We start from the raw sequence: 140,136 nt of genomic DNA, 5'->3' as shown, positions 1-140,136 counted from the left end.
TGAAGTCTGTCACAAATCCCCATGTGCTTATCATGCATGAGAGAGAGGCTCTCGAGTGCAGTGTTGGTGCTGAGTGTGATTAATATTACCCAGCTGCTGCAGGCTGCTATTAGAACGCACAACTTACTCACCACTGTCGGTTTAATGACATCTCATCTTCCCTGCGTCCTCAGAGACGCTCACACTTTTTAAGATGCATTGTAATGTGAGCTTTTTAAACGCAGTCATTTGGTCACTGACTGACACACACACACACACACACACACACACACACACACACACACACACACACACACACACGATTCATTCACTCCAGCTTTGACCTCAGGAAGCTCGGGTGTAGTTGACACAGGTGAGCTTGATGTAAGCTAACGGTGCTGAGGGAACAGGTTTGGTACGTGCTCTGATGGGAACGCTGCAAACTCAGGTGCTTTTATTTCGACTGACAGAGGCCAACGTTTCAGCTGAAGGATCAAAAGCAGCCGACTGGGATTTCCACCAACTGGGACAGGTGCCATTAATCAGGGTGGTGAAGAGGCTGAGCAGGTTCACCAGGATTTAAATAGTGAAATCAGTCAACTCACAACTACAGTGTTGTTTTTATTGTTCAGTGACGTAGAAGCTCAGTGACAGAGTCAGGAGAGAGACTGTGACTCTGCTCCCCCTATATAGGTTTCCCTAATCAGGCCAGATCAGATACACCTGCAGGGAGAGCACACACACACACACACACACACACACACACACACACACACACACACACACACACACACACACACACACACACACACACACACACCTGACCATCTCTGAATTGTAGTTTTCATCTTTGTGTGTTTGTTTACAGAGATGTTGATTTGTGGATCGTCAGTCTCACTGTCCTCCTGCCGGCTCATTGTGAGGATCCTCAGTTACTCAGATTCAGCAGCTAAACCTGAGAGAGAAATGTGGCTTTTGTGCTGGTAGACTTGTAGCTTTTCAACCGTGTAATTAATTCCATCCTGGATAAATGAGATAATTGCAGAGTCTTCATTCTCCTGACATCAGTTTTACATCCGTCCCCGCAGCTGCGGGTTCTGCTTTGCTGTACGTTCTGTGACTCGGTGAGAATGTACGATCAGTTGGTCCAAATTTACAATCGGTTATTCATGTTCCCTCAGCCAAACATCTGCTGTTCACAGTGTCTCATGTTAGCTCTGCTCTTTTAGAGAAGACGTCAGACAGAGACGAGCAGGAGCGAGTGGGAAGAACAGAAGAGACGGAGACAGAGAGACGATGAGACAAGTTGTTTCTGACAGTGAACCCACACTTTTCTACTTCATCTCACCTTCCAATCCCCACTGTGCAGACACACACACAGACACAGACACATACACACACACACAGAGAAACTTCAACCACAGACTTGTTAGCTGGTGCACTGAGGCAGCCCAGATGATCTCAGGATCAAAGTTAGGACCCGTCAGGAAAAAGCTCTCGTCATAGAGACCGAGCACATTTGCAGTAATTGCAGAGCGACCTGCTTCTCACACACACACACACACACACACACACACACACACACACACATACACACACACACACCGTGGTGAAATCACTGAGTCTGACGTCTGAAGACTTTTATTCCTGTGTCTGTTCCAGAGTTTTATCTTCCCTGCTGAGAGAACCTCTGTCACTGTTCTCATCTGTGTCCTGTACACGGTTGATCACAGAAATGACGTTTTGTTAAAGCTTCATTGTCATCAGTGAATAATGTCTCTCCTCCCGCAGAATGTGAGGTTACGTCTCTGTGCGATCTCCTGACAGGTCCTCCTGAACATCATCGCAGAGACGACGGTGAAATGATCTCACTCCGCTGAGACGGACCACACACACACATTTTCCTGCTCTGAGCCTTTAGAAACACAGGCCTCCTTTTTAGTTAGAAACGATTTTCCAGAATGACACGCTGCCCTTTTTTCTTTCCAATATTTCTAATGATTAACTACGGCACACAGATAGTATCCGAGCCACGGCTGGAGGATTTTGTCCTTCCTGTGCTCTCTGACCTTCAGGGCGTCCTGGAGTGGTTTGCAGACGAGGGTGACGCAGTCGATAAAGATCAGCACCTCTGAATCAGAGACGAAGGCTCTGTCCCAGAAAAGACGGACTGCTTTATTCTCCTCCAAGTGGAGGAGTTCAATGTCTCATTCTCCATCAGAGGACTGAGACCGACTGCTGCTTAGAGACGCCAGCTGCAGCCATACAGGCAGGCAGTCCCAGTGCCAGACCGAACTAATTGGGTAGAAATTCAGGCACCAGCTGAGGAATTCATTCAAATGTTGTGAGAGGCTGAAGGAGCAGTTTGATCTTTATTAACATTCACAACAGTTTTCAATGTGATTTTCTTGTTAAAGAAATTTCGGCAACTGTTGCTGTTCTGACTGAACAAACCACGAAGCAAAGGCGCTGCACTCAAAACCCAGCGAGCTCGTCCGTCTTCTTCAGCTGAGCCCTTCAGATCCGTCCATCATCGTAGGTCTGGATCTACCGGTGGGAAACAGGCCATAACCAGACTCATCCTTCAGATGAAGACAGCGTTGGAGTTCGAGTGGAAACAGGTCGGCCTGTACTTCCATCTCAGCGAACAAATCCTGCTGCCGTCTCCTTGGTTACCATGACAGCGGCACATCAAGAGATGCAGAGAGCGCTAAAATAAGAGCCCAGTTACTCAGACAGATGCTGATACAGTAGATGTTTGTCATCCGCTTCCTGAAGAGCTAACGGTTCTGATGCTGTGTCCCAGTACGTGACCCGGTGTGACCCCGGACAGCTGGGAGCAGTTATCCAGCCCTCAGGAAGCAGCGAGCGTCTCTGCCTCAGCACGTACCTGCCACTGCTTTCACCTAGTTTCCACTTTCATTGTTTCAGGTTGGTTTTCGTATGAGAGTCTGACCATCGTTCTGTCGTCCTCTCAGGTGACGCACAGGCAGCCGACCTCACTGGTTCGTGTAAGGTTAAACTGAAGCCATTATAATGTCTTTACACAGAGAAGCTGAAACCCCACAGTGGACAGAGGGAGCAGGATTTCCACAGCAGGCTGTGCTACAGGAGAACTGGCTGCAGTCGAAGTGGGACGTCATGCAAACTGTCAGCTGGTGTATTTTAGCGCTAAGGCTGTGCTGCCAAACAGCTGCCATTTTTAATGAGCGCTCACGCTCCAGTGGTGTGCACGTAGCATGTAAGGACGGGATCAGCAGCAGGTCACCGCCGTGTCACCGCTCTCGTAGTGACTGTGTCCTTCCACTGACGGTGCCCTAATAAAAAAGCTGTGAAACACTCTTTTGTCTGCTGTGTTATGATACTGGAGCCATCTGTGGTAAATTTGCTGTAACATGGACCGTGTGAGTTGGTTTCTTGTGGGATGATGTCTGTCCATCCATCTGTCCATCAGTCCAAGCTAATTAACTCAGCTCCCGGCCAGAACGCAGTGAAACGTGAGGTGGGTTTTCACGGACCACAGAGGAGGAGCTGCAGCGTTTCCTGTGGCTCGCTGATCTTACATCCGACGCCGTCACTGAGACACAATTTATCCATAGTCAGGTCTCTAACGATGATCGGCAGGTGAACTTTACTGTGGGTTAGGAGGGAAAAAAGACAGAGGACGTTTTCAGACGTCAAACCCCAGTGAAGACCAAACACACACACACGCACACACAACTTTCTGTCTGTGTCCAATCAATTCAATTGGCCACAGGTGGACAAACAAGTTGAGGACGCATCTCAAGGATAATTAAAGCAAACAGGAAGCACCTGCTGACGGTGGAGAGTCACAGCAACGGGTCTGAACATTAGAGATTTCAGTTTTTATGATTCAATATATTTGTCAGCATTTCTAAAAGCATGTTTTCATTTTGTCATTAACAGTAATGAGTTTAGATTAATGGGAATTTTAAGTTGTCTGAATGTTTGTGTTTGAGCTTCAGTCAGTGTCACTGCTGAGGAGCAGAACATCGTCCTTCCTTTTTCCTGTAACATCACTTATTCTCTGCGTGGAATAAAAACTGAATTGCGTATTAAACAAAGACATGTTCATTAAGTGGAAACATTATCTCAACAGCAATTTTAATTAACTGTAACAACAGCAGCAGCAGCAGCAGCACGGAGGCAGCTCTGCAGTACAGAACGACTCTGTGCGTGGAATGAGAAGCAGCAGACAGGCCTCTGTTTGTCCACACGTTATTAACCTTTGCTGCTGTTGTGAAGCATTTTTTACGTCCTGACAGTTAGTGATTACTCACCTCAGTCCTCAGGGGTCACACAGGGACACAGCAGCAGAAACTTATTATCTCCAAAGTCCATTTCTGAGAGTTTTCATTGAAGGATAATAAAAGCACAGGGTCAATGACAGATCAAAGATAAACACACTGTCTTTAACATAAAGGAAGAGGTTTCACCTCATTTAACGCAGTCGGGATTCTTCACAGCACACCAGCTGCGTGTTAATCCCATAATCCCTCAGCTCCTCCTGGGTTTTTGTGTATCTCCAACCTGTGGCAGGAAATCCACAACCTGTCTGCAGCCAGCCGCCATAAACTGAAACTTCAGCTCGGGTTGTAATCTGACGACAATTCGTGTGCGTTTATTATTCACTGGAGAACACAGATCAGCTGTTTGTGTGCAGTAATTATTAATTTGCATGGAATGGTACTTTGTGTACACAAATTATTTATTAGACAAATTATGAATTCAAGAGCATAAGTGCACTGATTGTTGTTTTATTGTTTGTCAGGCATAAAAACATTTCACATGAATGAACTGATTTTTAAAGCTTCATCATCATCATCATCAAAACACTGCCTCTTCCTCTCATGTCATGTTTGGGGACATGGTGTAACAGCTTGGTTTCGTCTTGCATCCAAACTGAGCGGCCTTGCAGAAACAACACTTAACACCATGGGAGTTAAAGAGCAACCGTCCCCTCAGGCCGTCAGGTGTCACACCGCTTCAGAAAATAATCTCAGGACCTTCTCCACCTGGAATAAGAGCTGCTCCCCTCTGGCAAACATCTGAAGGTCCCTGGATGCTGAGTGAGGTGCTGCAAACAGTCATTTGTACCAGTGCCACTCAAAACTCTAAATCAGAAAGGGCAACACTTAGGAGGATTTCTGCAACACGCTGTTGTTGTCATGGTGAACAGCTTCCATGCAGATGTCACTCGTTTGTGGTCCGTCTGTCGTGCTCTGTGTGTCCACAGGGACTGTTAACGCTGCCGGTGGTAGGAGAGACCAGGCCAGGTAACAGGATACAGGTAACAGTAACGAGAGTCTGCAGCATGAACAGAGGGAGCAAAGCAAAACAAAGGAGGTGAGACACAGATGTGTGGGCAGGCAGCTATTGGAAATGGGTGTGCAGGTGGATCTGGGAACAGAAGGAAAGTGTGAGGACATCTGGTGGGCAGGTGGAGTACAGCAGGTCATGGAGGCCGTGACTCTGCCTCAACTGCTTTATGAAAAGATGCACTTTATTCACAGTGAGTTAAACGTAAGAAGAGTTCATCCTCTGACCAAACACCAAGAAAAGCCCAACAACAAAGCAAGAACAGAGGCCAGAGGGAATTAGATAAACCCTGTGGGGTTAAACAGAACTGTCCAGGTCATTAATGCACGGCAGAGAACCATTCACCACCATAGATGTGCAGATAGATGAGCTGCACTCAAGGCCAGAGAATGACTGTGTCACTACACAGCATCCAAACAGAATTAATTACTGTTTTACTGAATTACTGCCACACAATGGACGAGGGTGAATCAAAGCACAGGAGATAACATGCTTTCAGAACAGCCTCCTCCCATCGCTGCTTAGCTCTTCACAGGATCTTCCAGGCAAAGAGCACGAAGTGGTTCCTGGTGCAGGGAGACAGGACACGACACAATCACATTCACAATCACAAAAACAGAAAACAACATCATCCAACAACCGTAGTAGTCTCTGCTCAGGAGAAGAGGTAATGTTCAACAGGATAACGGAGATAGAATCAAAGAGTCGGGGGGTGAGAGGAGTGGGTGGAGGCTCACAGCACATCATCACAAGAAGCCTGAGAATTCATTAGCAGCCATTTTGCATGATCACTCTCATTAGCACCGTCAATAAGAACTGAACGCTCCAAAGATGGAGGACGACACTGAGGCGGTTCATCGTCACGAAAACATCATGAGAACCTGTGATCTACAGGACACAGTGAGTGAGTGAGTGAGTGAGTGAGTGAGTGAGTGAGTGTGTGAGTGTGTGAGTGAGTGAGTGAGTGAGTGTGTGAGTGTGTGTGTGTGTGTGGTTTGGAGGGTGGGTGACGTCAGACCAGCACCTTTGTGGAGCAGATGGAGCTTCGCTGATGCACTCAGGCCATTTTCCAGAGGGCAGTGTGTCAAACAGGTAGCTGTGAGGACGGGCAGCACCTGGCTCTGGCTCTGGCTGTGTGCGGGTCTTTGATAGAGGCCGGCTGGCTAACCAACTCACCCTCTCTGCCTTTCAGATGTTGTTGCTACAGTTTTGTCTTTGAGGAGATGAAATAAAAGCAAAGCAGGCGTGAAGTGTGAGAGCTTTCACTTCTGATGTGTGACGAAGCGCCAGGATTGTGTGTGACATGACGAGCTACTTTGAAAATCCTCTGTTACAGCCTCTCTCTTACACCGGAGCTGTTTCCCTGCCTGATGTGTTGACAGCAGCACTGCTGATTACCCCGGGGAGGAAGGTGAGTGCGTGGCTTCCTGTAAAATTCAGATCTTATCTCTTTGCATAAGAACTCGTCATCTTTTTGATTAAGATGAAATCTGTAAACTGGAGCAGGAAAATATTTCAGAATAAAAGACTTCAGGCAGGAGTTTAATGTTCGGCTTAATTGAACACTTTGAGCCACAGAGGAGGAACCATGACGGCGTGCTGTGGTTTTACTGACAGTTGTGGTTTGGAGTATTGGACGAGTAAAATTCAAAATGCAGAAATAACCTGTTTTTGTGTGTACAGCAAATCATTCAGCTAACTAAAGAATCTGAGTTATAATAAAACAGCTAAATAAACAGCTCATAGAAACTGAAAACCCAAAGTGACTACTTTCATTTGCTGTTTTCTTTCTGAGTTGTTATCAGTTCCAGCAAAAGACATTTCCCCTGAAACTCTTCACATGGCTTCATTTCAGTCAGTGTTTTAGGCCAAAAGAAGGAAAATGAAAGATTTAAAAGAAGACACGGAGAGTTGTGTTTGGAAGGCAGAGCAAAGCAGAGGCGGGCTGAGCTCCGAGTCTGTAAGGTGGAAAACCGAGAACAGTACATGTGCCACAATCATGCAGCTTTAATGAAATTCATGGGCACTGAAGGCCAGAGGAGAGCGAGCTCCCTCACACAGCACAACGGGATTTTAATGGTCCTGGTTCAGGGCCATACGCTACCCAACACCACGCCACCAATGAGCTACAATCGCTCTGCGCTCGAAGGCCTAATTTATCCCTGAAGTCTCCAGTGAGCATCATGAACTCACAGCCCAGTTAATATTGCTCCAGCACCTCCAAAGATTCAAACACAATGCAGGCCAAGGAGCTTTTGCACCGTCCATTTAATTAAAAAACGCCTTTCATTAGCTACTGCAATGTCGGTCAGAGCTGCAATGTGTCTTTGATGACTCACTGCGTTTCCTTTCATTACATCGAGTCCCAGTGGAACTCTAAAAACTCTCCGTGCAGCCTTAAAGGGACTGAACTGAATAATGCCACTGATCAAATGACATAAAAGCTGCTCGTGGCTTCAATCACATCTTTTCCAAAGAGATCGTAGGTAGCACACAGAAATAAATAAAGTGGCTGCAGGCAAATTCATTTCACCCCTCTTCTTCTGGGGTCACCGTGGTGAATCTGCCACAGATTCCTTCCTCATCAAACACTGTTTTCACATCATCATTTGTAAAATTACTGATTATAGCTGAGACAGCGTTTCTCCTCAGACACGGTGCTCCTGGACTAAGCATCCTGGAGAAGGCACCGCCTTACAGACGAAAGTCAGGGAGTGGAAGTCTCGGGGCGCAGGATCCACCACAGATTACCTGAAAGACTGAAACGTGACTGAAGAACAACTCTACAGCACATCTGGCTCACATCATCAACAAAGTAATTCAGAATTATATACGTTATCAGGAGCAAATTCAGGATCTAGTGCTTTAATATTGTGTGTCTGCAGATACAGAGTCTGATCCATTACTTATATTTACATAAATATAAAAAAATAACAGCTGTAAATACTGAATCTGACACGTCTTATTAATATCCTGATTCAAAACTGTCAAGTTATGGATCTGATAAACTGGAGAATGTGATCCATCAGCGAGAAGACGCCGTTGGACTCTGACCGTACAGAGGTGTTACACAAAGCAACAGCTGCTCTGACCTGACGCTGGAGAAGCTGCTGCCTGACGCCAGTGAAATGCTCTCAGTGCAGAGCAGCGCTGTAACACTGGCTGTGGGGGACAGAACACAGGAAGCCAGAGGACAGGGAGGAAAGGAGCTCTGCACGGCCTTGATGAGACATCAACAAGTGAGTCCTATTACAAAACCTGTTACAAACATGGCAGCCTGCTTCTCCCCGAAGGACACAGCCAGGGAACCTTCGTGTTCTTCAATACCACAAAATCATCTGCTCACTTATCTTTTACACCGATGCTGTGTTGAATCTTTATCGGTCAAAGTGTCAGGAGTAAAAAAAAAAAACAACACCTTTACATGCAGAGAGACTCACACCACCGAAATAAAACCAAGGCTGAAGGACACAGAAAGGAATAACAGCTTGTTGTGCAGAGTGAAAGCAACAAATTCCCAGGGTCAGATCCCAGAGAACATTTCATTACTGTCCAGGAGAGAACCTGAGGAAAACTCACGCTCCCTCCAAACACCACGTACACTTCTCCTGGCCTGTAATCGTCTCTCTTTCTACCATCTCATCTCTCTCTTCACAGCTCATCTCAGAGATTTTCAAACTCATTATCGCAACAAATTGCTCTGAGTCAGTCACAGGCAGTGCAGTCGAAGGCAACGCTTGTTTCATTTCACCACGAGTGGAGCATCTGACACAGTTACTCCAGCTCATCTGTGAGGCTGATTGGAACGGCTGGATGGAGGCTCGGCGTTAGAGGAGGATAACGAGGGGCATTTCTACAAACGGCAAGCAGCCTCACACCGAGGATTTCATGATAACACACACTGTCCCTGTGGAGAGAGAGAGAGAGAGAGAGAGGTGAAGACACTAACAACGAACGGGCTTTGTGATGTGCAGCCCTGCGTTACACAGAGAGGCACGGCAGGTTTCTGATCTGTGTTTAATTAGGTTTTATACGGGGCACCTGCAGCTGGAGTCTTCCCTTCATCTGAAAACCACCGTCAGAGGGAAGGGAGGAGAGGTCTGGGAAGGAAAAGACAGGAAGGAGAAGAAAAAGGAGGGGATGAGAGATGGAGGTAAAAAGAAGAAGTGGAAGGGTCAGACTCAGACGGCCATCCCAGGTGTGCTGATGGAAACTGTCCAGCAGGGAAAACAGCTGCTAAATTCAGAAAATCCATCCTCAAAAAATGAAGACAGACAAAACATGGTGGACAGACAAAACTGGGGGGGGGGGGACAAAGAGGCAAGGACAAGGAGAGGAGAGGAGATGAAGAGACAAAATAAAAAGAGGAGAAGGAAACTGGGAAAACAAAGACAATGGAAGAAGAAGTGAAAGAGAACAGACTGTGATGTTCCACATCATCTTAATCTGAAACACACCTACACACAGGTGTACCTCTGAACAGAAACACTCAGTTGCCAGGAAACGGTACGACTGTAACCTGTCGAGCTCGGCGTCTCTGACGGGACCAAAGCTGCAGAGCAGCTGCTCCTCAACCAATTAGACCGTAGGCTTCTGCTGGCTGCTCACAGGCCCACAACATGGAGGACGCGCTGTGATGTAAGCAACAGGAAGCTGTCGTCTCACCGTCAGCAGGAGAGGCTACTGACACCAACATAAGGAAGAGAGTTCCTGTTTAATCCAGTCTTTGGTTTGTAAAACTGACAAATGTCGTCACAATCACCCAGAAGCCAAAGCGACACACTCACAGCTGATTTGTTCATCAAACCTCAAACCGATGGAAAACACATTCACACTTCCTGTTAGCCAGAGAAGCTAACGGAGCTCCAGCAGCTCAGAGACCTGCTTCTGTCATGGCTGAAGGAAAACAGTGTTTGTGTTTGTGTTTAAGAAACAAACAAACAAACTGTTACCTACAGTTAAAAAACAATAATGAAGAAAACATTTTTGATGCAAACTATGAAACGTTCAGCTCCTGGGGGGGGGGGGGGCGGTGGTAGTGTGGGGGGGGGGGGGTGGTAGTGGGGGGGCCGGGGGGGCCGTTCAGGCTCACGGATTCAGCCCCGCATCGCCGGATGTGGCTCCTCGGTGCTTTGCGGGCCTGATCCCGCAGGAACTAACCTTCTCCTGTCTGAGTAACGAAGGTTGAAATAAAAGCTCCTCCGCTGCCTCCGGAGCGGATTCACTGCGCAGTTTCTCTCCTCCCGACTCCAGGCTGCACAGACCCGCGGCGCTGCACTGGTCTCTACACACACACACTCACTCACTCACTCACTCACTCACACTCACACACATACACACTCACTCACACACACACACACGTCTCTGTGCAGAGCACTGAACACTATCACCAGACACAACCACCGTCTCTGGACGCAGACGCAGCACGGACAGCGCGGACAGGTGAGTGCGGCTCTCTGTCTTCTCTCCGTCCTCTTTGCTTTTCTTTTCTTTTCCAACATGAGACCGACTCAGTGGATTTTCCAGCGGTTTGAGCTCAGAGAAGGAGCCAGGTGTTCCAGGAGTTCACCGAGGCAGAGATCCAGGAGACGGAGGCTGGTTAAGATGCTCTGAGCGCGTCCGCATCAACGCTGTCAGAGCGGGAGAGAGAACTTCTCAGCCATTATTTCACCTGTGTGAAAATCACAGCTCTAAAACATTAGACTTAAAAAAAAATCCACATTTACTGTTCACTTCAGGTCCAGGAGCCGCAGAGAGCGGAGGATTTCACTGGTTAATTGCAGTTTAATTGGTCGTGACTGGGATTGTTGGACAGTGAAGGACAGTCATTTATTTCACTTCAACATAAAACAGGATGTTGTAATCAGTGTGTCAGTGATGGTCAGGGTCACTAACGGAATCCTACAGTTAGTTTAGTCACAGAGAGACGCCCTGATTTTCTCTGAACTCCATGCATTAAAGGACAGGCTGATATAATATGAAAGCACTGTGCTAAAACATGAATCGCTGATTTGTACAGAGAGAAAAGAAAGAAATATAAACGAAATTTAAAATGTGTGATGATGATGATGATTTGAGAATAAATCACAGGACTGAAACAGCTGAGCCTAATTGTTGGGGGGGAGCTCGTTAAGCTCTGGATCAAATAGTTTGTGAAAACCCAGGAGTAAAAGTCAGTCTGTTCACGGTGTCTCAACAATCAGTACCAATCAATTATCAAGTTTTCAGATCTTCTGCTGCTCAGAAGATTAACGGCCTGATATTAATTAGTTAATGGTCCAACAGCAGCTGATCACAAATCTGTTATTTATAACTTCAGTTACTGACAAATGATAAAAGTTCAACTTCATGAGATTCAGTCAGAGCTGATGTAGCTTTGACAGCGGTAGAGTTACTGCGTAAAGTACAGTACTTGAGTAAATGTACTTAGTTACTTTCATCCGTTGTTCACATTACATGACTCTACAGTTTACAGAGTCGTTGCAGATTTCGGAATAATTGTGGGAACGTTTTGGTGCTTTTGTCGAGGGGCCAAATGTTTTTGTTGAAAGGACGGATTTGGCCCACGGGCCACTGTTTGCCCACCACTGCTGCAGTGGGTTTAATGAGCTCTAATAATTCATGCTACAGTTTATTTTGCTGGCAGCTCCTGTGAAGAGATCAATAGCAGACAGGCACTGTGTGTGTGTGTGTGTGTGTGTGTGTGTGTGTGTGTGTGTGTGTGTGTGCAGATGTTGTCACACCTTTCATGTTTTCCAAACTGGAACAGAGCTCCATGAAAATAACTTTACATTTACTCAGCTTCATTCAGCGGCACACGGTGACCTACAGTAACCTCCTCTGCCTGACGCGTGTCCACAGTTGCATCAGATGAGTTCGAGCAGCTCTTCCTCTGCTCCGGCCGTGGAGTGGGGCTCATTTATGAATCTGTGATCCTGAGACTCTCTGTGCTTTTAAAGCTGAAGCTCTTGGATCCCACACACTGTGGGGTTCAAAGGGGAAAGTGGTCTCAGATCTTTGGACCTGTTGAATTTCATTTGTAATTTAAACTCTAAAACATGTTTATGTGTTATTATACTCACTGTGCTGGAAATCATTTATGCAGTTCAAGTTTTGGCAGATGCTGTGATAATGAGGTTTGATAGGTTTTTAGTAGTAAGTTTCATTCAGCTTATGATTATCACCCAGCGTCACCTGTGGTCTGACCATATTCACTCAGTCATTTCTACTCTAACAGTGAAGAAAGTGAGGAAACACTGGAAACACTGTGGAGCAGAACGTAGAACAAATAACACCAACAATACAGGAACCCACCTCAGTGAGACATGCCCATCAACCTATTCCCACAGTGCAAGCTGAACAACACATCAATCAATCAATCAATCAATCAATCAACCGATCAGTCAGTCAGTTTGCCTGATAACACTGTGTTAGCCTGGATTTGTTCACACACTTTGAAAGAAGAGAGCACAGAACGAGCGCTGTGTAACGAAGCAGCTCTTTGCTTTGCCGACAGTTTGCTCAGTTCACGTTTGGTCCTTCAGAGATTTTTCCTCAGACACAAGTGTCACTCTTAATAGGACATGACATGGACATCGAGTCCCCCTGGTGACTCTCAGTCCAGTGTTCCCTGTCTTTTGGCTCTGTGTTTGGTCTCCACCAGCTCCTGGGGGAAACACGTGGCTCTTTAGCTGCTAACTGCTGCACCATGTTGAGCAGCTGCTCTGAGTCTGTCTGCTGTTTGCTGCAGGTAGTGAACACTGGCTCCATCACAGCCGGTTTGATGAAAACATGGTGTGACTGAACCAGTTGTGTTCTAAAAAACCAAATCAGTGAACTGGAAGAATTTCAAAGGCTCCACAGAGACATGCACCACATCACACAGTCATTTGATCCATTGTTAATATGAAAGTATTGATTTGTGCAGCTTTAAACTGATATACAGCATAAAAACTGTGTGATTGACTGGACTTTACTTTGTAGTGTTACTGAATGTGATGTTTGCTTATGGCAGGTTTTACTGAGCAGATCTGTTGCAGATGGAGATTATGAGATTATACGTGGTCTGTAGGTCTGCGTGTGTTTGATGGCAGAGGCGGAGTCTGTGTAACGAGGCTCGTGTAAATGTGCTCAGGGACTGGGACTATGGATAATACTGAGGATAAAGACATTTATTAAAATTCACAGCACCAATATCGAAATTATATTAAAACTCAACTCAACTCTCAGTCATTGTGACACACCGAGCAGTGAGTGTTTGCTCAGACGTCATAAATATCAGATGTGATACCAAAACAACAGCCACTGGCTATTTTAGCTTTACAAAGTCAAATTTTAGCTACGTACCAAAACCATCGTGCTCAGGCTGGTGTTATTCTGTGTTACTGTTACTGTCATTAAACACCATGAAACAAACAAAAGCATATAAACAGCAGGAGGCGTGTGTGTGTTCCTGGTGATGAAGGGACATGTTAACAGGACATGTCAGTAGGACACATTCACCGCTGATCTGACTCTGCACATGAGATCTGATGTGTCAAGACTGAAAAATAGATTTTGGTATTTGTCATATTTACATTCACAGATTTTGGCTTCAGAGCTCTGGTTCTTTAAACACAGTAAATAAATAAGTATGAAGCAGCTAACAAAAGCCACGTTCTCAGCTCTATTAGCCCACGTCACGACTTCAGACTTCCAGCAGCTGCTTGAATCAGTAAATGAGATCTAGTATCGAACTGTAATCCAGATCAAGGTTGGCGCGTGTCATCAGACTGTAATCTGACGTCCGTTCATCCTCAGTGTTCACACACTGTTGGTCTTTCCTGGGTCATAAAACCAAAGTAGTGGACAAATTAAAACTGTCTGCTTCCTTTCTGCTCGAGGACGCTCCAGGTGAGCATCCTCTGTTAAAACACCTGACAGCGTAACATCAGAATCAGAGTCAGAGTCAGGAAAACGTTATTCATCTCCGTAGGGAAACATCACCTGTAATGTAAAATATTCTGCCTCCCACTTTTCACAGACCGCTAACTTCACATCAAACTATTCCTTCTTTATTTCTGTCTTGACTGTAAGGAAGTGAACGTACTGTAATGAAAATGAAATACGAATAGACAAAGTAATTAATAGACCACAAATACAGTTATAGTGCAGTTAGTGCAGTAATAAAAATCAAAACAAAGAGACGACAAACCAATCAGCTGCCACCGAACCACGACAGTGACAGACAGATAAAAGGCTGCAGAGTTGGTGAAAAATCTCTGACATCACATCCTTTGACATCACACACAGTCATCTGATCTATTGTTAATGATAACGTATTGATTTGTGCAGCATTAGGCTCTTAAAGGTGCTCTGAGGAGAAACGAAACAAAGGGCCACTGTAACAGAAGCTTTTCCCTGATTCTGGATGAATCTGCTGTGGCTGTGGGAGTCTGAGGTGTGTTGTCACATCCTCCGCCCAGACAGCGTCTATGAGACGGTGCTGCATCTGTCTCCACTTTAGAAGAATCAATAATTGAGCGAGGAGTATAAAGGAGGACACAACTGCAGCTTGATTAGTGTTGATCTTTAAGTCCTCGGGGACCAGGCTGAATAGACCAATAACTGCACCTCAAACATTTGAACGGGTTTTAAAAACCCCCGTCCAAAAAATCACTGAGGACAGGACCCTGGCTGTGGGTGCCTGAATCATGGCCGCATCCTCATCAGTTCTCAAAGGCTGCGACTAGTGATTATTTTCATTATTGATTACTGTTTGATCCATAAAACATCAGAAAAAATGAAAAATGCTCATCACAGTCTCTCATAGTCCAAACTGATGTCATCAAATGACGAACACTCAAAAACCAAAAGTGAATAAATTTACTACAAATCCTGGCGTTCGTGCCGACGAACCTGGAACCATCAAATATTCAGCATTTTTGCTGTAACTGTAACCAGATGGGTCCTTATGTGTAACTGTACATGGAAACACATCAGTGATTCAGAGAGAAGGAAGCTGTAAAGCGCTTGTTTTGCATCACTGACCGTCCATCAGTGATGGTCAACAACCAAAATAGCATCACATCGGGTTTATGTCAAGACTGCAGCATTTTGATGTATACTGACAAGTGGGAGGTTATGCATTTAATTAAGCCTAAAGGGAAGGACATGACAAAATAGTCTCTGTGCTTGTGTGAGGAACATGAATATTTGCATCAGACCTATGAATTCTGCACATTCAGTTAAAAGCCTTTTCAGAATCTCGAGACTGAATCAAACGAGGAGGAAAAAAAACCTAAAAACTGCATCAGCAAAGTAACTCTGACCTTCAGGCACTAATCAACACGTTCTGCTATAAAGAAGAAAATCTGTTATACACATATTATCATAAAATGTACACACACCAGTCACCACAGCGGGAGATTTATGCCAGCCTTGAACAGCGGTGAAAGCTCTGTGCAAACAGAGGAGGTGATGAATCTGATCTGTCAGCTAACATTCATTTCTGCTCAGTCTGACTCCGCTTGTCTCTGTCTGTTGGACTGTAGTTGTATGTTGGTCAGTGGCCCGCGTCTCGTCACTCATTGGTTCGACAGAAAACAAGCACGTCATCTGTTGTAAACTATGATCAGCTCGCTGCTGAAATGACTCAGTCCTGCTCGGTGTCTGGTGCCCGCTCTGGCCCTTCCTCTGGTCGGGTTTTCCTGGTCTCCCCTTGTCATTGGGACTGGTCTGGTTTCCTCTGACACGCTAAACACATGCAGGGCGGGTGAACCGGGACGTCCAAACTCCCCTTCAAGGTTTAATGTAAATGTGTCTGTCGGCCTGTGTCTGCAGCTGACTGAGCATCTGTCCAGGGTTTTCCCTCCTCCATCTGCACAGTGGTTGCTGAACACCTCACCAGAAAAACCACAGCACTACCAGCGTTTTTAGCCGTGTTAGCTAGATGGCACAAGGATGCCACTTTGGTCCGAAAAACTCTATTTTTAGTTGAACGTCTCAACAACTATTGGATAGATTCAGATGTTCATGTTCCCCTCAAGATGAACTATAACAGTAACAGGTCAACATTTTCATTTGTCCAGTACCTGCTGCTTAGATTTTAGTGCTAATTAGCAAATATTAGCATGCTCACATGCTAAATGTTACCATGTTAGTATTGTTATTGTGAGCATGTTAGCATGCTGATATTAGCATTTAGCTCAAAGTACTGCTGTGCCTCACAGAGCTGCTAGCTAGTCTTATTCACCCGTGTGGCAGCGATGGTATGGTTAAGGTTAGAAAAGGTTTGTGTTTGTGGCCAAGGTTAGGTAACTGAAGCAGATTAGGAAAACATCCGCCTGTGATGGGATGTGAACTCCAGTGTCGTACGCACGTAAATCCTGGGGTTACTGAGAAAATGGATGTGTAAAGCTAAACTGAAAATGATCCAGCAGCAGGTTTTCTGGCTGCGATCACACGTGAAATGAAAAAGTGACTCAGGTCTTGTGGAATATATTCGGTTCGCAGATTGATCAGCGAGTGAGAGATACAGTAGCTGTCACATGCCTTTGTGAAAGGCTCGTCACGCTTCTCTTTAATAATTGGCAGAGTGTGGGAGGATTGTTCTACTTATTCATCTACTCATTTCCACTCTATTTATAAGGAGGGGAAGGATGCATGTACGAGTGAATGGTGCAGCCAAAAGTGCTGCAGCCGAGCATCAGACCGAGTCTTAACATTTTGCTGCGTAGTGTTTGTACAACAGAATAAATAAATGTAGCCTCACATCCTTTCTCAGCCTGTCTCCCTCTGGTCTTCTGGGCCTGTTAGATAGATCGCTCATCAATAAACATTTCAGTTATAAATATGGAACGACTACAGTTACATCAGATCTGTGTGTGTATGTGTGTTTATAACTGTTTCCCTGTGTCTGTCTTTCACATTTATTCAAACACTTTGTTATTTACCTAAGGCTCTGACTTAATATCCTGTGAATTAATTGTGGAGACGGGGGCCACAGACAATATCAAAGTCTTAAAGAGGATTATTTTATACTCCTGTCCACCCTAACACCCCCCGTCTGTCTTCCTTTATATGGTGTGATATAGTTAAAGGGGCAAAATGTGAATATTCTAGTTTAAACCCTTCAAAAATGAACTGAGATTGTCAACAGAATATGAAGAAATAAGTTTTGACGTTATGTCAAACACGTCTGTATGTTGTGTTACAGACATAGGCTATCTACTAAGGTTAGCATGCTAACCAGCTAGCCCCGGCCCCTTCCTGTCCTGTGATACCACTTTGTGCCTCCAGAGGCGACAGAAGCAGTAGCTCTGTCCTCAGCTGCTCTCCCTCACCTTCCTCCACCTCCTGTCTGACTGGGCAGACTGGGTGTTGTGTCTTGTGTCTTACGACGGGGGTGGACACTCGACCTTTCTGGTAATTGAATTTGACAGTCGGTCAGTTCTTACACACTAATGTTAGAATAGGACTGTATCAGGGAGCAAAGGGCACCTAAGAGGCTGCTAGTCCCCCAGCAGGACAGGCCAGAGGCTGCCTGACGTTAGTCTGAGACAGACCTGCCATCTGCTGGATGAATGGCTGAGATGCCCCCCCATGTCAGAGCCACTGGCCTTAGCACACTCTCCTTGTCAGGCTCTGGATGATCTGTGGAAGGTTTCTGAGGGCTCACGCCTTAAGGATGAGGAGGAGAGCAGCCTTCATTTATCATGGCGTCATGGCAACTAAAACGAAATGAAACGGTGAGATGACAGTTTGAAAGTGATCTGATTTCTGAAACTTTACAGAAATTAACACAAGGTCCAACATGAAAGATGCATTTTCAGAGTGATGCAAACACACGATGAGAGATTCGGCTTCCCCCTTTAAAAAAAAAAAAAAAAATCCATGTGCACTTCCAGATTCATTTGCATGCTAATTATGTTTATCTCTCAGCTGTTGGTGGAACTGAGCACAGATTAGCACCTTGCAGCTGCCTTTAGCAATGTAACAATCACCCTTACAATCCTCTTTCACCCAAAACAAAACAATAATTACGCGAATGAGTATTAAAGCAGCATTATTTTTTTTTGCTCATTTCCAGACTTGTCAGACTAAACGGTTTTATGATGAAAGCATCAAAGCAATTGGATTGGGAGGCTTCAGTATGTGTAATTATTTTGTCACATGTCTGAACACAGCTCTCAGAGTGGATGTGAAATTTATCAGTGGTGAGATCGAGACCAGCTCCATGAAAACGCATCTTTGTGAAGGATCAACATCACAGACTAATTTTAAAACCAGATCAGGCTGCCGGCAGACCTTATTTAGATAAGACTGTGACTTGGAAACTTTGAAGTAGCATCAGAGGAGGTGGGGATTGTTGTAACCAGAGTGGATGAGGCTGTTGACGAGTATCTTGTTTGATCTCTGGCAGCCTTTCTTCTGCTGTGTGGGATTGCATAAGACAGAAAAAAGGAGAAAGAGATAATGTGTGTTTGTGTGTGCGTGTGTGCAGTATCATTGCTGTACTGTCTGTTGAAGGAATTAGGTTGTGTATACTCCCACGGTTTTTGAGCAGCATCCAGATTTCTGTCACTGGTGACTGATGGAGATGTTAAAGGACAATGAAATTAGTATTTTAATCTATGCAAATTGTCATTGATGTTTAAAAAGATGTAATTTAGGACTGAGAAAGTTTAATAAGGCTTAACAACTTTAGCAAATCTGGACAGAATACGTATCAAAATGTGGCTCAATAATTCATGAAAAGGTGCAGCTCTGTCCTCGTTCTGTGTTTCAGGAACATTCAGTCTGTCCAGTGTGATGGAAAGTGACAGTCAAATTTAATCAGGGGAAGACGTGTGAATATGCCATCTGCATCGATGCGACAGGCACACGAACAGAGATTTTCCTGTTTGTGCCGTTTCGTCCTTGACTTCGTCCTCTCCTTCTATTTTTTGCTGGAGCTGCTCTCTCACCCCTCCCAGCTCTACATTCATTGTGTGAAGTTATTCTCCCACGAGCTGCTGAGACACTTTAAATCCTAACAGACATTAAACCTCAAGGATCATTTCACCCGCACTGACCGGCCGGTCATTTCAGCAGTCCTTCTCCTGCAATGTGGCAGAGATAGATGCCATACTGCAATTCATGGGTCCACAGACAATATACTGTCTGAATACTGTCAAAACTAAAATCAGCAATAAGCCTAAAAGATCAGCTGGAGCCATCTGACTGTAGAAATCATGAGGTATCTGCCAAAGCTTCATTCAGAAGATCCAAGTATAACCTGAGTGTCGCCTCTGTGTCTTCACTGTTTGAACATAAAGTAAACCATGATGTTGTTTAATCCAAAAACGGATTAAATAGCACTACTATCTGGCTGTCCCAGTTTCACATTCAGAAAATACTCAAGTTATTTATATCTCTGCAGCCAGAGCACTCACACTAACCAGAAAACACTATTACAGCGCCGTCGTCTTGGTCTCTTCAGTGGCTCTAAATGTATGAGGTGATGACAACATTTAAACACGATATCAGACACTCTCAGCGTCCATGAAGCCTCCAGACAAAACCTGCAGCAGAAAATCTCACACAGATTCAACCTGAACATAACGAGGCTTCCAGAAAACCACTGAGAGGATTCCAAAGAAAATAACAGAGGATAATTATCCCCAGAGGATGAATCCTGAAGCCAAACCAACACGTTCGTTACGTTCACGCAGCCACAAACAACTCAGACGAGTTACTGAGGCAGTAAATGTGTGTGTTTATGCTTTGTTGTTAGGATTGTGGGTCTGTTTAGTTGATGTGGGAGGTGTGTGCGATGTACTGTAGATTATAGATTTTGGAATAAATGAGATAAATAAAATTACAATCTCTAGAATCTTTAGAAAGATCAGACGAAGAAGCTTTTAGGTGCATGGTGCCTCAAACACGGTGATACATGGGGAATAAAATCAGACATCTCAACACTAAGGCAGCTGTGTCGGGTCAGGTGAGGCTGTCAGCTCAGAAAAATAAAAATAAATAAATACAAAAGGACACTGTCGTCATCAGGGGGTAACGTGGCAGGGCCTCAGGTTCCTCCTGCCCTCCTCCTCATCTACACAAATTCATGTCGTGTTCTACATCTCCACACAACCTCATGGAAAACAAATTCAATTCAATCATGGAATCTGAAGAAATATGGTGCAGTGGCCGGACAATTTATTCTCTTACATGAAGTCGCCATTGTATAATTCAGAGTTTTGTATGACACTCATGCAGGAAAGCAAATTAATATATTCTGGCTTTGCAGCAAAACAAAATGTGCTTCAATGTCCTTGAGAGCTGTTTTGAATTAATGTGTGTGATCAGTGCTCGTGTGTTTGTCTGTAGCTTCCCAGTCAAAACACCATCGTCAGAGTTTAGGACAGACTGGATAACTAACTCCGCCCACTCCGTACTACTGATGTCATCATCAGGTGTTACAGGTCCGTTTTCAGGCGGAGTCCTTACAAACACCTGTTGGAGTGAATTAACTCTGCACAGTTCAGCTCATTAACATATAAACGCTGTGGTGGATGAGAATCAGCATGAGCCAGTATCACTCAGCCTCTCTTAGATCAGATCATTGGAAATAACCACATCCTGTGAAGAACACGTGAACACGTACCACCTGTACCTGAACATACAGCGACACGAGAACGAGTAACAATATGAAACCAACACAAAAACATCACAAACGTTATAAGCTCATAAAAGAAAAGTCACATTCCTCCATATTCTATAGAATGAATTCTAACACACCTGTGTCCTACTGCCACCTTCATATATCAGTCATGTAATATGTAAATATTACAACATAACATTTTAAACCGGCGTGGATTTGTGTGCATGCTTGTTAAAGAGAGACAGGGAAGGAGACAGTGAGCTTTTTGATGAGTGTTATCACAAGCAGGTGGATGGTGCCAGTGAGTCAGTGTGGATGTGCAGTAACACCTGTGAGCGTGTCTCATTCTTTGGCAGCCCCGTCCCTCAGGGCCCCACAAAGGCTGTCAGAGGGAGAGAGACACAGAGCTCTGCAGAGAGCGAGGCTGGCAGCTGTCAACCGACCATATCCATGTGCATGTATGGATATGCTAATGGGAGTGAGGGTCTGGTGAACGTTGTAATCAGTGGCTGTGCATTGTGCCAGCCACTGTGATGTACGGGAGAGGCTGGCTGTTAATAAGCACTGTCTCAATTAACCAGTTCACCCAGAGCTGAAAGTCACTTTGCCTCAGGGAGGAAACATGTCGCAGATCAGAGCTGGAGAGGAAAGTTAAGGAGAGAGGGACGTTCTGCATGTGCTTCTGATTAACACGCACCCATCGACCATCGCTTGTGAATGACAAAGTGTGTGTGTGTGGTTTTATACATACAGAGAATTAACTGGAGTTAGTGAGAATTCAGTCATCTGGGACTTCATCACATCAGGATGTACCTAAATATTATCTGTTCCCACTGACGTTAGCTAAATGATATAAATAAAGTTATTTACTTAGAATTTCACTAATCAATATTGTTTTTTTTATATTGGAAATGAATTAAGCTAAATATAAGATATGAAAAAAGAAAAGGCTTCTAACACCAACAAACCCTCAAAGAAAAACTCTCACAACAACATTTTCACGTTAGCTTATTGTTCTGGTTTTACATAGAATATAAAACTGTTGTTGTTTCCAGCAGCAGTTTCTCAGCCTAATAAAACCTCTGATAAACCCCGTGCAGCTTCCTGCCCTGAGTGACCAGAGCCAGGCTGATTATTTAGTCGACAGAGTGAAATGTGTGAATACTGGACTTCAAACTACACGTGCAGTCGGACAGAGAAGCTCAGATCCTCATGATTTTAACTCTATGACCAGAGAAAAAAACTACAGCTCAGCAGCACAGATACGTTATCGTTAGTCTGAACTGAACTGACCACAGATGCTGAACTGTCCCACTGTCATCACAGACACGTGAACTACCCACAGACACTCAACTGACCTCTTCTGTGGTCATGACAGTTAACCTGCAGACATCTAGGGCTTATGGGAAATGGTGTTTGGTACATACTGGACTGTTTTTTTCAAACTGCCGTCCTTCTCTGAACGTGAGCTGAGCCACGCGACTCTGCTGAGAGAGAAAGCACAGACGTTCTGCTTCACTTCAGCGCTCTATACGAGCCTCAGAGAAGTGTGGGGCTATTTTTCTGCCCTCAGCCTCGGAGCTCCTCTGTCTGCTGTCTGTCCACCACCCTGTGGATGTTCAGTGAGTTTGAAGTAAGCAGTGTCTCAGGCGTGGTTCCAGGTTTTCTTCTGAAAAACAGCCACAGAGATGATTTCAGCAGACACACAGTCGATGACGTCGCTTTGACTTAATCTCAGCACAGAGTCTGTTCCTGGTGAACTGGATAAAGCAGCTTTGAACCAGTGATGGTGTGTGTTAATGAGTGGGGTGGGTTTCTGCAGAGAAGACACACACACGACATGCATCCTGTTATTTCTGTCATACAGGAGTGTGACAGAAATAACAGGGGATGTTGATACACCTTCACTTCACTGTTCAGCCAGTCACTCATGGTGCTGCACCTCGTTTCTTCCGTCCTCCTCACCTCCGACTGTCTCACTCATCCACCGAGAGGCTTTCACCTCTTCTATTATTTCTATTTCTGTTGTTACGTTTTCTATCTTCTGCAGAGAAACACTGATGCGAGGCGGATCCACCGGGAAACTGACAGTGAAGGAAAAAGAGGACAGCATCTATATTTGAATCACTGCGCTCCTCACTCACACTCCCCACAGCAGAGGGCTGAACACTGTGCGTCTCCTGCAGTCTGCTTTCCCTCTCTGCTGCCTGGCATCTCTGCTTTGATCCGACACCACACTTTCATTTCAAAAAGTTCAACAGCAGCCTCTGGGCTCTGGTCCCGCTGAACCCTGACCCCTCACACACCTTCCCTGTCCTCTCCCTGTCCTCTCCTTGCCATGTCCAACCACAGCAGTCTCCTTGGTGCGTGGGAGGCCTCTGATTGGGCAGACACCCCTCAGTGCCCGCCCTCAGTAGGCGGAGCAACTTTCTTGATTGTGGCGTACAGCGCTGTCATAGCAATCGGGTTGCTAGGTAACGCAGGCCTGGTGTTCATCATCGCCCGGCAACAGGAGTTACGCAACGTCACCAACATCCTGATCGCCAACCTGTCCTGCTCTGACATCCTGATGTGTGTGGTGTGTCTGCCTGTGACTGTCATATACACACTGATGGACCGCTGGGTGCTGGGAGAGGCCCTGTGTAAGGTCAGTGTGCCACACACACACACACACACACACACACACACACACACACACACACACACACAGGTTGCCAGGTTGTGGGAAATCCTCCTCCAGCAGACATGTTAGCTTTTCATCTCTAACTCATCATCAGAATCAGAATCAGATTTATTGGCCAAGTTTGTACATACAAACAAAGAATTTGACTCCGGTTTTTCTTCCTCTCCTGCGGTACAACAACAAAGACAACAACAACAACACACAACCGACGGAACACTAATGGTGCATCACCAGGGAGCGATCACCATCTGTTCGACTGTTCGTACTTTCCTTAGAAGAGCTGCAGGACGTCCGGACCAAAATCCATTCAGAAACATATTCCGCTGATTATTAGCTTATTATTATTTGTTAATGAGTGTTAACACTGTGTCGTGCTGGAGGAGGATTCTCAACAACCTGGCAACCCAAAAGTTCTCATTAATAGATTATAACTGATCTTTGAAAATGAGGTAAAACGTTCAAATCCAGTAAAAGTGTGTTTGTCTTGTTACCTGTGCAGGTGACCCCCTTTGTTCAGTGCATGTCAGTGACAGTTTCTATCTTCTCCCTGGTGCTGATTGCTCTGGAGCGTCACCAGCTGATCCTCCATCCCACCGGATGGTCCCCCGCTGCCGGCCACTCGTACCTGGCCGTGGGGCTGACATGGCTGGTCGCCTGCTTCATCTCTCTGCCCTTCCTCTCCTTCAACATCCTCACTAACGACCCCTTTCAGAACATCAGCCTGCCTGCCAACCCCTTCAGGTGAGACTGAATATTTGGTGTACAGGTGTTCTAGCACAGAACCATAAACGTCCACGGCCTGTCACACCCGTCTCTGCTCCTTTGTCTGGTGTCTACGTCTGTGCTCTCCCATCTAATGGAAATAAAAAAGAGGGAGTCCTGATGTGAAGGGCCCCGTCAGGCTAATGCCTCTGTTCACCAAAACTGCACAACCATGTCGGCTGCACACATAAACATGTGTATTTACATTTGCACTCAGGTTCAGGACGAGTTTGGGAAAATATCAGCACAGCTTCATTCAGAATTTGCACTTCACCATTTGGGCATTAAGATGCTCCTAAAGGCAGAAACTGATAAAACAAGTCAATATTCCTCAAGCATCAACCAGATAATTAATTCCCAATAAGAAAAACAACATGTGAACATGTGTATGTGCTGAATACATGTTCACAGCATTATCCGCCTGTTGGAGCTTAATCCCTCTGGTGCTTCCAAGCACAACAAGTAGTTTCCTCTGCGTCACTCCTCCATCTTTGACAATATTCAAGGATCACACTGGTATTTTCACACGTCACTGATTGGAAACGTTAGCTGACGTCTGTCATGCTGCGGTGCCTTCGGATGCTGTGGGAACTTTTGAGAGTCGGCTGCCGAACAACATCTTTTAATTGGATCCTTTTCACACTGCGTCTGTAGCTGGTTTTACACGTGGCTGCATCTGTCTGTTAGCGTAATGGCTTTCTGTTATTCAGACGTATTCATTATGTAAATGTTTCCCGCGGCTTCATTTCAGACACGACAGAGTCGAAACTGATGAATTTAAAAACATACATGAGCGTGAAAGACACTCACCCTGCTTCATACTGTGACTCCACTATCAATCCATTCAGAATTGATTCTCGATTTAAAAGTGATGCTTGGTTTAACAAACTGAAAGCAGGCACCTGTTTTAGACCTGCAGCAGCTCGTGGGACAGCAGGACAGGCTGAGGCGGCTGGTTCTCCTCTGCTACACCTGAGACGACGCAGGTCACACAGCTTCACTTCCCTCGTTTGCTTAAAAGCACATTTCCTTCACATCACAAGCTTTTTCCGTCCTCTGTGTGACAGAGTGTCTGTCCAAAGCAAATGCCACGGTGTGGAGATAAATTCTTTATTTACAGTCTTTCCCTGTAAACATCCCTCCATGTCTTTCTTCCTGAAGGGACCATTTGATCTGTATGGAGCTGTGGCCGTCCGATAAGCATCGTCTTGCCTACACGACCTCGCTGCTGCTCTTCCAGTACTGCCTGCCTCTTCTGCTGGTTCTCCTCTGCTACCTCAGGATCTTCCTGCGCCTGAGACGTCGCAGGTCACGCAGCTTTACTTTCCTCACTCTCCTTAAAGCCCAGTTCCTTCACATCACAAGCTTTTGCCATGTGTGACAGCTTGTTTGTGTTTGTATGTCAAGTTACAGTTTTTTGGACACTGTTTATATATAACATTGTCCTAATTCTGCCTCAGGTTTTGTGTGATATTTCACAGTGGATTGTGACAATAGGCATCATGCTGTGCTGTGCAGGGACATGTTGGAGCGCAGCAGGAGGACTCAGGGAGCCCAGAGGATTAACATCATGCTGTTAGCCATCGTCATAGCCTTCGCTCTGTGCTGGCTGCCGCTGAATGTCTTCAACACGCTGTTTGACTGGCACCACCAGGCTCTACCCGACTGCCAGCACGACGCCGTCTTCTCCGCCTGCCACCTGACAGCGATGGCCTCCACCTGCATTAACCCCGTGGTGTACGGCTTCCTCAACAGCAACTTCCAGAGGGAGCTGAAGTCGACGCTGCAGCGCTGCCAGTGCGGCAGCCGGGCAGCAGAAAGCTACGAGAGCTTCCCTCTCTCCACCGTGGGCAGCGAGGGCATGACGAAGGCCACCTCCCTCAACAGGATGGGATCAGTGTGCGTTCCCTCGCCCAGACCTGAGATCAGCTCAGCAATTCCAGCAAAACCAATCCCAGCTAACACCTAACACTGGAACACCAAACTCCAGCTGAGAGCTGGAACAGTGTGGAGCAGACATTTCACAAACTGGTGTCTGAGATCTCTGAGCAAGTCGAAAACAACCTTACTTCATTTCCAGAACTTTCCTGACGCAGTGAGACGGCTCATTTCACTCAGGCTGAGGGTGGACAGGGACAGAGGGTGGACAGGGACGGACGGAGGGGTTGGCTCACGTCGCTTCACGTCCAGAACACGAGAAGCAAAACCGTGTAAACGGCCTCAGAGAGAAAACAGAGGAGCTGGTAGAACTAAGCCCCGCCCACCAAGGGCGTCGCTCTTTGCGTTCTAGATGCAGACACCAGTTCACATGTTGGGAGTAGTGATGTCACATGACCAACCACCGTGTTCGCCACGAGCACATGGCCAGTTCGTGTTTCCTTCCTGTTTCCTGTGACGGTGCTGGACTGAGGTTATTCGAGGCCACTCATGCGTCTGATAGCAGAGGAATCTGCCTCGCTTCATTTCTATCTCCACAAACTTCTCCATCATTACGACCAATCAGCTCAGAGCGTGTCCACGTAAAACTACACGTTACCATCATCGTAGGAACTTTGGTCATTGCTGATGTTCACGTATTAATATTAATATTTCTTGTTTTTCTCTAATGTCTTGGATCAATTCGTCAACTTGTTGGTGAGACTGACAGATACAAACGCTGGACGTCAAAGTCACCGCCTCCGCCGTGACGCTGGTTGGTCATGTGACGCCACGCCGCCACTCTCACAGCACCATTCTGAAAACGCATCACTGCCACAATCTACCAGTGAAATTCATCTAATGAAGCAGCAGGTCAGAGGGAGACCTGACTGACAGCAGAACAAACTGGCATAAACACAAAGAATCGTCCGAACAGTGGAAACGGAAACAGCTGGCTGACATACATGTGTTTTATATGTAACATGCAAAGTGTAAATGAAATCATTCTGGTAGTGGACACTGTTGATAAGCATGCCTTAGTGACAGATGATCAGTGCTTGACTTAAACACAGTGGAGGTGAATGAAGCAGCTGAACATTAATGTATTATATAACTCATAAACTACGAAGCTTTTCATTATGAACCACTGAACAGACGCTTTTAGAGAAAGAGGATTTAGAAACTTGAACGGATTCTCTCATTTTCTCAGTGGCTGAGTTATAAATACGATAAAGAGTTTGAGAGATGTAGTTGTTATTGATGCCACTCAGCCTTACTTTGTAGGAATGTATTCAATCCTGAGGTCTCAGTGCTTCTCGTAGCAGCCGTCAGACCCAAAACCATGAACAGCTCACTGGTTTGCAGCTTTCTGTTTACGTCAGTTTAAGCTTCTTTGTTGTTTCTCTCACTTGGAACATTTCTATCTGAGCTTTTCCTTCTTACATTTCAACACAGTTGACTCACAACATCTGAATGTCATTTGAACATAAATTCTATTTTCAGTTGAATGACTATTTGTGCCTGAGTATTCTTAGGATAATTATTTCTATCTCATCTTCATGTGTAATTTTCCATTCTACCTTTTAACTGAATGATTTGGTTAAAATGATTCTGAGCTGGGAGGAAAGTCTGGGACACCGGACTCTATCAGGAGCTGGATCTGAGCTCTGAGCTGTTTCTTCTTTGCTGAATTCTCTGTGTAGTCTGTCAGTTCGTTGTGGCCGTGTCATTAAAACAAGTGTGAAAAATGTAGTTTCTGTGTCGTCTGTTATTGTGGTCCCTGATGTTTGGAAAAGGAACTATTTCAATCTGAATTGTTAGATAGTTGATATATATTTAAATTAACCTGGAAAAGTGTTTTTTGCGCCTCCTGCTGTTGGTTAGTTTTATGGAAGCAAATCATGAATTCACATCTTAATGACCTGCTGTTTGTCTGCGCTCTCACAGTAACTGTTTAAAATAAACAGCTAATGAAGCAGAAGATGACAGGATGAGACATCATCACTTCAACTCTATACAGAAGCTCCAGCAATCAGTCTATACAGCGTGTAGCCTGGGAGGCGATACCCTGGGTAAAAAACCAACTAAGCTGCTGCTCACAAAGCTTGATATCACTGTGAGGACGTGGTTCTAAGTTTGTACAAGGTAAAAGCAGGAGGATCAAATAAAGGGGGGGGGGGGGGGGGGGGGGGCATGTTCCACCACATCTGTCAGCTGTCACTGACAGACATCAGCCAGGACCAACAGTCCACCTGCAGTCTCTGATGCTCGGTTTCTACAGTAAGGCTGCCTGCAGCATATGGACAGGCTCATGTCTCCAGCTGGGTGAGCTGATGACAGAGGTCTCCTGAGGGCAGCCACAGCAGATGGACACCAGGCAGTGACATAAGGCTGAGTCTGGTGGGGTTTACAGGATAATGACGGGATGAAAGTTACCTTTCCAGGTAACAGATTTATAAATGAAGCATTTACAATAAGGGTTTTATCAGAGACACAGTGGAAAAACTATATTTCACTCTCCAGGTGTCACATCCAGTCTGTTTCCATCAACCTGCAGATTTTTTTCTGCTGGACATTAAACTGCCACACTACATGATTCCATCAGTGGACACCGAGTGACCCAGACTGGAGCAGACCTGGACCTGCTGGGTCCAGCTGCAAACAATCCATATGGTGATTACTTCATACAAACAAGCATAACTGCATGTGTTTGTTACACACCTGGTTCTAATGGAAGGCAAACACACACGCCTCACACAACACGTCTCACTGTGGGCGAGTCACAAACAGCAGCCAGCAACATTCTGACAAAGATCTTCTCTTCCACAGACATTTACCCACAGCAGACGGACACCACACCTGCTGTCCAAACACTTTCCCAGCACAACACTTCCACTCAGGTAAAGGTACATTATTCGTACTCATGCCCACGTATCACGAGGTAATATTGGGCTTAATGTCAGGACCGTTCATGCTGTCACGACTACATCACTCACTCGAGCAGATATACACTGCTGTGCTGTGTGTGTGTGTGTGTGTGTTGGCTTTGGTTTTACCATATGTGTGGGGTCCAAAAGACCAGGAACACAGGAATACTTATGGGGTTCAGTAGCTTTGTGGAGACCAAAATACTGAACCCCACGATTTTAAATGGCTGTTTGATTGTGTTGGGTTCAGACCTGGGTTTAGGCTTCAGGTCAGACAGTGGTTAGGTTAGGGTGAGGGTAAGGGGCTCGGGAATGATTTATGTCAGTGAGCGTCCTCACTAACACAGTAAAACGAGGGTGTGTGTGTGTGTGCTATCTCAGGTAACCAAGGAAACGGGTGTGTGTGTGTGTGTGGGGGGGGGGGGGTATGGGGGGGTAGCTCCCCGTTTTTACTGTTTGCCCACAGAGACTCTCTCCCCCTCTGTGCTGCCTCTCATCACTGCTCATTCTGCTCTGAAGTCAGATCCTGGAGCTTCACCTGTTAAATTCCCTCTGTTCATCTCTGTTTGTTCTTTTTATAAACCAAACTGCTAATGTATGCAGAGTGAGTCACTCACACGAAAGCCCAGAAAATCCTGCTGCAGTTCAGGGCTACGCCCCCCCCCTCCCTCCCAACAACCCCCAGCCCTCGTGTGTAGTTGTGTACAGTGTCAAACTGTCTGCAGCGGGATTGTGTATCTACCCCCCAGAAGCCCTGTTGTCAGGGACTTGAACAGCTTGTGGGAAAAATCTTATCTTGTGTACTTGTCAAGTTAAATCACAGGGATTTCTGCGGCATCTTCACACAAACTGCAGCTTAAATAAGTCAAATCATCACTCAAAGTGGCCGTCCTCCTCATCCTCCCCGTCCTCCTCATCCTCCCCGTCCTCCCCGTCCTCGTCACACACAAACAGTCCTATTCTCTGGGATTTCCTGCACACATGCTTGCTGGCCAGTCTGCCGCAGTATTTCCTCAGAAAAGAATCTGCGGGCACAGTAAGCCTCTATGATTGAGGTTTAGAGGGATAAGGGGAAGGAAGATGAGTTGGGTCACTCCTGGACAGGACACCCCCCCATGGGAAATCAGACTGAGGTCTTGATCTGAATGCATTTTGTCTTCCCAGTCGTCTGTGTGTGCAGAGGACAGATGCCTGGCAGCTGGATCTGTTTGATGTCGTGCTGCATCTCTTCTTTTATCTTACAGCTGTGGAGTTCCTCTCTCACTGAGTCACCAGCAGCTGAGCCGAGGACACTTCACGTATTTTTATTAAATGAGACAGAATGAGCCAAACGTGTTGAATCTGTGAGATATGGAAGACGCAGTATTAATGAAATCATCAGTGGTGAAACTTTTCACTCTCTACCTCTGTGGCAGAGACGCGAGGAAACGAGGACTCACAATAAATAGGCTGCACCTGACCAGGTAACAGCCCCTCCCAATGACACACGGGAAGCAAAAAGCTCCTTCTTTGACAAGCTAGCACTTTCACCACTCCATGTTAAATCTGTGATGACTTCAACAAGGTTTAACCAGCTGGTGGCACTGAAGAGCCTCTGAAGCTCAGTGAGACCACAACATGCTGAGCAGGACAGAACCAGCCGACGGTCTAAGCTAACAGTAATGTGTAAAATAATCTGTCTGGCCAACAAAGACATCGGTACGTCCATCGATTCACTGCGTGGACGCTGCTGTGATGAGTCATGGTGCAGGAAACGTGTGAAATGTTTCAGCATTCAGAAGAACGACCTGAGGCGGATTCACAAGCCAGTGAGCTGAGCGGGACGTCTTCTGTCATGCATACAGAGCTGAGAGGGTACTCACAGAGGACACACACACAGGGACACACACACAGAGACACACACACAGAGACACACACTGAGCTAATTACATGGCGGGAAAGTCAGACTCTATATAATGGGAGACAACAGACCACCAACAGGCTTCATCCTGATTGGATTGTAATCAGTGTTTCATTTGAACAGGAAGGATGAAAAACTTCCTGAGCAGCGAGACGAACACATTCACTCAACTACATTTTTTTAAAACTCACTTTTAGCTGCAGATTCACTGCAGACAACCAGTAAAATTCTCTGTGGTTCCTGCTGGTGTTCAAATGTAGGCACAGTGAAGAAAACAACGAGGGACAAAGAAGAGGAAATGAGAAACAAACAAAACTCTCAGTATTTCTGTGAACACTGTGGATCCACAGGTACAGACCTGAGTAACAAGCTTTTTCTATTGTGGAATTAAAAGAATGAACAATGACTAAGTTCATCATTAAACATTAATGATTAGCTTAATTATGTTATTATATGATTTTATATTATGTTCTGTTTTTTACATACTTACACTGTAAGAAAAAGGTTGTTAACACTTTGTTTCCCAAGTCTGGACCTAATTTATCCTCCCTGTCCTTTATCTTTCCCTCGTTCCTCATCATTTCTTCCATTTCAAGGGTCGATCTCAAGAGAAAAGATGAGGGGCACAGTGGATGTGTGTCATTGTGCAAAAAAACCTCTCCAGTATCATATCAGCAGGCTGTTAAATATCTGTGTTTGTTCAATAATTCACAGTCGGGGGCAGAGACAGACCGAGGACACTGATTAAATGACTTCCTCAGCGTTGTGTCTCCCCACCTGCTGACTTCCTCCTCTCAGATCTTCACCATCCTCCTCCAGACTTTGTTGCCGCTAGTTACCATTTCTCAGGGATGCAGACGTTTATTTGATAGCTAATCCATAATTCATGGGGTTATTTTCCATAAAATAAGCAGGGTAAATATTTCCAACTCTATATTTGATCAGAAAAGGAACTTTCTGTGTTTCCTCATCAAGCAGCAGTCAAAACTAATATCAGGGTAAAAAGAGCCTAAATGGATCGATGATTGATTGTGTGTTGTTTCCTCTGTTTCGCTGACAAACAAAGGTCACACCCCGGCAGCTTCAGCAATAATCAAACAATAAGCCTCTAAGTTAAAGTTAAGGCATAAAGATGAGTTTTAATTTGGATTTAAAGAGTCAGCAGCTCTGTGAGGTTTCACATCAGACAGGGATGAAGACGCCTGGTCTCCCAGGATCTGAGTCTGAAAACAAGACAAAGAGGTGGAATCACACGCTCTAACCACCTGCAACCTAATGTCCCTCATGTCCCACAGATGTATAACTGCTGCCTACACACAAAACGTTCCACGCAAAAGTTGGGATCTATAAAAACAAACTTCACGGGAGAACGTGCACACCTGAGCTGAAACTCTGACCCACACGTACACAACACTTTGGAGACAACACACCTTAGACCGACCTCGTCTGAGCTGGATGAGCCTAACACGCAGGCTGTATGTCCCTCAGTCAGTTTACCTGCAGTGATGCTGTTTGAGTGACACCTGGTGGAGAACAGATGTACTGCACGACTGACATGCACGCTCAGCCAGCGCCGGAGAATCTCTCATGACTGATCTCATTGGATGTGACTAATTCCTGGACACAAACCAGCAGAAAGTGAAATTCAACAAGGTGAAATGTAAACGAACAACTTAATCAAATAAGTAGAATCTGTAAGAGCACCAGAAATTAAATATTAAAAGTAATGATGTTAATAAACATACGGGAATTATTACAAATGTCTTCAGCACAGAGTGTTTCCTGTTTTACAGTTTGTTCAGATGATGAACAAACTACTGTGAAAAAAAAGTTCTGGCTTTTTGGAGGAACTTTAAATAAATAAATAAATAAATAAATAAATAGATACAGATCTTAGCTGCAGTCTATGGTTTATGCCTCAGAGGCACCTGTGGTTTAATCCTGTGGAATTATAACACACATAAAACATCACAGAAACGTCACTGAATTCATTTTATCTGATGTTTAAGTTAAAGCTCCTGCAGACGTGGTTTAAGACGGATTCACACAGATGAAGGACGAGAGACATCCGAGCAGCAGCCATTAACTTATTTATTATACTGAATTTACGAAAAGTAAAAGCAAACACTTGAATAAACAGTTTTGTACATTTTAGTCTGTTATCCTATGGTTTTCATGGTGGTTGTTGTTGAAAAGCATTCCACTGTACACAAGGCTGATGACGTTTTACAACCTTTGTTTTTTTTTTCAATCTTTTTTTTAAAAACACCCAAAAGCAGACGATGTGGACGCTCCGGCGCTGACGCAGGCGGAGTAAGGCGGACACAGGTGTGGACATGACCCCTTCACTGCCACTGAGATGCAGGGAAATCATAAGACCCAGACTTTTACTATAACAGAGAGGGAGAGGGAGAGGGAGGGGGAGGGGAGAGGGAGGGGGGAGGATCAGCCTTTCTGTGGCCTCTCGGTGTTCTTCCATCCAGACTCCACAGCCTGGCCTCGTGTCTCTGTGGCTGACTGTGGAGATCTTTAACTACACGATTCACTGACATGCAACCGAGTTTAGAAAGCAAAGAGCTTCCAAAGGACCAGTGGGGGAAATGGGACAGCGAGTTTTTGTCCTGTCAGCTGAATGTTACACTCAAAAACATTTAAAGGAAAAAAAATCCTGCCTTTTTCAACCCGGGTCTTTTTCTCATCACTGACTCCAGAACCAAACACGAGGAGCTAAATCTAACGGCGGAGGAAAGACGGAGGATGGAGGCGGACAGACATCGGTACCTGTTTATGAAAAGAGGCGCGAAAACATCTGCAGAGAAGGGTTATGGGTAAAGATAGGTCGCTGCAGATGCTCACACCTGCAAAATCTCAGCAACACATCATGCAGACCTGTGCGTCCAGTCAGCTGATCTGCCCCACACCTCTGATCGACAGCCCATCCTCCTCTCAACAGAGACAACAACCACGACACAAACCAAAGCCTGGAATGTCTCTGCACCTCTGCTGAAAACCATCAGACCGCCACAGGCGACCTCTTCCTGCTTTCAACTCAGAGAAAAGTGTCTGAGCTGATTTGCATATAAATTAAAGTTGTAAAGCTTTAACAGACTCTGTTCTTCATTTACCAGTCACCTTTACTAAACCTCTACAGGTGGCAGGGCCCAGACTCAGGCCACAACTATGAGAAGAATAAGAACTGGGCTGAAAAATCGCGGACTTCTCCTTTAAGTGTGCATCTCAACTGCTGTAAACGTGGAACTAAACGAGGGAAAAACAAAAACAAAAACAAAAACAAGGCATTTCCTACCCTTCGTTTTAATCCCGTCAGCTGAGACAGGAAGCTGACAAACGACCGAACTCCACCTTTTCTTCATGGACACAAACACCTGAAACATTTCATTGGTAATAACAACAGAGAAGATAATAAGAGGTGACCTGTGGTCAGTCTGATGATAAATTAACCGCATTAACTTTAATAACTGTGCAGTTTAGGCCAGATATACAATACAGTGGTTATCTTTACCTCACTAGCACTATACGCTGCTACAGTACTTCAAACCTTTGTTCTGCCCGAGATAATCTGTGTCAGAAAGTTTAAAAAAAATCCTACAAAATGGACAGCAAATAAAAATCTACCTCTTCGGCTTGGAATGGAACAGTAAAAAAAAAAAAAAGAAAACATTCACGTTTATTGACATTTCATTATATTCTACACCTTGCAGGGCTTCGCAGGCAAGAGAGCAATCCCAATACTTAAATGTGGACTAAATTATAGAATAGTAGGGCCTGCAGTACGAGTCCACAGTGCTAATCGTTGCCCTCTGAGATACCCTGACGGCCCTCTGTGTGTGAATGTTTGGGGTGAGGCGACGGGTGCTGTCACCGTCACCCATCAGCAGGAAGAACGGGGAGAAAAGGAGGCGAATGAAAAAGGAGGTAAATACGGAAACGCCCACACATAAACGTGTGTGTTTCTCTGAGGGGTGGGTGCAGGGGAGGGGTTAAAGCGGTCGGCTGACAGTGGTTTAGAAGAGGACGACGGGTGCAGGAGTATGGGAGTCTCCGACAGTATGATGGGGGGGGGGTTTGAGGGCAGTTCTGAGGGGCATTCGCAGGACGCCGGCCCCTGCTAGAACGTCTTCCTGTGGATGGCACGTGCTCTGTCTTCTTCATATTCCCGCTTCGACACCCACATCTTTTTAAAGGTGTCCAGCGATGCCAGGATGGAGCCACTGTCGGGAGGAAGGATGAGGAGATTACACACTTTGCCACAGAGCTTAGAGAGAAATCAGTGTCAGTGCTGGAGACAAATGCACGTTTTATGATCCACAAACAAGACGTTTCACAGGTGAAAACTACAGCCTCTCTGTGGAAATGTCAGTGCTGTACTTTTATATTTCAACCCTCAGATACATTAAACAAAATTTCACAATTTAGAGATGTATATACACAGAGTATTTACACGCCCCCCCCCATCAGTATCTTTAGTGGCCTAAACAACTGACTGAAAAACTAATGCTTTTGTCTTTTGGCCTGTATAAAGATCTGAGGTGCTTGTGGTCTGTGCTCAGCCATGTACCTCTTTCTTGACATCACTTCTCTCCTCTCACTGCTTCACGTGACGACGGCGACGGCAGCAGCAGCATCAGCATCAGACGCTCCGTGCTGACAGAAGACGTAGTCGGGTACAGTAGCCGAGAAGCGCATGCGACGAAACTACTGTTTTTCTGGAGAATTAGCGGCGGTGGCGCGTGGGACTTTACACGGAAAACCACCGGCATGGGTGTTTAGACGCGCATCACACCGTCAGACTCGCTGCCCCGAGAAGTGAATCGCTCGAGCCCCACAGAAAATGAAGACGATTTCAAACGGCTGCTTTCACAAGCTAAGCTAAAGTCAACTCGATTTGAACGAGCAGATGTTCGGTGGCTCAGTTAAACAGTAACTGAGAACACACACACACACAGTCCTGCATCGAGTGCAGGTGTGTCCCTGGTGGAGCACTGACCACACCCCCAACACCAAACAAAAAAAACTGTGCTACACAAATCATGCAGGTGTCACTAAAAGCTGAAGAGTCTGAAGCCACGACTGAAGTCTGAAATCTGGATTCTTACCCGATCCACGTGGAATACAGCCTCTCCTGGGGAGCTGAGATCTGGACAGGGAAAAAAAAAAAAGCAACGTCACAAGAACGTTTACTGAGCACAACACACACTGACCACTGCTGTGAAGAACGTCACAACACACACACCCATCCACTAAACATCAGGGAGCACGTGTCAGCACAGCTGTAAACAACACTCCAGAGTCCGGACTCACCTTGATCTTCACGTCTTTGGGTGCAAGCTTCTTCACTTCAGTTAGTAGCCTTTCCCCAAAACCTGAAACAGATGAAATGGGTTCAGTGAGTGAGTGAGTGAGTGAGTGAGCGAGCGAGTGAGTGAGTGAGTGAGGTCTGCACAGTGTTTGCAGTGCATGACAACCCATCATCACTGAACACCAACCTTTGATCAACGTCGACCCTCCACACAACACGATGGTGGAGAACAGTGTGCGTCGGAGGTCCATGTCAGACTTCTGGATAGCGTAGGCCAGGACCTCGTGGATGCCCGAGCTTTCGTCTCCGATCAGGTCAGGTCTGAACAGCAGCTCTGGAGCACGGAACCTGGCGGGGCCAATCTGAAAATAAGATTTGAGGGTTTGTGGTCAGGACGGGGGCAAATTTTCACCGTGGAAATATTTCACATCTTTCTAAAACACCTCTCAGAATCTGCTGGACTCACATTTAAAGTGCTTCCATCAGGGAGGACATACTGAGCCTTCTCTGTTTCTAAAGTCTCGTCCTTTTGGGGGTTGAGAGACAGATAACAGGCTCTCTGCAAAGTCAGAAACACATCTGATCAGACAAAGTAAAAGCTGTGCATATTTCATACTTCAAAGCGCTTCACACCTGCCCCTTTACCTCTTTGATGGTGCGAACAACCTCAAACTCAGCGGAGGTGTTGAAGTTGTAGCCTTCCTTGCGCAGCAGCAGGCGGAGGTACCGGGAGACGTCTCTTCCAGCAATGTCCACGCGCATGATGGAGTGTGGGATGGCGAAGCCCTCGTAGATGGGCACAACGTGGGTCACGCCGTCGCCTGAATCCAACACAACGCCGGTGGTGCGGCCTGTGGCGTACCTGCATGAAACAGACGACAGTCACACATTTACTACAGACTACACCGCCACCATCCACACATCAGTCCTCTAACCATGTTTCACTAAGAGACACTGGGTCCCAGCACTGGGGACAGCAGTCAGGATGGATTCATGAATGGATGCTGTCTGTGGTGACTCCTGACGCTGATTTCAGTGATTTCATGATTTCAGTGCCGGTGAAAGAGGACAAACTTCACCTGACTGCAAACCTATTCTTCTATGTTGTTTTAATAAATATGTTTGGCTGTCCTACAGTCGTCCTCATCACCATTCAACGAGACTTGACAACTGTGCTGACTGTCATACGATATGATGTGGTTAACAACAGCACCAACACTTTCTTCCACACAAGGAGCCTCAGCCTTACTTGAATGACGACTCAGCAGTAATGTGACTAACCACTGTAACACTGTCTGTTTTCAGTTAGATCACTGTTAAGGAGATAACGTGGAAGCTGTTCAGTCTTTCTTTCATTAAACTAGTGAATGCAGCGACGGAGTGGGGAGTCCTTACAAGCTAAGCACAGCCTGCATGGAGATGAAGAGAGCAGGGACATTGAAGGTCTCAAAGAAAACCTCTGCAGCCTTCTCCCTGTTCTTGCTGGGGTTGAGAGGAGCCTCAGTCAGCAGTACAGGATGCTGTGAAAGACACCAAACACAAACATGCAAGCTCAGGGTTACCGATGCTCAGATATCAGAGACAGGTGGCCTTATTATCACACAGCAGGAGGAGAGGAGCTCACCTCCTCAGAGAAAGTCTGCAGCTGCTCCTTGGAGTAAACATACTGCCAGATCCTCTCCATGTCGTTCCAGTCCTTCACGATCCCGTGCTCCATCGGATACCGAACCGACAACAAACCCCTGTGCTCCTGATCAGGAGAGCGGTGGTGAGACAAAGACACGGGGTATGAATAATGAGGAAATAAGAACTGACGACCTGTAAAAATGACAGGTGAAGTTTTTGTGAATTTGTATTTCTTCACAACATCTCATGAGGCCTTGAAATGCTCTGCGGACAAAATGTTTGAGTCACATGCTTCACAAACTGCAGAGATGATGAAGCAAAGTGTACATACAACAGCTGTTTCCTGAGCACATCAGTGGCAAAGAGATCCACTGTGGAAATAAACTCACATGACATCTAGACCAGTGTTTGTCTGAAGGCTCATGGGAGACGAAGTGGAAGAACAGTCCCCGGGCAAACTGTGCTGTAAGGCCCCGTATGACTCCATCTACCACCCACAGTACAATGTGTGTGCATCCTATCACCTGCAAGTTCCCTTTAAATCCAGTGAGGCCAGTAATCCTCTGATGGAATCATACTGGATTACTGTGTGCAAAACTTAATTTAGGAACATGAACCATGTGAACACAATATAAACTAAAATAATGAAGCTCTTAAATCAGATATTGACACAGGGTCCCTTATCTAACACGCTTTAACAGACATTGTACTTTATGGGTGCAAATTCCACGCATGCAGGGGCTTTTAGGGTTTTGGGGCCCCCAGCCAACTGCCTACTTTGCCTAAACCAAGAGTGACATAAGTAAAGTGCAGAGCAATCATGGAGGAAAACCTACAATCACCACAGACAAGAAAAACACAGACACAAAACAGAGCTGAAACACTAAGTCAATGAATCGTTTAGTTAACTGCCAGAAAAATAACCTGAAACTATTTTGATAATCAATCGTTTTACATCATTACATTCAATAGTGTCATTTTTTTAAAGAAAAATGCCAAATATTTTCCTGTTCCAGCTTCTGAAATGCAAAACAAGACCTCTGAATATGTCGCCTCATGCTCTGGGCAGTTAAAATGGATTTATTTCATCTCTTTACAGAAGAAAAGATGAACAGAAAGAAGATAATCAGAACATCAGCCAATAAGGAAAATAACTGTTAGTTGCAGCATAGTTTCCAGCAGATTTACAATAATGCAGAGCTGCACATTCAGGCAAGCAGCAGATATGGAGGGCAGATCTGTAATGACTCAGCTGACAAGATTTTTGTTTACGCTGGTACAATCAGAAACGACGTAGGAAGGCCCAGGTCACTAACAACAAGATGTCTTCTTCTGTGGCCCAGATCTTGCTGTCATCTGAGCGGCTTGCACGGCTGGTGCACCGCGGACACTGAGCTACCCAACGGTTACTTTTACTCACCAAAACTCACTGTGTTTATCCCTGAGGTCTAACAAACAAGTCACATGCATTTACCTCCTCATGAAACACATCTTATAAGGTTTGCCATGAATATTTCACAGTCTAATGCAGGAGAGCTTTAAATGTTCTACATGTTTCCTACTAATGTCACTGGCAGTGTTTGATTCTGGTGTTTGATGATTCAAATGTCTTTACACATACACAAACACATGTGCTACCTCTGCCTTGGGTCCAATGAAGAGGTCTCCCTCCAGGGCTCCTGCCATCACGCGAACATGCTTGGGACGCCCCACACTGTCACACACACACACACACAGAAGCAGAGAGTCAGACAATATAAAGTATCACACATAACAGACAAACATGCAGCACTGAGTAAATACACAAAATATCTGAGACTACATTAGAGTTGGAAAAGTAAGTTCATTGACCAAGTAGTCGACTGAAGAGCATTAACAGACATTTACTCTGATAACTGATTAATTAGTTCAGACTGGAATAAGTTACCGGTTCATATTTGTTCTTACTTTGGTTCATTTAAAAATGTTTTAGTTTCTTATCTTAAAACACATTGGATGTGTCTTCAGAAACACTGTCACTATTACTCTGCGACAGTGTATGTTCCAATAATGAAAATGACTGCTGTAGCTTTACATTACGTATGACTTTGTACTGTGAGTGTTGTGGGAAGAGGTCAAGAAACACTTACTAGTTCGGGAAGCAGTATTTGGGGATCTGGTCGCCTGCAAAACCAGCCTTGATAACCCCCGAACCCTAAAGAAAAGAGAGATGACATTTGAGCCCCACGTCACAGGGTTATGGTTGAACTAAGAGCTGCAGTACTTTAATCTGTGTGCAGTGTGTCTGAGAAAGACGGAGGTCATAAGACACTGCCAGAGGCCACCGGCAGTAACACACTCGTGCTCAGGCACCGCCTAGCAGCTAGCACAAACACTCTGCCCTACATCCCTCCTGTTTCAAGAGCTACTTTGTCTAGTGAGGCTGGCATAAAACTTTAACAGTCAGTGCACTGACAAGCCTGTTTCAGATGCATCAGTTTGTTTCCTCACACCATAACTTCAGCCAGTTACCTCTGCGATGTCCAGCCACTACCTAAGGCCTAACGGTAGAGAGCTGCACTAATGCTGTATTCACACAGTGTTGGTAGAATAGGAAGAACAGGAAAACCAATTCTGACTTGGGGGCTCATTAATCCCAGATGGTTAGCCTTGTAGTCACAGAAGATAAACATCTAAATTAGCTAAATTAACTTTGTTGTGCCAAGTATTTGAAACCGTTCACATAAAGCCAGACAAACAAACAGTGCATAACTCTCCTGAAATTAGCTGACTGGATTGCAATGGTGATACTGGATTTTATTCAGGTGGTGAATTTGCAGCTATCCTGCCAACACTTTGTTGACATGTTTGTGGTTCTGTTCTCCAGGTGGCAGATATTATCGCTGTCAGAAATTCACTGTATCTCAGAATAACAAGTCAGAGGCTGATGTGAACGATTTTCCCCGTTTCATTATGGTTTGACTGCAGAGCTAACATCCATGTGGTTGACCAAGATTTCTGTAAGATTCACCAAATATAATTCCAGACTTTTTGGGGCCTTTTTAATAGTGAATGCAATTAAATATATGTTTTACTGTCATTTCTGTCAGTAGGATCTGGAGTTTATAACAATAATTCTTAGTAACGTTGTTTAAAGCAGCAGAAACCTGATGGATATACTAGCAAATTTAAAAATAATAAATCTAAAAGAAACCATGATTTAGCTAAAATGTGACTTGCCCATTGTCAGCGGATGATGTTCCAGTGTCCAGTATCTTGTATCTAGCAGTAGTATTATTGTTAGCTGCGGGTCTAATGGGGCCTTTAACACCACAACAAAAGGAGTAAACAGACTCCTGCAGAAAAATCCACGGCTCACGTAACATGAAAAGAACTATTCTTACTATCGGCAAGCAAGAAAAATACTCAAGACCTTTGTAAATTATTTTAAAACCTGTTGACGGGACTGAAGTTAATGCTTCTTAAGACCTCTCACGTTCTGCAGGTCCCTGTTAACGTACCGGTGCTCAGCGCATAGCCACTGTTTGTGTTAGCTACACACACAGACGTAGACAATCTGTATCCTGTAGAGCTAATGGCTCAGGAGGACGCTCACACCCTTGCTGACAGCTCAGATCGCTATGCTATATCCATGCTATGCTGTATTCAGCACGAACACAGTCGAGATATGTGATGATCCAGCTGCAGCTCCGCGGACAGCTAACACTCAGGATCAAACAAACCGGAGATTAGCTAGAGAGTTTAGCTACCGCCTGCTTGGGTCTGGACACGTCGAGAGACGTCCTTACAATTACTTGCAGCTGGAGCTCATAGCACTTTGGGTGGAACCCTATAAAGCACTGCTAGTAACTACGGCAGGTTTAATGAGAGCGACCGGGATCCGTCACCGATGTTTTAGCTATAAAACAATACTTAACACAGCTAACAGCTAGCCAACGGTCCCCGCCAGCGGCCTCGGTTTGGGTGTGGATGCATGACATCATACTTACATTATCAATCACAACCGGCTGGTTAGCTAAAATGTCATAGGACTCCATGACGGACTGGGTATTTAAGATATGTTTCTATGGATCCGTGCGTGTATTCGTCCCCGTTTAGTGTTTTAATCATGTAAAAAATATCGCCCCGTCACTCCGCACTCCGCCGCTCCTCTCTGTGTGCTGCTGCCGCTGAGGGCCGGCCCGCCTCCTACATTCCCAACCAATCACGGTGACGGTTATCTTAACTGACAGGAATAATAACCAATCACAGCGTTCGGTAGAACAGGCATGCGTACTTGATTTGCTGTCAGCGAGCAGGAGCAGAACCTTTGACAAACCTGAGGACACAGGGCTGTAACCGGCTGCAACTAACGATTGATTTCATCATCGATTATCATCTCTATTTTTCGATTAATCTGTAAAACATCAGATCAATATCCGAACAAATGCACATCCAGTTTCTTGGAGTATGATAAAGATGAAGAGTTTAAGTCACCGAGTCTGCAGACATTAATCTTAATTAAATAGAAAGCATTTAATAGAAAGCTATTATTAACAGAGAGTTTAAATCAAGAAGTCGACAGATTGAAATTTTAACAGATAGAGTTTTGATCATCAGGCTCATCAAGTCTGCAGGTGTCACCATGCAGCCCTGTACAGAAGCTTCGTTTTAAAACCCAAATAGCCTCTCTCCCTCTCCCTCTTTTTTTTTTTTTTTTTTTTTTTGGTTAATATTGGGGAAGAAGAAGCGTTAACAAATGATTCATCAATCATCGAGAACGGCACAGCGGGCAGTGGTACACTAACAACAGTAAGAATGTGCTTAATGTTTTACATGACTTTTATGTTTCTTCATAGTAGTCGTGTATATGTTTTGTATACTTATCTTTGCTCGGCTGTGAAGTTATTGTTATTGATGGTTGTGTGTCTAATTACAGTGATAGCCACTAGAATAACTTGGCCTATTAATCTAATTATGGGTCATATTTTCACACAACGTACAACTCAGATTTCCCACGTTTCCCATACACCGTGACTGTATCATCTGACGTCATGGTCCCCGGCCAATCAGAAAGCTGCTGCTGAAATCCTCACCGAGGCGAGGCTTGGCCAGAGAAAGTCAACGTAGCCGTGTTAGCACAGCATTTCAGTTCAGATTTAACATTAAAATCATTACAAGTCGGGACATAGAGTGATTTTTCCAGGTAGGTGTTGCTTTTACATTAGTGTCATACAACTGTTTTGTAGTCAGACTGCTTATTGGGAGTGCTAAATTATTGGTTAACTTTGCGCAGTTGCCGTTTACTAACTAGCTTGATGTAAAAGTAGGAACTCTTTAGCTAAAGTTAACGAGCTATTTCCCGTTAGCACGAGAGCTTTGTTGTTGTGGTTCAAGCAGGTGATTTTAGTTTAAAGTGACAAAACAACTAAAACAACTAAACGTCAGTTAGGCTGTGTTAATTTTTCAAACTGGAACCGTAGCTAACTTATTTCACAAGAATACTTTCAGTTTATACCAAGCAGTGTTGGAAAGTAACTTAAGTACATTTACTCCAGTACTGTAATTAAGTACACTTTTGAGGTACTTGTACTTTTCTTGAGTGATTCGATTTGATTGTCCATCATTTCAGACAGAAATACTGTCTTTAATATTATATTACATTTCTGCTAATAGACCCACATAAATCTTACACACTATTCTATAAGTACAGTACTTGAGTAAATGTACTTGGTTACATTACATCACTGTAACTGTCCCTCAGAGCCAGTCATTGTGAAGTGAATGTATTTGTGTGCATGTGCAAATGTTCATTTCACAGGTCCTCGCTGCCGATGGGTTCATGAGAACACCTGAGAGAGCAGAGTCATGGCCCTTGTTGAGGAGCAGCCTGAGAAGTATGACCTCATGCCCTGACTGCATGTTATGTCAGGCTTATGCACCACTTCACTCTGCTTTGTAGTGGATTTCACACTTTACACTCTACGGGAGTGTGTATCACAAGCATGTGTGTCCTTATGCATGAGATAAAAAAAATACAGAAAACTCCACTAGGAACCTTTAATGTTGTGTGTGTGTGTGTGTGTGTGTGTGTGTGTGTGTGTGTGTGTGTGTGTGTGCGTGCGTGTGTGTGTGCTGTCCAGACACTGTTGGGTGTGTTTTGCCACTGAGAGGGATGACCACAGTGCAGAGTGGGTGAGTCCCTGCAGGTGTAAAGGCTGCACCAAATGGATCCACCAGTCCTGTCTGCAGCGCTGGCTGGACGAAAAGCAGAAAGGAAATGGTGGAGGAGCAGTCAGCTGTCCACAGTGTGGCACTGAATACCACGTTATCTTCCCCAAGATGGGTGAGTGAAACTTTACAACTCAACATCGAGCAGATTAAAGGGGAACTCTGCTGATTTAACCTGTGACTTTCACTTTCACTAACCTAAACAGTTATTTAATGTCTTGTTTGGTTCTGGAAGAGTTTTGTCAGACCTGAGAAAATATGATGTTGTCCATATGTCATGAGTTCTCTCAGCTCAGGTTTGAGACTTAAAATTTTAGACAGCAACCCTGCATTACAAACAGGAGTTTTTTGGACAACAGTGGAGCTCTCTGGCTCCTAAAGACAAATGTAGAGTAAGACCAGACTGATTCTTTAAGTGACTGTGTGGTTTCTTGTGTCTCCTCAGGCCCGTTAGTGTTTTTCCTGCAGCAGGTAGATAGAGCTCTGTCACGGGCCAGTCCCTTCGCTGCTGTCGGGGTGGTGGTCGGGACGGTGTACTGGTCGGCCGTCACGTACGGAGCTGTGACTGTCATGCAGGTCTGCTGAACTAACACTTACCGCACAGAAAGAGCATAAAACCAGAGAGCATCACAGTCTGTAGGACCTTCACCCTTAAATATTTCCATGTGCAGGTTGTGGGTCATAAGAAGGGGCTGTATGTGATGGAGCGAGCAGACCCGCTGTTCCTGTTGATGGGTCTACCCACCATCCCTGTGGTGTTGGTGCTGGGAAAGATGATCCGCTGGGAGGATTATATAGTGAGGCTGTGGCAGAGATTCTCTTATAAACGCAAACTCCCACCAGGTATATAAACACACACATACATACTGTATGGCATAATGTACACTTCAATGTGCCTTTTAATGATGACAAGATGAATGTGGGGGATAAGTATAAAGAGAAACTGATCTCATTATTGGTGACAGAAACGTGTTTCATGACCTGTAAAAAAATGTCCATGATTATTTGGGAGTGTTCACAAATTCACCTACTATTTTATGAAATATAATAAAAACTGAGTCATAAACAGATTTTCTGTTTTGCCTCAGGCAACAGTCGTTATCTGCCCCGTCTCCCTGTTGATGGGCCCAGTGCAGGAGACCACCTCTCTGTGTCCAGGACTCTGTGTGGAGCTCTCATCTTTCCCTCCCTTGCCAGTGTGGTGGGAAGGCTGCTTTTTCGACAGGTGTCCTCTAATCTACAGCGCACAATACTGGTGAATACACCTTATGCACTTTAACAGAAAGTCAGCAAAAGCCTGCAGGGCTCTGTTTACGTGGTGGTGTCCGTGCTCTTGACTGTTGGTATTTGTGCAAAGTCACTCACCAACTATTTTCAGAATGACCAAACATTCGCTATTCCCAGTTTGTCCTGTGAAAGCAGTGTGAACTTGAGTTTCTTTGGATTTTGAACTGTTGTTTGGACACAGAGAAACATCTGAAGACAACACTGTGCAGTTTGGGATTTTTTTTATACTGGCTGGACGTTTCATAGACTAAACAATTTATTGAGAAAAAAATCACGAGGTTGATGATAAAATAATCTTTTGATGTATTTGTGTAACATTTAATGTGGCTACAACAGGAACATTGGCATCTTTAGATGAATATGGTTGATTTGTACAGTAGCTGTTGTCAGTATCTGTTCATTAAATCCAGGTTACTCAGTTTCATGAGCATGTCATTCGGTCACCTGTGTTTTTAATGAATTATCGCTGACACCATTCTGTCCTCCTCCTTCCCCGCAGGGTGGAATCGCATTTGTGCTGATCAAGGGAGTCCTGAAGGTGTATTTCAAACAGCAGCAGTACATCATGCAGGCCAACAGACAGATCCTCAACTACCCAGATAGAAATGGAGACGGACAAAACCAAGGTGGAGAGGAGGACACAGAGGATAGTGGAAACGAGTAGTTTGACTCATTCAGGGCGAGGAAGGAAACAGAGTCAGAGACAATGGTGCACAACCAAATATATTTTAACATGAAACAGAAAGCAAAACTTGGGTGAGTGCTTTGTAGATGAGGAGAAAAAGGAGCTACGTGGAAATAACCACAACACTATCAGTTAAGAATTTCCAGCCCAACGAACCTTTTACTTTGTAATTTCAGTCTTTACAGTCTTTGTGACACACACTTCTAAGTGTCCCAGTGTCCCAGTCCTAGACTGTAAAACGACCCATATTCAAGATCCCTTCTGTTCGTCTCAGTCTCAAGATGTTTATAAAAGTTGTGATAAAACATGTGTTGCCTTATCTTTTAACGTGGCGACCAATAAAGTAATGTAATCATAATCATCATAACTGCTCCCTCACTGTTTTCCTTCCAGTTACTTTTTAAACATGTCTGAATCCCTGATTTGGCTCTAAATGAACTGAATGCTGCTGTTTGCAAACACAGTCAGTTTGAGCCAGACCTGCTGAACCACTGCTGCTTTCAGACTGAAGTACAGGGTGCTGCAGAGACGCAGCCTGTAGAACTGACTCTCAGTCGAAGCATTTCATAGTTTTATTGCACAGAGTAAGGAGGGTGTGGTTTTCAGTCGAATGTTTTCACTTTAACTTTGTCTTGTAGCACATCTAAAGTTGCTCAGCCTCGGGTTTCAGACCCCACGTGTGGTCGTTTGATATTCAGACGGGGGTCACAGGAGATTTAGAACACTGATATATTAATATTTGTTTGGAATATGTTGAGTAAAGGTTTTATTTTATTATAGATGTAAATTTGTCATTGATTTGGAGCTCTGTCCGAATTTAAAAATGCTTGAATTGATTTCTGAATATTAGGGTGAAAAACAAGGAGCTCGTGGGCCAGATTAAGTTGAGAAAGTATTGATTTTCTTTGATTTTGTGTCCTCTGCTTCTGCCAAATGAACATGCTCTGGATCAATATCAGTGTATGTTAAAAGGAGCTCTTCTTTTATGTCTTGGTGAATAATTTGTTTAATAAAGCTCTTTGTGAAACAAAGATGTAAATTTCTTTAACACAAGTTCCTAAAGTGTGTCAGCTTCATTACAAATTTTAAATTTAGTCATCAATTCAAACTTTTAATTTGACTGTTTCTATTTAAGCTCTTATTCTGGATTTTGTTTCAGTGAGGCAGAGGCGTTCGATGTCATTTTACGAAAATAAAAAATCAAACTAACTTTATTCTGATCTTAGCTGAATATTTTCTGTCTTAAAACAAGTGTGAAGGGAATCTTTAGGTCTTGTGTCATTGTTTTTCTGTGTGTTTGTACGTATTTATTTACTGGGAGAAATGGACTAATAGACCCTGGAGGAATGTGCATTGTTCAGGTGATATTATATAATCTAATATATGATATATAACATCTTATATTTAGTGTAAAGTTTTGTTGTTGAAGTGTACACTGAAGACACTGGAGGAAAAACGATTTATTCACCGATTCTTTACGATTATGTGGAGGTCCCGCCCACTCGGTTTACTGATTGGCTGTTGCTTTTAAGCTAAGTAGCTGATTGGCTAATTCGGTTTCACTGGGCGTTTGAGAGGAGTCAGGAAAGAGAAAGGGGAAAGGAAGTGCCTGTTGCCTGAAAACATGTATTTTGGATGAAACTCGCGCCTTCTGACAGTCTAACTGAGCTTTTTTTGGCCATGAGGAGAGTCACGCTGTTTATCAACGGAACCTCCACAAATGGAAAGGTAAGCTGGGAAGGATGAAACGGGAAATAGGTGTCGGTTAGCCTCCGTACTCTGTGTTCATGCTAAACAAAATGGCCAGTTTACCTCAGTGTTGGAAGCTAATGTCAAACATTCCGTGTGTACGGCGCTGTACCGTGAGCTGCTGAGTGTTACCGGTGGTTTCACACAGGTGGTGGCCGTGTACGGCTCTCTGGAGGATTTACTGTCTGTGGCCAGTTCCAAACTGGGAATAAGAGCCTCTAGTGTTTATAACGGGAACGGCGGCCTGATAGACGACATCACGTTAATCAGGTAAAAGCAACAAGCTGCAGCGTCGTGGTTCTTAGCTCAGCTCGTTTTGGAGTGACAGTGATCACAGTGTGCGTGTCTGCTCCTACAGAGATGATGATGTGCTGTACGTATCAGAGGAAGACCCATCTGAAGGTAAGAGGAAGAACTCACGTGCTGTTCTTCAAATGAAAGTACCAACAACAACGTAAAGATACTCCATTCCAACCATTACATTACTGCATCCACTCATTTTAATCACAGTAAAAATATACACCTTCAGCCGATGGTCCACTCACCTTCAGTGACTCTACCTGTGTGTGTGTGTGTGTGTATAGATCCTCAGGATGACCTCACAGATCCTGAAAAGGGCCAGACTCACACTGATTGGCTGACGCTCAACGTCGGTGGACGCTGCTTCACCACCACCAGGTAAACGTGGCGTCTGTTCACGTGTCCCGTTCCAGTTTCTGATGATATGAATGTAATGGGCGACAGTGTTTGTTTGTCTAAATGAAAACATGCACGCAGCTGGACATTACTGGAACATGGTCGCCACATTGTCTCTGATGATGTGGTTTTATTGTAAACAGGTTGTGTGTGTGTGTGTGTGTGTGTTTCCTCAGGAGCACCCTGGTCAGTAAAGAGCCTGAGAGCATGTTGGCCCACATGTTCAGAGAGAAAGGTGAAGTCACTCTTTAAAAACATAACTTTGATTCATCTCTTTATGTTGCTTCACGTCTGTCCCTGTGCTTCTGTGTTGGATTCAGACGTGTGGGGGAACAAGCAGGACTCTCAGGGGGCGTACCTGATAGACCGCAGTCCAGACTACTTTGAACCCATTCTGAATTACCTGAGACATGGACAGCTCATCATCAACGAGGGGATCAACCCGCTGGGTATAACAACACGCTTTCAGACATGTTAACACGTCTTAGATGATGCTGCGTTCTGATCCTCGTTAATCTCGCTGCAGGTGTGCTGGAGGAGGCTCGTTTCTTTGGCATTGAACAGCTCGCTGAGCAGCTGGAGACCCTCATAAAGGTGTGTGTGTGTGTGTGTGTGTGTAAACCAAACATTGTGCTGAATGAAATTAATGAATGAATTCAGTGCCAGCTGTCTTACCTCCACATGTTTGTCCTGTTCAGGCCTCTCAGCCCCCTGATGACCACTCACCTCTGACCCGCAAAGAGTTTATTCGCTTCCTGTTGGCCACGACGACCAAGTCAGAGCTGCGCTGTCAGGTAAACACACGTACAGGGACAAATGTCCCTACATGTAAGACAAGAGAAGGTCATTTTTGAATACATGTGTAATACATGAAAGATCCTGTATAAAATAACTAAAGGCTTAAAAAAGGCACTGAGGTTCTTTGTGTGTCTGTGACCCTGCAGGGTCTGAACTTCAACGGTGCAGATCTGTCTCGTCTGGATCTGCGCTACATCAACTTTAAGATGGCCAACCTGAGAGGAGCCAACCTGACCCACGCCAACCTGAGCGGGGCGAACCTGGAGAGAGCCGACCTGTCCATGGCGTGTCTCGATGTGAGTGGGGTTTGGTTCATGGGCAGATGATCAGGGAGAGTAGACACTGACCCAGACTAAGCTCAGCTAAACCTGATAAATCTGTGTGTGTGTGTGTGTGTGTGTGTGTGTGTGTGTGTGTGTGTGTGTGTGTGTCTGTGTCTGTCTCTGTCTCTGTCTCTGTGTGTGTGTGTGTGTGTGTGTGTCTCTGTCTCTGTGTCTGTGTGTGTGTGTGTGTGTGTGTGTGTGTGTGTGTGTGTGTGTCTGTGTCTGTCTCTGTCTCTGTGTGTGTGTGTGTGTGTGTGTGTGTGTGTGTGTGTGTGTGTGTGTGTGTGTGTCTGTCTCTGTCTGTGTGTGTGTGTGTGTGTGTGTGTGTGTGTGTGTGTGTGTGTGTGTGTGTGTGTGTTGCAGGGAGCCAACCTGCAGGGAGTGAAGATGCTGTGTACCAATGCAGAAGGAGCTTCACTGAGAAGCTGTAATTTTGAGGATCCTGCTGGAATCAAAGCCAATCTGGAAGGTGAAGCAGCCAATCAGACGTGTTCTTTAGATAAACCCACCTGCATTACGTTTTTATTGAACTTACACGTGAATGTGTGCGTGTGTATGTGTGTTTACGTTGACAGGGGCAAACCTGAAGGGCGTGGACATGGAGGGAAGTCAGATGACGGGGATCAACCTGAGGGTCGCCACACTGAAAAACGCCAAACTGAAGAACTGCAACCTGAGAGGAGCTACACTGGCCGGGACGGACCTGGAGGTGAGAACACACAGACACACACACACACAAACACAAACACAAACACACACACACACACACACACACACACACGTCCTGAACGGCTTCAGTTTGCTGATAGGAAATAATTCATTGGGTTTTGAGAGCCCACAAAAATTTGATTTCGAGGTTTTCAAACCTCCCGGGTCCAAGGTCTGTGGAACATTCAGGTTTTCTTCATCTTCTTCTCCAGAACTGTGACTTATCAGGATGCGACCTGCAGGAGGCAAACCTGAGAGGCTCCAATGTGAAGGGAGCCATCTTCGAGGAGATGCTGACTCCTCTGCACATGTCTCAGAGTGTGCGGTAAAACATCTCAGTCTTCCACACGGTGCTTTAAAGCACAACCTGCTCTCCCAGAGAAATTAGTCCCACTGCCAGTGACTGATGCATGTTTCATGGTCCATAAGTAAAAAAGACAGAGAGGAAATGATTGTGTTCACAGAATGAACGCTGGGTTGGATTTGGTTGTTGGTCTGAAGATTTCTGAACATACGTGTTTGTAAATGTTTGTTTGTTTTGTGGGTCATGAAACACACATTTGTCAGGAGTATTGATGACCAGTAAATGCCAAACCTTGAATTTTGCTCTGAACCAAACTCCAACACGTGTCGACAGCTTAGATTTTCTACACGTTTTTGCATCTCTAACATGATGCTATTTAAATTCCTTCCTCTGTTTGAACAGTTGTACAGAAACAACAATATGTTTTTGTAGGTTTAGCTTTGAGCTTTTGAATGTAGTGCTGGGTTGTTTGTAAAAGTAAAGATGTTTAACTCAGGTTTATGATATTCATAAACCTTCAGAACTCTTTCTGTTAGTTTTAAAGTTGGTTCAAATACATTTTAATGAAATCTAATCACTTCCATGCTGAGCTGTGGAAAAAAGTAATGACTTCTAGCAATAGACTTATTGTTCCAGTGCCTGCAACTCTGAATGTTTGTTCAGCTTCAGCCTAAAAATATCCTGTAATTCAGATACCTACAGTGAAAAAGTGAGGTAGACACATACATTTTATAATAAAGTTAAAAAACTTAAATTTGGTGAAATGATGTTGAAATTACACAGAAAGAACAGTTCAGTTGCTGCTGAGTGAAACAACATGCAGAAAAAAAGATTTTAGCTGTTACAGGAGATAAAGAGGTGTTTTATTTTCTCAGAGATAATAACAATATGAAACAGGCTGTACATCCTACTGTATGTTCAGTATTCATTTGTGAGATATGTGTTTGAACAAGCTCCAGCTCCGTTATATTACCTCTGACAGTAACAGGTGCTTACTGAAGGTCCTGCTTGTTGTCTTAATTATTTTATGAAAGAAGATTAAAAGTAAAAATGCCTCGTGCAACAGTTCAGTACAGAAGAGATTGTAGAGTAAAACGAACCAGATGTGTTTTCTGTGTTTGGACGTCCTGCTGAGAGTTCGATTCATTACACTGCTGTTTTTATACATGATGCTTAGTTACTGCTGTGCCAACAGAAAAATCTAGATTTGAGAAAATGTCACGTCCTGCTGAACGGTGGTGTATGTATAAGGTTTTATATGTCTGTGATTCACCGGCTAGAGTCGGTGCAGGTGTCGTGTACTGGTGTGACGCGTGAAACCACACAGGTGCTGCACCTGACCTGTCTGTCTTCTTCTGTTCTGCTGTGCTGTGGTTACTTTATGAGCAGGATGTTCAATAAATGTTTTTCTTAAAACTTCTGCCTGTTTTGACGTTTATCTGAACACACAGCAAATAATTCTGCTTTACGATACGAGGAAGTATTCAAGAAGAATCACGGAGAAAAGTCTTCTCATGTACGGATTCAGTTGTGTTCATTTATATAGAAAACTTATTTATATCTAACATCCCGAATTACTATAAAGGACAATGATGTTTGATCAGTACATTGATCTGATATTGTGATAGATTATTTGTCTTTTTATCCCAAAACCACCCGTCCACCGGCTGCTGGTTGTACCTTGTTACCCCAGCAGGGGGCAGTGTTGTCTGTGATCAGTTCACCTGCTGGAAGTAAAAGGCAGATTTAAAAGTCAGTGTTGGAATCACAGCATGAACATTTGCACCAACACTCAGATTCTTCAGTAACGTCACAGTGTAAAAATACTCTGCTTCAGGTCCTGCTCCTAAAGTCTGACTGATTCATTATCAGCCAGATGTACTTTGAACTAGTTTATGTACAGTGAGGTGTCCCAACATGGGGGTTGGGACCCCTCAGCAGGACCCCAGATAAATCACTGAACATGACAGCAGTGCAGAACACAACCTTCTATACAGACATTACTCTAACTTCAGGTTTCTGTGTGTGTGTGTGTTCATGGTGATGAAGAAACACAGATGAATTAGATACATCAGGTTTGTTGTCTGCACATTTATCTTTTAGGAACCAGCAGCTTTTCCCTCTGGTGCTGATGGAAAACACCGCAGTGGGCCTCAGGTCAAACCTCCAGACCCCAGCCCTCCAGCTTCAGTTATTTTCTGTCTTGTTTTTCAGTCGCTGCAGATGGTGATTTGGCTGCGGTTACAGTTTACGTCTGTGGTTTATTCATGTACACATGCATTCTGTCTGGAGTGTAAACACAGGAACACGTAAACATTTGGCCCCAGGAAAGCTGGGAGTCCACCGGGGATCGATCTGTGTGCTCTGCTGCAGGAACATGATGGAGCTGTGTTCCCTCTGCTTTATATCTGCTGTCTTTGATCCAGCCCCAGCAGCATAATGTGGTGGTGGTGGTGTTGACCTGTGGAAATCAGGCTGTGGGTGGAGGCGCTTGATTGGTGGTTTGTGGTTAAGAGACATCACCACTTGGTCCAGTCCACACACATCCAGTCCAGTACACATCAGTAAACCACAGCCCCAGTTACAAAACAGAGTGAATTTAGTCCTTAAAGCTGCAGTGAGCGACTCTGGCCACTCGGGGCAGCAAAACAAGCCAATAACACAACCGTGACTATTGTCACATTATACAGTTGTTAAGGCGAATGTGTTACCTGTTTATTCATCCAGCAGACACTGAGCAATGTGATGATTGAAGTGGAATCTGACTCTGGCAACTTGACGGTCCAGTATTTATCCTCCTTTTAGCTCTGCTTTGGTCTCCACCAGCTCCTGAGATCTGTGTCTTTCCTGCCGTAACTTCAGAGGTTCCCAGTGTCACAGGTTTCACTCTGTTCCTTTGAACCTGACTTGGACTCAGGTGAGCAGGTGATACTACCTGAGTTTACTTGATCACAACTCTCGGCCCATTTCATACACAAAAACAAGCCGGATGTTTACCTACACATCTGGACAGGAAGTGTATCAGAGCTTGTTCAATATAAAACAGCTGCTGCTGGAAATCAGGCAGATGACAGTGGGATAGAAAACCAAAACAAAGAGCTGAAAGACTCTGATTCGCTCCACAGAGCTGATGCTAATTCACTGTGGGTTCATCACAATGAGCCTTTAACATCACACAGCCATTTAATCAGGTTTAAACCATAAATGTTGATTTATGCAGTTTTAAATAAAAGGATGGAGATGAAACCATTGTAACCAGTATCAGCTGAGTGGTGGCCGGACTGGTATAAAACATTGTGACAGCTGCCAAACACAACACACCCCCGTGCTTTGCTCACTGTGTGTTATAGGAAACTGGAGGGTGTATTTTCAGTGGGTGTGTAGATTCTGAAACACTGAGTTGCTTCACTTCATGTTTGGGCAGGCTGCACCGGGCTGTTGGCTTATAAGGAGGAATAAAATGCAATGACTGTGGGCTGGAAGTGTTTATGTTGAAGAGGCTGGTCTCTGCACACCTCAGGGCTGAGTGTGCTTATTCCAGTCTGGTCAGTAACACTGGGGAGGGGGGGGTGCAGTGCTGGGATAGAGGGTCTGTCTATAGGAAGTTTGAAACCAGAAAAATACACAACCTGGGTTTGAAATGACAACAAACCATTTTGGCTAAAGGCAGGGACACGTTATTCTCAGTGACTGAGTCTGATGAGACCACACTGACCTGGCTCTGTCCCATCAGGCCCCTGACAGGTCGATCCAGCCATGTTTCAGACCAGTGCGCTTCCTACAGACAGATTCATTTTGATAGTTGTTTTCATGAAGTCATATGTAAAGTCACACAGGAAGAATCCTTCATCTCTGTCCACCCTCATGTCAGCTGTGTACGTCTACTCTGATCCATCCACGTCTGTCTCTGTGCTGTAATGACAGCAGCCCACTCAGGTATGAGCTCATATGAACACGAGTCACTGTCACGTTTGTTCCACTGACTTCACTGGAACCACAACATCTGTCTGTTTTATCCATTTGACCAGTTGGTGATTATTACTGGGAGAGAAACAGACTGCAGCCCTGCACGCGGGTTTTATTACACTAGAAGAAAGTGTGAACGACATCGTGTCAGATGTAGAATCCAGGATTTTTGGAGCTTCACTCATATCAGTCATGTTATCATATCATGTTGGTCCCTGCTGCTTTGATTTTCATCAGTCTTCCTTTAAATCTGCAGTGTCTCTGAGTCCTACAAACACTTTACACTGTGCACGATGCAAATTCATTTCATACCGAGTCACGTGCAGGTCGATCCACCCAGTTCTGCCCCTGTCAGCCTCTGTCTGCCCGGCCCTGCTGTGACTGGACACGAACTGTTGTGACACCACCATATATCCACCATCAGGCCTGAAACTGATGAAGCTGCTGGACTGAAGACCTGCAGACTCCTGATCCTCTGCTCTGAACTGGTGGAGACGCTGAAATATTAAATCTTATAACAGATGGAGCGTTATTTGGAATATTTGCTTTGTGTGTGGGTGTTTTTATGGCTATATTCTTTATGTGGGTGGGTGTGCATGTGTATGGGTGTGTGTCTGTGTGTGTCTGTGTGTGTCTGTGTGTGTGTGTGTGAGTGAGGGATGTGGCTTTCTGAGCTCAATGAGGGAACATTTTCTTCAGGCCAAATAAAGCTGCCCATGTAAACTCCACATTCCAGAGTTTGTGGTGTGTCTGTCTTAAGCTCTCTCTCTCTCTCTCTTTATTTTATGGAGGGAGGAGGCTGTGTGTGTGTGTGTGTGTGTGTGTGTGTGTGTGTGTGTGTGTGTGTGTGTGTGTGTGTGTGTGTGTGTGTGTGTGACTGGCATTGAGTTTCACACAAATATAAAATGAGAAAACCTGAAACTGCTGAATCTGATTTTAAATCAGTCTCATTAAAATTAAAGCATCAAGTTCCCATCTCATCACTATACATGCTACAAAACAACAATCCCATCATCTCATGGAAACATAAATAACCAAAAATGCAAAACACACAATCTTACAACTAATTTGTCTAAATATTCTTTAGCAAACAAGATGTGAAATCGCTCCACCGCTGGTCGTCTGTATCAGTGTGACAGAAACATTCAAGATGGAGTCTTTGTGTCTCTGTCCCACCCAGGCTCCACCAAAACCTCCAACCAGCAACACAACAATCTCCCTGCGGCTGCAGCCTCTCTGACCTCACGGAGGACGCACTCATCCAAACTCCTAGAAAGAACCACACACAGAAACGTGTGCATGCAAATGTTCATAAGTGAATTAAAGGTGTATGAGCAGTAAAAGACCACACAGAGCGTTATTACACTGAAGGGTAGAAAACTCTCTCACTTTGAGGCAGTTCTGTAAATACATACCATCACTCACACACATGCAGCGCTAAGGTGCATCATCATCATCATCCTCATCCTGCCCAGCCCTGAACATGAACTCTGTCATTAGAGTGCAGCTCAGTGGGGCTGCTCATCTCACTGAAATTACACACTTTCCTTGCTGAACCTCAGGAGGCCTCCAGGATGTTCCTGCGTTTGGCAGCACATGAGGGAGCGTGTCTGAGGCGTGAACTCAGAGCCGCTCGGGCCAGGCTCGGCCTTCCAGGTCCACTTCAGCTGGATGAACCCCGAATGCTGCACCGCAACACACCACAGAGTGTGTGAGCAGTGTCGTCCTCAACTTCTACAGATACCGTTATGCATAAAGCACGAGCGTCTGAACCGAAGTTCATGCATTTGATCCAACATTTGGACCAAAGCAGCGGAGCGACCGTCGCTGCCCCAGAGCCACGCAGCCTGGATGAAAACTAAACATAGACCACATGCTTCTCTCTCCCTGTCACTTCCAGGATTGATTTCAAAATTTGGATCTTGACATATAAATCATCAGATGCACATGCTCCTCTGTATTTAAGGGAGCTGTGGTGACCTCTGACCTCTGGTAGGAGACTCAGATCTTCTGGACTTTTGGCCAAAAACTAAAGCTGAAGAAGTTTTTGCTTCTTGTCTGAGAGACAAACACATCAGTCACATCTTTAAAAAGCATCTAACAAAAAGTTTGTTTTCCTCGGCTTTCTCACAATTTTACAGCTTTTACTTTGAAGGTTGAACGTAGTTCTTGTTGTTTTTCCTTGTTTTCTCCTCTGTCTGTACACAGAAAGTTTGTTTTCCTGCCTGACTCTGATGAGGAGAGCACCTGTGTTTGCCTCTGAGCGCTGCAGGGGTTAAAAGTCTTGAGGCCGGTTTTGGTGACCAGGAATGTGCTTTTTTTATTGGCCTGGCACATCCTGGCTCTGCTCTGCTCTGGTTTGTCCAGAGTCTGGGGTTTGGCTCTGGCTCCAGGTCTGGGTGGGTCCAGACTGGCCTGACTGTGTGGTTTAACAGGGTCAGTAGTTAGCACTGGGCTGGGGCTGGGGATGCTGTGGCTTTGGCTCAGCAGCTCACAGAGACATCTGCTGTTACAGGGAATGTCCACAGTCTCTGCTGTGAGGACACTGAGGACTGATGATCGGCTCAGATTCACACTGACGTTTGTGTTTTTCTCCAGTTTCGTGTTTTTATGCAGAAAAACAACTTTAGCATCAGTGAAACAAACATAACAAAATTCGATGTGTTCGTGTGTGTGTGTGTTTGCAGGTTGTATCACTTGATAGGATTGTTTATGGAAAACTGTGTGTTGCCAGGGAAAATGCTGAAGGCAGTGAGATCTGTTTATTGTAAACCTGAACAAGCAGCCATCAGGCCTCTGTGCTGCAGTGAATCAGTGGAAACTGATGTTTTGGTCTTGTGTCCCCCGTCCAGGCTGTGACCCAGTGTTAGTGTGGTTAGTTCACAGGCTGCCTCACTGATCCAGGTTACAGGACACAGAAAAGAGCTGCGATCTCCAGCAGCTGAACTCGTTTCTCTGCTCCTCACCTCAGAGAACTGAGGCAGCTTCTGTGTGCAGCTGGGTCCAAAAGTCTGAGGCCACTTCAAAGTGGTTCATCTTCTTCCTGCAGATATTCAGAGGCTGTGAGCGACTCTTCATTAACTAACAGTAATAAGTTAAACCGCCGTGTTCAGTAAAGTCCAAAGTCCCTTCCTGCTGCTGGATTTGTCCTGTTACAGGTGCAGAAACATACAATGAGCTGGAACCACAGAATAAAAAGGCAGTGAAGCCTGTTTGAGTCCAACAGGAATCAAACCCACATCCTCAGAGCCTTTTCATCCTCCACTGTTTCACCACACACTGATTTAATCATGTTCCTGGGCTCTAACAAAAGCTTTATTTTGCTTTAATATCCCTCTCTTCTTTTGACCCTGATGTAATCCATGTTCCCAGAGTCTTTTTTCTGCTTCTTTAATGTTTCTGCGATGAAACAAAAGAATATTTTACAGCAGAATCAGAAATCACTGACAAACTTTTACCTCATTCATAAACTTTACGCTCCTGTTTTTATTTTGTGAGTCGACTGTGAATGTCCCACTGACATATATCAAAGACAGTGTGTGTGTATGAGACACAGGGAAAGATCTGCATCTGCACAAGCTGTTTCTCCAGTTCTGACAGAACCATTACAGAATGATTTACTCAGCCTCGAAGTGTCGTCTGACCCTCGTCCACATCTCATCAGCCTGATGTCCAACTTGCTGTTATTCTTTGTCCTCAGAGGACCCTCCCTCATGTGTTTGGTGACCTCTGGCCTTTAATCTAGCGCCACCATCAGGCCAAACTGTTCACTTTTCTGGAAGAAATATCATAATCTGTTGATTTTAACATCCTCTCTGTTGTGTTTCAGTTTTCATTTTGTGCCTTTTATGATCTTGGACCTGGATTCATGTGTTTGTGTTTGAGTGAAAGAATCTGAAGTCATGTTGTCACAGTCATTTTAAATTAACTGAATATTCAGCTGAATGAAATGAAAACATACCGTTGAGAATAAAACTGTCCGAGATTCACTGAAAGCTCAGCCGTGCAGAATCACACAATCCTTCCTCTGTGCTCTGCTGAGCAGCCGCAAACATCCAGAGAGAAACACTCACAGGCTTTGTTCACAGCCTGACACTCAAACACACATTATGCCAATCTGCTAATGAATTCACAAAGGAATCCATCTGTGGGACATTCACTGTGTGTGTGTGTGTGTGTGTGTGTGTGTGTGTGTGTGTGTGTGTGTGTGTGTGTGTGTGTGTGTCTGCGTGTGTCTGTGTGTGTGTGTCTCTGCGTGAGCGTGTGTGTGTCTGTGTGTGTGTGTGTGTGTGTGTCTGTGTGTGTGTGTGTCTGTGTGTGTGTGTGCTGGGTGATGATGTAACTAGCTAGTCTAAACAGCTGATTATGATCACAGGAAAGTGATACAGAGACTTTCAGACAGAAACTTTCCTTCATTCCTCTCACGTCGAGTTTTCGGGCTGATTCAATCTTAACCTTTAAAATTTGTTTTACAAGCAGCAGTTTGTGACGAAGTTCAGCTTCTGATGTCTGTTGGTCTGTCGGTGAGTCCAACTCTCAGATGTGACTGCTGTGAAATGTTGGACAGACATGTTCCGTGTTCGTGTTCATGTTCCCTGCAGGATGAATCGCTCTGACTTTTCATTTAGAGCCTCCTGCAGGTCAGAGTTGTCAGAGTTGTCATGGTTCATTCATGGTTCCCAGAGGAACTCTCTCTAAAGGTCTGTAAAACCATTGGATGGACTGTCCTGGTGTTTGGTTCAGACATTCATGTTCTCCTTTGGATGAACTGTTTAGTTGAGTTTAGTTGTAGTTTTATTTCTGTGTCCTGCCAAAGTAATTATTTTCAAAAACAAGTTTCCAAAGTTCACCATGAGTAAAAACATAAATAACACACAGTGCAATTACAAAGAAATTAAATAAATAAAAGTAAAGGAAATGGGGAAATGAATCAGCAACAACTCTGATAACTGATTAATCATTAAAATTCATCTTCTCTGTGTTAATGTTGATGTGTGCGCTCAACATGAAGTAAAACAAAGAAAGTGTCCTTCAGAGTCCCTAAGCAAGAGGAGGACGGGGGACATAACCACGTGATGTGGACATAAATCATCTGGAGTCGGACAGGATCTGGGTCCCTGGAGGATCCAGACTTCCTCGGGTGGACCTGATAAACTGACATGAATGAGATTCCACCGTTTTCTGATCTCTGACAAGTGAAAACTCACACACACACACACACACACACACACACACACACACACACACACACACACACACACACACACACACACACACACACACACACAGTGAATGGGTCCTGGGGGAGGTCTGAGGCTGGATTGCGCCACTTGGAAAATGGAGTCAGTAAATTGGTGGCGGTGGGGTATTAATGGGAGGTGGGGGGGTATGAGGAAACTCCCCCTGTAGGCGTTTCTTCTTCTTCGGTGTATATCCGGACAAAACAATCAATGAGCTGCACTTTTCCCACGTTTTCCCTCCGGGGCTCAGGGCCGGTTTGGAGACAGATGTGTGTGTGTGTGTGTGTGTGAGTGTGTGTCACCGAGCCTCAGACTCACACACACTTTAATACACGAACCGAGTCCGGTCCGTTCAGTGAGCCTGCTCATGTAAGAACTTTGTCCGGTCCGTGGTTTCACAGTCCCGGGACGGATCCGCGGCCACAGGCGGATTAGCTCACGGCTTGTTGTTCAACCTCGACTCGACGCCTCGGATCTAAGTTAACAGCTGACTCTGGACCAGCAGACACAGGTACAGTCCTCCACCCTTCACCCGGAACACTCACGGTTGGTAGCCTCGGTCCAGCGGCTCTTTGTTTGCGGCATGACTGCGCGTCTGTCTCTGCGTGAGCAGCTCCGGTGACGGTGAGACGGTCCGCGGAGCTCCGTGAGACCGCGGGGCTCCGTCGGTCAGCGGGGATCCGTGAGACCGCGGAGCTCCGTGAGACCGCGGGGCTCCGTGAGTCTCTCTGTTACCGGTTTTTCTCTGCAAAAGAAAACCATCAGCTCCACACTGCTAAAAAAAAAAAAGAAGTTATCAGAAATATTATCGACAAAAATCTACTTACAGTCAGAAACTGGCTCATGTGAGTGTCAGACCAGCTGTTATATGTTTTATCATGGGATTATTATGAATCAGAGCATTTTACTGTTGGATCTTACTTTAGCTGCTGCGGTGAAGTTTAATCTGTAAGAACGGATCATATTAGACTGAGTTAATCACATGTTGTGTTTGTAAAATCACGGTGTGTAAACATGACAACATTAATTATTATTTCCAAACTGTTCTGAAAGTATAAAGTGACAGTGTGATGCAGTGAAATGCTCAGACCTGCTGTCTGAGGTTATTTCAGCTGTTGTAGATGCTGTTGTGTAGTTGAATCTATAAGATGCCACCAGATGTTAACAGCTGATCACAGCTGGATGGAAGAAGTTTAAACTTTTACTTTGTAAAAAGTAGGTGAAGCTGCAGAAGCCTCGTACGAGCTGATGCTGTGTTTTCTGTCAGAACTTTATTTGCACAGTAAAAATATAATGAAGCATAAAACAGAAATACACACAGGAGTACACACAGTACAGGAGTACACACACAGTACAGGAGTACACACACAGTGCAGGAGTACACACAGTACAGGAGTACACACAGTACAGGAGTACACACACAGTACAGGAGTACACACACAGTGCAGGAGTACACACACAGTACAGGAGTGCACACACAGTACAGGAGTACACACACAGTGCAGGAGTACACACACAGTACAGGAGTACACACACAGTGCAGGAGTACACACAGTACAGGAGTACACACAGTACAGGAGTACACACACAGTGCAGGAGTACACACACAGTGCAGGAGTACACACACAGTACAGGAGTACACACAGTACAGGAGTACACACACAGTACAGGAGTACACACACAGTGCAGGAGTACACACACAGTACAGGAGTGCACACACAGTACAGGAGTACACACACAGTGCAGGAGTGCACACAGTACAGGAGTACACACACAGTACAGGAGTACACACACAGTACAGGAGTACACACAGTGCAGGAGTACACACAGTGCAGGAGTACACACACAGTGCAGGAGTACACACACAGTACAGGAGTACACACACAGTACAGGAGTGCACACAGTACAGGAGTACACACACAGTGCAGGAGTACACACACAGTACAGGAGTACACACAGTGCAGGAGTACACACAGTGCAGGAGTACACACACAGTACAGGAGTGCACACAGTACAGGAGTACACACACAGTGCAGGAGTACACACACAGTACAGGAGTACACACACTACAGGAGTACACACACAGTGCAGGAGTACACACAGTGCAGGAGTACACACAGTGCAGGAGTACACAGTATGTGAGTACACTGTGCTGCTGACTCAGTAAATGGTCTGAATTCTTCCTTCATCACTGTGTGTAGGTGAGCTGAGCAGTTTTGTGTGTTATTGTGTGTCTGTTGTTAGCAGAGTGTTAACAGCTACATGTTGCTGTACCGTCTTGGCCTCGGCTGCTGGCTCCTCTCTCCTGCGCCCGTCATTTCCCAGCAGCAGTTTGGATAATGAGGCTTTCACAGTGTGAGGTTACTGTCGCAGTGATTTGATAGTAATCTGTCTCTGCTCGTCTGAGCTGTTAAATCATGTCCGTCCATGGTGTCAGCGCCAAAGGGCTGAACTGTGTGGAGTGTGCATGAGGAGTCTGACTCACTTTTCCACTCGGCCTGCCCGTAGCAGGGTATCTGCACAAACGCCTCCAGACCAGTAACCCACCCTCCAGATCTGCTATTACAGCTTATGATTCTGATCATCGGAGGTGCTGCACTGAGGCCGTGGCAGTCTGAAAACACAGCTCTCTGCTGGCTCAGCCCTCTTCCTTCACCTCCCTCCACTTTCCCCCTGACGTCTTGGTTAAATGAACCCTCCATGAGGTTTACAGCCCCTCTGCCTCTAACCCAGCAGGCCTCCCTTCCTGTTTGGCACTCGCTGCGTGTTGTTTTCCAGCTCAGATGGACGGGGGGCATCGGTAGTTGGTGTGTTAGTATGACAACTATTCGGAGCTGCCAGCCTGCTGCAGAATGTGGTGTGTAGGTGAGGAAGCTTAACAGAGAGGGAGGAGGAGAGGGAGAGAAGTTAGTTATTAAAAGCTGAGGAACAGAGTCTGAGAGAGGATGAAAGGGTTTGGAGAGAGAGAGAGAGAGAGAGAGAGAGAGAGAGAGAGAGAGAGAGAGAGACACCCAGAGGTCAGTCCAGACTGACTTTTGTTCTGCAGAGTCTTGTTTCCTGTCGTCTGACATGTACGTTGTGTTTAAGCTGATCAGCCCATAATTCACAGTATACAACACAACAGGCTCTGACTCTGAACAGCTACAGCCTGCAGGATGGTGTGTGTGTGGTGCAGGATGTTGTATCTGAATCTGAAGTGTTTGTGTGTGGAGGGAGGCCACTTTCCCAGAATGCATCAGAGAGTATAATCCAGAGTATAAAACAAGAGAAAGTTGACATGGAGGTTTTGGTGTCGTCTCTCATGTGCAGCTGCCTGACACTCACATAAAACATCATAAAACAAGTGTGTGATCTCTGTGTGTGTGTGTGTGTGTGTGTGTGTGAAACATATTAATTATGGCTGGATGAACTTGGCACGCTCCTGTGTTGCTCTTGTCATGCTCAGGGGACGCCGCCCTCCACCACATGCACATGCTCGGCACACACGCTCATCTGTGCAGCGTGGAGCTGAAGGACCGGCTCAGTGCTGAGATGGATCCGTGTGTCAGGAGCCGCAGGGCCGGCAGCGTCATGAGATGATGAGTTTCCTCCTGCTGTTACTGTTATTCACGGTTTTCTAACTCACGTTAACGTCTCTGGAGTCAGGGCCATAAACCGAAGGGCGGATTGATCAGCTGATATTAGTTTATCACAGTGTGTTGGTGTCAGTGTTCATGTTGTGTGTCTCGTGCATGAACCACACATTGTGTCGGACTGCAGTGCTGCTCTGACGCCAGGCTGCTGACGGCCGTGGTGATTAAACCTGTCCTGTTTCCATCTGCAGGAGCCGAAGCGCTCAGATTCAGACCAGGGATGTTCAGGTTCATGGTCGGAGTGTTGGCCCCCTGAGCCCCCAGTGAACAGGAGACATTTATCAGGACATTAATTCATCTGAGCAAACCTTACACAGAAAAGAAAGACAGCTTTAGAATCCAAATAAATCTCGATCACAGGTCTTTTAGAGCCAGTGCCTGAGCTCAGAACAGTTAGTCAAATTATTGATTAGACGAAAAAACTGATAATTCTCTGCTTCCATGTTACGTCAGCGTCAGGTGAAAATCTTTGGGTTTTAATCTGCAGGTTGGACGAATGGACTCATGTGAGGACGTCACCTCGGACTCTGTGGACATTTTTTTGACGTGTACAGTCAATGAATCGAAGAGACAACTGGTTCATTGATAACAGAAATGCTAAGTGCAGCCAAACTGTTTTTCCCGTTTTCACACGTTCATGGTGACACATGCAGCAAATGGTGCTGGCGTCTGCCCCTGTTTGTTTTAGGCAGCGAGCGTTTTCCCGTGTTTGACACCTGACAGATATGTAGTGGTCACAGGTGAACGAGGGGGAGGGGAGACTCTGGGCGTCAGAGGTTTAGGTTGAGTCCACATCACCCATGTCTGGGTAGGGGGGGGCGTTTCCAGCTGTGAGCTGGTGGTTTGGATGTTTCGGTGTTGAGTGATTTTCTCTTAGACATTAATCAGGTCTCCATCCAAACTCAGAGCAAAGTTAAACTGAATTCCCAGAAACTGAAAATACGAATGAATGCACGTTTCCATTCAGGACAGTTTCTCTGAATATGAAGATGATACGAGAAGTGAGCAGAGACCAATGTGAAAACTTTCTCTGCTGGTGCGTTCAGGGACACTCAGATGCCTCTAATGATTATTTACACTGCTGATTAATGTGTGGATCATTTTTTTAATCCTTTAATCTACCAAATGCCAGAGACTAATCATCAGTAATCATCAGGGTTTTCCTCTGACTCAGCAGTTGAAGCTGCAGCCGTGTGAGTCTGTTCCACGATGACTAATCCACTCAGCTCATGTGCAGGTTGGATCTTCATTCTCGTTGCTCAGACTGGCTCATTAATCAGTTCTGAAAGTAACCATTAGTTGCTGCCCTGCTCCGGTGGAGTGATTGGAGGGTGGAAAATGGAAAATGTTCACCGTGTAATGTTGTGTAATCACAGTTAACCTTGGATGCGTCTCGTTGTTTTGTGAGTCTGATTTTGTTGTGTGTGTCTGTGCTGCAGCGTGTTCCCGGTCTGATCCCAGCACGTCGGTGCGTTAGGACACCATGTCTTCCCCCCGCTGCTTCCTGCTGCCGCTGTCCTGCATCCTGCTGGTTCTGCTGGTTCAGTTTCCACAGGCTCAGTCCAGACCGGCCACAGAGGACACAGACACAGGTAACACACTTCACAGATGTCTGAGTGTGGACGGCTTCAGTCCTTTGTGTCTCCAATACAAATGAACAAGTTCAGGAAAATGTCTGACTGAGATTTTCTTTAAACTGAATTAAACAGCAGGCCTGTGTTTGGTGTCCACACTGTTCATCAGTCAGTCCTGATGCAATTAACTAATGAATCAGTTTATTAATTAACTAGTTGATTTAAAGTTTTGATGATTGATCATTGATCAGTTTCTTAAAAGTGAAGATTTGCTGATTTTCTTTATTTGTAATATGATGAACTGACAATCGATGTTTGCAGACATGATTAAAAAAAGTAATTTTAGCTTCAATAATGATTCAAATGAGGATTAATCGATGATGAGAACAGTTCCCGAGCTGATGACTGTTGACTAATCACTGCAGCTGTAGTTCAGATCCTCTTCATGATATTTTCCTCGGTGGTTTGTTGAGCGGTTCCTGCTGTGGGGCCTGTGCTGGTGGTGTGTCGGTGCAGCTCAGTCCTGTTCTGAGTCTGTGCGTCTGCAGACTGATGGAAAACTCTGTGTCTGTGCTGCTGCTTCGCTTGAACCTTTTGTTTTTTTGTACAATGTGTTTGTCGTTCGGGCCTTTCCTCCTCTTTTGTTTGAGGGCTCTTTCATGTCTGCTCCCGGCTCTGTGGTCGTGGTGTTTCAGGCTCCGTCTTATATAAAAGCTTATGAAACTTTCCAATGAGCGAATTTCTTTAACAGGAAAGTGACTTTTTCAAGGTTTGGCTGTTTTTGGCTCAGAAGCATCTGAAACTGGTTAGGGTGATTTTTCATGGTGTAACCGAGGCTTGGCTCTCAGGCTGCTGGTTATGGTCTGTGTATCCTGTCCAGACACAGTAACACGGTAACAGATGCACACAGTCTGAGTGTGTGTGTCCACTCAGACTGTGTGTGTGTGTGTGTGTGTGTGTGTGGATAATCAGCCCGTTCAGAGCTCAGTCACACTGCTCCCTGACTGTGTGCGTTTGTGTGTATATGCATGTATATACCTTCTGTGTGTGTTTGCATTTTGTGCTCCAGCCATCTGGACTCCAGCTGAGTGCGAGTCTATGTGATACTGTTGTTTCTGAGCCCGTAAATTCTTGTTTTTCTCTCAGTGATGAACACATCAGATTTCATAAACAAAGCCTGCTTTCAATTTCCCTCCTCGCTCAGTTTTACTCTTTCAAACGGAGGTTTATCTGCTGTGCGACGGAGGACAAGGCCCGTTAAACACAACCTTTTCCTGTAAGTGCTGTGAACTCTGCTCAGCTCTTGTGAAAAAAAAAAAAAATCCCTGAAAGTCTGAAACCCAGCCCGGTCTAACCAGGACCTCTGGTCTTTTTATAAACCGTTTGATGTGTTTAACAGTAGCTGCACATTTGCCATAATCTATATTCTCAGCACCACAACACACAGATTTACGGAGATTCCCAGCTGCTTATGTGTCCCAGAGGCTTGTTTTTGTGTGTGTTCACCTTCAGCTGGGTTTGACTGCAGGAAGACGCTGGATTATTATTATTATTAAAGGTTGTTAAGATTCTACATTTTCCTGCTTTAGTTGAAGAGAAGTTAGTCCGACTCTTTCAGGAGAGCAGAGGAGGCTCTCAGATGTCGGCTCAGAGACATAAAGCTGCTTTGTGCCTTTGGCAGAGGACAACAGCTTTAGAGCTTTATTGTCTGATCACAACACCGATCAATGACTAACAGGGTCAATGTGTCAGTTAGAGACAGACACACTGAATCTCTGTGGAGGCGGGAGATTAAACATTATCTCAGCTAGCAGACATGCTAGCATGTTAGCAGCTCTGTCAGGCTGCTGACGTGTGGGAGTGATGGCGGCCGTGGACTCGTTTTCAGCAGGCGTACTGCAAAATGAACGAGATGAAATTTTTAAAATCCTTAAAGCTGCGACTCGTTTAGAAATTAATGATTAAACGAGTTGTTCCAGTGTTTAATGATGTTCAGTTATCAAGGCGACGGTCTGGGACGACCGAGGACGGTCTTACTGGTTTGACCTGCCTCCCCTCTTCACTAATCTTGGTACAGTCCCTGAGTAATGAGAGTCGGGAGGGATGTGTGTGTGGTCTGCGTGCTGTTAATGGCCGGAGCAGATAGGGTGGAGGCGGTTGGGTGTAGCACTGTGCTGTGGCGACAGCTCCTATCTGCCCTAGTGTTGAGTAGGAAGACCTAAAGCCTCGCTCACAGAGACCCTGCTCACTGAGCCGGGGTCAGAGGTCAGAGGTTAATCCACAAACTTTTCATTGTCTGACGGAGGGAAGTTCTGAGACTCCACTAAGACTAAATCTGCCTCCCACATTTAGTCACACACACACACACACACTTTGCTGAACAGCTTTTAAACATCTACCTTTCTCTGTAGCCGACGCAGTGAAATCCTCTGAAGACGAAGACGACGATGAATCATCCTCAGAGGAAAATAAACTGTCCAATGAAATGTCAACAAGCAACGAAAAGCAAAGTAAGCCTCAGACTCTGGTTGTGTTCCTTTGCTGTGGTGCGTTTGTGTTGAAAACATGAATCAGAGCAAACACAAATGAGTGTAATCATGCTGCTGTCTCCTCGTTAGCGCTGGCGCCTAAGTGGGTAATGCCGGAGAAGATGGAGAAGCGGCTCCACGCCGTTCCTGCCAGTAAGACTGTAAAGTTTCGATGCCAGGCGACTGGAAACCCCGTTCCCACTCTGCGCTGGTACAAGAACGGGAAAGAGTTCAAGAAAGACCAAAGGATCGGAGGATTCAAGGTTTGTGTTTGACCGTTCACGTGAAGAGAAAACAGCCGATGCCCAAACAGCTGAATCTGTTCTTTCAATATTTCAGATCAGAGACCACATGTGGACTCTCATCATGGAGTCAGTGGTTCCTTCTGATAAAGGGAACTACACCTGTGTGGTGGAGAACGAACATGGGAGCCTCAAACACACCTACCTGCTGGATGTGGTTGGTAAGATACCTGTGCATTGTAGAGAACACACATCTCTGTTCAGACACTGGCGATGATCTGCAGCGCTGGCTTCGTTTTACGCGACACTGATTTCAATCATTCGTTCTGAAACAGATTTGATTGCAGCTCATCAGCTTTTCTGTGAGTGTTGAATTGATCACAGAGTTGGAGGTGACAGGAAGTTCTTCTTCTCCTGAGACATCATCATGTTAAAAAGCAGAAGCTCAAACTGGTGTTTGAAATTTACTGTGGAGCTTTTTAGCAGAGAAGAAGCTGCGGCTCAGACTGGACAGACTTTCTGTGGACGTTCTCTCTGTGTGCTGTTGTTCATCTCAACGCGTCTTTTCCAGAGCGTTCTCCTCACAGACCGATCCTGCAGGCCGGTCTGCCGGCCAACCAAACGGCCGTCGTCGGTAGCGATGTGGAGTTTGTGTGTCGGGTGTTCAGTGACCCGCAGCCTCACATCCAGTGGCTCAAACACATCACCGTCAACGGCAGCAGAGAGGGACCAGACGGACACCCCTACGTCCTCATTCTCAAGGTGGGTCCAGCGTGAACGGGTTCACCTGGGGCCGGTGGCGCCAGCTGTTCTGAAGTGTGTGGTTCATTAAAGAATGGACCTCGTTTGGTTTGTTATTAACTGCACTTGATCTGAACTGTTGAGCAGCTTTAATAAGTCATTTGAAATATGGTCAATAAGAGTTTCAGTCCATCAGTCCAGACCCTCGCTGCTCCGTGGAAAACACCAGCTCACTCTGCTGAATGGCAGCAGCATGTAAAAGTTCGCCTGTGATTCACTGACATGAAAGTGATGTGTGCTGGTTAGAACCTTCACTCGCGGTGGTTGAGCCAGTCGTTATTTTGCATGACACTGGTTCCATTTCTCTCTGACAGAGCAGAGTAAAACCACATCTGTGATGCATTGTGGACTCGTGATGAAAGACGCTCAGGCGGTTTGTGTGGTTTGTTGTGTGTGGTGCGCAGCCAGGAGCTTTGCACGTATCGTGCTCCTTCTCCAATCACAGGAAAGGATGAATATCTGATGATTGGACGATAACAGAGCAAATTTAAAACCGAATCTCGTCCGTTTTTTTACTCATGTGAAATGTCAGACGCACCAGTCAGAGCTCAGCCTGGACCCAGAACTGCACAACAGGGAATTCATAAATGATAGAAATGAATAGGAAAGAGCAGGATATGAGTTCAGATGATCAGGCCCACTAAACATTAGACATCTGATGGACGTGCAGATCGTGTCTATATTGCGTCCGTCGGTCCATGACCAGTTCTGGACATTTACACGACGTACAAACTAGGACCGATATTTGGACGTCTAACCACGACCCCACTTGGACGTCAATGTGCAGTTCAACATTTGAACGTCGGACTAGGTAACTTTTTTGGACGTCACGTGGACGTCTAAGACAGGTGCAGGAAATTGACATTATTAATGAATGTAATTTGTTTAATGACAAATATCAACATTGTTGTTATCAACATGATTAATGAATGTGATTATAGATTATTTGTGATTAAACATTATTTGTTAGTAATGATTTATTTATTATTTGTTCATGTTTTTATTCATATATTTATATGGAAATGCAACTTGTTGGAAATTAGGCTTCAGAAAATAATTTCATGGTACATAGGAGCCTTGATTTTATAACTTTTATGATTTCAACCAGTTAACGCCACTCTGATTGGCTGAGGCAGCATGTCGTCATAAGCCAACCAGTAAACGGCACCCTGATTGGCCGAGGCAACACGCCAAGCTTTTGGCGCGATTCTTCGAATTTCATCAACCGTCTGTCTCTCTGTCTCTGGTTTCATCTCTGTGGGAGCAAGTGGCCGCTCGGCTCCGTTCAGCGTACATCAAGAATCACCGTTTTCCTCTAAGCTGAAAGTAAGTTGGTCATGTTTGTTCATTTTATAATCATTTATGTATTTATAGTGTTAGCTGTTCTAGCGTTGTTGTTTTAAACTACCTAAAACTGCTGTGGCTACAATTGGCATTGCATGTCATCGTATCAGCTAACGTTAGCTAAACATTGGCCATAGTTTAAATGGAATTGGAATTACTTTTGAAAACGACTGTGCCTAAAAATATTCACGTTAGCTGAAGGATTAACGTGAACAAGTATTGTTAAGTCGCTAAGTCACTGCTCACTAACCAGAGCTAGGCTGGTAGCTAGCCTAAGCTAAATTCGCTAAGCTAGCGAAAAGAACAAGCTGCGAACTTTATATCTAGCGGCTCTCTCACGGCGGGGATTGCTTTTTACAAGCTAGCGAGCCACGAAGATATATGCAGGTGGTGATGTAGATGTATTAATCCAATACTGGTAGTGGATATTTAAAGTTCATAAGTTAAAAGTGTTAAAAAGTATAAAAATGTAAAATGTGTATTTTCCTTTGGTTCATGGAAATTGTATCCGAGTGAATGTTCTGTACTTTTCTTAGTTTTTGGAAACGGCGACAGAGTGAGCGCTCTTTCTGTTAATGTTCCAATTCGCATCTTTGCCGCTCCGCTCCGTTTCTTCAGTCAGTGAGTTCGGTCAGTAACACAGAGATTAGCTCGTAAAGTTGAATGTGGTTGCACACGTTTCAGCCAGGGAACGTACAGTCTGTAAGTATTGTGTGTGTGTGTGTAGTTTTCAAAGTGGTATGTTTATTGTGTTGTGTTGTTAGCATTGTTTGGTGGAGTTTGTTTGCTAGCCGCATTACATTTTGCGTAATGTCCTGTTTAATGTATTTGTGTATTTATGTAGTCACCGTATTTTAGCGTAAGGGTACACGTGGTGAGAGCAGTACAGTATGACTGCAGATTTCCTTTACATATTTCTAATAATTTTTCTTTTTCTGCTCGTGCAGTTGGATTAATGAAATTTGATGACAGAGGATGAAGCAAAGAAGTGGAGGTGGAGGATACACAGCAGTCACTCAGGACTGATTATCCATTGTGGAGAATGTTGTCACAGCCTTTGTGCATTGTCTTCTTTTCTGTATTCAGTATAATTGGTTCTGGTTGGATTTTACCTCAAAACACATTGTTTAGCACTTTAATTTTTATTGTTTTAAATTTCTGTTGTTGTATATGTATGTTTATTTGTTGTGATACAGACCCAAGCAAGGTGGGTGGTGTAATTTATTTTATTTTTATATTTATTTATTTGAATTTTTCTATTACTGGTAGTTATTGGCTATCACTTTCATTTAGTTTTGGCAGACAATCAAAAGTAAAGCATGTTTGCTTCAACTGATGAACACTGAAGTAATGTCCACATGCAAGCCATGAAATTCATGTTCCTTGTTTTTACTGGTAGTTGGCAGGAAATTCAACAGAAGTCAAAAGCTTTATTGACATGTTTGTGCCAGTGATTTACAAAAATAAAAATGGAGATAAATAAGTCGGGGTTGAACTGTGATTTATTGTAAACCTCTGTGTATAACTGTAGTCCCATGTGTTTCCAAAGGTGGAGGACCCGTTCCTCCAAAAGACGTCGTTTGGACGTGTCTTTGCGCGGGGGGGGGGGTGTCATGTTCGTTCACTGTGGATATTTTTTATTTATCTACCAAAGTTTTCTTTAAACTTTAGATCAAAACAAAACAAATGATAAATCCTAACATGTTGAGTGTGTGTGTGTTGTGTGTGAATATTTTAATCACACATACGCACACACACTCCTGTTTTTCACTTTTCATTTAACATGACACTCGTCCCTTCCTCAGACTGCAGGTGTGAACACCACAGATAAAGAGATGGAGGTTCTGACTCTGAGGAACGTGAGTCTGGACGATGCTGGGGAGTACACCTGCCTGGCAGAAAACTCCATCGGAGCATCTCACCACTCTGCGTGGCTCACTGTTGTGGACGGTACGATAAGACACAGATGATCCTCTGTCTCCGTGAGGACCCGACTGTCTCCTAACCTTTGTGCTCTGATTCCTCTCCTCTCAGATCTACCCCCCTCCCCGCTGCCCTCCCAGACCTACTTGGAGATCTTCATCTATTGCCTTGGGTTTTTCATCATCATCATCCTCACTGCCACAGCAGTTGTCTGCAGACTCTGCTGTGCCCCGAAGAAGAGCGACTTCAGCAGCCAGCTAGCCGTCCAGAAATTAGCCAAGAGCATTCCTCTGAGGAGACAGGTAACATGTCTGCCCCCGTCTCTGTTCCCTCTCTGTGGATCCTAAAGCACAAAGAGCCTCACATCTTGTCTCCTGAACTGCAGGTGTCCGTTGAGTCCTCGTCCTCGCTGCAGTCAGGGGTGTGTCTGATGCGTCAGTCTCGTCTCTCCAGTGCAGCCACCACCGTCCTGGCAGGAGTGTCCGAGTACGAGCTTCCCTACGACCCAGTCTGGGAGCTGCCTCGAGATCGGTACGGCGTCCACCGTGATCAGCGTGGTCGGATTAACCTGCTGCGTCAGGCTGATGATCAGACGGAGCTGCCATACCTGAAGCAGCACAGTCTGACAGTGACGTGTGTGTGTGTGTGTGTGTGTGTGCGTGCGTGCGTGCGTGCGTGCATGTGTGTTTTCCTCAGGCTGACTCTGGGGAAGCCTCTGGGAGAAGGGTGTTTCGGTCAGGTGGTGCTGGCTGAGGCTGTGGGCATCGACAGAAATAAACCAACACGCCTCACCAAGGTGGCTGTGAAGATGCTTAAAGGTGAGAGAGAGTCTGTCGGCAGAAAGTTTGAACTTTGATTCGTAACCAAGAGAAAAAGACTGATGAGAATGAGACTGATGTTACATGAACTTGTCGTGTGCAGCCGACGCCACAGAGAAGGACCTGTCCGACCTGATCTCCGAGATGGAAATGATGAAGATGATCGGTAAACACAAGAACATCATCAACCTGCTGGGAGCCTGCACTCAGGACGGTGAGTGTGAGGGTCGTAGTGTGGGTCAGTGGCGATGTGTGGTACACATGTTACAGCTGACGCCTCCACCTGCTGCTGTCTCAGGCCCTCTGTACGTGGTGGTGGAGTACGCCTCGCAGGGGAACCTGAGGGAGTACCTCCGCGCCCGTCGACCGGTCGGGTTGGAGTACTGGAGCGGCTCGAGGCAGACGTCGTTGGGCAGTTTGGAGATCAGGGAGCTGGTGTCTGCTGCGTACCAGGTGGCCAGGGGGATGGCGTACCTGGCCTCGAAGAAGGTCCGTTTTACAGCCTAACCATCACATTAGATCCTGCAGTCACAGGATTTATGTTTGTGACGCAGTGGGCTGAGCGTCCCGTGTTCCTCTGAATCTAAACCCCGTGTCTCCTCTCTGATGCTCAGTGCATCCACAGAGACCTGGCAGCCAGAAACGTGCTGGTCACAGAAGATAACGTGATGAAGATAGCGGACTTCGGTCTGGCTCGAGACATCCACCACATCGACTACTACAAGAAGACCACTAACGTAAGGCAACGAGAGGAAACCTGACTTTAACTGCTCGTCAGTGAGAGGATGATTTGTCTGACTCTTCGATGTCCGTACAGGGTCGTCTGCCGGTGAAGTGGATGGCGCCGGAGGCTTTGTTCGACCGCATCTACACACACCAAAGTGATGTGTGAGTGTCTGAAGACGTGTGTTTACCAGTTTAATGTTTGTTTGTTTGAACTTCATTCATTATTGATTTACCTGCTGATTATTTTGTCGCTTTAATGATTCGCTGTTTTTTTCTGTAAACTGTCAAATGTCCATCAGAGTCCCAGGTGACGTTGTCAGGTGTCTTGTTTCGTCAGACAGGTGGACAAACATTACAGTGACAGAGGTTTTTGTGATGTCTCTGTGTGCTGCTGCTGCTGCAGGTGGTCGTTTGGAGTCTTGCTGTGGGAAATCTTCACCCTCGGGGGGTCTCCTTACCCCGGAGTCCCTGTGGAGGAGCTCTTCAAGCTGCTAAAGGAGGGACACCGCATGGAAAAACCCCCGGCCTGCACTCAGGAGCTGTGAGTGCACATGAGCTGCTTTCACACTTTCACCGCAACCCTGAACTCATGTAGACGTTACCCGGAGGAACCAGTGGGAATCATCGTGTGGAGGACGTTCCCGTCCTGCCGCTAAACTCACATGGACAGTCTCAGAGAGTGGACACACACACAGTCCCTCTCCACCTGTAACGCTGGGTTTTGTTTCCTCAGGTACCTGATGATGAGAGACTGCTGGCACGCCGTCCCGTCTCGCAGACCCACCTTCCAACAGCTGGTAGAAGATTTAGACCGCACACTTTCTCTCATGGCGAACCAGGTAAAGGCAACCTGGTTAGCAACTAACAGTTGCCAATTAATTTTGTGTCAGTCGACTAGTTGATTAGTTTCATCGTTGTTGGACTGTTATATTTTACCGGTGTACCTAATAAAGTGGTCTCTGTAGATGATCCCTTATTACAATCAGCTGATTCTGGTCCCGGTGTGTGTGTGTGTGTGTGTGTGTGTGTGTGGGGGGGGAGTGTTGGTTTGATCAGAGGTGAATTGTCTTTTTCAGAATCCAGTCATTTAAAGACCTGAAAGTATCTGTGACGTTCTCTGAGACAACATGTCCCTGAGCCACAGGACAAAGTCGTGTCTGTTTGGACTCTGTCCTTGTTTTACTGTCTCTGATCGTCTGTCTCCGTCTCGTCAGGAGTACCTGGACCTGGCCGTCCCTCTGGTCCAGTACACCTCGGTCAGCCCCTCGGCTTCGGCTCACTCCTGTAACTCCAGATAGGCATCCTGGGACCGTTTCCCTTCCTGCATCACCTGTATCCTGTTTCCTCTGCTGTGCGGGGCGGCGGCGGCAGAAGTCCCACACGAAGCCGGGCAGAGGGGCTCAGGCGAGAAGCTTCACCGTCGTCTATCACAGCAGCCTGATGTGAAGAACAGCTGGACAGAGCTGGACTGTTTGACTTCCCATCAAGGCCTCAGGAAGCAGCTCGCACGCTGCGACCCACATCGTCCACCCCCGACAGAGGACTGTGAGAGCTGGGTTTTGTTCCTGTGCCGCCCATTGCGACAGTGCTTTGGTTAATGTCCATGTTCATAATGTTCTCAGTGTGAATATTGTAAATAATAGTCTGCGTTATACTGGAGACCAAACTGAATTTATTAGAGAAAAATGTCATGAAAGAGGCGATAAAGGGAGAAACTGATTCTAAAAACTGAGCGAATAAAATACACAGAAACCAATCTATAAAAATTTATAAAAGAAAATAAATTTCATGTTCACGTTAACGTTGCTGGTGGATTCATTTTTCCATCAGCAGGAATAAATAGTTCGTGGTTTATAGATTCATTTCATGTGTATTTTATTCATTCATTCATTTCTTGGTTTATGTTTTTTTCATGAAGCCAAAGATGATGATTGATCCGACGCTGCACTTATCCTCCAGCTGATTACAGCTGTTACACAATGTGTACAATAACAGATTAACTGTATTAAAATCCTTCTGACTTTTTTCTTGGATTGAAACGTTGTGATGTGATTAAATGGACAATCCAGTGTCTGGAGATCAGCTCCAACACAACGTCATCACCGTGAAGCCTGCTGGGTTTCACCATCATCATCATCATCATCAGCCTGCTGATTTATCCTGTGGAACCAGTCTCCTACCACCGTGACTGCTGACAGGTGACCTGTGTGTGTGTGTCTGACTTGTTGAATATGTTTCTGTATGAAAGATTAATTGTGGGAAGAGTGACTTGGCCAGGGCAACTGCACACACACACACACACACACACACACACACACACACACTTTCCTCTGGTTTCCCTCCCAGAGAGAGGAAACCTTGTGTTACACACATCATGTTGTTCCCTCTGTAGCTGCTGGCTGACATTACAAATATGTAACTGGTGTGCAGTGTATTATGTTACAGCCTCATACTGATGGAATCAGTTTGAACAGCCTCTGGCTTCCTCTCCTCCCTCTTTCCTCCCTCTCCTCCCTCTTTCCTCCCTCTCCTCCCTCTCCTCCCTCTTTCCTACAGTAACGCTGCTCATTTTCCCCTCAGATCTCTGGTTTCCCTGAAAACCTGAATCATTTCCAGAGACAGTTTTCCTGGAGGACAGATGCTCCTGCAGGTCCTCAGCAAACGTCTCTCTGTACCAGTCTGAAGACACAAAACTGTCAGGGTCCCCGGAGGATGGACTGTGAGAACTTTGTTGATCTTTATCCTTATAACACCTGGAACACCTGTGATGTTCCCATCAGCCTCAGCTGGACCGGTCACAGTGAAGCCGTTGAGCTGAGAGCAGCACTCACAGAGCAGATCACGTGGCTGCAGATCACATGGCTGCAGACCATTACTGAGGTCTAACACTTCACTTCTGCTTGTCTCTCCTGTTCTCCTCCTCAGTCCTGATGTAACGTTCGCCTGCTTTCCCTCCAGTAAACACGCAGGGAGGCGCTCTGGCTCCTGGAACTGGAGGCTGTGAACACTCGGAGCTCTCTGAGCTTCCTGCTGAGCTGCTGCTCTCTCGCCCTGTCTGATGGAGGTTAATGGGCCATAGCATTGAGGTGAGGAGCCGTTATGGGTCAGCAGTTACCGTGTGGACAGATGGCAGAGTGAGATCCACGGCGGTGTCACTTAACGCCTCCGCCACCAAACCAACAAGCCTGGACAAACACCGGGAAGTGATGAAGTTATTTACCTTCACACCAGCGTCACCTGCAGATCACGTGACCGTGAAGCGTGACATTCAGGTGTGCAGCCATTCAGAATCACGCCGATCAGCAGCGTCACGTGGATTTTCCAGGCGTGAGGAGTTGGACCGCTTTGCTCCTGTGACTCAGTGAAAAACTGCTTCAGCTGCAGCTTCTCAGACCAACACACTTTTATTAAAAAAAAAAAAAAAAAAGGAAATCAGGGCAGAGCTGCGATGCTGTTTATCATGTGTGCTGCAGAGTTAAAGAGCACGTGCGCCACCTGCTGGCAGCTCTTCGTTCTTCACCAGCAGCCTGACAAAGTAAAACACTGAATAAGAAGTATTTTTACTTTAAGTACATCTTTCTGCTGATTCTTGTGTCCTTCTACTGAAGTAAGAAAAAAAAATCTGAATTCAGAACTTTTACTTGTAGTGGAGCATTTTACAGAGAGTAAAGAATCTGAATGTTGAAGGTTTGGCCAAACTTTCAACTGCATCCCATGGTCTTCTTACTTTGACTTTTTTAAAAAAAATCAAAGTACAGAAGTGAAGATTACCACTGACGCTTATTTTACAGCCAACATACAGTTCATTCTTCAGTCTGTCGTCTCATCATCTTTCTGATCATTACAGATTTTAAACTCTGCTGCAGGAAAAACAATGTGGAGAAAATCACACGAGTCAGAGCGAATCATGTCACATCATTTATTTCTAACACAAACAGCCAAGTCGGCTTCACCATGTCAGGTTTTACATCACACACCACCGTAACCTCCCATTTAAACATCTCACACAAGTTTTATCTAATAAAAGTGATCTCAGACCAGCAGAACGGGCCCTTACACGAGTCAGACGAGCTCCATGACCAGCACGAAGGCACCTTCTGTCCTCCACAGCCTCTCCCATCACACTACGTTAAATATAACAGCATGGCAGCTTCATAAATTAACTTGTTTAAGAAAATAAATATCAGTCATTATCACTGTAATAGGCATCTTTTCAAACGTGTGTAACACAACCTGTGTTACGCTCGGTTAAGCTTGTCAGTACATCAGCCCACACACTAACATTACCATTAATCAGTTTCACCCAAATCAGCATCTAAAGCTCTCAAAGGTAAAAGACAGTCAGAGGAGAAAGCTGCGTGTGAATGTGCGTGATTGTGAGTATTGTATATTGTGCGTATCTATTTGTCGGCTTTAACCTCCCCCTCGTTGTTGTCCACAGATCTCCTGGCGAACAGGTGGGTGGGGTCTCGGCCTCTGAAGCCGGGCTGAATGTTGAACACGGGCATGTTTCTCCAGCTGGACGGGTTGCTGTTGCTGTAAGTGGCAGAGCCCGAGCCGCCGGTGCAGGGTTTGTTCTGGACGAGCTGGAGGAACGTCTCCATGTCGGGGCCCAGCCTGGCGATGAGGCCGGCCCTCACCACTGCCACTGTCTGCTCGTCACAGGCCTGCAGGGTCTGCAGCAGAGTGCTGTAGTACCTGGACCAGAAAACACAAAGATGGAGAGATTTCAGACACAGGGGACAACGTGAGCAGGTAACACTTTACCTTCCCTTTGGAAGAGCTCAGCAAACATTTAACAAAGAAATCCAATCTTTATTTAACCAGATAAAACAACTGAAACCAAGATCGTTTGAGAGAGAGAGACACACAAGCACAGCATCAGAGACACAGGCATCACTGATCATTTCAGTGTTTTAAAATCCTCAGTGATTCAGCTGCAGAGTAATAAAACACTCAAAAAGCATTTGAGCTTTTATTGTATTATTGTGAAAGCAGCGTGTGAGACAGACGTGTGAGACAGACGTGTGAGACAGACGGGTGCACCATCAGTCCTGACCTGTTGGGGAAGTGAGCCGGCACCTGCACCACCTCTCCGATGGCATCGGGGTTGGTACGAGCCACGGTGCAGATGTCAAGACTGGTGTAACACTCTTCTTGCACCTTGTTAAAAAGACGACAAACACCATGAACAGGGAACACGGAGGAGCGGAGCTTTGACTTCACTGAGTTTCTCTGGGTTTACGAACCTCGGCGATCATCCTCTGGAAGATGCTGCAGCGGCGAATAGTTTGGAAAACTTTGGCTGTGATTCCCTGAGAGATGCAGTGAAGGCTCTTCTTCACAAAAGTTTTACCCTGTAGGATAGTGGACGTCAGTCAGACAGACAGAGAGACAGGTGGTAGACAGACGGGCGGACGGAGGGATGGACAGAAGGACAGACTGACCTCTGTGTTGAAGGTAGCCGCTGAGTGGAGGAAGAGCTCGCAGATTTCGTGCATCCCGTCGGTGTCACAGGTCGAGTTTTCCAGACAGGAGAAGAAGCCGCAGCCCACGGCCACAGCACCGTTCAAACATCTGGCCACATCAGCTGCAAACACACACACACACACACAGGTTTACACACAGACTCACAACACAGTGTGGTAGCACTGCACAGCAGGGTTTCTGTGTAGAGTCTCTGACCCTGAAATCACGTGATGACAATCTGTTCACATCTTATGATGAGTTCGGTTTAATGTGCGAAGGATCAAACCTGAACTCAGCACAGTCTTTTTGAAATGTGGTCGTAAGTTTCACTTTACTTTCACTTCCAAAGCATTTTCTGGAATGTTTTAGAATCCTGAACGTTTCCTGATGCTGAATTTTTCTGAATTCAAATTAAAACTGATCTGAAGAGTTTGAAGACACTGGTAAAGTTCTGAAAACATAAATTAGAACTGGGCACAGTCACCTGGGCAGCAGGTGAAGCACAGGCCAACGTGAACAGACAGAAAAGAGAAAGATCAAATAAAGGAAAAACAAGTTTTGATGTAAAACGTGGTAAATGAACCAGATCATGAAAAAACACCTGTTTGCTCTTTTACAGGTAGAAACTCAGAGGAGTGGAGCTCATGTTGCAGAGTGAGAGCACCGTCAGTTCACACGCTGCAAACCACTAAACCAAAACAACAAACAACGACAACAAATCACACACAAGCGGGACTCACTCGGGCTGTTTGCGGAGAAGCGTGCCCGGCGGGGAGCGGCCTCCTCCGGCAGCAGCTCGAAGCAGACGGCGGAGCCGAGGATGAGGGGCAGGAGCAGAGCGGAGCCGGGCAGCATGCTGTCTCTGGGTGAGGAGGACGTTGTGTTGTTGTTGTGTTGTTGTTGTTGTGCTGGTCTGGTTCTCAGTCTTCCTGCTGATCCCGCCTGTCCTGCCACATCCACACACTGCTGCTATTTATATGAAGTCCGGTTGGGACTGTCCAATCAGAGCGCGCCGTGTCCCGCGGGGGCGCAGTTAATGGTTTATTCATGGTTGTAATTAACCCACAGAGCTAATTAAATATTTCCACACGTACAGGACACGGAAGAAAAACTCACGCTTCATTTTAAACTTTGAATGTTTTAACTCGTTTCTCTCAAATCAGTCAAAAAAATATACAACACCAATATAATCAGCTGTGAGAGAACTCCAGGGTGAAAATGACTGGTTTATTTTTTGAACGAATGAAGGAGTGAAAAAACACTCCTGTCATTGTTACTTCATCGTTATCTGCAAAAACAAACAAAGCATGATTCAGCCAATGAATAAAAGTGAAAAACACCACAAAATAAAAAACACATAAAATAAAATAAACGTTGGCGTGATTTAAACATAATTACTACTAAGGACAGACATAAAGTGGTGTAAGTTATCTGTTATTGATTTATTGATTTCTTTATTTTCAGCCACGTGCTTTTCTGTAATAATGTCTAACTTTCTAAAAATAGCAGGAGAAGAAGGAAACGGATGCGTCCGTTTGTGATTCCGGTCACGTCCGTTGTTCCTGTGTTGTGGCTCGGTCGAGCAGAAAGATCTGATCAGTGACTGTGAGCAGGTTAAAGGTTCCTCTGAGAACCTTCAGCAGAGCAGAGGGATCCACATCCGGTACTGGGGCAAAGGAACCTGATACAAATAAAAGTATGATGCATTAGATCATCAGCTTCCTGCAGCTACAGCATCACAGTAACATCACTTCCTGTCTCCTGTGACTGATCTCTGATCATTGATCCTGAGTCAGCAGCATTTTCCTGTTGTAGCTGATCCAGGTGGAGCTGGTCTGAACCACTTATATATATATATATATATATATATATATATACAGGCAGATGGTTTAGTCCACTGGTTCTCAACCTGGGGCTCAGGTCCATGCAAATGGTCACCAGATAAATCTGAGGGGTCATTAGATGATTCATGGGAAAGAGGAAAAAACAAAGTTCTGATTCACTCACACACACACACACGCACACACACACACACACACACACACTCACACACACACTCACACACACACACACGCACACACACACACTCACACACACCAGAGGTGGGCCTGTGGAGTCAAACCGCCTGAGCCACAGATGCAGTGTTGTTGTTGAACATGTGGAAAAATGTGTGCATCTTATCTCTGTGTCAGTCAGTAAACTGTGAGTGTGTTTCCATCGTGGCCTGATTTACCACAGGAACCAGTGAACCTCACACAACTCTGCTGACTTCATTAGCCCCGAGGTCAACAGACGCTGATAAACATCTCCCACTTCTCACGCCTCGGTTTTCATTACCCCCCCCCCCCCCCCACACACACACACACACAGACACACAGACACACACACACTCACCCTCACCAGAGCCATGTGGGGAAAAAAAATAATCATCTTAAGGAAACTCTGGGGCTCGAGCAAAGCTCCATTTATTTCCTGTTAAATATTTTGTTTTGATCTTTAATTGATTCCCTGATTTGTTTCAAAGCATGATGAATGACAACATGATGAATGACAACATGATGAATAAAGATGAAATAAGTCAAGAGACAAGAAACCACAACCAAAGGCACGGCACTGTCAGTGTAGAGAGACTATTCTGAGAGTGAGTGTCAGCGAAATACCACAGAAAAATGTAAAACAGACGGTAAACAACCTCCACACTGAAGTAAACAATACAAACAAGCTGTTAAAGGCCTGAGGGAAAATCAAGAGATCAGTCAGAGACAGGAAACAAACTGAAAAACAAATAAAACTTCATTCTAGAAAAACGGACGTGTGGTTTCAGTGTAAAAACACTGACGGCAGAGTCAGAGTCAGTCCTGTTAAAACTCAAGGTCCCAGCCGGACTCTTCATCTGGGGGAGGGCCGTCCGTGTCCTCTGGGAAATAGTCAAAGTTGCTGTTGTCCAGTGGTCCGTCCACCTGATGGAAAAACACACAGGGTTTTAATGCTCCTTTCCTCTGTATGTTTTCTACCTCAGAGACGCTGAGGTGTGATACTCACCATGGGTGTGAACGGAGAGTCCATGGTTCCCTGGCGGAGGCCGTCCCAGTTGAAACCCTCAAACCACCTGAAGGACAAGGACGTGCTGCCATGACTACAGTCTTATGTCCCACAGAAAGCTCTCAGAGCGAGAGTGAAATGTCATGAAAAGCATCTTTACTGTCTCACTTGTGTTTCTGGATGTCCTTCACTCCATTTTTTTGATTCCCCAGCCTCTCTGAAGGATTGTCCCTGGAAGCAGCAAAAAGAAAAAACAGTGATTGTAAAGAAGTGAACCACGATCAGCCAGTTTCACTTTAACTGTCCAGCTCACAATAATAAGACTTTATTTGTACAACAGTCGATATAAAACAGACAAACTGATCAAAGTAAAATAAAAATCACGTTTAAACAAAGGTCACAGAGTAAAAGATGAGGAGCGCTGATGACCTGCAGAGTCGTTTGATGAGGTTAGCGGCGCTCTTGGTGATTTTTTTAGGGAACTCGATCATGTCGATGCCTCTCAGGATGATGTTATAGGTCTTCATGGGATCAGAGCCCGAAAACGGAGGACTGCAGACAGAGAGTGGAAACTAAAAGCTTCAGCAGTTTGATTTATTCAGCCAGGACACATACACAGCTAATTTAGTTCCTAACTTCAGACAGGGAGCAGACTTATTAGGAAATAAATGAATGAGTGGATGAAATATTACTGTGACAGCCCATGTGTGTGGGAGGACGTGTCCCTGCCGCGGCTTAGACACTGAATTTTGAGGGAAACAAATGAGATTTCTCTGTGTTTTGGAGGAATGTGACGTCTGGAGGGATGAAAATGAGTCAGAGGATGTCCTGAAGTGAGAGGACCAGGTTCTGGTCCTGTACCTGTACCTGCCACTGAGCAGCTCAAACACCAGTATTCCCAGAGACCAGCAGTCAGCCGAGCTGTCGTGGCCTTTGTTCAGGATGATCTCAGGGGCCACGTACTCCGGAGTCCCACAGAATGTCCACGTCTTCTTACCCAGACCCACCTTCTTAGCAAAGCCAAAGTCCACCTGTCGGACAGAGACGCTGAGCTTAATGTTCACTTTGTGAAATTTATACCCATAATGTTTGATATGTCCAGAGAGCATGTCCACACCAGCTTGGCGTATCCTCGGTGGTCCAGGATGATGTTCTCGGGTTTGAGGTCTCTGTAGATGATTCCTCTGGAGTGCAGGAAGGCCAGAGCCTCGATGACACAGCCCGTGTAAAACCGAGTGGTGCTGTCATCGAACGAACCCCTGTAACAGAGACAAAGGCTGAGGATCTCATGTTCTGTCACAGGTGAACATACAAACACAACCACTGTCCTGGGTCCCCCCCTCCTCCCCCCCGCACCTGTCTCTCAGCAGTGTCCACAGTTCTCCTCCCAGGCAGGCCTCCAGCAGCATGTACAGATATTTGGAGTCCCTGAAAGTCCGGTACAACCTGCAGGGACACAGAGTGTGTGTGTGGGTGTGGGTGTGGGTGTTACATCCTCTTGGGTGTGAAATAATGTGGTGCACTTTAATTCCACCTGAATAAATCCTGCGTGACCAGCAACATAAAGCCTCTGACCTGATGATGAAAGGACTGTGAGCCTCCGTCATGATGCGGCGCTCTGACAGGATGTGGCCCTGCTGGCTGGTGTCCAGGATGTGACGTTTCTTCAACACTTTGAGGGCAAAAGATCGATCGGGGTTGTTCTTTAGTTGCACCTGGACACACAAACGCACACATTCAGTACAAAAAGACAAGAACAGACGCGCTTCGAACGCACGTGTACTCACCAGCTCCACACGACTGAAGCCGCCCATCCCCAGGGTGCAGATGATGTTGAAATCACTAAGGGAGACACTGGAGAAGAAATCTACCTCCGCCTGCAGCCTTCAGAGAACAGAGGAGAGGATGTGAAGAAGGAGGAATAATTCTCACTGAGATCAATCAATCAATGCTCCTTCAGAGCCAGATGTGTCCCGGCTGAAGGATGGAGGATGGAGGAGGGAGGATGATCAGCAGAGAGGGCTCACAGGCTGCTCCCCTGATTCTAAAACGTTACCACTTCATCAGAGAGTAAAACCGAGCTCACTTCGCTTTGACCTCGTCACTGTCGTGCTGCTTGATGCTGACATCATCCAGTCCTCCAATCAGCTGTTTGAAAGACCTGCGACATGAAACAAATGAGTCGCTGAACCAACAGGTGACGCGAGGGTGAGTGAACCTCAGACTCCACCGCCACGTAAACTCACTCTCTGTCTATGACCAGACACGTGACGTCTCCCACCGCGGTGACACTGGCTGTCCGAACATCCTCACTGCAGAGGAAAGACAGAAGTGAGAGGTCAAACACAGACACACAGAGACACAGACTAAAATCTGTCTCTGATGGACTGACACATAATCTGTGTAGAGAGTTTCACCCTTTCAGAGCCTGCTCTCCAAACCATTCCCCTTTGGAAAGAGTCTTCTCAGTCACCTGCTCGTCACTGGCGGAGTTCTGCTGAGAGACTCTCACCTGTGGAGATCAGATCACAACCTTCATGGCTTCCAGCTAAAAATAAAAGAAGGTTCACAGCTCAACGCTCAGTCAACGCTGAATATGATTAAAACACCAGGATGAGTGCAGGAATAAAAGCCTTCACAGAACACTTATGTTTTCTGAGTGAGATATTACATCAGTCATCAGGCCCGTTATGGAAATCTCAAACAACTGGATAAATTCTAGTTTTGCAGTGTGAACACGTTGATCACTGCTCTTTGCTTCTGCTGCAAACAGTGAATGTTCATCTTTTAGATCTTAGGCTGTCGCCGCTGCAGCTGTGAGTCCTGAAACTTCTCCCTGCTGTTGCCTTTAAACTGGCTCCGACAACAGACTCAAACATTATCACATTTTCCTCTGTCACAAAGTACATTTGTCCTGATTTATCTCCTGGATTGGATTTTCCAGCTGCGTATGATATCTCAGCAGTGCAGCTCTGACGAGCGGCTCTCAGCATCAGTACAAACACTGGAGTTTGAAAATGATCCCTGACTGATAACAGGCCAACTGTGATCGCTGAATAACAGGAAACACAGCCAGTCTGTCAGTGTGATGGATTATTTCTCTGGAGATCATTTAAACGGATGTTTGAAAAGTACTGAGACAAAGGTTTGTGTGACGCGCAGCATCAGGTCCTGGATCAGGACCAGAAATCAACCGTGATCACAGCATTAGATTTATATTTCATCAAACATCCATCTTTAATGTCTGTACACATTTTCTTATAATTGTTTTTTTTGTGTGTGTGGGGCTTTTATTTTGTTAATCTTATTCTCTGTGTGACCTTTGACCTGTCTGTGATGTCACTACCTGTAGACTTGCACCTGTCTCCTCAGTCAGGTGGAGGACAGGTGGAGGACAGGTTCCCGATGCTGCCTGCTGTCCTCTTCCCTCCCTCCTTCACAGGTGTTCATGGGAACATGAAGCTGCTGTGCTGATATTACCTGATGTCACACAGGTACGTGATCTCTTGTTGTTTATATTTGTTTCACATGAATATTTTGGATGTTTTTGCCACAGCGTGCTTCTGTATGTTCATTCATGATTGTAATTGTTCTCAGTCTGAGGAGAGGTGAGGAAGCAGAAGCCTGGTTCGTCTTTCACGAACACATCGCACAGACCAAGTGTCAGGCAGGAGCAGCTACGCTCTCAGCATTAATTAGTTAATCCTGATGTGTATTAATGGTCATGTTGACGACCACTCCCTCAGGTTTCAGGGAATAATCCAGCTCCAGAGCTGTTAGCACTGACTGATATGTTTGCTCACAGCGGGTGAAGCGATCCATCATTCAGGGAAAGAAAAGCTGCAGCGTCGTGCTCTGCAGTGCGATTTCTGTGGTCATCACAGCTGCAGCTCGGCCGCCAACACGTTTCCATCAGTGAGCCGTAACAGAATGTGCACCCAGTTTGTATTTTACTGGGCTGAACCGTGAAAAAGCACCAGTCCAGCTGAAGTCATGTCAGCATCACACATCACGTCACCTGAAACCTCCGACTTCACCTCTTCCTTTCTCTTTCCTCTCTGTTGATTCTTCTCCTCTTTACACCTCCTCATTAATCTTTCCTTCTCTTCCCATCATTTTTCCTCACCTGTCCTTCACTGATGATGAAGAATGTGTCTCCGGTGGCTCCCTGACGGATAATGTAATCACCGTCACTGTAATGAGTCTGAGGGAGAGCACAGAGATAAATCTGAATTACGTGTGCACAATACCTCAGATTACTGTACAGAGCCTTTCTAACCATGTGTGTGTGTTGGATATAGGAACAGATACTGCACAGTATGTCTGTCATCATCACCTCCTCCAAAACATCAGCCAGCTTACTGAGAACGTCCTCAGGTAGAGACTGAAACGAGGGAACACTGTGAGGAGAGATCAGAGCGAGAGACGTGAGTCATTCTCCTGCGGTGAGAGCTTAAAAACAGCTAACAGGTGAGTTTATGTGTGAGCTGTACCTGCGCAGGAAATCTGTGTACTGGGAGTGTTTGATGAGACCAGTCCTCATCATGATGGTCTGGAAACCCAGTCTGTCGATCGCCCAGAGCTTGATGTCAGTGAGGGCTAAAAGACAGACAGACAGACAGGCAGACAGACAGGCAGGCCGACAGACAGACAGACAGACAGACAGACAGACAGACAGGCAGACAGACAGGCAGACAGGCAGACAGACAGGCAGGCCGACAGACAGGCAGACAGACAGGCAGACAGACAGGCAGACAGGCAGACAGACAGACAAAAGGTGTTATTTTCACTGAGAAGCATCATTATTCAAACTCCACAGGGTTTTGAGTCTGTCCTCTGACTGAGTGTGAGGACAGACTCAGTCAGAGGACTGAGGACAGAGGCTTTTTACAGCTGTTCCTCTGAAAACATCTGCTGCTGCTGAGGCCAAACATTCTTCACTCAGAGGAACTTCTTCCATGTTACACATTGTTATTTGATAAATGCTTAATGAGAAAATATTGATCATTGCAGCTTCAAACACTGAAGTGAGACATGATTAAAGGGGACTGGGAACCTGAGACAGCGTTGATCTTTCACTGTGTTCTCTGATGAACTCTTCTGTTAATCTTTCCTGTATTTTTTCCTCTTTCCCTGAAGTACACGCTCTTCTCTTGAACTCTGAACCGAGCTTAAATGCTCGGACGTGTGATGGAGAGACTGGCTGATTTCTTTAGAGCTTATAAACATGTTTTCTCTCCTTTCACTGCCTTGAATAACGACACAAGGACGCTGACTAAAAGCAGCCGACAGAGTGGAGAGAAGGTGAACGCACAGCCACAGATAAATGGGCAGTAATGAGCTGGCTGATATTTTTTATACCCCACACACTCAGGAACCAGAGAGCTGTAAACACATTTTAGTCTAATATACCAAAAACACAGCGTTTTATTGCTGTGGGTCTCGGCATCCCTCCAGCACATCAAAGTGATGAACACACAAACACACAGAAATCAGTTAGACACCATATTCACAGCCTGTCCGTCGTCTGCAGCTCTTCTGTCAGGAAAGTAAAGGGCTTTGAATTGCAAAGTGTGTTACACCGTCAACAGAGAGGTGAAGGAATCAGGATGAAAAGAGACCGAAGTGTCTGAGGCAAAAAAAAATTTCAAAGTCTAACTGTTTCCTGTGTGGTCACTTTTTAAAATTCTCTCTTGCTTTATTTTTTTTTTTTATTGAAATCCTTCTTTTCCCTCCTTGTAAAATAGCAGACTCTAAAGCTCAGTGACTATTTGTACAAAACCGAAACCTAAAATGAACAACTGACCGTTTTTCATCGTGGCTGACTCGTGCGGTCCTGGTGTCAGAAGGTTGTGTGCATGTCACGGACGCTGTAGGATTTATATATAACGGATACATTTAAACTCTGACTGCTGTTAAAGGACCAATTTGCTCATAATGTGACTTTTATTTACTCAGCTTTTGAGATTTCAAAGTCAAAGTCTGGCTTTCAAAAGCAATAAGCGAGGAAAAAGGATTGTGTGTGTTTGTCTGAGCTGATCTTTTAAACGAGCTCCTGAGTTAAAGCAGAGTCGGAGGCAGACTTTCAGAGAGACGGGAGTTTATTAATCAGAGGAGAAAGCTCCACTGAGCGAGGATGATGTTTGACCTTCATCGCAGCTTCCATTCGTCACTGGATGAATAAATGCTGCTGCACCATTAAAACCTTTCCACAGCCTGAATTTATTTCATTTCCAGCAGCATTAACAGATGCAGAGGCCTTCACCTGCGTTACCTCGTCATTGATGGGACACGCGTCTGTGTCGCTGACTGCTCTTATTCACTAATAATGATGTGTTTACGGCTCTTTGGCAGTGCAGGAGAACAGTCACCTCTGAACATCAAATCAACGTGTGTGAAAGGTGAGTGTTTACCTGTTACAGTAGCTGTGCGGGTGCAGTTGTACAGGATGGCAAGTTCTCCAAACACCTTTCCAGGACCGATGCTGCACAGACTCTTCCCTTGTTTGGTGACCTCCACCATCCCCTCTGTGGACACACACAGACGGGAAACAGTCAGCAGCGGTCGGATTCCCCAGAGGATGGATCCTCCTGTCGCTGCTGCAGTGTGATGGCTGCAGGTGTTTAACTAACTTTCACAGTGACTCTGTGAGCTCTGTAACGTTTATGGATCAGTGTCTGTGCTGAAGACGTCCAGACATCGGCCCATGTGCACAGGCAGCTTTTACAAATATGTGTCTTGTGGCTTCCTCTTGTTTTGTTGTGAAACTGCTTTTACTAATTAGGAACAAAACACAAAGTACAGCTGTGGGTCTTTGGTCATAAATCATGGGAATCATGTTTCCCGGGAAACCGTCCAACGCTTATTGAGACGTTTCCCTGTAAGTCAGCAACATCCTCCCCACAGCGGAGGCCGACTCGTCTGCTGCCTGGAGCTGTTTTAGCATGACTGAAGCGTGTCCAGGCACACATCACACACACACATCACACACACATGTACAGAGAGCAGGGCTCCGGATGAAGAGAAATCCATCCTGACTCAAATGTTTCATGAAAAGCTGTGAATTCCACAGAGATGAATGAGTCTCTGTGAGGAGCTGAAAGAGACGAAACTGAACAATGTGCGTTCATCAGAGGCGTCTTAAACAGCTCGTACGAAGACGGTGGTGAGACAGCAACACAACACGGCAGCCGGGCCTTTCAGTCCCACGGTGACAGACTGGCTGTCCTTGGGAGTGAAGAACGAGTTGATTTTGAAGAGAGAGGAGCGGAGGTGTGAGGAACGTGACTGAAGCTGCAACGCACAACAAGTTTCTGTGCATTTCTTCATGCTGTGTGTGTGTGTGAGCAGCATTCACACACAAAACGCAGAGCAGACAATGACCTCACGGTGATATCACCTCAGCTCCCGGCTTAATGTGCGCTCTCTTCCTGCTCTTCTCTCCACGTTCTGCTTTGTGTCTCATAATGTCTCTGATAGAGTCAAATGATGCTTCAATGCAGCGTCTCTGTTTTATATTTCTGCCAATGGAATATTTTTTGGTTCTGAAGTGTTGGAAAAACAGAACAAGACGTTTGCCTGGATCATCCTGAGCTCTAATTAACTGTGCACAGTTTCCATCTGATTGTGACCGACCCACCCTAACCCCTAACCCCAACCCTGTGCAGAGTTTATCCCACGGATCCTCGCTCAGAATCTTACCCTCCAGAACGTAGACGGTGGAGCCGTCGTCTCCCTCCTGGATCACGCAGCAGCCTTTGGCCAGGCTGGTTGGATACATACAGTCCATGATGGTGAGGATCTGCACAATTTAACCAACAGGTGAGCTGGTTTTTAGAATCGGACACATGAGGAGGATGATACAGCATTAAAGAGCAGCACAGATGTGTCTTTACCTGCCCGTGCTCCAGATGCTTCATGAAGTCGTTGTCCATTAGAGCCCTCTGGATCAGCTCACTGGACCTGCAGGTTCACAGCAGGTCAGCGAGGTCCTTCCTTGTCAGTGTGTGTCTGTGTTAGTGTGTTCTACCGTTTCCTGTACTCACTCTTTTGTCTTGCAGTAGCTGGTGAGGGTGACGTCGGTGAGCTGGGAGGGGTCCAGCGCTGTGGGCTCAGCTGAGATGGCCTGTCTCTTGGTGCGCTGAGGTTCATCAGGTCCTGCCGGAGTCTGAGCTGCTGCTCCTTCTACACACAGAGACACACAAAGGTTAATACACATCCGGATGTCTGAGCCGCTGGGCCCCCGTTAGCCCCTCATCACCCCCCAAACAAACCTGTGATGGTGCTGGACTCACAGGGTGTGGGTCACACTGGGTGTCGCAGCTCACCTGTCCCGTACAAAGGCCACAGCCCCCTCTCAGTTTGATTTATTATTTTATTCTTTGACTTTATTAAGTAATAGAGTGAGCCTATATTCTGCTTCTGATTTGTCAGCATGAGACAGAATCTGAACGTGGAGATTTCAAGCCAAAAGCCCGAGAGTTGGAGACACTGACACTGAAGCCAGTGTGTAAATGTAGACGTGTAGGAGACACAGCTCTGGCTTCAGCCCAGCACGGTCTGTTTTAGTCATCTACTCTTTATTTATTCCTCATTCCAGTTTAAATTTGTCTTTTAATCAGATAGTCAATCGTCCCTCCTCCCTCTAAAACCCTGGCTTCTGGCTTGTGGGGCCTTTATCGCCTGGTTTAGAGCAAGTGACCCTGAAGTGGCAGGTGTGGTGATGGCAGTGACACACCTGTGTTTGCCGTCTCTGCAGAGCTGGCTGCGTGCTGTGAGGCGCTGCGATGCCTGTCCAGCTCTATCTGCAGCTGTCTGATCAGATCATCCTTCGTGTCCAGCTCCAGCTCCAGCTCATCGATGAGAGCGTCTCTCTGCCGGAGCTCCTCGATCTTCAGCTGCAGAGCCAGCTGAAGGTCCCGCAGAGTGCCGGCGCTTTTAGACACAGCCATGTACACGTGCATCGACAGATGTGCTGGAAATCAGACGCAGGAGATCATGAACTTGCCACAGCTGGAAAGTTGCACTGTGAGAGAGAACAGGTGGTTTACTGGATTACTGTCGCCTGATGCTGAGTGATGCTCTGACATGTTCCTGGTTTCACCCTTGAAACCTGTGAATCATCCCTGAATCACCAAACCTCTTGAACCACATATTTTGTGCAGATGTGCAGTTTAACTTGGCTGTGCCGCTGACTGCTGTGCCACAACAACGCAGATGTGTCCTGATGTCAGTGATGATTTAAATATTGAGACGATTTAGGGAAAATTACACTGATCAGCCTCCACATTAAAACCAGTAAAACCAGTAAAGTACTTACATATTTCCCCTTCTACTCCCTGATTGTGCTTACATGCACCTAAGAAACATTTCAAATCAGAACTTCTGTTTCTAACTGATAATCTTTTTACTTCAGTGAAGGATCTGAACTGCAGTAAATATCCAGAGTACAGTCAGTGATTCGTCTGTAATCTGAAGCCTGAACACACATTGATCATGTACTCACTTCTTCCCTCAGATGCACCGACCGTTAAAACGCTGCTGGAGTGAGAGGAGTCCGGTGGGAGGAGGAGAGTGCGCTCCTCGTCCTTCTGGGCTGGAAACCGACCCGGTTCTCCAGTTTCCGGACGGTAAAATAAAGAAATGAATCAGTTGTTGAAGCGGAAATGGCCAGGGACAGACGATGACACTGATCTTGGTAAAATAACGGAGACTGAACGGAGTCAGAGGGAGACGGAGCTTCACGGTCCGGACTCTGAGGAGGATGGAGGAGCAGCGCGCAGCTGAGTTTGACAGCACTGCTACAAAATAAAAGCCACACCACACCTTTATGTTGAAAGTCTAGAAGCTGTGATCGACAGCAGACTGTGCTGAGTGTGGCATTTCCTTATTCTTAGTTTTATATGAGTAGAAAATTTCCAGGCATTAGAGATGAAAACTTCTAAATCTGGACTGAGTCAAATTCGTAAGAACTAAATAAGAGATTCATACTTTTCACTTGACGCTTTTTTTTCATTTTACACATTTTCCTGCTGTTTTAAAACCTGTGAACATTCAGAACCACACCGCGTGATGTTTCACAGTCTGGTTCACAGCCCGTCACGGGATCCATCCCTCAGCCCCGCAGAGGAGCTGTCCTCCTCATGATCAGACGTCCCACCTGGACACAGTGAATTCTGGACCAGGTGGACTGAAGAGAGGACAGGAGGTCTGATGTGGACGAGAATTTGTGGCCTAGTGCAGAAAACGTTGTTGTTAAGAACTGATGTGTCACTATCCTTAACACGTGTGTGTGGTGAACATGTTTAGTTTTGTGTTGCAGCGCTGGAATCACTTTCAGTGTATGGGATATTGTCTAGATCATATTTCATGTTATTCAGTATTTATTGGGGTATTTTCTATGTGCGGTCGTTTAATGTTTGCTGTTGTCTCGCCGCTGCAGTACCGTCCTCCGCCGCTGGGTGGCGGCAGTGCGCCTTCCTGTCTCTGTTCTGCCGCACAGGAAGGACCGGAAAGAGATGGAAGAAGCACGATGGCGGCGCCAGACGGAGAAATGAACCACGGGACAGACCAGCTGGAGTTGTATCCTTTAATATCAGCTCAGGATATTCACCGCTCAGTCTCATTTCTGTGACAGAGTTAAGTTGACTTGTTCTGCTCAGACATTAATTCACGAAACATGAACAGTAACTTGTACCATTCAACCAGCAGGTTCAAGTTACCTCAGGATTCATTGAGCTAAAACACAACACCTGTTTTTTGGACCATATTTGTTGACATTTTGGAAAATGAAGTATGCGGAATTAGCTATAAACGGGTCCTGTTTGCAGCGTATCTGTAAATATACAGACAGCTTCGACTGGCTGACTGTGATACTGAAGGAACCGTAGAAACCTGAGGATTCTCAGGCAGGTTTTGCGGATAGAGTGAGCGTCTGTTTTCTGTGGTTTCTAAACGGGTCTGTGGACGTTTATGAACGGTTGATGTCGAAAATAACTTTGTCCTTTGAAAGCGTACACTCAAGGAGCACTTCATTAGGAACACCTGCACACCTGTTTATTCACGCAGTTATCCAACCAGGCAGTCACGTGGCAGCAGCAGACACAGGTCAGAGCTTCAGGTAATGTTCACATCAAACATCAGAGTGAAAACATGAGAGTGACATGAGAATCCTGAGGTTTTCCACACACAACAGGCTGTAGAGTTGAACTCAGAATGGAGCCAAACTTTATTAATTGAAAAGAAGATAAATCAGCAATTATTTGGATAATCTCTTCATTTTTCTGAGTCGTTTTTATGAAAAAAAAAAAAAAAACAATTTCAGCGTATTTGTTCTTGTCCTATGTTCTTCTAGTCTTACTGTTGTTTGGACAAAACTTGCAATTTGAAGACGTCGCTTTGAGCAGAGAAAATAACCGACAGTTGGATCATGAAAATAATCCTTGGTTGCAGCTGAACTCTTTCCAAAAATCCGTGATTTCCAGAAATCTACCTTGACCCTCCTGCAGCTCTCTGGACGTCCCCTTCCCGTCGTCTCCTGAGGCTCTCATCGCTCTGCGGTCTCTGTCTCCGGACCGAGAGCCGAGGAAAGGCGGCATCAGCAAACAGCTCTCGGTGTCCGGCAGCACGCTGTCTGTGTAAGAGACTCTGTACCTGCTTCTCACCTGTCCCTGACTGTCAGTGTCCATGTCTGTGCCCGTTAATCAAACCTCTGTCTCCCTGTGTTTCAGGAGGTGGAGCGCAGATGAAGCTCGAATCCTCCGAGTGTCTGTGAACTCGTTTCTGGATCATCTGTCGCTCGTCATAGAGACCATGGAGATGTTTGGGCCCCCTGTTTCTGTTTCCCAGTGAAGCATCAGAAATGATTCAGGACTCTGGTTCTCTGATCCGTCATCCTCCACTGGACTTTTCAATCCTTGGACGTGACTCAGGTGCGGCACCTGGAACAGGGTGAAACTGAGGTTTTATAAAGGAGGTGTGAGCAGCTGGCAGCTTAAACGTGTTCTAGTTTCCTCTGAACAGTAAAACCTGGTTGTTTGCTTGTTTAAATGAAAGTAAGAAGCAGGTGTTCAGACTGGGTTTGGGTTTGATTTAAAGATCCATTCAGACGTGTTAAAAAATACTAATGTGTTTTTCTTTGAATCATAATTTGTGCCTGATTTGGTTTCTCCATAAAAACGTTTGATATCCTTGATAAAAAAAAACCTTAAAATTAATAAATGACACTGACCAGACATTTGAAGACGTCACTGTGGAATCAGGGAAACTGTGAGTCAGTCAGTCGAAGAACAGTTCGACTTTCTGCTGTTCAGAATTTATATTTGTACAGAAAATCATTTATTAAACTGTTTAAAACTCAACAATGTAGTTTTATGTATGTGTTAACAACTCTAATTCTATAACTGATGAATCAGTGATGAAAATAAGAATTTTCATGAAATTTCATCAATTTTAATTAGACCTAATTAAAAAAGTAATTTTAAAGATGATCCAGAGGAATAATTATCTGTTCTAACTTTAGGAAACATTTAGAAACATAGAGTACATCAGAGTATAAGACACATTCATCACTCAGTCATTATACCATCTATTGATTAGTGTGTTAATATAATAAACTCAGTCTTTTCACCCAGTAACTGAACATCTACGCTGCTGATGCTCTGATAAACCAGTAGAGGGCGCTGCTCGACCAACAGTTCATCCACTGGTTTTGACTGGTTTGGTTTCAGAGCAGCACAGAAATGAGGCTTTATCCCAGAGAAGAGGGAATAAAAAGCTCACACTCAGTCATTAAAACAGTCGCATCTTTATTTTAAGCGCGTTTACATGTTGAATCAACAGAAAACATCTGTTTCTCAGGCCTTTTACCAGCAGAGTGAGGTGAACACCTGTCCACCTGACAGAGTAATCACCTGAGGACGTGACAGTGAAACGGAAATGAAGTTTCACCGTGAGCCTCAGTGCTGACAGAGTCATAATGAAACTCATCAGGTGACTTCTTCTCCTGCACTGTCGACTTTGCTCACTTCTTTTTCACAATAAAAGCCTGACGTTACCCTGAAACTGTTCAGTGATTTGCTGAACGCAGACAGGCACACAATCATTTCTGTAGCGAGCTGAAACATCTTCCCTCATCTGAGGCACTGAATCATTGTCAGGTGGAATTAAATGGAATAAATGTGGCATTTATTCTTTCTATTCACTCCACTGACACGTCAATGGGCAGATTTGTCTTTAGAAAAATAAAGAGCCCATACGGAGGCAACTATGAAGTTATTAACTATGAGACTAAATGTTCCATTTAGTCTCAGTGATTAGAGATTAGGTCAAAGGTGTCTAGTTAGAGATGGGTTGAATGGTCTCCCTGCAGAGAAAGGACTGGTAATGTGCTTTAAATGGGACTTTAATTGTTGGTTATATGATGATGATTCGTGGCGACTTCCTGCTGGACGTGACCTGTTGATTCACTGATACGTTCAGTCAACGTTTCCTCATCATGTTAGTGGAGAACATGATTCAGTCAACGTTCCGTTTCCTTCCAAACGCGTTACCTGTTGCAGACTAGTTGTGTGTAAAGGTTATTTGAAGGAGACGAGTTGTATCAGCACGTTGAGTCTGTCCCTGTGTGGAGTCATAGAGCGATACAGAGTTCCTCGGTCGGACTTCATCATGTGTTGGATGTTCACGGGTCGCGTGTTGTAAGGCTGCAACCACTGATTATTTTCATCACTGATTCATCTGTAGATTAGTTCTTGAAATATTTACAAATCATAAAGTTCACACATCTAAATCGATTTAACTTCCTTTTATTTAGTTTAGATGGTTTGAAAGGAGCACAGGGGAAAATAACAAAAAATAAAATAAACACAGGAAACATGAAAATTCACATCCATAAGAAAACGAGAGAAAAAGTCAGATATTGAGATTTGATCATGTTACATCTGCTGATATCCATTCGAAGCGTGGCCGTGGAGCCACACGACTAATTAAAATGACATTTTTTGGGTTTGTTTTCAAACAAGTGACTCATCATCAGTGACATTTAAACATCATCCCACTTTCACAAATGACAAGTGGCTGTAAAAGCCTAATGTAAACCGCTACTGTGAAACAGCAGAGAAGCTAAAGCCGCAGCGAGGGTGCGTCGGGTTCGTCTTTAAAATGTCAAAGTGGGAGCTGTTGCACAACCAGAGGTACAACATGTTCAGGGAGGTTTAATGGGATTCAGCCACATTTAATGAGAGAGCAAGTGCCACATCTGGAGGAACATCTGCAGAGTACAATCAGATCAGCTGGAGGATAACAACCTGCACTTTGAACAGAAAGTTTTTATTTCATTAAACATGAAAACAGGAGAGAGATCAGTGGTGAAACCACAGTTTGGAATATTTCTACTTCATGTTGCCTTGTGTTTCTGCTCCACTTCAGTTTAGTACATGTTTATTTATTATTACATGTTTATTACTTATTATTTTTAATAATTGTAATTTATTTTTAACCACATTGAGCTCTGTGAAGGCGTCTTCTGGATTTCTGTGAGATCGTTAGTATTTTTTCTATCGTCTGAGCTTTGACTGCAGCTCATCTCGATGTGTTTTCTTCTTCTGCAGTGGTTTGATGTTAGCGACCGGAGAATCAGCTCCACCTGCTGTTTGTCTCCATCAGCTGGTCAGCTGACATCCACTCAGCAGGAGAGGAGGGAATCGTGGCTTTGGGTGGATGCTTCTCCTCTGGTACACAAACTTCTCTAACTCTGACAGAAAGCAGATAAGAATCACACTCACCGACCTGCGTCTCCAGGACAACATGAATTAAAAAAAACAAAAAAACAGGGATGAATCTGCTGATTTCTTAGAAAAATGAGTTTTTATTTTCTCTGTGACTTTAACTTTCTGACAAACAGAACTAAAACCAGCAGCTTTGTACAGTTTAACATCAGATTTTACACTTTTCACGTTGTGGCCTGTTTCCTTATGTCTGCACTTCACAGCTGTTGCTCTGTCTTTTGTTTTTTTTTGTCTTTCTTGTAAAGGGTTCACTTCTCTTTAAATTAATGCAACAAGGATTCAGGCTAATAGAAAACTGTGTGTTCACACTGCTATGTACTGTAGATACAGCTGATTACAAACGAAGGGACTTCAAGTCTGTGTCCGTCCACACGTCTCTGGTTCTCAGTCTCCGGTCTGTCTCTGGGACAGAGCAGTGATCATTAACTGATCGTCCAGTGGTGTTTTTAAACTGGTTTCTCTCTCTCTGCCCTCAGAAGTCATCATCATCACATATATCCAGATACACGTCGAAGGCCTCACGGTTACAGTTTCCATCGGGGGTGAACACGTACTTGTGGAAGGTCCCGTCCACACAAATGGCTACAAGAGGACAAAACAAAGAAAAGGTAAATAACATCTTTTTTTAAAAAAAGCAACGCTGAGTCGAGTGGACGTGAACGTGAAGGACACAGTCTGGAGCTCGTGTGTTTGTGGGACACAGACAGCTCTTGTTGTTGGCGTACAGTGCTGTGATTGGCTCAGTAATGACTGGACACTGTTCAGCTTCCTTCATATCAGTCCAGAGTTTTGTATCGTACGTGAGTAAAGTGTGAATATGCAGAAAAAGGACAGAACAAAAGCAAAGGACGTTGTTCTTGTTTCCTCACCGATGACAGAGTTGACGTTCTTGGACGTGTTCTTTCCAAAGGCACAGATACAGGCACACTCCGCCGGCACAGTGAAGCTGGCCAATGACCACTGACTGTCCACGTACTGACCAATCACAGGACCCACCTTCCCAACACGAGCCAGTCTGTGGGAGGAAGAGAAACAGAGACACACATCAAGCAGAATAAATGTTAACAACGGTTTGGGAGTGAAAGATGTGGAGAGGTGGCCTTACGCTGAGCGGCGGTTGAGTTTGGTGTCTTTCAGAGCAAAGATGTGAACGGTGCCTTTGTCGCTGGAGGCACAGAGGAACGACGAGTCGTGGCTGAAGTTGATGCTGGAGAGAATAAACAAAGCAGATGAGACAGAACGTCAGAGCCGGAGCTGAACTTCGTACGTGAAACATCAGTGGAATCTGAGCTAACTGGTCACGATGAAGGTCACGTTCTGACCAAACAGGAACATACAAAGAAAAGAGTGAAAGGAAAGCGTTAGTCTGCGTGAGGCTGATGAGATGACAGAGTCGTTTACTGCTCATCCTCGCTGGATGTGTGTGGTGTGGCCTGATCGCTACATGATTAAATCCAGCTGCTTTCCTTTCACAGAGATGGTTCATGCGTACCAGTAGAGGGTGGCCGGGTCGGTTCCTCTGCGCAGCTCCACCAGTTTGTCTCTGGTCGTGGTGTCGAACAGGCGGATGAGTGTTCCTTTGCGAGAGGCGGACGCTGCCACGCTGCCCGGCTGGTTCAGGGCCACGCAGGCGATCTCGCTCTGGTGGGCGTTGATGGTAAAAGGGGCAGATGATGTTCCGGGCTTGGTGTTGGATAAATCCTGAAGAAAACAGTATGAACGTTACTGATGAATTTCCTTCAGAAGCAAAGTTGTTGTTGTGTGTTTGTAACTTACAACCAGCTGCAGGCTGCCGCACTTATGACCTGGAAAGACCAGCAGCTGTTTCTCCAGACTGGGACATAAATCACACAGACCTGGAAGAAAGAGTTACATTTAAAGCTGCAGCGATTAATCGATTAATTGATGAGTTGATTGACATAAAAATACAGAAACTGTACTGCTACTAATTTGCTAATCAGTAAATTGTTGGAAGTAAGAAGTTCATCACATTAAAAAGAATCTTTAAAGATGTCTGAGGCTGAACAGCAGCTAATGCTGAAGGAAAAACATGACGAAGAGGAGGACAACTCTTCACCTTTGGGATTGTCTCTGGTGTCAAACTCAAAAAGTTTGACAGGGTTGTCTGGAAAACTGTACACATAGATCCTGTTCTTCAATACAATGATGATCCTGGAACAACAAGAGGACAACAGTTACACACACAGTGATAAGCTACAGGAGGAGTGTGTGGTGACACTGAACTCACTTGTCGTGCCTCATGCGAACAGCCAGAACAGGTTTAGTGAAGGTAAACTCCAGGACCAGCTTGTCTTTGGGGTCTCGTGACTCCCGAGCGTCGTCCCAGATCAGCACTGAAAAGAAACGATTCCAACATCAGTCAGTTCAAATGATCAGAAGACAACGAGAGCTGTCCCCCACACGTCCATCAGAACACAGGGTCTCAGGAAAATGTAAGTGGTGTCAGTGAGAGAAAAGAAACCACAGAAGAAGAAAACGTGTTGCCGGGTCCCAGCAATAGTTTTCCAGCAGTTTTGTCCCCACAGTTTGAAAACGTCTGGTCTGCAGTGTAATGTAAGAGGCGTCTCCGTTTAACTCACCAGATATTTCTGAGAACTTGGGATTGACTCCTCCTCCGACTACGGCCAGCAGGTTGGATCGATGCAGCATGGAGCACAGGGCCACGCTGCCTACCTGCTCGTGATCTGGAAAACACACACAAACAAACCTGGTTAATGTTCACTTACTGAGCAGAACATGTACAATACAGTGACTGTACATACAACACAGAAAACCGACTCCTCACCCAGGTGGCCCTTCTCCATCAGGGGCTCCACGTTATAAATCCTGACCCCTGTCTCCATAGCACAGCAGAAACAGCCTGAGGAGTGATGAGAAGACCAGTCAGTCAGTCTGAGAGTGGCAGCAGGTTCAGTCCTGTGTCCTGAGACTTTGACCTGTGCCTTCAAGTCTCTAACGTTTTATTGTGCTGCTTCTAATTCACCTTAAATCTGGAAATAAACCTGATTCCGGTCAAGTTTTACTAAGTTTAAATGCTGTGAAACACCAAACCCTGGGGCGGAGGTGTGTGTGTGGGGGGGTGTAGTGAAGGCTCAGATGTTTTTACAGGTGTTCTTTTACAGGTGTGACAGCGGATGCATTTAAAGGTGAACCGGCCCCAGCAGGATCACTGAGCGGCACCTCTCTCCACTCGGCCGCCGTCTGCTTACTCTGGTCCTGGTTGAACTGCAGGCTGTTGACTCCTCTCTGCTGAGCCATGGCCGCCGAGCTGCGGAGCTGTTACCGGTCAACTACAGCTTCACCTGGGCCCGAACGACAACCTGTGACACGGGAGACAAAAACACGACGCTCGAGCAACACTGCGGTTAGCCGTGCGTTAGCTAGCTCGCGTTAGCATCGGATAAAATCGCTATAAACAGAACCAGTCTCCCGTTTTAACCTCGACCTTTGGTAACATGTAAATTCTCACCATGCACAGGTAGAGTCAAGCCGAGATGGAGCTTTTTAAAAGCGCTAAACGGGACAAACAGAGACACAACACAACGGCGATGTTGCAAGACCGAGGTTTGTTTTTGTTTTCCTACAGACACGTCACGGACACGTGTTTCCGGTTGTGTTCCGCTTTCCTGTTCAGAGAAAAGTTTTTCTTTTTACAACTAAAACTAAATGAAAATGAACTGAATCAAAGAGAGGTGAATAGAAACACATTAGACGAATAAAATGAATTTTAGCAGAAATAACTAACGCTGACAGTTTCATCATTTCAAAGGCACTTTTACATCTTTTAATCTGTTGACATAAGAACACAGGAACACCGCAATTCAAAGTGGAGAACATGAGCTATGACAGAACAATACAGAGCTGAGAACAGCACAGACAGCAGGTATCAGTGTCTTTGGGTCTGTCAGACGCACAGATGATTACAGAGCCACAAACCTCCTAAATTTCTTATCTCTTCCAGTTTACTGTGACCTCATTTCAGCTTTACCATCAACACACAGACTGGTTTACCTGCAGAAACAAGAGCAGACTGAAGTTAACTGAAAGTAGAACAGCTCATTTGCCAACACACGCAAATGCCAGTTTGATCAGATATATAGTGCAGGGAAAGGTGAATGTCATCTAAATAGGTTTTTTACTGCTGCTCCTGAAGCAGCAGAGATGCCTTCATCTTTTACCTCCTGTAAAAGGGCCAATAAAAACGTCCTCAGGTTACAGGTGTCCCACACAAATTTAAATCAATGATAAATATCAGGACATTTTCTGTGGCCAAGGGGCATGCTCAGTCTTTTCTCCTGGTTTATTAAATGCATGTAGCCACTTGAAGACTCTGCTGATGAGCTCTCTGGCCTGAGTCCAGACCATAAAAATTCTATTTAAACAGAAGACACTGGACAAATGAAGTCAGTGAAACAAGAAGCTCCAAACCAGAGGAGGAAATATGTGCCATCTTTAAGTAAAGAACAAGACATTGGCTGTGTCTGAATAACCTGAGGACGGATGGTGGAGATGGAAAAGATTCCAGTGTTGACAACAACTCCAGCTGGTTGTTTGTATAGTGCTCATTTGTACATTTGGATATTTCTTAATACAGCTGTGTTCTATTTAAAATAGTTGACACTGAAATCATGGGGCAAAGTATTTTAATTTAATTTTATTTATTTTAATTTTTAAGAACTTTTGAAAAACACGTCCCATCTATGTGAAGCTTTGGCCTCTGTAGCTCTACGTCGGGTGTGTTGGTGTGTCTGTATCAGACTCAATCCTCACACAACCTTGAAAAATTCTACATGATTTGACAGCTCTAAGTCTCCTGATACAGTCTGTGCACAGGAATCTCACATCACTGCAACAGCTGTTTTTCATTTTGTAGCACGTCGCTCATTGTCTTATTGGTTGTGTGTGAGGGAAGAGACATGTCCAAGGACTAAAAACTTCCACTGAACAAAACGCAGCCGAGCTTTAGTTCAGGTAATATGCCATCATGGAGGAAAAGTCCAGAACCTTGGATATTTTTCTCTGTGGTTGCTTGATTGGTTGAACCTGTGACCTTTTTATTGTGGGTACGTTATTTTTGGACTTTTGGTAACAGCCTAAAAAGGTTTCTGTTAGTCCTGTATTTTTAACTGGTACACACTGTCTAATCAGCTTTTACAGTGATGTTGATTAATCTGCACTGTCTCTGATAATAAGCCAACAAATGAATAGCAAACACAAGAAAAAACACTCAGTAGCTCATGTTCATATCACATCCTGTGAATGCAAGCTCTGTTTTCTTTGAACCCTCCATCAGGTCTTTGGTCTTAACCGAGATGTATTACCCTCCAGCCTGACACTCAGATCGTGTCCTTGTGTTTATGGTTCATTTGGGAATTAATTAAATCTGTGTTGAAATACGGTTTTTAAAATGATCTGAGAAACATTTGAGGTTGCTGTCATCAGTCAGAATTTGCTGCAGGTTCACTTTCATTAGTTTGCGGTGCAGTCTTTATAGAGGTTTGCAAAGTTGCAGGAAATAATGTTTTAAGGTTAGAATTGTTTTAAATGCTGAATGTGCAGTTTGTTTAAATGTGAAAATCTGAAGAGGGGAAAGTTATTGTAGCTTCTTCAGTGTGTGTCACAGGTTTGTTTAACTTCCTGTGGGAGAATAAACTAAAATAAGATGCTGTTCTACCAAAATTACAAAGGACCTTAATCTTTAATGCCACAGGAAAAAAAACCATACAGTCGCCTTTCAAGTCCTTTGTACGTGCATTATGTTGTCCACTGCAGAAATCCAGGTGTGCAGCTTGTTGCATTACCCGAGAAATCCGAGGCTGTAATCGCAGCCAAAGATGCCTCACCACCTAAGCACTGAGTAAAGTGTCTGAATACTTATGTCACTGGAATATTTCTGCAGAACACAGGCCACCAAATCAAACACTTCTAATGAAAAACCTGAGAAGTTCTGGATTACAGTTTTGCCTGGATGACCATCTCTGGCACTCTGTGCTGCATGCTTTGTTTGAAACAAGCAGAAATGTTTGGTTGCCAACTCAATTAGCAAGATCAAACCTTTGGGGACGAAGCTAATTGTTTGGACAGACTGGATTTTTGGCTGACGATGAAAGCTCGAGCTCATTTCAGTGATGAGTCTCCAAAACAAACCAAACTACAAGCATTAATAAGATGGAGAAGAAGGTGTGTGTGTGTGTGTGTGTGTGTGTGTGTGTCTGTCTGTCTGTCTGTCTGTCTGTCTGCGTCTGCGCGCAAACGCAGGAGCAAGACAGACTGTCCAAGCAAATTACATTATATTGATAAAAATGACAGGATTTTTTTTTTTTTTTTTGGAACTCTTGTTATTTTTTGGCATCACATTTTGGCTGAATCTGGACATGAAGGACAAAGTAAAGGGCATCAGTCAGAGAGTATCACAGGAGAAGAAGAGGTTAGTTAGCCTCAAACAAATATAATGTTTCCATGGAGTCGGGTTCTTGTTTTGTTTTATTTTAGCCATGTTTGAGTGAGGGAGGGTTTTTCGGTGTAGTTCAGTTCAGTGTTGTTCTACCTAAAGGCAGGAAAAGAAACTGCCTGTGATTAGTAAGAGAGACTTCACATACAGCATCCCTCTTGCCAACGATGTCTCCCTAGAAATTACATTTATATACTGCTCATTTGTTTTCCAAATCACATTGTGATTGCTGCCTGGATTATGTTCACAGGCAACGTGTTAGCTGTTTGTGTTGCACACAGGTCACAGGCAGGTGGTTTGTGTGGACGTCGAGTGTATGAAAAAAGATCCTGTCAGGGTGAATCTGAGTCTTTCTGTCTGATGTCCATCGAGAGCAGACGTCCATAAATCTGCTCAGAAATCAGAGACAAAGAACAGAACTGGCCTGATAACAGCTAATTCAGCAACTTTTAATGGGGACAATGTGACAGAATGTCCAAAAAAAAAAAACAGTAGAAGGACAAACTGCTCCAGATCCATGTTACACTGCTGTGGATGGGATTTAAGTCACGGGGGGGGGCACGCCTGTGTGTGTGTGCGTGCGTGTGTGTGTGAAGGCCACAGCTGCTCGGGGTCAGGACACATGGATAAGGAGGCACAATCAAGGATTAAGTTGTGGTGTGAAATATCAGCAGACAGTGTCATTACATGTCTCCTCTGCTCTAACAAGCTGTGATGTCACCCTCAATTAACCCTCTGATCTGGTTTAATGGGATTCGGAGCTCACAGGATATCTGGAGCACATAATAAATGCTGGAAACTGAAGGATTCATATTAATGTAAATAACTCATCCAAATGGACACACACACACACACACACACAGATTAATATGCACTGGCAGTGGTGTGGACCTGGCGCCAAGCTCTTATCATTACTACAAATCAGTGTTCTTTTTTCCCATTGGCAGAACAGGTTTTATTTTTTTACCCGCTGTGTTCCTCCTCAGTACTGTACAACGAGGACAGGTGGTCAAACAGCTGCCCTCCATCGCAGGAACGTGTGATGCCATTCATCCTCTCCCCTGGGCATTAATCGGTGTTAATCACCTTCATAAACAGCGCCTCGGTGCAGGAAAAAACAAAGCTCTGTTTTAACCGTTGCGTGACAGGAGTGGCTGACTCACACAGACTGACAAACTATGTTTTTGAAAACAATGGAGTGTCCTCCCACTCTTTCTCTGCAGCCCGATCTGTCGAGTCGGAGCTCAGTCGGATTTGCTGCTTTGCCCCAGCAGCTGCCGGCTCAGGCCTTCAGAGAGGAGAGCAACAATGATGCGCTCACAAAGACAGGAAGACAGTCGCTTTTTATCCAGATTTACACATTAATGATTCTGTAAGACTGGGTGTTGTGTAAGCATATGACTCACATTCCTGACAATACCATGGAGTACTGTATATCTCTGAGTGGGCCACTTCAGAAATGTACGAGGCAGCTCTTCTCGTTCCTACAGGAGGCAGGCAGCTGTTTGGTAATCTGTTATGCAGGTGAGTTTAGAGCAGAATTAGAATCACAAGGTAAAAATAGAGTCAGAGCTCAGACATATGATGTTAAAACAGTTGTATAATGTCCTCTGTGAGGACGGGGGACAATCAAAAAAGTTTTTAGTCCATGTGTCTGCAGGTTTTCACCACAGGGCGAATATCTACGTATGTGTGGTCCAGTGATTTTAGAACCATGTTGTCAGGACAAACTGAACTTTACTAATATGATAAAATACTGATTGTTCAACACAAAAGAAAATTCATCTTCATTTTTATCACTTCTGTTATTATTATTTCTTACCTCTGTCATACTTTTTTCATCTTCTCCAGGGACTGAAGTTCTCGAGACAGTTTCTCAAACTTTCCTCGGAGAGCAGATTTAGGTTCCTTTGTTCACCTTCTTCATTCTTTCACGCAGCAGTAAACGCAGCACACGTCCAGAAACCGTCCCTGGTGAAAGAGGAGGCAGAGAAAAAAACCACTCTGATAAATGATGAGGGAGATTATTGATCAGTAAAATGTGACCAGAACTGGTTGTGAGACTCTGAACTTGGCTGCAAACTTAGCATTCACAGGGCAGTGTGAGGGCGTGAGAGGGTTAAACACCTGCATGGGATTATTCTGGGATCCCTGTGTAGTCCACAGCAGATCACGCAGAGTGCAAACACTAATGTTATCGTCATTTAACACTTGAGATGTGAACCAGGCATCATTAACTCTCAGCTCTCAGAGACTGGAGCCTCTGAGAGTTCGTACGGGGAGTTTCAGTCTTATGAGATGCTGATATGACACAAACACACACATGCACACATTACACGTGCACACTTCCACACACATCATGTCACTTTCTGTCCCATTAGCTGCTCATTAAGATGTGAACGATCTCCTTGGGGGGAAGTGTTCTACTTAACTGCCTTTCAAGTGGCTCCTCGTCCCACATTAATCTCCCTCCCCAGGGGAACATGGATATTGATCTGCTTTTCCCATGACATCAATCTCACTTGGAAGAGATGAACAAGATTAAAGTGAGATGAGCATCACATCCAGGAAGCGAGGTGATGACGGCCTCTATCACACGGCCAAATAAACCATCTATGATGTGAAAAGCTGTTTTTTTTTCCCAGGGAAACTGACTCTTAATTTTACAGTGAACACTTAATTAATTGTCCATATTTCTCTTTAACTGTACATCATCTTTTCTCAGACTGAAACAGTGTTTTGTGACTTGTTCATGTCTTTTCTTTGGGCTATGTCATGAAATGTTGATTAGTTGGACACACAAAGTCCAGTTCAGGAATCAGAGACCCAAGAATGAAACCTTTGTAAAGTAAACCCTCTAACATATAGTTAATACTGGCTGAGGCGGTTTATCGGTCCAGTTTCCCCAGAGCTCAGACCGGGGCTCGAACCCGCAGCCCTCATGTCGCCACAGTACTTTAGCTCAGTGCGGCAAAGTTTGCAGACACCGTACGTCCCGGCGTGTTTGGAGCTCCTGCCATGGAAACCAGAAAGCATCCACACGCTGGCTGTGAGCCCAGATGGAGCTGCATGGGTTTGGTCGCGTCTCGTCTCGTTAGCATAGTTAGCTCGCTCGCTGGTTCTGTTACAGGGTGTTTTGTTACGACTGTTAGTCAACAGCTCCGCCTTGCGGTTAAATCCTGTATGACAGCCAGTAACTGGAGAGTCACTGCGGTGTATTACAAAAAAATTAATTTAAAAAATCGATCTTTGGAAATTTAATAATCGACTCATAATCGTGGGCGGCACGGTGGTGCAGTGTCGCCTCACAGCAAGAGGGTTCCAGGTTCGAACCCCGGTCTGGGCTCTTCTGTGCCTGCGTGGGTTTTCTCCCACGATCCCAAAAACATTAGGATTAGGTTAACTGGCTGCTCTAAATTGCCCGTTGGTGTGAGTGTGTGCGTGTGTGGTTATCTGTCTTTGTGTGTCAGCGGCTGACTGGCGACCGCCTCTCGTCCGTAGTCAGCCGGGTCGCTCCCCATGACCCTGACGGATTAAGCGATATAGAAAATGGATGGACGGACTCATAATCGGCCATAATATAATCGCGATTAATCAATAATCCATGTTTTTCACCACCTATTGTGTGAACAGTTTAAAAACACAGCAACAGAACAATGATGACAAACCGATGTTTTCCTTGGCAGCAAATCATTTCCGTTTATTCCAGTACAACTTGACAAAGATAATTTATCACAGTGAGAATTTATTATAAGTGCAACAGGCTCCATATGAAGCAGAGAAGCATTAGGGGGCAGCAGTGTGCAGCACTGATTAATCTGAAAAATGAATGTAATGAATGAGCGGTCTGGACAGAACATCTGGATGTCATGTATCTCAGACAGCTGCTCGTTTCTGCCTCCTCTGGCAAAAATGTGCAAATACATCAGAGTTATGGTGTAAATGTGTATTTATATATAACAGTGTAAAAAGCTCTGACAGCTGACAAATCTGTTATCTCACAGTACCGATCAACATATCGCCCAACACAACTTCTCTTCTGAGAACTTTTTGTTCAGTACTTCCTGTTTTATTTTGAAATCATGTTACTTCGGTTTGTGCTCTCGAGTTGTGTTCAATATTTCTTGTTTTAGTTTGAAATCCTGCTTCTCATGTACCTGTTTCTGTTTTTGTTAGTGTTTCCTGTTTTATTTTGAAGCCCTGTTCCTTGTGTATGTGCTCACACTCTACTTCCTGTCTTTGTCCGGTTTCCCGCCCTTATTGATTGTCTGCCCCGCCCTAAAGTGAATCACCTGTGGCCAGTTACCCTGTGGATAGGTCTCTTTGTTCCCTGTCTCTTTGTCAGTTTGTCTCTGTCCCTGCTGCTGTCTTCCCTGTGCTTGTCCCTGCGGCCATGTTTGTTCCTGAGCCCCTGTTTGCTCCTTGGATCCTGCCTGTGTCGATCCTCGTGTTTGGACCTGCCTCTGTGCCTGGTTTGAGTTTAATAAAGGACATTGTCGTTATCCGTCCATCCAGTGGACTCCAGCCCTCCTGACAGAGACAGAGGCCGTGGAGCTGGAGCTGTGTGCGAGGCAGAGGGCTGCGCCTCGGCCGGGTCACCTCTGAACAATAACGCAGTGGTTTCAGTGCTGAGCTGTTGGCCTGGTTCTAACCGAACAGCTGGAGCTCCGTCGGTTCTGAGCGTGGTGTGGGTCCATGAGTCCGGGATCACCTGTGTGAAGAAGCCTGAGTCAGCAGCTGTCCACCGCTGCCTGGGACTCAAACGACGATGAAGATACCACCACGGGAGCGGTGAGTGTGTGGGCGGGGAATGTCGTGAGCTGGGGAGGGAGACCAGAGTGGGATCAGCCACAACACAGCCACATCTCTGTGCCTCCTCCTCTCGCTGTCTCTGTCTCTATGTCTCTGTCTCTCTGTCTCTGTCTCCCAGTTTTCCCTCTGGCTCCTTCGTCACTGATGGTACATGTTTTTATGTTTTTGACCAGGGTTAGGGTGAGAGCATAATCAGGTCTGATACAATGATCTAAGCTCAGTCATCGTGAACAGAATGTAGGACTGAAGGTTTCAGGGAGGACAGGACACAGTCTCTGTCTGAGAGGCTCAGAAAGCAGTGAATGACCCAGCCCACGTCCTCCAACCTGAACACGAGCCTTTCCCTCCAGGCCGACGGCTCAGAGCACAGCAGTGTGAACTAAACCCTCACAAAAACTCATTTCCTGTGAAATGTTGAAAATGACAGCGTTGATGTTGAAGTGTAGTTGATACACAAAGAGCACGCAGCCTAAAAATCCCCTGATCCTGCAGCGCAGAAAATTGGGCAGATTGATCTTAATTCCCTGAAATGAATCCTGCTACAGAAACGTTTTGATCAGTCGTGACGGCGGAGCATAGTACAGAGGACATTTGTCCAACACAGTGGACTTTGTCCAGAGTCCAGAGGCCTTTTTGACAAATCAGGCTGACGATGACTTTTGATTCCCAGGAGATATGATGGTCACTTTGATCCTCAAAGTCTGGAGCTGCTCACCTTTTCCTGTTTGCAGATGAACCTGTTCAGCAGGTGAGGAAACACTGCTCAGTGAGGAGTGTTTCAAAAACCCACGTAAATGAAGGAACACACAGTCCACACGGCACTGTAATGGATCACGCAGTTATTATTGTGTTTGCACAGATGTTACGCAAACAGAGCCGCTTGCTTTTAGGAGGCAGTTATGATCAGAGACATACGCTAACATCCAGGTGACAAACAGAACAAAACATCTCTCCAACGCACAAACACGAGGAAAATATGATGCGTAAACGCCCGTGACTCCACTGAAGGATCATATTTTTTCTTGAAAGTCTTTGTCCTCATGAATGTGGCTGTGTAGGCGTCAATGAACTGCAGAATGTGTATTAATATTAAATGGAGCTTATTAAGTTTGGCTGCATGTCTCACCAGCAGATTTTCATCCTGCTTCTCTTACTCTCTTCTTACCATATTGCATCTTCTGCCAGCTCTTTATGAGACGGGGTTAATGAAAGCAGCAGATGATGGGATGAGTCAGTGTAATGATGATTTAAGTCGATTTAAGAGGCATTAAGAAAAATTCTGCACCGTGGAAAGTTTGACTGTCAGCCTAAATACAGTGACTGTGATTCTGTGCTGTATGTATGTGCTGTATGTGGGACAGACGGACAGAGAACACACGAAGGGGACAGAGATAAATAGAGACCTAATCCTGCGACCTCCCTGAATAAATGAGAATTTGGCCATGCAGTATTCAGAGGGTTCACTGACTGCAGTCGCACTGCTGGGACGTGTTAGACCCTCAGCTCAGACTCACTGCACCTCAGCATTAATGATTCAGCAGTAGTTACCTAGGGAATGAATATGTGATCTGTGTTTTCTGTATTGCCTCTTTAAAGCTCTGCAGAGGAGTTAAAGGGAAATATTTAATGATAAACTCTGTGTGCCTCCCTCAGGGCAGCTCGGTCCATTTAGGACATTTAATGCAGAGATAATAGTTATCATCAGGGTTCACTTAAACCAGTAGATACAGCGAGCTGTTCCCTGTGAATCACTGAGGTGTCAGAGGCTGATAGCGGCTGATCGTTGGACCCACCGTGGCCCCACCGTGGCCCCTGATATGTCCAGGACAAACCCTTAAACCTCGGAGGAGTCAAGCAGCCAAATCCCCCAACAAGCCTTTGAGACTTGAGCACAGACCTGCAGGAGGATCCAGAGAACATGAAGGTAGAAGCAGAAGTTTACACAACAGCTCCTGCAACTTATACAACAAAATTCATGAAGACCTTTGCTGGTACGAAGACGCCAGTGGACGATCTGACACCACTAGACGTCAGACCTTAATGTTTCATTATTCTGAGAAGTTTATGGTCTGAAACACTGATCTTGTGTGTGATAGACCATCATCACCCCTTTGATTTTATTAGTTTGTTTATTTTTATTATGAAGTTCAGATGTTTCCAACTGAAAGAAGATGCTGTAGAGCTGCAGTGGTCACCCGGTGGTGGTTCAGTGTGCTGTCTGGTGTCGTCCGACTGTCACAGACTGAAAACTCTGTGCAGGCTGGTGAAGATGACCTTGCTGTGTGGTTTGTCCAGTCCTCGTGGGTTTCAGCCGGTCTTCAGCTTTGTCCCAAGCTCGTACTGAGCCTCTGTGGTCTGACAAAAGGCGACTGTGTTTTTAGATGTTCTGCTGCTTTGAAACTGGATTTTATTTAAATAAATGAACATGACGCCTGTATGAATGATAGAATGGACAACATGCACACCTATAAATCTGAGAATGATACAGCACCTCTGTGGACAGAGGACAGAAGCAGCAAAGTAAAAAGCAGAGGGGACACATTTCTCTTTTCTCGTATCGGTCTTTACATTTATATTCTTTATTTCTTGTGGAGAGTGAAGGGAGCACGACAGGCCTCTCCTCTGCTGCACATGTTGATTTAAAATGACTTTTTGCCTCCATCTCTTGGGGTGACATGGCAAATGTCTGGGGCCACAGGAAAGTAATGAATAAATGGAGTAGAATATGTAATAGTGAGGGAGAAATGGTGACCAGATTTCCCAGCAAGATTTGTAATATGTAGAGAGGCTGAAAGGCACGCCTCCCTTCATTTCATCATTCACACATGATGACAATGGTCATGACTCATGCAAATGGAGAGCTGGTGCAGAATACAGAGGGAGACAGACGGCGGGCTTCAGTCCAACACTTTCAATCTGCATGTTCAGCTTGTGTTTGAAAAACCAACGCATCAAAACAATGTCACAGGGAGTGTGTGTGTGTGTGTGAACACACATGACATCAGCACATGAAACCAGCGTTTGAGCTTTGACTCTTTGGACCAGTGTCCGGTCCTCCGTCCTCCATCATGAGGTCCTGGTCTTTGAACAGAGACTCTGTGTCAAAATCCAGTTTTAAGGCGTAAAATGTTTTTGTTCGACTCATTAATTCACATTTTCTTGACGGAAACCTGACGACAGACAGAAAGTTGAACATTTTTTGGTAAAAGTAAACTTATCTGTCTTGAAAGTTGTCCAGCTCTGCCTCTGCCTTCTGTTCTTGCCTTCACCCCAACCTTTGTGCTCCCAGCTCCCAGCTCCCTCACCTCCTCACCTCCTCACCCATCACCACCGATCTAATGATGACTCACACCCACGTCTTGAGCCTGAAGTGTGCTCTCCTCCTTCTCCTCCACTTTCTGCCTGTCCATCAGGCAGGTATTGATCTGACACCTCTCTTTTCTTTCTCCTCGTCGTAGCCTCGGGCTGAGCCACAGTGGCTGCGTCCACACTGGCCACACTTTGTGTAACCTCACTCATTTCAGATGCTGCGCTTTACAGTTGCTGTCAAAACAAGTTTCTTTCTCTGTGAATTAATTAGAGCACAAAGAATAATTTGATCTCCTCCTGCTCTCTGTTGGGCTTTGGGAAGTTTTAAACTCCAGAAACAAAGCAAAGCAGCCAAACAGGGTTCTGTTCGATTCATCTTTCCTATAACACTAGGACTGAATATAGCCCATAGATATAACTATAGTCTTCAACAATCAATCATCAGCTCATGAGGACGAAGACTTTTTTCTTTAGCCTCAGTCTGATGTTTAAGACCCTTTAAAAAAAAAACAAAAAACAACTCTGCTCAGAGAATCTTTATTAACCTGCTCGTGGAGTCGCAGTCGTCAGGAGCTCAGTTTGTAATCAGCTGTGACTGGTATTGTGAAATCCTGTTTGAGTTTCTTTTGTCTTTCACTGTCTGACTGAATCTGATGGTCACTGTAAACTGCATGTCAGTGACTGACAGTGAACATTAATTACAGCTCAGCAATCATCAACCGGCTATTTCAATGTTTTAATTGTGAACTTGATGAGCATTTACGTGGACCCAAACACTGACATGTGTTTGTCACATCAACACGTGTGAGTTCCCACGGCACAAAGTAAAGTGTGGAGGCAGCAGTCGGCAGGCTGTGTGATGAGCAGGTCACCACAAACCTCTAATCAGTCTCACCTTTCGGACAGAGAAAAGCCAGCACACAATAAAGCTGTCTTTGTGGATGCAGCGTGCGGCTCCTCAGCCTGCTCGCTCTGCGCTCTGAAAGCCACGGAAATGCCAGCGTGTACCCTTCACTCAAAAGCCAAGGTAATGAAATGGAAATTGTCAACATTGTTGTGTGTCTCCCACGGTTTTCTTTGCATTGTGCGCACATCCATCACCACTGTGAGGGGAATTCTGCATGTGGGAAATTTGTGGTGCTAAAAGGTGGATTTTTACGTTTGGAACAGATCACGACAAAACGTATAATCCTGCAGAGCACAGTCAAAAACATTCCTTCAGCTGAGTGTGAGAGCTTCCTCCAGGGGCAGGCTTACCAACGGTGGAATGGAGGGGAGGTCTCTTTGTGTTCATTTTGTGTCTTTTGCATAGTTATTTTGCACATCTCAGCAGTTGTTTGCAGGTGTTTGTAGTCATTATGTGTCTCTTTGTGGTGTTTTTGCACCTGTTTGTGGTTGTTCAGCATCTTTGTGGTCCTGTTGCGCCTCTCTGTGGTTGTGTATCTTTTCAGTGGTTTTGCGTCTCCTGTGCCGCCCCTCCGACCCCGCCACTGACTTCCTCTCTGATAACAATAATGATAATTGATTAACCAATCGGACAGAAATGGAGAGGAGCTTTAAGCTGAGGAGAGAAGTGGGAATGAGGAGGAAATGTTATATCGCAGCACCTCATCAGTGACTCACGAACAAATGGTTGCAGTGATGAAAGAATAACTCAAACAGGAGAAGCAGTGGGAGAGAAATAGATTGTAAGAATGAGGAAAGATAAAGGCAGAGGGCTGAAGAAAGATAAAGAGAGATTGAATCTATTCCTCAGTGATCTTCTCCGCTTTATGCCTCCGTTAGCTGGGTCAGCAGTCTCAGTAATGAATGGATATTTCTGATCATTTTTCATGTTGCTTTCTTTCTTCATGCATTTGCACATTTCACAGTCTCAGTTGCAGGAGGAATATGAGCCTCTGCGTCCAGCTCTGAGAGCTCTGTGGTGTCGTGGTGTTGTGTTGTTGTGGTGTTGTGGTGTTGTGTTGTTGTGTTGTTGGATACCTGCTCTACGTTTGACCCTAAATCGTCTTTGTGTTAAAACAGGGATCTGCAGTGATAACGCTGAGCAGGGTGATCATCTGTGCATCACGCCGAGCCGCTGAGTGTGATGCTGCGTCATCTTGTATCTTCAAGTCTATAAAATCTTTTTATGTGTGTGCATGGGCTGACATGCCCTACACACACACAGACACACACATAGACACACACATCTAAGATCCTGGTTACTGGCCACAGGCTGCTCTCAGGGAGTGTGTGTCCAGTGCCCTTTTAACATTGGTTACTGCTGCTTGTGCTTGTGTGTGTGTGTGTGTGTGTGTGTGTGTGTGTGTGTGTGTGTGTGTGTGTGTGTGTGTGTGTGTGTGTGTGTGTGTGTCTGTGTGTGTCTGTGTGTGTCTGTGTGTGTGTGTGTGTGGGGACTGCACATCTCAGAGACAGAGGTTGTGTTTTGTGTTGGCTTTAATAAGGTCGCACAGTTTGTGTTGTCAGTTTTCTCTGCGCTGAAAAGGAGCCGCAGACATGGTGCAAATGGGATTCACACACAGTCACGGGGCAGGTTGTGTTGGGAGATTCAGCAAAACTTCACCTGTTTCCTGTGGAAACTAAACTGCACTGAATCTGTGATTTAAAAAAAAAAGTTAAATATTAAAACATAGATCTGTAAATGATTCAATGCTTTTTTTTAGAAGTAGAAAATAGAGAAATAATTTCTGATGAACACAGGCTGGTTGCTCTGTAACAGCACACACGCTGTGGACTGGGAGTTGTGGTTCCAGTTGTGTTGTTCTTTAAAGTTGTAATAATGAGTAATGAAGCTGACGTCCAGTGAACTGAGAGCTCACCACAGGCTGCGGCGGCTCTGTCTTTTGATGAGACGTTTGCAGCAGTAACACCTCCACCTGCTGCTCACACACTCCCTCGCTCAGTTTCCTTTATGACCCCGTCAGCACATCCATGACACACAGTGTCAGCTGCTTCTACTCACCTGCCAGTAAAAGATTCACCTGGAACCCACAAACACTACCCACTACAGGTTGTGTCTGTACACATCTCACTGAATGTCCTTACACAGATGTTCTTCACAGCACATCTGTCTCGTAACGTGTCGTCCTCTGATTTCAGTACAGTACATTTGTGATGGTGCAGTCTGCGGTGATCCATTTAATCCATGATATTACATCATAATGTAATAAATCAGTGATGTGGGAGATGGATCAGACTGTCTCACTGAGGACAGACGGAGACACTCTGAGTATTAAACTGCCAATCCTGCCTGTTTGTTGGGGTGATCTGGATTTATTAGGTGCTCTGTACATACAAAGCCTCAGAATTAGCTCTGTGATTTTCTCACTGGAGGCGACACGGAAGTTAAACTGCACACATGACCGGCTCGCTCTGGCAGACCTGCAGATGTGATGTCCTCTGAATGTCCAGCCACCAAAATCCAGATGATAGAGGCTCTGAGTCCATCGTGATGTTGAAATGCTCAGTGATCACTGAGGAGTTTTTCAAGCAGCAGCCAGTGATTTTGTCTCTCAGGCAACATGAAAGCTGCTCTGTCCTTCTGGTCGGAGGTGAGGAAGCCTGCAGACGATACTCAGGGCCAAAAAGAACCCCACTGAGTTTCAGGTAATAAGGAGCTGTTTTAATTTACAGATAATTCTCCTCAGAGACTCATCAGTCAAAGATAAAGCAGCAAACCATGGTGCTCTATAAGCTGCAAACGTAGCCTGAGGAGTGAACTGCAAAACATGTGCATGACATAAATATGTTATTAGAACAGCCGTGTGTTTCAGTGCACACAAAGCAGAGAGAAAATCACACCAATGGTCATTAACACTTGATGTAACTGTGCAAACACACATCCCTGTCCTTCTCCATGAAAACCCGTCTCATTTCTGTGCAGCGCGTTCTGTGCGGCGTCTTCTGTGCGGCGCGTTCTGTGCAGCGTGTTCTGTGCATGTCTGCAGAGCTGCTTTCCTCCTGCTGCTGCAACATTGACTGAAATGTTGTGTAATGTGAAAACTGGCAAATGGAAGTGGTGAGAGTGTTTTTCTGGTTAGAAGCACTCAGACTTCACCGAGGGAAGAAACATCCAACATGAATTGTTGCCTTTGACCTGTGATTTCTGTCTTTTTGTTCCAGAAAGGGTCTAAAGAGCAGCTGCCAAATTACGAGAGTGTGGGAGAGCGAGAGCCGAGGATTGTGGGAAGCGTGGTGAACGTGTGTGTAAATCTAATACCACGGCTACTGCCTAGCACATTCGTTCCTCTGTGGCTCATCATCTCAGTCACCCCTCTGTGAGGAGCTAAATCAACCATTTCACTTCCTTTCATTGCTCAGTTTCCACTGAAAGGGAAGAAACGTGTTCCCACCTCTGGACGGGGGGGTGGGGACTTACCGCCTCGTCCTGCAGAGTAAAGGCTGTGTCACATCAGCAATTAACACTGTGAATTTTCAGTTCATTCCAGTGGAATCATAAAGTGTCTACACTTCTACAGCGATAACACTGTCAGTGACTGGTACCGACAACTGTACAGACTTTATGGTTGGTAGAGGCTTTTACTCTGAAATCCTAATGTTTGAGCATCACACACAGTGAAATGTTTTCACTGTACTGATTCAGAGACATTGGAGCTGACAGTGAGAAGGTGATCCGGTGAGTCGACTGAAAAACGATCAATCATTTAACTTTGTGTTTGAAGCGTTGAGAGTCACGTTGTCGCCTGTTAGCGTCTGATGCAGCCAGTGTGTCTGCAGGTTCATACCGTGGCAGCATCGTGGCTCCTGTGGTGCGTTTACCTGCTTTGAATGGAAAGTCACGGTGACAGGCAGCAGCACAATGGCTTTCCACGGCGGAGCAGAATTAACAGCACCCACGTAAGGTCCCGTAGGGGAGAAGAACGCCATCGGATGTGGGCAGTGCTCTTAATGGCGGCCTATTAAAAATCGCACCATCTTCCTGGCGAGTGAATCATTTGTCTGATGGTTCGTGTTGTGTCAGAAACTGCAGGAGAAAAAAGGAGGTTTTTGAACGGCTGCTTTCTGAACACAAAGGAGAGCGGAGAGAGGAAGAAGGAGCAATAACGCCTGAACAGGTTTTATACATAATTCATACATCAATTAAGATGAACGAACATCTGATGCTAAGTCTATTCAAATACTCAGAAGAAGAGAATATTCTCAGAGGACTGTCTGATCACATTGTCTCAAAACTCTGTCTGGAAACAGGTTTGACAGGAATGAAGCCCACAGATACAGTTTAAGTGGCGCAGGTGTGAGAAGTGAACGCTCTGCGTTTTCATTTAAATTTCAAATGCACAAAGGATGAAAACTCCCAAACTCTGCTCATTATCTTGACTCAGATGATAAAGTGTGACTGTGATGTTGCAGTGAAGTTTGAAGTGGACAACCCTCGTACCCTCCACCCACAGCGTCACCGCCCCCGCCCCTCCTCAGAGCAGATTAAACACTCAGCTCTGTCACTGCAGCGCCACATACTTTCATTTAAATATTTCCATAAACACTGATCACTGATCGGAGAAGAAGGTACAGGGCACAGCACAGGGATTTCATTCCTTCAACATGCCTCTGTCATGTGTTCCATCCAGTGAACTGACCCACAGTACGTCCTCTAAACCAAATTTCTACATCTCTTTTTCAGTAACATCAGTTGGGACAAATGTTTTCCACTGATTCCTCTGTTTCATACATTTCATTACACTCTGTCTGTTGTAGCATGCTTTTAAATCCACACTGCACCAACCGCCTTTTATCCTCTTATTTTCGGTCATTTTTCACAGCTGACTCCCCCATGTTTCACCTCTCTTCCTCCGACTGGTCCTCCTCCTCCTCTCCATCTAATGGAACAGGCTGAAGCTCGTGTTTTTACTTTGTGACTTATTATCATTTTCCCACAGAAGCTTCATGGGAAAAGGTCTTTGTGGTGAGAGAGAAACGTACCAACCAACGGCAGAATCAGATTAGATCATGAAATCTGGTTTTGAAAAGTCACATGTATGAAGCTGTTTACGTGTGTGTGTTTCATCTTTATCTGTGGCTATGATCAGAAGCCGTGTTTGTCCGTGTCAGGAGCTGGCATTTTCAGCTGCTTTCTCTTTCATGATAGATCTCACTTCACTGTGGTTAATCACTCTGGAAACCGCTCTCATTTCCGCCCTGATGCTGGCTGACCTTAATGGATGACTTTTATGTGCTCTGTACAGTAATCTGAAATTAATGGCCATCATCATTTAATGTTTGGCAAGCTTGCTTTTAGTTTGTCTCTGCTGGGCTGGCGGGGAGGGTCGTATGTCTGTGTGTGTGTGTAGTTAAAGTTTTTGCTGCTGCGTGTCTCCACAGACCGACGTCGATTATCCAACACGTGATGTTGAATCACAGTGACATCCTGTTCATTCACCTCCCTGTTGTTCCTGAGGCTTCTTTATATTCAGCACATGTTCATCCTACAGCTTGAACAAGTTCTATTAGCTGGTGCCTCAATAAATAACCTGCATATGATGAATATGCTTTATATTTAAATTACTAGCAGAAACCTATTATGTGCAAATTGCAGCATTTTTCTGCTCAAATAGAAAAAAACATTTGATCTAATGAAGGTAATTTGAGAGGAATAGCGTGACAGCATAATGGAAACATACTTAGTGAATAAAGGCTGACGTACATGAATCACGTGACTTAAGCGTCACGCGTCGCTTCCATCAGAATCTTGCTCCTGTGATCCCTGATCAGTGTGGAGCGATGAGGAGACTGAACCTTCCTCTCACTGACACGTCAAACTAACAGAAATGTCAGATTTCCATCACGTCTCCACCGTCTGAGCTTCGACTGCAGCTTTTTGAATCAGCTCATCTTCTTCTTCTGCAGTTTGATGTTTATCTCAATCAGCCGGTCAGATCATATTCACACAGCAGGAGAGGAGGGAAACAAGACATTCCATTTGCTTTTTCTTTTAATCAGTTTTCCCAAAAGTCACATGACATATGGATGGAAACCTGGCTGCTGGAGCAGGTGAAGCATTCCTCTTTGGTCCAGTCAGAGGGGACGGTAACAGTCCAGACTGGAGATGAGTAAATGTTGGACGAGAGCTGAGTTTCTAATGAAGAATCTTTTGTTTAAAGGACATTAAGAGTCAGGCTGTGTGTGTGTGTGTGTGTGTGTGTGTGTGTGTGTGTGTGTGTGTGTGTGTGTGTGTGTGTGTGTGTGTGTGTGTGTGTGTGTGTGTGTGTGTGTGTGTGTGTGTGTGTGTGTGTGTGTGTGTGTGTGTACAACCATCTGTAAACTGGGTCTGAAATATGGGAAACATGAAGACAGGTTTGTGCCACACTGTGCAAGTACAGATGATGAAGATATGCTGTGTGGCAGTGAACAGGAAGTCCACCTGAGGCTGATGGGAACGTCATCAGTTTTCAGGTGAACCAAAGTACTGGACTACTTTCCCATGCCCCCAAGACTGAATGCCCCCAATGCAAGTAACAAGGATTCCATGAATGAATATCCACCGCCACCACATATAGTTTTATAATAATCATAAAAGAGAGGAAAACCACAGACGAGCTGTATGAACATCATTCTACCCCATGTTCCTCAAACACACCATTCAAAATGTGAAGACTGAGTTTTCTGTTCTCCAGTTATAGAGGATTTACTCTGAGCTCACTCCACAGCCTCTGCAGCTTTCTGAAATGGAATGAGTTTTTTTAACAAATGGGAATTTAACAGATTTTCTCCTAAAGTTTGTGAGTAAAAAGTGAAAAAAAAAATCTTTAATTTTTCATTAAAGTTTCTTGTGGCAGTTTGAATAATACGGAGCCTGACACATGTTTTCGGAGCCGGAGGCACAGCAGTGAAAACTGGAAGTTCACAGGGTCTGAAGACAAATGGGAAAGCAGCGTGGAAATCAGGCAGCGCCGCCTGGAGTCGCTCTGCCTTTGGCCCAGAAAACTCCTCTGTGACACTTCCTGGCTAAACATTCATGATCTCTGGGAACATGAGCAGCAGTGAAACTGTGGCTGGTCTGAAGGCAGGTAGCTGTGTAACTACCTCCTCCATGACCTGGAGGAGGAGGAAGAGGAGGAGAAGGAGGAGGAAGAGGAGGAGGAGGAGGAGAGCATGATGGATGGTGGGATAAGAAGTCATCGGTGGTGAGGAGAAGAACTCTGAGACGTGATCAGCTTCTGCTCAGAGTGGATAATAAAATCTTCAGTGCAGAGAAAGAAGAGGAAGGGGCTGAAGGGAAACTGGAAAAGAAGATTGAATTTTAAAATGGTCAAAGATCAAAGATGGATGTTACATATGAAACTGATGTGAAGGTGAAGAGGAGAGGGTGAGACAGACTTCCACCTTCTGCTTTCTAAAGATCCAGCTTCTTTCTTCGTACCCACATCTTTGCCTTCCAAAACATACAGCTCACACTGCATGAGCGTTTTCTGATTCAGGTCCATCGTCCAAATACACTGACTAACCTCCCAAACAGCTCTCATGGCTTCACATTTGGTGGCGCTACTTGGCACCGTTAAATCCAGCTCTTCATTAATTCAGCTTCTCTGGACAGATGGCTGGACGAAGCAGAGTGAACACCGACGACAACCTGTCAAACGAAAAACTGCCAAACATCAAGAAAAACCTCCAGAGAAATGTGTAAGCAAAGCGTGACTCTGTGACCCCGAAGAACTGAAGCGTAAGCAGAATGCATCGCACAAAGACTGCTTGACTCACCAGCAGAATAAATGCATGACTAACAACTGTAACCCTGAGCTCTCAGAGAGCTGCCACCGATGGAAATATCCAAGCTGAACCACATCCCAAAATCAATTATGTCCCACTTGCGCTGCTGAACGGCCCTCCAGCTTGTCCAGAAGGTGCACACTCCAACACACACTTCAGCCACTCGTCGTGTTTTGTAGAAACTCATGCCTTGTTCAACTAAAAATATTCTCCAGTGGAGCCCTGCTGAAGTTAACTGTCCTCATCTGTTGTTTAACTCCTGAAACTCCAGGCTCAGTAAAGTAATGAACATGTGCGTAGACTGAGCGATGAACAGCAGAGACAGAGAGTGTGCGTGTCAGATAAATCTGAGCCCTTCAAGGAAACTTTAAAACTTCTGAGAACCACAGAAATATTTAATACACCAGTTTTGGCACACTATGACAATGACACTTTAAGTTTCCAACATCATTTTGACATGATCTTTCATCTAGAGTGGTCTCCGAGTCCCCCTGAGGACTCTGTCCAGTTTTCCCTCTCTTTTAGCTCCGTGTTTGGTCTCCACCAGCAGCTGTCTGCTGCTCAGCAGGACGAGGACAGAGGCTGTTTACAGATGTTTCTCTGAAAACATCGGCCGCTGTACGACGCCATGAGAGCCGTGAGAATGAACCAGTGAAGCTGTCTGGACAGATGTGTGTGTGTGTGCGTGTGTGCGTGCATGCGTGCGTGTATGTGTGCGTGTGTGCGTTTCCCCATTCTCATCCCATTAGTTTCTGCAGAGATGGGGTCTGACATTTAACCATGTCACAGCAGACCCCCGAGCACAACAGCTACTTTCTAACAGGATAACATCCTTATTTGTTTGAACTGAGCAGAATTGGATTATTACACACCCACACACACACACACACACACACACATACACACACACACACACACACACACACACACACACACACACACACTTTTCCGTCTCTAACTCTCTTTCTCACATTGGTCTTTACATTGAACACATAAAGAATGATTTGAATTAAATAAATAAAAAAGAAGTTATGGGACGACATTAAACATCTGTATGCAAATGGGCAAATTACAAATTGTTGATTTTTGACGAACAACAGCTGTTCTGTAAAGTGTCACTGTTGAGTGTATATATACATACACATATACAATAGTAGGAAGTACAGATAATAGAAACTGAAGCAAATACTATGATACAGCACATGCTAGTATAAAAGCACAATAATAATAAATTAGTAATATAGTCTTGTTATGTAGTGACTGATCAGTTTTCGATAGGTTACTTCTTCTTACACTGCTAATGTTCACACAGTGATTACAGCCTGCTGAGGCCACTGAGGCTGAATATGCCCAGGTCTATGTGCAGCACCACTCTGACCTGTGCTTTTAAATCATTTTACTGCTCTTTTGTTCCTCTGCCAGGAATATGAATCTTTAACAGCCCCAGAACATGTACTGTATATTATTCCTGTTACAGTAGCTCCGTGACTGTGAATCGTGTCAGTAAATCACAGTGTGTGTCACCCTGCAGTCACCTGGCACTTACAGCTACAACATGTTAGCCTGTCCTCCTCCCCACCAGCTGCCTCCCGCTGACACCTGGCACTTTTCCTGAGACGCTGCCTGCTGCAGAGACAGCGTGAGCTGTCGCCTGAGGCAGAGGAAGCCGCCATGAAAGCACTGAAGGCAGTGAAGGAGCAGGGAGAGAAACGTCCGCACTGAAACACCAAAGAAAAGGCCAACGGTCATCGTCTTTCTTTCTGCTGTTGCAGTGAGTTTCCTGTGGAGCTGCTACTTGCCACATGTTGCTGCTCACAAGCCACCGCACCTCTGCCCATCCACACAGGGAAAAGGCACTGCAGCTTTCAGAGCTGCTCAGCATTTTGGAAAATATTCTCATTTGCTTTCTCAGAGCGAGCTGTTTGATATCAGTCTTACGTCTGAGTGTTAAGAACACACCTGGAGAAAGGACATGTTTAAGTGCAAGTGCTGTGTAACCTCTAACTATATCAAGTAGAGTTTTCACGTATTTTTCCAACAGGAAATCAGCAAATCTGAACACAATGAGAAGCTGAATTAAAGAAGTGAAAGAAAAGTGAAATTCAGTCTGATTGTCAGATTATAGTAACCCCCCCTAAAAACACTGCATGTCTGTTGGTGTGGACCGTCCTTCGGGACTGGCTCTCCCGATGGCCCGGCCTGCTGATTGGCTCAGAGCGTCAGGACAGTGTTGAAACACAAAACAAATACATGTATAAATCAAAGAGAAAACAGCACGGGGCCGATACAGGCACTCAGGACTCTGCTCAGTCCACTGATTCCATTATTCTATTATAAACTCTGAACTCTTTGTGGACCTTTGTGGGACTCTTATTTAGTATTGTTGGTTCTACATTTCCTATTTTATTTTGAAGCTCCATTCCTTGCAGATCTGTTCCTACTTCCTGTCTTTATCTTGATTCCTGCCTTGTTGACTGTCTGTGCTGCACTAATGCTAATCACCTGTTGCCAGTTAACCCCAGCGTATAGAAGTCTTGCTGCTCCTCTGTCTTTGTCAGTCCGTCTGTTGTCTTGTCTATCTGTTCTCGTCCCTGTGCTGATGTTTGTTCCTGAGCTCCTCTGCTCCTTCGATCCTTCCTGCGTTTGATCCTCGTGTTCCTGCGGTCTTACCTTCGTTGCCCTGCCCAGCGTTTTATTGTTTTATGGATGAGTTTTTTGTTACCTGCGTTTTGTTTAATGCCAGTGACTCTGACAGAGACAGTATCCCTATCTGTCTATCTGGTGATGTCTGCACTTGGGTCCTTAACCTCGTGTTCCTGGCTGCAGCACAGTCCTCATGACAGTATGTTCACGTGAATCTTATTTTTATTAATAAATATAAAGAGCAATACACACAATCAATTTGAAACATGTATACAACCCAGGTAATGGAGCTCAGGGTTTACATAAGGGCCTGTTTAAAATGTGTTCCATTATGCAATTTTAAATAATGCCCATACATACAGTGCAATCTTTATAACCGAGCAGCATCAATATGTAATCTGTCTGAATTATTAACAGCACTTTGCCTCCCAAGTGATCATGAGTTCACTCAGACGCAACGTGCAGCGACAGAGTCACACATACAGTATGTACGGTGGTGGCTGCATTAAGTGAAGGCACTGAAACAAATATTAGCAGACAGACAGAGCCTGTAAATGGACCAGCGTCCCAGGGAAATATGTTTAGAGTGTGATTATGTGCCTTGTGATTACCAGCGTTCACTGCCATCACAGGAGCTGGTGTTTTTCTTTGTACAGAGATGGAACGTAAAGCTGTGACGTTCAGGGTAGAGGATGGCACCACGTCAGACTTTCATGTTGTGCGTGTAACCAGATGAAAAAACACATAACAGAAGACATATAAACTCCTGTGAACATGTTGTCTGTGGTGGTATATTTATTCAACAGAAAACACAATATAGAATTTTCTCACACTTCATTTCCACAGACAGTGAAACCGCTGTGGCTGTGACTGACAAAGTTTCTGTCTCATTTCCGATGGTTTTATACTTGTATCTTACCATCAACACGTTTCATGATAAGTGAGTCTTTCAACATGTCTGATCTCCCTCCTCTGTCTGTGGCTCTCAGCTCTAGCGTAGATCTTCCCTACTTTTATGTCATTGTCAACAAATCCCACGAAACGACCAAAGCCAACAATTAATGTGTCCCACTAACCAGTTAGCTGTGTGTAAGCCTGATGTATCTGCTGTGCCACTCGTGTGTGCAGGTATTTGTATGATGTGTTATCAGCAGGTCATCTCTGATGTCACTGAGCTGCTTCCTGCTGAAGTGATTTATGAACCGCTGCTGTTCATCGTGACCGACAGAAACAAACGATGTCACATGGCAGAGGCTTAATATGGCATCATAAAAAAGACATTAAAAACCCGATAGCACAACGCCTTGGAGCTATGAATCCGTCATCATAAAGATTCAGAAATGAACATAATGTCTGACTCTTTCGAAATATCTCCAGCACAGTGTGAGATTATTTGACACCTGAGTGGACTTTATGATGTTTGAGCTGAGTGTTTTTAGCTGTTCGGGGTTGAAGTGGCGTTGAGAGGAAAGTGCAACAGTACAAACAGCACTTCAACCTCTGGCCGTGCTCACTCTAAAAGGAGCACATTTTAAGATGTTTTTCTGAGAGAGAAGTCAGGGAAGTCTGCACACGCAGAGCCAGGAGGTGATGAGCCCAGCTTAAACTTTAAAGCCTTTATGGATTAAGCCTGATTTCAGCCCTGAATTGATCACCACTGACTAGTGGCGTTAGGGACGGGCCACATTCTTCCAGATCGGCTGTCATTTGACGTGCAGCTTGAAGCCACGACCAACAATCTGGCTCTCAGACGATCGCTTCGTGAAATAAAACTGAACTCCACTGCAGAGCAGACAAACCATGTTTACTGCATCCTCTGGCTTTATTCTTCCTCAACTAAACTTTATTGGAACTGTCACTGGACAAACCAAACGGGTGTTCCACGTTTATGTTCCGTGTGTAAAAGTTACAGGTTCTGTTCTGCATGAGCAGAACCTGTGAGTTCACACAGCGTACAAGATGAAGAGAAACATATCGAGTCTGCTAACACACTGTACAGTTTACAAGGACAAATGCAGAGCCAGGCAGCAAAACACATGTTGAAAATCTGGAATCAGAGTTATGGCCTTGTTAAAGGTACAGTCAGCAAAATTAAAGACCTGTCAAAGATCTCAAGATTACCCACAATGCACATGTGTAAATGAACAAAAAATGTTTCTCTCTCTCTGCTTGATTAACAGGCTTTGTGGTTGCGACACAGCCCCGCCCACGGAAATGACCTCGCTCCCAGAGACAATACTACTGCAGCCACAAGAGGGCAGTAAATTACAAGATGAATGCAAACAGAAAGGTCAGGTCATTCATGGGACAGATGGCTGCTCTGAGATGTAAGGAGAGACATCACGTCCACCAGGGTATCATTCTAATTACTGGATATTTTTAACTTGTACTGGTCAAGCACTGGTTGCCTTGGCAGCACGTTGCTGCCTAACACACTGTGACAAGCAAATGTTTGCAAAACTAAACTAAGCAAAACTAAATCTCTTATTTTTTTCATTGTTCTTTGATCTGTAAATGCTCAGAGTCAGTCCCACCCACTTTCCTCTGAGACAAAAAGCAAGCAGGACCAGCTTATAGTCTCACCATGTCCTTTATTCAACCCTTAATATGAAGCAATTTCAAAATAAAAGCATAGCATTGGGACACAAAAACACAGGAGCAAAGATAGAAGAAGTAGATACAAGGCAATACTGAGTGGTACTCTGAACACTATTCTAAAGTTAAAGTCCAACTGAAATCACAAAATCATCTTTTAGATTTTTGAAACATTTTTTTTCTCATTGTTAAAGTGAAGAAATGTCCTTTAGCCCTCACACCTGTAAGTGGGCAGGTGTTTGTGTTTGATTGGCAGCTGAGGCAGCAAGGGCACTGAGACCACAGGTACTAAGGCAGCAAAATGAATTACTTACTTATTACTAATTAAGACAGCTCAACCCTGTCTCTGAAATTATGTTCCTATACAACTTAATTACAAAGCAAAATATATTTTGTAAGAAACATAAGTGCAACTGAGGAAATGTTATTTTGGTATTTGTCAAGTAATACGCTAATGATTGTATCAATAAATGTTCACAGATAAAATATTTGTTTTCCACTGAAACATCTGATCTTGCAGTACAACATCCACCTGCAGTGACTCCAGCATTATTATCTGGTCTGGTTTCATACAGCAGAAGTTCACAGTGACTTCAGACACAACTTGTTTACTTAGAATTAACTTTAACCAAAGTGCTTGGATGTGATCTCTGGTGTCTGGTGTAACACTCGCCTCTGTACACCCACCATCCACCCAAACCACCTCATGGTGACTCAGGTGATGTAGAGCTTCATTTATTCATTCAGCTAAAAAAATGCCTCTGAACATAAACCAGCCACTGCAACATAACATACAGAAGTATATGGACATAATTCCCGGGGAACAGAGTTGGACTGTTATGAGACAAGTTCATCATATATCTCTAGAATAAGCTGTCTGCAGACCAATCCAACAGCCTTGCTAACTGACGCTTTTGGGACCATGATAATGACCGTACCTGTTGGCTGGTTGGTCAGTCGGCCCACCACTTCGGTCCAGACTGAAATGTCTCAACAACTACTGGATAAACCGCAGTAAAATTCTGTACAGACATTCGTATTCCTCAGACGATCAACCTCAATGACTTGGTGATCATCTGACTTTTTGTCCAGCAAAGTTGACATTTGTGGTTTTCAGGGAAGTGACTCAACAGTTCTTGAGACATGTCTCAACTGTAGTTCACAGGAGACATGTCTCAACAACAATGTTATCGTGCATCAACAGTTGTTGAGACATTTAGCACACACGTGCATAATCAGGTCAAAATATGAGTCTGTCCAGGACTTTGGTTTATTCAGCCTCGGCTGCACTTTGTGTTTGCTGCATGCTGCGTCCGCTCAGTGTCGGCACAATGAGACGAACAGGCGGAAACACTACTGTGGTTAGCCCTGGTGCTAAACTTGTAGCCACAGCATTATTAACAGACGTTAGCATGCTGAACAATTGCTAAACTAAAACGGTGAAACATTACCAGCGAAACATCAACATGCTAACATTGTCAATGTGAGCGTGTTAGCATTCTGACGTTAGCATGTAGCTTAAAGCACTGCTACTGCCTGTACAGACCTGTGAACTGCAGCAGAGAAGAAAAACAACATGCACTTTAATTTCAGTTGGACTTTTAAACTACAAGCAGTAATATTTACGTTTAAGCTCGTACTGTACAAAATCTGATTCCAGCATCAGTGTAATCTTACATGTGTACACAGAGCTGGATGCTTCAGTCTGTAGGCTTTCAAAGGATAAGTGCATTTTGAAAAACATGCAGCTGTAAACACACTCAGTCAGTCACACACACACAGACACACAATATTCACACAGACAAATCAGATCAGTCCAGAGTGAGGAGGAGGAGCGTCTTCATCAGGGATTCAGCTCAATGTCGGGGTCAGCGCCGAGTTCAGATACAGTCTGTATTGCTTTGGCAGAGCGCACCCTGAAAAGGGCTCACAGCTCACTGTCCATCACGTTCATTAAAGACTGCAAATAAATGAAAACCTCAATGAAATGTTGTCTGCAGGCCTGGAAAGGTCTTAGAAAGTATTGAATTTAGCTTTCTCCATCCTTAGAAGAAGAAGAAATCATAGTCTTTAATTATTTTATTACCTGTCGTGTACAGGAACATTAGTATTAACTACTGACTGTCTCATTGACTCATATTAGACTTCAACAGAAAGTCTCAAAACTTCAGTTTTATGCTGCTTCTCAGAGTCCAGGCTGGACAGATAATCCCCACCTCTCTGTGCAGGAACCCCAGACTGAAAGAGTGGTTCTTTCGAATCGCTTTGTGGTTGTTTTGCTTGTCTTTGTGGTCTTTTCACTGAGCTCTGTGACTGTCGAACAAGACATGAATAGTCACTTCATACAGAGACTCTGACCCAGGGGCAATAAATTCAGTAATTCGATAAATCCATGCACTTAATTTACCTTAAACAGTAGTAGGCCTTATTGTTTTTTTTCTGTCGCTCTTCAGCAGTGAATAAGGTATTGAACTGAATTCCATGTGCTATTGAAAGGGTCTTAAATTTAATTTGGTGACCACTGCAGGAACCCTGCGAAAACAATCCTTGAGCTGTAACTTAAAACACATGCGCTCACTCCCTGCGTCATTCTTAGTTTAGAGGAGAAAAAAATAACATTAAAGGGGAGGAAAGATTAAAGGGAGTGAGGAAGTGAGCAGCTCAGCTTGTGATGCCTCCAAGTATCATATTCACATGTAGAGTTTTCATCTTTCATGCAACCTCTGCTGATTTTCAGCTTCCTTGCTCTAGTTTTCCCAGTAAAGCCTCTGGCCATCACCTTAATGAGCAATTCCCAGAGAGAGGTGTAACATCACAGGTTCACAGAGACGAGGGAATAAACAGAGAATAAAAGCTCCACCCATCATAACGTACACGCTTTGGATGGAGGAAGAAATAGAGGAAGGTGAAGAGAGGCGTGAGAGGCAGCGGCACAGAGATGAACGCTCACATTTTCCCTGATCTTGTGTTCCTTGAGTGCCCATGTTATCTCCGATAAAGGACACTTAGTGATATTTGTTCTCTTCCAGTAAGACCCTCAGGCAACTGTCCTCTACTCCCATGCATACACACAAACAAACACAAAAACGCATACACCATCATAGCTCTGTTTGTACTTTAAATTACTGAACACAGACCCTGTATCCTCTTGACTTCCGTTTCAAAATATAATCAAATCATTCTTCTTCAGAGTCACTGAATATACAATTATACTGTATTCTTAAATAACATTAAAGATAATTGATTTGGCCACTTGACTGTGGCTTTGTGAAGTCTCCTTCTTTGTCAGTGCAGCTCTGACTCAGCTCATAGACAGAAGCACAAGGAGAAGAGAAAATGGACCCAATTTCCTCCTTAATGTACAAGTGTTTATGTCGATGCTGCAGAAGGTCAATCCTAGTCAAACACAGAAAGTACTGAGAGAAAGAAAGAAAGAAGTCATTTTTGATAAAGGTCTTTCTGTCCGCCTACAGTTCAAAACCTAATTACACTTTCCTCTCTACAGGAACGTACCCTTGGTGTCCATGCACAGTATCCTCTTGAAGGCCTTCCTGAAATCATTGTTGAAGATGGTGTATATGACTGGGTTGAGGCAGGAGTTGCAGTAGCCAATCCAAAAGAAGAATGTGAACAAAGGGTTGGGGATGCGGCAAGTCTCAGGGCACACTGCCTGAAGAGAGTAAGAGAAGAAGAAGGGGAACCAGCAGATGACAAACACTCCCATCACTACGGCCAAGACGAAGGTGAACCGCTTCTCCCTGTTCACCATGGCTTTGCGGCGGGAAATGGGCGTCCCCTGAATTGTAGGCGTTCCCTCAGGTACCAGTTTGGTGCCAGATGATGTGGTCATAGTGTTTTTGTATTCACTGGCCATATTTAGCATCTGAACTTTGAATCCTTTGCTTTGGGGCAAACCTAAAGTTTGCTTGTCAGTTTTGTTTGTCTCTCTTTTGTCGTCCTTTCTAAAAACACCTTCCTCGTCGAATTCCAGCTCAGAGCCAGAGCTGGAGGTGTTGTCGGGAAGCACTTCTGCCTCTGCATCAGGAAGTTTCTGGGACTCTTTGTTTGGAACAGCTGAGAGGATTTGGCTGTCACATTGGGGGATTGAAGAGGAGGATTTTGGGGCTGGAGCAGTACACGAATGAGGAGGGTAGTGCTGAGTGTCCTGGCTTGCGGTGCTCTCGGGCGGTTTTTGAAGTGATGACGGGGTGGAATCCGAGCCAGTCATTTTGGTCAGGGCTTTTTCTTGCTGGCTGGCAGTCGTACCTTCTTGATCCCCCTTCTGTTGTGACTGCTTGGATAACTTTGGTACAGGCTCACTTGTCATGCTGGTGTTTCCTCCTGCCACCACTTTTTGCTTCTGTCCAGGTGGGCAGCGAGTATGCTGCTTAGCGATCTGATAAATCCTCACGTACACCAGGATCATTATCACACAGGGGGCGAAGAAGGAACCAATGGTGGAATAGAGAATATACCATTTGTCATCGTTTAGTTTACAAACCTTTGTACCTCCTCCAGTCTTGTCCACAGTGAGAAGAGGAGGGAAAGAGATGACAGCCGAGATCAGCCAGACGATGATAATGGCTGCTTTGATGCGTGCACGAGTACGTTTGGTGCTGTAGTACACGGGCCGAGAGATTGACAGGTAGCGGTCCAGAGCTATTGCACACAGGTGCACAATGGAGGAGGTACAGAAGAGAACATCCAGCGCCAGGTATATTTCACACCAAACAGAGCTAAATGCCCAGTAGCCCTGCAGCTCATTCGCCAACGAGAAGGGAATAATAAGTGTGGCGACCAAAATGTCTGCTGCAGCCAGTGACACCAGGAAAAGGTTCTGAGCCCCCTTCAGGGATCGGGATGTCAGGACAGCAATGATGACCATGATGTTCCCAACGATGGTCAGGATCATCATGAAGGTGATGGCGCTAGCAAAAGCTGCGGTGGCTTGTGGGCTGTAGGGAGCGGCCTTGACGGTGCTCTGGTTGCAGGGTCGGGCGCTGGAGATGTTGCGGGTTCTGCTAAATTCTGACATGCAGTGAGCATCTGGATCAGCTGCCATGGTGGTGATGGTGGGGAACTTTATTTACGGTCTTACAGGATGAGAGGCAGAAGGGTGTTTCTGTGGTAAACCACTGAGAAACAGGAATTCTCTGGTAAGGGGCCAGACTGAGGGGCTGGATGTTTGTCAGTCATCACGCCATGTGACCTTTACACCACACAGGAGCTCTATAACACAGAGACACAAACACTGGTCAAGATATGTGTATTATCAATACACTCTGATACTTTATCAAATTAGATTCGACTTACCATTGCACAGATTCAGTACCTTTACAATGAAATGCAGTTCAGCATTTAAACATATGTATATAAAGATGTGTAAAGATAAACTAATGTGCAAAATGAACTGAATGAGCCAGTATAGAAAGAAGGTGTGTATGAGACCAGTAGTGCAGGAAGTATTCAGATCCTTTAACTTCAGGAAAAGAACTAATGCAACACTGCAAAAACTACTGCTGATGTTTCCATAGTTTTATTCACATTAAAGTCTGATTGCAGAACAACGTGTTCACGTTGTTGTATTGGTGCGTTTTACTTAAGTTAAGGATTCGTATATATTCTTCAACTGTTACTGCAGCCAAGTCAACAGCAGAGGAATAAATACACCGCCTCTTTACAAAGTGGTACGTTCCTTATTGGTCTGACCCGTCACTCCCAAAGCTCATTGGCTGGTATCCTGCTGAATTCTGACATTTCTGTTCACGAGCTGGAGCGTGAACTGAAAGAACCACACATTTAAACACACACACACACACTCACTGGGGCAGAATACAGTGTTCTGAAACAGCAGCTGCAGTAAACTGTGTTCCTGCAGGAGGTCAGTGCAAGTGCAAATGTTAATTAAATGCTGAATTAATGGATATAATTGAGTTGGTACATTTTAAATAGGCTTTCTCAAATGTAAAATTACACACATTCATTAGGTGTCCATTACACTGAAGAAATAAATTAGATTAAAATGTAGTTTAAATTGTTTTGAAAAAAAAATTGCCCAGTAAACAGGATTATTCCAAATGATCAAATGGTATGGAGCAGTGGTTCCCAACCTGGGGGTTGGGACCCTCTGTGGGGTCACAAGATAAATCTGAAGGTTTGCAAGTTGACTGGAGAGACATGAAAACAAAATGAAAGACAAAACTAAACTTAATTAAACTTTCTGTTTCGGTTTCTGCTCTGAGATTAGTAGATCAGGAGTTTTAATGACACCTCACCTTTTACAGATTTTATATTGACTTCCACTGGCTTTGTACGGAAACTTGACCTGTATGCTTCTGTTAAATTTGCTACGATTTATTTTTCCTCTGTTTATATGAATTTTCACTGTTATTTCCTGCAGTCGTCAGTGATAAAGAGATGAGGCCAGAACGAAGCAGAGAGACAGACAGAAAGTCGTTTGTCTTTCCATCCACCAGTTTTTATGCACATTTACAGTTGACAGGAGACTGAACCTTCCTCACATTAACTCATCAAACTAACAGAACAGCCTCCACCATGTTCTCGACGTTTCCGTGGTCTGAGCTTCGACCGCAGCTCTGAATCATCTCATCATCTTCTGCTGTGGTTTAATGTTTATCTCCATCAACCAGTCAGATCATATTCACACAGCAGGAGAGTGAAACAAGACTTCGTTTGTATTTTCTTTAAGTGATTTTCTGGAAATTTGGTTAAAATTTCAGTGTAAAATTTTCACGTCAGTTGGAAACCTGACATGCTGATGTCATAAATACAGAAATGCAGCCATTTGACATGTTATGTTTTCTTGGGACAGATGTTGTGTAATGTATGAAGCTGACTATAAAATTTCTTGAGGCAAAATTGTGACTTGAGCTATAAAATTAAAACTGGCCTGACTTTTTCTTTCTCTTTTTTCAGAATCAGGCCACTGATGGTGAAACAAGGGCAGAAAGAAGCAGATAAACAGTTAAAAGCATTTTTCCCCTGGATTTTCTCTGTGTCACAAACTGTGACTGAAGAGTTCATGTGGGAATCTTAGATATTTTTCTCAGAAACTAAAATATTTGAATGCCTCTTCAGGCTTTTCCGTCGGTATCCTTCCTCCTACATCAAATCATTTTGATGGTTTTGCCATCATTGGACTGCTTGTTCTATTGCTAATAATATTTTTTAAGCCAATGATCCAAACCGTAACTGTCCTTTTTGTTTTTCAGTCCTTTGGGATTTTCCACAGCACACTGTAACTGTGCTGTGCTCTTCCTTTATATTCTTAGATTCAAGTTGTTTGTTTTTTTAAGTAAACGCATTGATGAACAGGATGGAGTCTGTATGTTTAATATGGATTAAGAAATGAATTCCAGGCTCTTTGATGCTGATGTGACGTTATTCCTTTTACTACAGTAAAATAACGGTAACAACAGTCTCGTGTTACGCCCTGAAAATAACCGTAGGCTCATCTACACAGACAGAAATCCACTGGATACTTACAGGAAAATAAAGCTCTTCACCTCCTCATCGTCACCGCCTCATTCCGCATCAGCAACTTTATCAGAAAGTTTATTTTCCTTCACGAAGATGCAGAATTTGCCCCCAGAGTGTCCGGTAATGCAGCAGCCGGTGTCCTGTGATCTGCTGCTGGGTCCGGAATGAAGATCGGAGCAGGATGAATTCAGTAGATCCGCTTACATCTGTGCAGATCACGCAGGAGGAAGGAAATCGACTCGAAGTTTTCTCAAGAAGTAGATCAAGAGATTGTGGATTTTGAAAATAAACCCTCTGAGCTGACAGATCCGCCTGCGGAGCTCCTCATACCCCGGGCTGTGCTGTCAGTGCGGGCGCTGCCGACGGACTCCGAGACGTGGAGGAACTGGTGCGGATGTTACTGGATAAACGAAGACGCGCTCTTTTACGCGCAGCCTCCACCGGACTCCAGAATGTCCACACTCCGGCTGTGCGCCTCATCACCACTCTGGAAGGCAGATTAAAGGGTCGGGGGTACGGTTAAGCATCGAGGAAACGGCTGTGTGATGCCAATAATACAACAGTTTGTCCAGTTTCATGTAGACAAGCGCAGCACGGCTGCGTCTGAACTCCTCCGCTGCTGAGGGACAGGTGCACAGGTGTGAACACTCAGTCACATGTCTGTCCGTAAAGTTACAGCATGAAATTTATTCACTCTGTCATTTTCCCTCCACTGCAGCTGAACGAGGAAACTAATTCAGCCAACACTGAGGCTTCACCTGAGCTTCAGGTGTATACTCTGTTTCCCATCAGTCACAGTGAACGTGAGATGGAGTTTTTAATGCTTTATCACATGTTTTATCACAGCATGCTGTCAGCAGTCAGATCAGTCCCTGACAGACACTCCTCCTTCAGCCAATCAGGTTTTCCTGTGAGAGCTTCTCAGAAGTGGACCTCTACACCTCCACACAAAGTCAGAGCACCTGGAAAGGTCAGACACTCTAATGCACAAACCATAACTTGTCCATGTCCTGTGTTTTTAGCCAGACAGTCGGCTTTGCGTGGCTTTGGGAGAGCATGGCGATGCAGCGTGTTCTTACTGTTGATTTCAGAGATGAAACGATTCATCCATAAATCACTCGGAAAGGAAAGAGGAAAACTCTCTGACCCCGACAGTCACATCTTCATCATCTGCTCCATTTCCATATTTAAGTGCAGCACATTTGACCAAATGATTTTCTTTAATCTCCCTCCACACAGTGGCCTCTGTAATTAAAAGACAATTATGGCCTTTTTATAATTCAGCTCCTTTTGTTTTGATTTAAAAGCTGCGATCACTGGATTTGTTTCTGCCAGTGTAATCACAGGAAACGATGCCAGTGTTGTACTGAATATCTAATATGATGGAAATGTATGCATATGAGGGCTGCAGGGGCCGATCTGTGGGTGGACACATGCAAGGGAAACATAAGATCAATGTTTGGCTGCTGCTGTGTGGGAACTCAGTGATTTCTGTGACAGTCAGTGATCGTTTGTGTTTGTCAGGATTTATCGCTGCTGCTCATATGAAGCCTGAGTTTTTCTGTGTGTGTGTGTTGTTTCCTCACTTCACCGGCTTCTCGTGTTGCTTTCACACAAATTTTAAATGTATTAATAAGTAAAACATCTTCACGTGACTGGTGATGCACTGAGTTGGTCTCGAGTCTTGGAGACCAAATGTGGTTCAGGCATTCATGTTCCCCTCAGGATGAACCGTGATAACTTCAGTGATTCTCTGACTCTGACACAGAGAGAAACCTGTGCTCTTCAGGTATTTGGCTGTCCGAACTTAAACAGTGATAAAACGAGTTTTAATGAAGCGAGTCGCTCACTGTAAACTGATGTGGTGATTTAATAACAGCAGAGCTGCTGCTTCACATGTGGAGCAGATAACTGGATTCTAAAGCAGAGAAACAGGATGATGAGTAAGTCTTGTTTCAGCTTTTCTCTCTTGTCTTTGGCAGCTTCTAAGTGCGCAGGATGCATTGTTTAACACAACACAGCAGGGTCAGCTTATCTCCTAAGAACAGGTAGAAACTCATTTCCAAAGGGGTTGGTGTTAAAGCCTGTGCTCTGCTCAGGTAACTGCAGATACTGAAAAGTGCTTAATGTGCACAGAGTCAGTTTTAAACTTTAAATTCTTCCGAAAGTTAAGAAACGTGGTCCTGACCCTGAAAACCTGCTCCGACGAGACAGCGCTTCCAGCTGCTGCTTTGCTGTTATCTCCTCTGACTGTCGAACGTTTATCTGCAGCTCGGTTTATTGTCGTACAGGCAGTCTGCTGGAAAACGCTCTGACATTTACACTTAACATGTAGATTTAAACAGTCAAACGGTGAATCTAAGAGAACAGACCTGCACTCAACACGACAGAGTGAGGATTTCACCTCGAAGCGACACCAACAGTGAATGATGAGGCCGATTGTAAAACTCTGTAACCCACTGAATGAACCTCATGCTGACACTTGTGCTTTTACATTTAAGTTTCTTGTCTCACTTTCCTCTGGCATGTTCCACTTTAATGAAGGAGGACATTGAACAGCACAGTGAATCCACCAGATACTGGTCTGTGTATTTTTGGTTTTATTAATAAATGGTGAGTCACAGCTCAGGCCTGTCCTCTGCTGGTGTTATTGTGTCCTCCAGTGGCAGAGCCCAGGTGCTGCAGTGAGGCAGGTGGAGCTGAAACATGACTCTGGTCTCTGTGGCTCGTGATGTGAATGTTTGTGTCCTTCTCCTTCTCAGCGTCGCCATTTTCCTTCTCAGTTTGTTTTTTTGTGGCACCTGGTAAAAAGAGGAGGGAGAATTTATCACCACAGGTGTTTCTGACTCCCGTCGGCTTCTCTTCAGCAGCAGTTAACAGTTGACTCTAATATCTCATGTTGGTTTGTAGCTGCACTAATGTTGTGGCTCAGTGGATGGCAGCGTCAGCCAGTTCACCACTTCAGACTAAAACATCTTAATCTGTCTCCCTGTTCCAAACTACACATGATTTAAGCAGATTTTCAGTTCAACAGCCAGCGTGCAGACTTTCTCAAAAACAAGGCATGACTGTTAAATCTTTGGAAATTAAAGTGGCGGAGTCGCATTAGCATTTCTATCATTATGTATAATTTGCAGCATCAGCGTTGTGGAGTAGGCAGAGTTCACGTACCACAGTTATAGAGGCGACGAACTCTCTCAATGTCCGTCTCCGTCATTTTAACCCTCTGTCCCATGTCCTTCACGTTGTGGTTTGCTATGATGGTGGGCAGACCGTTGGCTGAGAAGAAGCTTCTGACACAGGAATGAAAACAGACACAGAATGGCTGAATGTTGGAGGGGAAAAAAAGCAGCTTCTTCACGTGTCTTTCGTTCTGGACACTTTACCTTCCATAGTGCATGATGGAAGAAATGTCATAAGGAAGGTCAAAGGTTTTGCCTTGTTGCTTTTTGAAGTTTTTCTCCATCCCTGAAACACACCTCTGTTGTTTCACTCAGAGCAGACACACACACACACACGCCGTCGTTATGACAACAACACTAATCCATTCACACTAATCGTAAACAAACATTACCTGCCATAATATTATGAGTAAGAATGGTGATGTGCTGTTCACGGTCTGTCCTCGTGTGTTCGTGGTGGAAGCCCAGAGCGTGAAGAATCTCATGGATGATGTTACCCACGTTGCACTGGGGCGCAATAAACACGGGCTGCTCGCCGCCAATTAAACCCACATATGAAGCACAACTAGAACATGACAAGTTGATGCACACTTAGTCTGTAAAAGGCAAACTGATGGAAAGAAAACTTCTCAGAAACTTCTGTCAATTGATTCATCATCTGAAAAGGTTGTGAGAGAGTCATGGATAAAAGAAAAACACGCACCCTTTACTGGTCTTGAAGAGCAGGTAGTTTGTCTCCGTGGTTCGCTTGTGGAAGGACACACAGGTGTGTTCAGACACCATCGCCATAGCAGAGAGGAAGTCCTCTGTCCGACTGGCTGGAGAACAGTAAAACAGAGATTCAAAGATGAGCAGAGACGTGGATCAGTGACCGGATTTTATTCAAAGATGCTCACAGAAGTCTCACCTAACTCTGGGCTGATGGCGTATGGTATCTCCTGTGTCGGCCACGTATGTTCCACTGCATTCCTGTCACTCTGCAGGGAAAATAAAATTCTTCAGAAGAAACTACAAAAGTTTTCTTTTAACCAACATAATCACAAAAACAATAAGTGACATGAATGAGTTTCACTCACTGACAGAATCATGTCGCCCTCCAACACTGCAGAGTTCTCGGACATCAGTTCTGTCATGAAGAGGAAAAGAAAAACAACTTTAATGTGTTTTTCCTTCTGTTTTCAGCTTTTTTCTACTCGGATACAGAAACGAAATTCGCTCAGCTGATGTTTTCTCTCTCTGGCTGCTCAGTTTGTTCAGGTCAGGAATATTTAAAACAGCTTGTGTGATTTCAGGTGGAAAGTGAGTCACATTTTCTTCTGTACTGTACAAACTATGATTTAATAGAATAAAATGGTTCAACTAAACCCTGAAATATTCAGAATTCATGCTGTCTGAATTTATGGATATAGTCATGTGCATCATTCATTTATAAACGCTGGCTAAAATACTGGGCTCACCTTCTAAAGTCTCTGGGTTAGAGTCCATATAATGCAAGGCCATGATGAGCCAGTCCCTCAGATGTTCTGGAACAACACACAGTTTTGCATTAAAGAAACAGAAAAGCTCAACACCGGGATTAATCCAGGCTTCTATCTGGACTGACTCTACCTTTTTTGGATTCCCGTATGGGACTGGAGTTGACTGAAATGCAACAGATGAGAGAAAAATCATGTTTGATTTTCCAGAGAGTGAGAATGAAACAGTGGTTCATGATGATTTCTTACCATTTCCTACAAATAGAAGTGCAGTGAGAAGCAGACGCAGCATGACTGATCCTTCCAGCTCGGCTCCCTCATCACAGAAAGTCGAATCACCTGTGAGCTGCGGCCTCATTTGTTCCTGTGGAGCTGAAGGTGAGACGTGCTATTCGTGCAGGATATAGTGATGAGATACATTCACACAAAGATCTGTGCTTAAACAAACGTTTGATGCTTTTACGTTACTTCCCTGCAGCTCCTCTTTTTCTCTGTGTATTAAACAAAGCTTTAACATTTGCAGAAACACTCTCTTCGTGTCTGTGTGCTGCAGAGGTTGGATTCACCTCTTCCGTTAAACACCTGGAGCTTCACGCTCAGACTCAGCTGCAGGTCTTTGCCGATGCGGACACCAGGCAGCAGGTGGCGCTGTGCGGCTTTTCTGATGGTTTGCGAGCCGCAAACAAACCCAGAGAAGAAGAGGGAAGACTTCCGGTAAAAATACCAACACATGTGCTGAAGTCCTCTTAGCTCACAGTAAAGTTTGGTTAAAGGGTTTATCCTGGAGGAAGAAAAATGATTTCTAAACCCCACACATGTCGCTGTGTTCTTCTTCTTCTGTAGTGTGGAAGAAGCTGCTGTTCGTGGAAAACTAAGGTAACGTTGTGTGCTTTAGCTAGCTGCTAGCTTACATGCTAATATGTTTTGATTTGGAAACAGAAAATCATCCGCGTATGAACTGCTGCTAACAGTGTGTCCTAACACTGTCCTAACGATGTGTCCTAACGGTGTGTCCTAACACTGTCCTAACGATGTGTCCTAACGATGTGTCCTAACGGTGTGTCCTAACACTGTCCTAACGATGTGTCCTAACACTGTCCTAACGGTGTGTCCTAACGGTGTGTCCAAACACTGTCCTAACGGTGTGTGCTAACGGTGTGTGCTAACGGTGTGTCCTAACGATGTGTCCTAACACTGTCCTAACGGTATGTGCTAACGGTGTGTCCTAACACTGTCCTAACATTGTCCTAACACTGTCCTAACGGTGTGTCCTAACACTGTCCTAACGATATGTGCTAACACTGTCCTAACGGTGTGTCCTAACGGTGTGTCCAAACACTGTGTCCTAACGGTGTGTCCTAACACTGTCCTAACGATATGTGCTAACGGTGTGTCCTAACACTGTCCTAACGGTGTGTCCTAACGGTGTGTCCAAACACTGTCCTAACGGTGTGTGCTAACGGTGTGTCCTAACACTGTCCTAACGGTGTGTCCTAACGGTGTGTCCAAACACTGTACTAACGGTGTGTGCTAACGGTTTTTGCTAACGGTGTGTACTAACGGTGTGTGCTAACGGTGCGTACATGGCGGTTGGATTTAACACGGGGAACAGCTCAATGGTTGAATCTGTGCAAGTAAGTTAAAACCGTTGTTTTGCGACAGGGTTAAAAAGTGTGAACTCACCATTTAAACACTAAAGTTTTAACATATTTAGTTGACACGACATTTAAAATGAACCTTTCTTCTGCCGCAGCCTGCTCACACTCTCTGCAGCAGCTCAGACTCTTTCTGGTCCTCGCTGATGGACTTTCCTGCTGATCTCACCTCAGCTCCCATGTTTCCATGTTTTCTGAAATTTGCAGTTGTGTATTTGTTTTTACGCTTTCATTTCAGAAACACTGAGACATTAGAGCGCAGTCATGACGAGGTGGGCGAGAGCAAATAACGTCCATAAACACAAACCAGCAGAGGCCACTCCATGGAGTCAGCTGAGAGCAGGAGGAGGAAGAGGAAGAGGAGGCAGTCACCCAGGCGCCTCTGGTGACCCCACTGTTACTAAACAAGGACCTCAGAGGGATCACCTGAGACGGACTCAGCCCGGGGGATCAGCTGTGAAAAAACCCAACCGTAAGAAGAAGGACTACGTCAGTGAGGACGTGAACGGGTTCCTGGAGTATCTCCAGCAGACCGGACAGCCGCTGCCCAGAGGAGATAAAGGAGGGAGGGAGGAGGAGCAGGAGCTCAGGGAGGAGGTGGAAACTGCACTGAAGAAAGACAAGAGGAGAGAGGACAGACGGATAAAGAGACAGAAAGACAAGAAGAACAAAATGGTGAGTGTGTTGTTTCTTCTGTTTTATACACAGTAAATCACTGAACTGTCAGACAAGACGTGAAGTTTGGAACGCCAGTAAAACAGGAGTCTGATGGAAGCTGTCTTCACTTGGCTTTTTTTTTTTTCACACGCTGGCAGCACACACCTGCCACACCTGGCAGC

General features: G+C 45.0%; 12 protein-coding genes across 15 annotated transcripts in view; 6 read left to right on the top strand and 6 right to left on the bottom strand.

Moving 5' to 3' along the window:
• Nucleotides 1-23,279: 23,279 nt before the first annotated feature.
• Nucleotides 23,280-26,355, top strand: npy8ar (neuropeptide Y receptor Y8a). The gene is made up of 4 exons (XM_041058617.1): nt 23,280-23,588; nt 24,124-24,365; nt 25,548-25,694; nt 25,905-26,355. The coding sequence occupies exons 1-4, from the start codon at nt 23,280-23,282 to the stop codon at nt 26,353-26,355; spliced, it is 1,149 nt and encodes a 382-aa protein (XP_040914551.1).
• A 6,966-nt stretch (nt 26,356-33,321) lies between these two features.
• Nucleotides 33,322-42,253, bottom strand: actr1b (actin related protein 1B). Its single transcript, XM_041058616.1, has 11 exons — nt 42,066-42,253; nt 40,206-40,270; nt 39,715-39,790; nt 38,075-38,200; nt 37,846-37,970; nt 37,096-37,312; nt 36,917-37,009; nt 36,638-36,812; nt 36,453-36,514; nt 36,248-36,288; nt 33,322-35,362 (listed from the first exon to the last, which is right to left on the bottom strand). The coding sequence occupies exons 1-11, from the start codon at nt 42,111-42,113 to the stop codon at nt 35,260-35,262; spliced, it is 1,131 nt and encodes a 376-aa protein (XP_040914550.1). The 5' UTR covers nt 42,114-42,253; the 3' UTR covers nt 33,322-35,259.
• An 897-nt stretch (nt 42,254-43,150) lies between these two features.
• On the top strand, nt 43,151-47,374 carry march5l (membrane-associated ring finger (C3HC4) 5, like). Its single transcript, XM_041058619.1, has 7 exons — nt 43,151-43,261; nt 43,877-43,952; nt 44,199-44,401; nt 44,732-44,862; nt 44,958-45,129; nt 45,375-45,541; nt 46,073-47,374. The coding sequence occupies exons 2-7, from the start codon at nt 43,924-43,926 to the stop codon at nt 46,235-46,237; spliced, it is 867 nt and encodes a 288-aa protein (XP_040914553.1). The 5' UTR covers nt 43,151-43,261; nt 43,877-43,923; the 3' UTR covers nt 46,238-47,374.
• A 466-nt stretch (nt 47,375-47,840) lies between these two features.
• On the top strand, nt 47,841-52,250 carry kctd9b (potassium channel tetramerization domain containing 9b). Of its 2 annotated transcripts, none has more exons than XM_041059660.1 (12): nt 47,841-47,986; nt 48,156-48,277; nt 48,366-48,409; nt 48,592-48,685; nt 48,880-48,938; nt 49,024-49,152; nt 49,230-49,297; nt 49,402-49,497; nt 49,648-49,797; nt 50,188-50,293; nt 50,400-50,432; nt 51,916-52,250. In XM_041059660.1, exons 1-12 carry the CDS (start codon nt 47,894-47,896, stop codon nt 51,927-51,929), a joined length of 1,008 nt encoding a protein of 335 aa, XP_040915594.1. In that variant the 5' UTR covers nt 47,841-47,893; the 3' UTR covers nt 51,930-52,250. The 2 variants fall into 2 exon arrangements, with proteins under 2 accessions (XP_040915594.1, XP_040915593.1); XM_041059659.1 differs by having other exon boundaries at nt 50,400-50,533; nt 50,745-52,250.
• Nucleotides 52,251-60,253: 8,003 nt separating this feature from the next.
• Nucleotides 60,254-75,658, top strand: fgfr1b (fibroblast growth factor receptor 1b). The gene is made up of 17 exons (XM_041058406.1): nt 60,254-60,553; nt 65,114-65,266; nt 67,660-67,758; nt 67,867-68,039; nt 68,116-68,239; nt 68,590-68,780; nt 71,969-72,113; nt 72,198-72,388; nt 72,472-72,617; nt 72,783-72,904; nt 73,008-73,118; nt 73,203-73,393; nt 73,519-73,641; nt 73,722-73,792; nt 74,034-74,171; nt 74,364-74,469; nt 74,845-75,658. Exons 2-17 carry the CDS (start codon nt 65,158-65,160, stop codon nt 74,926-74,928), a joined length of 2,124 nt encoding a protein of 707 aa, XP_040914340.1. The 5' UTR covers nt 60,254-60,553; nt 65,114-65,157; the 3' UTR covers nt 74,929-75,658.
• Nucleotides 75,659-77,545: 1,887 nt separating this feature from the next.
• Nucleotides 77,546-80,035, bottom strand: stc1l (stanniocalcin 1, like). Its single transcript, XM_041058410.1, has 5 exons — nt 79,840-80,035; nt 79,078-79,220; nt 78,880-78,987; nt 78,690-78,793; nt 77,546-78,328 (listed from the first exon to the last, which is right to left on the bottom strand). Exons 1-5 carry the CDS (start codon nt 79,952-79,954, stop codon nt 78,031-78,033), a joined length of 768 nt encoding a protein of 255 aa, XP_040914344.1. The 5' UTR covers nt 79,955-80,035; the 3' UTR covers nt 77,546-78,030.
• Nucleotides 80,036-81,960: 1,925 nt separating this feature from the next.
• LOC121195147 (cGMP-dependent protein kinase 1-like) lies at nt 81,961-91,104 on the bottom strand. Of its 2 annotated transcripts, none has more exons than XM_041058408.1 (20): nt 90,879-91,104; nt 90,187-90,325; nt 90,037-90,103; nt 89,843-89,942; nt 88,555-88,668; nt 86,635-86,740; nt 86,478-86,541; nt 86,268-86,345; nt 84,559-84,653; nt 84,388-84,453; nt 84,228-84,302; nt 83,929-84,025; nt 83,717-83,856; nt 83,498-83,587; nt 83,259-83,400; nt 83,009-83,172; nt 82,571-82,693; nt 82,310-82,372; nt 82,142-82,208; nt 81,961-82,059 (listed from the first exon to the last, which is right to left on the bottom strand). In XM_041058408.1, exons 1-20 carry the CDS (start codon nt 91,102-91,104, stop codon nt 81,961-81,963), a joined length of 2,115 nt encoding a protein of 704 aa, XP_040914342.1. The 2 variants fall into 2 exon arrangements, with proteins under 2 accessions (XP_040914342.1, XP_040914343.1); XM_041058409.1 differs by having other exon boundaries at nt 90,187-90,322.
• A 1,467-nt stretch (nt 91,105-92,571) lies between these two features.
• LOC121195037 (EKC/KEOPS complex subunit Lage3) lies at nt 92,572-94,288 on the top strand. The gene is made up of 3 exons (XM_041058196.1): nt 92,572-92,722; nt 93,649-93,777; nt 93,871-94,288. Exons 1-3 carry the CDS (start codon nt 92,673-92,675, stop codon nt 93,989-93,991), a joined length of 300 nt encoding a protein of 99 aa, XP_040914130.1. The 5' UTR covers nt 92,572-92,672; the 3' UTR covers nt 93,992-94,288.
• Nucleotides 94,289-96,983: 2,695 nt separating this feature from the next.
• Nucleotides 96,984-100,268, bottom strand: wdr45 (WD repeat domain 45). Of its 2 annotated transcripts, XM_041059556.1 has the most exons (11): nt 100,158-100,268; nt 99,734-99,808; nt 99,528-99,632; nt 99,176-99,281; nt 99,005-99,099; nt 98,704-98,783; nt 98,420-98,628; nt 98,033-98,134; nt 97,797-97,942; nt 97,375-97,509; nt 96,984-97,343 (listed from the first exon to the last, which is right to left on the bottom strand). In XM_041059556.1, exons 1-10 carry the CDS (start codon nt 100,204-100,206, stop codon nt 97,400-97,402), a joined length of 1,077 nt encoding a protein of 358 aa, XP_040915490.1. In that variant the 5' UTR covers nt 100,207-100,268; the 3' UTR covers nt 96,984-97,343; nt 97,375-97,399. The 2 variants fall into 2 exon arrangements, with proteins under 2 accessions (XP_040915490.1, XP_040915487.1); XM_041059553.1 differs by having other exon boundaries at nt 96,984-97,509.
• Nucleotides 100,269-126,127: 25,859 nt separating this feature from the next.
• LOC121195018 (alpha-2B adrenergic receptor) lies at nt 126,128-130,633 on the bottom strand. The gene has a single exon (XM_041058168.1). It carries the CDS (start codon nt 130,545-130,547, stop codon nt 128,985-128,987), a length of 1,563 nt encoding a protein of 520 aa, XP_040914102.1. The 5' UTR covers nt 130,548-130,633; the 3' UTR covers nt 126,128-128,984.
• Nucleotides 130,634-135,610: 4,977 nt separating this feature from the next.
• On the bottom strand, nt 135,611-139,478 carry LOC121195139 (low choriolytic enzyme). The gene is made up of 12 exons (XM_041058399.1): nt 139,405-139,478; nt 138,209-138,303; nt 137,892-138,014; nt 137,776-137,808; nt 137,625-137,690; nt 137,244-137,293; nt 137,075-137,144; nt 136,871-136,985; nt 136,560-136,732; nt 136,372-136,453; nt 136,157-136,278; nt 135,611-135,786 (listed from the first exon to the last, which is right to left on the bottom strand). The coding sequence occupies exons 1-12, from the start codon at nt 139,476-139,478 to the stop codon at nt 135,611-135,613; spliced, it is 1,179 nt and encodes a 392-aa protein (XP_040914333.1).
• The window catches only part of zcchc9 (zinc finger, CCHC domain containing 9), a 2,942-nt gene continuing 1,136 nt past the window's right edge, over nt 138,331-140,136 (top strand). Inside the window, exons 1-2 of the mRNA XM_041058186.1 lie at nt 138,331-138,518; nt 139,536-139,972. Coding sequence (XP_040914120.1) covers nt 139,562-139,972 — 411 coding nt within the window. The 5' untranslated portion in view covers nt 138,331-138,518; nt 139,536-139,561. The remainder of the gene's footprint in view (nt 138,519-139,535; nt 139,973-140,136) is intronic.

The sequence above is a fragment of the Toxotes jaculatrix genome, chromosome 16 (genome assembly GCF_017976425.1).
Source record: "Toxotes jaculatrix isolate fToxJac2 chromosome 16, fToxJac2.pri, whole genome shotgun sequence".
Classification (NCBI taxonomy): Eukaryota; Metazoa; Chordata; class Actinopteri; family Toxotidae; genus Toxotes; species Toxotes jaculatrix.
This window is presented reverse-complemented; position numbering and strand designations above follow the sequence as displayed.

Coding starts and splice junctions, on each gene's coding strand:
- kctd9b (XM_041059659.1), top strand. CDS start 47,894: ATGAAACTCGCGCCTTCTGACAGTCTAACTGAGCTTTTTTTGGCCATG. Junction 48,410..48,591: donor AGAGGAAGACCCATCTGAAG/GTAAGAGGAAGA, acceptor GTGTGTGTATAG/ATCCTCAGGATGACCTCACA. Junction 48,939..49,023: donor CCACATGTTCAGAGAGAAAG/GTGAAGTCACTC, acceptor TGTTGGATTCAG/ACGTGTGGGGGAACAAGCAG.
- LOC121195018 (XM_041058168.1), bottom strand. CDS start 130,547: ATGGCAGCTGATCCAGATGCTCACTGCATGTCAGAATTTAGCAGAACC.
- LOC121195037 (XM_041058196.1), top strand. CDS start 92,673: ATGGCGGCGCCAGACGGAGAAATGAACCACGGGACAGACCAGCTGGAG. Junction 92,723..93,648: donor GGGACAGACCAGCTGGAGTT/GTATCCTTTAAT, acceptor ACCCTCCTGCAG/CTCTCTGGACGTCCCCTTCC. Junction 93,778..93,870: donor TCCGGCAGCACGCTGTCTGT/GTAAGAGACTCT, acceptor CCTGTGTTTCAG/GAGGTGGAGCGCAGATGAAG.
- npy8ar (XM_041058617.1), top strand. CDS start 23,280: ATGTCCAACCACAGCAGTCTCCTTGGTGCGTGGGAGGCCTCTGATTGG. Junction 23,589..24,123: donor TGGGAGAGGCCCTGTGTAAG/GTCAGTGTGCCA, acceptor TTACCTGTGCAG/GTGACCCCCTTTGTTCAGTG. Junction 24,366..25,547: donor CTGCCTGCCAACCCCTTCAG/GTGAGACTGAAT, acceptor TTCTTCCTGAAG/GGACCATTTGATCTGTATGG.
- LOC121195139 (XM_041058399.1), bottom strand. CDS start 139,478: ATGGGAGCTGAGGTGAGATCAGCAGGAAAGTCCATCAGCGAGGACCAG. Junction 137,691..137,775: donor CATACGGGAATCCAAAAAAG/GTAGAGTCAGTC, acceptor GTGTTGTTCCAG/AACATCTGAGGGACTGGCTC. Junction 136,279..136,371: donor TCCATCATGCACTATGGAAG/GTAAAGTGTCCA, acceptor TTCCTGTGTCAG/AAGCTTCTTCTCAGCCAACG.
- actr1b (XM_041058616.1), bottom strand. CDS start 42,113: ATGGAGTCCTATGACATTTTAGCTAACCAGCCGGTTGTGATTGATAAT. Junction 39,791..40,205: donor AAATACTGCTTCCCGAACTA/GTAAGTGTTTCT, acceptor TGTGTGTGACAG/TGTGGGGCGTCCCAAGCATG. Junction 37,010..37,095: donor TTGTTCGCACCATCAAAGAG/GTAAAGGGGCAG, acceptor CTGACTTTGCAG/AGAGCCTGTTATCTGTCTCT.
- fgfr1b (XM_041058406.1), top strand. CDS start 65,158: ATGTCTTCCCCCCGCTGCTTCCTGCTGCCGCTGTCCTGCATCCTGCTG. Junction 73,119..73,202: donor GGGAGCCTGCACTCAGGACG/GTGAGTGTGAGG, acceptor CTGCTGTCTCAG/GCCCTCTGTACGTGGTGGTG. Junction 74,470..74,844: donor TTTCTCTCATGGCGAACCAG/GTAAAGGCAACC, acceptor CCGTCTCGTCAG/GAGTACCTGGACCTGGCCGT.
- LOC121195147 (XM_041058408.1), bottom strand. CDS start 91,104: ATGCACGTGTACATGGCTGTGTCTAAAAGCGCCGGCACTCTGCGGGAC. Junction 84,454..84,558: donor GGAGAGCAGGCTCTGAAAGG/GTGAAACTCTCT, acceptor TTTCCTCTGCAG/TGAGGATGTTCGGACAGCCA. Junction 83,173..83,258: donor ACCGAGGATACGCCAAGCTG/GTGTGGACATGC, acceptor TCTGTCCGACAG/GTGGACTTTGGCTTTGCTAA.
- march5l (XM_041058619.1), top strand. CDS start 43,924: ATGGCCCTTGTTGAGGAGCAGCCTGAGAA. Junction 43,953..44,198: donor GTTGAGGAGCAGCCTGAGAA/GTATGACCTCAT, acceptor TGTGCTGTCCAG/ACACTGTTGGGTGTGTTTTG. Junction 44,863..44,957: donor GAGCTGTGACTGTCATGCAG/GTCTGCTGAACT, acceptor TTCCATGTGCAG/GTTGTGGGTCATAAGAAGGG.
- wdr45 (XM_041059553.1), bottom strand. CDS start 100,206: ATGGCTCAGCAGAGAGGAGTCAACAGCCTGCAGTTCAACCAGGACCAG. Junction 99,633..99,733: donor GATGGAGAAGGGCCACCTGG/GTGAGGAGTCGG, acceptor TGTGTTTTCCAG/ATCACGAGCAGGTAGGCAGC. Junction 98,135..98,419: donor GACCCGGCCACCCTCTACTG/GTACGCATGAAC, acceptor TATTCTCTCCAG/CATCAACTTCAGCCACGACT.
- stc1l (XM_041058410.1), bottom strand. CDS start 79,954: ATGCTGCCCGGCTCCGCTCTGCTCCTGCCCCTCATCCTCGGCTCCGCC. Junction 78,988..79,077: donor CGGCTACCTTCAACACAGAG/GTCAGTCTGTCC, acceptor ACTATCCTACAG/GGTAAAACTTTTGTGAAGAA. Junction 78,329..78,689: donor CCGGCTCACTTCCCCAACAG/GTCAGGACTGAT, acceptor TTTCTGGTCCAG/GTACTACAGCACTCTGCTGC.